This window comes from Acanthochromis polyacanthus, chromosome 9, assembly GCF_021347895.1.
Source record: "Acanthochromis polyacanthus isolate Apoly-LR-REF ecotype Palm Island chromosome 9, KAUST_Apoly_ChrSc, whole genome shotgun sequence".
In the NCBI taxonomy this organism is placed as follows: domain Eukaryota; kingdom Metazoa; phylum Chordata; class Actinopteri; family Pomacentridae; genus Acanthochromis; species Acanthochromis polyacanthus.
In genome coordinates this window covers 16,624,960-16,769,138 of record NC_067121.1, presented here as the reverse complement: position 1 = coordinate 16,769,138, position 144,179 = coordinate 16,624,960, and the positions used below count along the sequence as shown (strand labels likewise).

At 40.8% G+C, this 144,179-nt stretch overlaps 1 protein-coding gene across 3 annotated transcripts; it reads left to right on the top strand.

Moving 5' to 3' along the window:
- Positions 1 to 46,978: 46,978 nt before the first annotated feature.
- On the top strand, positions 46,979 to 130,321 carry LOC110954531 (netrin-G1-like). 3 transcript variants are annotated; one of them, XM_022199114.2, is made up of 7 exons: positions 46,979 to 47,235; positions 53,364 to 54,005; positions 79,642 to 80,285; positions 113,227 to 113,399; positions 115,929 to 115,955; positions 117,169 to 117,213; positions 126,863 to 130,321. In XM_022199114.2, the coding sequence occupies exons 2-7, from the start codon at positions 53,748 to 53,750 to the stop codon at positions 127,099 to 127,101; spliced, it is 1,386 nt and encodes a 461-aa protein (XP_022054806.1). In that variant the 5' UTR covers positions 46,979 to 47,235; positions 53,364 to 53,747; the 3' UTR covers positions 127,102 to 130,321. The 3 variants fall into 3 exon arrangements, with proteins under 3 accessions (XP_022054806.1, XP_022054807.1, XP_022054805.1); XM_022199113.2 differs by lacking the exon at positions 46,979 to 47,235 and adding an exon at positions 47,950 to 48,648; XM_022199115.2 differs by lacking the exons at positions 46,979 to 47,235; positions 117,169 to 117,213 and adding an exon at positions 47,944 to 48,648.
- Positions 130,322 to 144,179: the final 13,858 nt, after the last annotated feature.

Here is a 144,179-nt window from a genome sequence, read left to right as displayed (position 1 = left end):
TGACTTTCAGAGTATCTGTCTCTCTGTCCTGTCAGTGCCCTGATAATATATGCTGTATTATTCCTTATGCTACGGTACATAGCCTACACTTGTTTGTATGCCTGTCCACATCTAATCCAATCCATGGTCTAATCCCCTCTGTCTTAGTTTTTGATATTCCTTTTAAAAACAGAGCTGCATATATGCAGTAATTGTTCTAAGATAATTAGTGTTGTATTTAAGACAAATGGAGGTAAAAATCAGGCCAGATCCTGTAGATCCTCTCAGTTGAAGTTAATGATTACTGAGGTAGTGTTTCCTGGCTCCTGCTGACTTCTTAATGGTTACTTAAGGATCTTCAAACCAGTCCTCTGTATGAACTTGATTTGTAAGAAATCTTATTTTATGGCTAGGAAGAAGATATCAACTAAAGCTTTGGGTGTTGACTGGCACTCACACTGCAGCTTTTACCCTTCACTCCTTAAAATCTGAGTATCGCTTCTATTGCAGCATCATTCACACTGGTTCAGCATGTTGGCAGACCCAATGTTTCAAGTACCTTGTTGAGTTACTGTAAACTGTGTTTGGAAATTGCTATTTAGAGGAGGGCTGATACAAATAGTAAAAGTTAAACTTTGAAATGTCATGGTAAAAGCTTTGTCCATGTGGCTCCCATCCAAAAAACAGCCTTCAGCTGTGGGGAAAAATGTGTTTTCAGTCACTTCATGAACTCTCCACATATAACTGAAGATTGCTGTAAGGTTTAGATTGTTTTTAGAACCAGATGCATCGTATGCTGTAAAAGGTGAATTTATTTACAAAAACTGTCTCTGAAGGGGAACACTGGTGGCAGTGTGACGAGTTCAATGTGAAAGTGAAGGCTTGAGCACGGTGACTTGAGTCAGCAGTTTGCAACAATGGGGTCATTCCAGAATTTGAAAACATTTGGGCTTTCAAAATTTTTGAAAAATTAATGTTCTCTTTTACGATTTCCTGCTATATAGTCACCAACAATAGATAATAAACTATTAAAATCTTAATCGGCTTAGCTTACACATCAATGGTACCATTTTATTCCATGTTTTATTTGTTTGCTAACCCTACTCTTATCACAGTAACAGGGTTGCTGATCCATGCTAATGGTAGCTTTTTCTCAGGAGTAGAACTATATATTTAGCTAGCTGTTGACCAAGAGGACAAACTTACTGATGGAAAAAAGTAAAGAAAAAGTCAAAAGAATTTGTCTTATCTTGATAATACGCTTAACAGGGTTGCATGAAGTTAGTTAGTTAGTTAGTTAATAGTTTATTTCAGGCAATGACTTTCAGACAACTTGATATCTACAGGAAGTGCCAAAAGATCTCACCCAGCCAATGTACACAGGAGCTTTCATTTCCATTCTGTGCTGTGTCTTCATACTCTTCCTGTTCCTGTCTGAGCTGACGGGACTCATTGCCTCTGAAGGATGCCACTTGTGGGTTTCTTTTCTTTGCACTATTTTGTATCACTTTACCATCCAAATCAAATGCTTAACGGGAAAGACATGACACTGCGACCTATAGTGACAACTTCATTTAGCAAAATAAAAGGATATTTAATGGAAAAACTGTTTATGATACCACTTCATGCATCAAAATGAAGGAACTGACTACACTCTTTGAAGTAGAATGAAACATTCAATCAAGGCAGATAATATTGTGAAAATATGAAAATAGAAGAGAGGACATAGCTTTGCTCTATCCATTCTTTTGGAAAACCGTTTGATGATGTCAATTCCAGTGTGTCCTGTGATCCACTGTTTTCTTCTACTTCTACTAGCTAAAAAGGTTTTGCTAACAGGGGTGGTTGCATGTTGTGGGACACATTTTCCATACATAATTATTTTTTTTAAATATAATTTTGATTAAATAATGTTCCCACAATGAAAAAATAATGCTAAAAAAGATTTAAATTTCATTTGAACTGTTCTGAGATTCAGTTTGGTCATCAAAGGGGTGGGATAAGAGGAACATAGAATTTTAGGGGGTACTCCAGATTCATGTGATGTTTTTAAAAGTATTTTCAAACATTCTTTTCTCCTAGGCTTTTGATCTGGTCTCAGGACAAGTACATTTACACAACAACTGCATGTTTTAGTATTTTGTACATGGGTTATTTGAAATTTGATGGGTGGGATATAAAATTTCCTCCAATTCTGGAAGGATCCAATGCACACAGTAGGATGTGCACATGGACAAACAGTGGATCAGAAGAACTGCAAAAAAGAAACACTAGAGGGTTATACTCAGCAGGTGTACAGGTGAGAGCTGGAGAGTTGCTGTGACGGGACCAAAGTCACAGAACAATCTGGCACCGGAGAGAAAGAAGAGTTAGGATTTTATTAGAACACTGGATGAGGTGAGATGACCTGCAGGTGTATCATGAGTGAGCCACACCCTCAGCCACACACTGAAAAGGAATGAGGCTACCAGAAAAAGGGAGGAGGGGAGAAGAGCAAATTGTTAGTAAGAAACTTCTGTAATGTGTATTTTTTTCTCTGAATCCTCCAACCTTGAGCTTTTGGAGGGTACTCTGACAAAAAAAAAAAAAAAACAATTAGCAGGATTTTCGAAGTGCTCTATCCCAAAACTGAGTTAGTGAAATGTCAAAGTGGGCTTTGGGTATTGCTCATGCATTTACAAGGAAGGCAGGGTGTTAAAGTTTATACATTTGGGCTTGTTGTTTTGTCTTGCCTCTTCAGCAGCAGGGAGTTCTCAGGCCCTACCATCTTCACACGTGGTTTAGCCTGGGGCTCTTAAAAACCCCTACACACGCATACACACACACACACGCATACACACACACACACGCATACACACACACACATACACACACACACACACACACACACACACACACACACACACACACACACACACACACACACACACACACACACACACACACACTTCTCTCCTTCCCCTTACTAGTCTCTCTTTTTCTGTGTCTGTCACTCTCCCTTGCTTTGTCTGTCTTTCCTTCTTTCTCTCTCTCACTGTCTTTCTTTCTCTGTTCAGTGCTCAGTTAGTGAATCCCTCAAGTCTATACCGGACCACTTCCTTTGACACACACAGCAAAAGCCTGTCTGTCAGCTTCTGCACTGACAGGATGAGGCCAAGCTTGCCCAAAAGTTGTGTGAGTGTTTGTGAGACTATATGCATGATTGCAGAGTATGAATACAGTATTTCCTTTAATACCTGGGCATGCAATGTAAGTTAAAGTCACCAGATTTGAAATTATTTTGAGTCCAAAATGCATTCAGCGGTCAAAACAGCTCAAAAACAACACTCATTAGCTGCCATTGGTTAAGAATTAAAGTATTTCAACTTCACTGTTAGCTAGTAAGACATTTAAGTGAGCAGATTTTTCTTTTTTTTTTTAAAGAATGAGTAGCGTCAGGGTTTACAATTTGACAAAGATTAATTACATTGCAGTTACTAATCCAAGTACTTTTGGTGTTGGCTTGTTTGATCTGCCTGTGTTCAGAGTTCACATTACCTGTTGGCTTTTGCTTGACAAAAACAATGTAATATGCTTCATAGGACCATATATATATAGTGCTTTTTGCATTTCAGCTTCTGAGGATTGGCTTCCACATAAAAACTCTACACTGTTTATGCACACAGGGGTTGTCCGAGCTCTGTTGAATGAATACCAAGAATATTTGAGGTAGAAGGAATCAAGCATGTTGCCCCCCCCCCCCCCCCCCCCGCAAAAAAAAATATATATATATATAAAAAACATTTATTGCCGTCAGTAAATGGCAGTTTCGTTTACCCAACTTCCAGTCACTAGAGGCAGCTCCGAACACGTCAGGATAGGAGCTAAGATAAAATCCTAGGCCTGATTAATTTCATGTTCTTTGCATTGGCTTTAATGGAAATCATTCCTCTAGTTAAAGTTCACCAGGATTTTGTGACTTCCACCAATCTGACTGTGATTCCTCCCACCTTAATAAAGCCTTTATCATGATTTACCATTCCGATTACCCTTTTCGAAACAAACTCCAAGAATGCTTGAATGACTACAATGTTCACGCTCGATCTGTTTGTCCAAAAGAGATGTAATTCCTAGTGTAAAGGGTGGACATGATGGCACAGGAACTAAAGGAAAACAAGCTGCTCATTCCTTAGTTTGACCTAAATTTGTTATTATTATGATTAGTCTTAGTTTAGCTATTTGCAAAATTAAGTTTTTATTATAATAAATTCAAGGTTTCCTCATCTCCTTCTCCATAATGCCTGTCTAATTAAAGGACAAAGTTGCAAAGCTGTATTCGTTTATTAGTTTCATTCAAACATTGCAGTCAAAGGGTTTTGCAGAGGATGATAACCTGCAGCCAAGAGTTATCAAAGTCACAAGACAAAGAGCTCAGAAAGACAGTTTGAGAAAGAGATGTGAATGACTATGTGAGCATATAGCTTATGAAAAAGATACACAAATGTGGGTTTTACATATGACCGTATCTCATGTTTCACAAGATGATTGTCTACTACCATTACACCTTCACAAGGAGATGCTTGAAACAAAAGAGATGCACCAAAACAAATTGCCTGGTTGACTTTGCTATTCTCTTCAAGGACATTTGCTCCATCCTTACCTCTCCGTCTCTGTTGGCTTGACTGGTGCAATGGAACAAAAACGTTGACACCTTGTTTCAACAAATGAGAAATGACAAATGCATAAATCATTCAGGCTCTGCCGCGTAGAGATTTCACTTTGACACGCTCTCAGGCTGTTTGATGCTCCACTGATGAAAACTTTCAGGGAAGCCCATGGAAGGTTCACATCATCACTGATATGCTAAAATGGTCAGTGTTGTTGTTCAGGCTTCAAACTTACATCATTATAAGACCTCTCAAAGACACCTTAGTGTCCATGTCTTTTTTTGCTGCAGGTTTGAACCCATCCCACAATTTTACACATTTTTCATTATAGGATACCATTCTTCTGGTCAGTATGATTTAAAAATGAATGCTATGAATCAATTTACTAAATAGAAATAAGTGGGTAATTCGATTCTGACACATTATAGCCTCATTGAGGCTATATTACTACTGATATTGTGCTTGACCTCAGAATAACTGCTTTAGCTGAGTATTCCTCTGTGAACTGAAACAATATGTGAGATTTCCAGGGAGAGTTCACCTTATTGGATGAAAAGGTACAGCAGCTGATGATATTGTAAACACCAAACTAAAATGATTTAATATCTGGTCTTTGCTGAGATAACAGTGGAAAACAAGCAATATTTTACTAAACCTGAAAACATACTCTGTTTGTTCTCATGTCATGGAACACAATAACTGTATTTCCTCACACACACTAAAGCACTAAAGGCCATCCAATTATCTATTTAACCAAATGTATAATTACTTGTCTGTGTGACTAAGGTGGTTATTAGGGTTCCTTACACGCAAATTAAATTGCCCTATAAACAATTTAGGAGCCATTAAAGCATCTGAGAAACAATTAACTTAATGAGGGGGCGGGATGGGAATGCTGACATGAGGAGACGGGGGGTTGTAGCGAACGGCAGCATGCAGCGATGTTGAGGAAACTGACAGTTAGATCTTGGCAAACTAAAGTGCAAAGTACCATTATGACGACTTGTTTGAAATCCAACATGAGTGTTGTAGTGTTTATAGAAACGCAAACCCACACACACACGCACACACACAGTTACACTGTTACACACTATATTTTGTACACCGTATATTTTTACATGAAACATGTTTTTTATTTTTGCACACTATATTTCACATTTAATTTTTTTCACATACTACATTTTGTTCACAGTATATTTTTACATTACATAGTTGTTGTTGTTTTTTCATTTTTTCAAACTCCATATTGCACACTGTTTATTTTCACTTATCTTCAGAGTTTTTAGCTTTAGTGCCTCTGTGAATAGATTCTGTGCTCAAATGTTATATTTTCAGCATATGATGTGATTGTAGCTGCCCTAACAACATAATTTCCTGCAAAGGATCAATAAAGTATCAAACTATAGTAATCTTCAGAAACTATTAGTCCAGTTGAAATCAGAACCACAAACATTTATACAACAGCAGCAACATCCAGCAGTCAGAATGTGGTGCAGTTGTAGAAGATTCAGAGAAGTACATACATGCAAATATAAAATTTGGGGACAAATTAGACGTTTGTGATCTTTGCACTGTGGGAGGAAACCGGAGCACCTGGGGAGAACCTACGCTAACATGGAAAGAACACACAATAAACTCAGAAGCATTTAGAGCTGTTTCTGTGAGGCTGCAGTAGTAAATACTGAGCAACCATGCTGCCCTTTGGAGGAGAGTAGGGGAAAGAAAAGGAGTGAAAGAGAGGAGGTAAAAGGAGGTAAACAGGGGTGAATGGAGGTTTGATGCTAAGGGAGGTGCATGGAAGGTAGAGCAAATGGGGGAGGCAGAGGAAAGGTGTCGAAATTGGAAAGTTGGAGAAAGGGGAGGCAGAAGAAAGGTGGAGAAATGGGGGAAGAAAAGGGAACGGGGAGAAATGGGGATGTAGAAAGAAAGAGGGGAGGCAACGCTACTGTGTCCAGCACATGAACATCAGGAGGCTCCACCTTCTGTCGCTGCCACACTTGTTTATTGTAACCATCTCCAGCAGCCCTTCTTCTTCCTTATTTTATTCCTTTTCATCCTTTGCAGTTTGCAGTCTTCTTTTTCTTTCAGTTTCTTTGCTTTCTTTCCATTCTTTTGCATTTTCTCCTCCTCTGTCTTCCTCTGGAACAAACCAAAGAATCCTCTTTTCTTGGCCTTTTGAATTAGAAGTTGCTGAAGCTCCTGATTTTCCTGCTTCAGGATGTTCCTCACTTCCTCTATCATCGTTTTCTCCTCCAGTAGATCACTATGCTTCTCTTCTAATATGTTTTTGCTGGTCTCCACTTTCTCCTTCTGCCCCTGGAGTTCAGTATTGATGGCCTCCATTCTTCTCCTGGAGGTTTTCTTTCTCAGTCTCTTGGAGACACAAGAAAAGCATGTGATCACCCCAGGCAAGAACTCTGCTACAATTTAAGTTTATAAATTTTCCAAATATGTTTTATTTTGAAGTCTGTGAATAGATGTTACTGAGGACCTTAATTCATATTACAAAAAAATATTAAAATGATCCAAACAGAACACTTTAGCTTCTTCAACACACAGTAGTAGTTCGATCTTTTAAACTATCGTACATACAGTCATGTGAAAAAAAGGAACACATTTATGGTTATTTCTTTGACACATTTGAACAACAACAAATATTTGATCCCCATTGGAAAAGTGCCTATACAGACAAATGCTAAACAGCACCACAGGAGAAAATAATTCTATTTTTTAATGGGACTGCGAGTTCTGCACTGGCAGTCATCTAAATTGTGGGATAAAAAAATATCACTCTTGAAAACAAACCTCAAAAACAGTTTGTTGGTAATTTTATCTATATTGAAAGGATTAAAAAAAAGGCAGATTATTTTCAGCACATCTCTAAGAAAAGCACAATGACACAAAAATGTCCAGAAACATCGAGTCTAAATTACATATGTTGACCAAGGAGCTTCTTCAGACTGAACTCAGTGTTTCTGACTATAGTTACATAACACACACACACACAAACACACACACACACACACACACACACACATACAAACACACATACACACACACACACACACACGCACACACACGCACGTAAACGAAATTGTAAACGAAAATTAATTGAAGAACAGTAGATGTCTGTGTATAATTATTTAACTGTGTAGCAGCTGACCCTCATTTACAATGATTAATTTACCCATTTACCACGCTACAGTTGTAGATCTGCTACACAAATGTATATCTTTCCAGGAAAAATACATTTGTAATAACTCCATCCATAATGAAAGAAATGCTCCTTTACAGATATATATACCTATAAAAATTCTCTCTTGAATGCTTGAATTATCTCTCCAAAACCCCCACCTAAATAAAAGTGTAGTGTGTATTATAAAAAAAAACAATTGAATCATGGTACCTGTTAGTGGGCTGGATATATTAGGCAGCAAGTGAACATTTTGTCCTCAAAGTTGATGTATTAGAAGCAGGAAAAATGACAAGATAAGGATTTCAGTGAGTTTGACAAGGACCAAATTGTGATGGCTAGATGACTGGGTCGGTCAGAGCATCTCCAAAAGTGCAGCTCTTGTGGAGTGTTCCTGGTCTGCAGTGGTTAGTATCAGTCAAAAGTGATCCAGCAGATGAACTGCTATTGCTCAAATTGCTGAAGAAGCTATTGCTGGTTCTGATAGAAAGGTGTTAGAAGACACAGTGCATAACTTTTTGTTGTGTATGAGGCTGAGGCTGCAGAGCCGAAGACCAGTCAGAGTGCCAATGCTGACCTCTGTGCCAAAAGCACCAACAATGGACACGTTAGCATCAGAGCCAGACCACAGAGTAACGGAAAAAGGCGGCCTGGTCTAATGAATCACGGTTTCTTTTGCACCACGTGGATGGCTGGGTGGAGCTGCACTGCAGTGGTTAGCACTGTTGCTTTGCAGCTATAAGATCCCTGACTCATGGCCTGCCCTGAGTCTAGGTCCTTTATGTATGGAGTTTGTATGTTCTCCCCATGCATGTGTGGGTTTTTTCTAAAATATGAAAAGATTAATTGGTGACTCCAAATTGTCTGTAGGTGTGAATGTGAGTGTGATTGTCTCTATATGTAGCCCTGTGATAGACTGGGGACCTGTCTGGAGTGTTCCCTGCCTTTACTCTAAGTCAGCTGGAATAGGCTCCTAAAAACGACATGTGTATTAAGCAGTGTATGGAGGATGGATGGATAGATGGATGGATGGACGAGTGTGTGTGCATCGCTGACCTGGGAAACACATGATATCAGGATGCATACTATTGTGGGCTTGCTATACCCTTTGCCTGTACCAGGACTGTCACCCCAGAGCTCATTTGCATGAAGTAGCTTCATTTATGCAAATGCAGCACTGGGAGCAAAGGTCCGACGCATGGCGAAACTTTCACTAAACGTCTAAACTAGCCGCTGTTGAGCTAAAACAAGGATATATTTAACAGCTTATTTCTTACCTCAAATGCTTTCAGAAATATTTTATGCTGAACAGTTTTCGTAATAAAAGAGAACCGCCATGTTGGTCTGACATTTCTGAGCTGATTACCTCAGTCCTGTGCATCTTTTTCAAGGCTGGCAAACAGACTTTAGCTGCATTACCGCCATCTACTAGGCTGGAGTGTGCATCAGTGTTACCGATAGAGTGTGTGTGTGTGTGTGTGTGTGTGTGTGTGTGTGTGTGTGTGTGTGTGTGTGTGTGTGTGTGTGTGTGTGTGTGTGTGTGTGTGTGTGTGTGTGTGTGTGTGTGTGTGTGTGTGTGTATATATAGCACATTTAAAACGACCAAGGTTGATCAAAATCTAAACAAAACGTAATATACACAGCAAGACAAACAATGGCATATTTGAAAGTGTCAACGCTCACCTTCAATCAATCTTCAATTAATAGCTAAAGAGTACATATATGTTTTTAGTAGGCACATGAAGATATCAGGAATATAAGTATATGTATATATAAAGCTGGATGGACCCTCCATGGCAACCTTCCATAGGTTTCCTGAACACTGATTTTGAAGCTCGGTGTAGTGGCTGCAGCTGCTGCCATCTTGGCAGTGCCTGAGTCCTCCTAACTTCCACCTTATCAAAAAGTGAGCAAAGAAGTGAAGTGTGAGTGGAGCTGATATGGGCCATGCAAACACCTCTATTACACAATGACTATTCTGTCACAGTATCGTAGAAGTGTTTTCCAGCCTATGGACTTACTATTTTTATTTGTCACTGCAAAATGTTAACATAAAAAAACAACATTAAAAGCATAGCAACAATAGCTAAGAATGAGGCCTGGAATGAGGAAGTATTATATTGCATATATTAGTATAGCATGAACTAGATAAGTAATTCAAAACTTTACTTACTTTTAATAGTTAGTTTCTGCTGAAAGCTTCAACAACAGTGCAAGTATATTACCATCTTTGCAATGTGCAAATTGTGTGCTCTTACATCATTGCTTAAGCCAGAAGTATAGTATAGCATGTATTTTTGACTTCTTCCAAACAAACCTTGAAGAATAAAACTTTGACCACAAGAGGTACTGTCATCACTTATTCAAAAGCAAGTGAGGACTTGTGTTTTGACACCTAACTTCAAAGTATCTCAATTCTATTTCATGTTGGCATTGGAGGAAAGTCAAAAGGATGCCAAATGCAAAATGCGTCACCAAGGTCAAAGCTGCTTCCCAAGATGACAGCGGGGTCGACAGATTCATTGTCAGTGCAGAGATACAGTGCCACCTGTCCTTGAAATCCTGTTCTAAGCATTAGCTTTGTCTTTTCTATCCGGCGTGACCAGCTCTCTTTCCTCTTTAGCTGCTCTTTCATCTGTTACTTAATGGAGGGATTGCCAACATGAAAGACATGACCACTTTGCCTTTCATCACAGTGACATCATCCCTCTGGCTACACCTGAGAACTTGTCTTGTTAAAATGAAATGCTGCATATTAGGGAAAAAAAAATAGAAACTATACCGTAGCTGTTGCTAGGAAAGGTTTAATCAAAAGTCTGCTTAAACAGAAAGGTTTGTGATACCATTATGGGCTATGAAGCTTCTGTGTTTAGAATAAATGGATGTTTATTTCTTTATTCCCAAGCAGATATTAATTTGATTTTAAATGTTTATTTACTTTTATTGTTCCTGATTTGCTGCAGATAAAGCATTGTTATCAGAACAGAAAAGACAAGTGGATCAACAATCGGTTGAAAAGGTTGTGAATAAGTCAACAGTTGGCAAGATTATCTAGACTACTTTGTTCGGAGGAAAAAAAGTTACATCCCAAACGCCAGTAATAATGCTTAAATGCACTGGAAATAAAACAACAATAAAACCCAGATTATAATAAACTAGAATGATAATCTAATTTGTTCATGTCTCCATCTGGATAGATTTAATCAGTTGTTCTTGTTTGTATTTTACATTCTTTTCTCAGTGATGTCGCAGATTGTTGTCACAGGAGATGAAACACTGGCCGTCTGAATCAGTGGCTTTTAGACTGTCATATAGGTGAACTGCAGTTGGAAATGTTTGGCCATGACAAAGGTTGTTTTTTTATTATATGTCTTTCAATGATAACTTTCAAGGAGAGGTTTACATATTTTCATGTATCTTAAGAGAATAACAATGCAAATAATAAGTAAGATGTCAAACTAGTCTGACCATCTATGTCTGTTGCAAGGTCTGCCATATGGGTGTGTGTATGGGTATGTCTGGTGGTGCCTTGTTTGTTATACTAAGATGCCATGTGGCTATGCTGCAAAAAATCCCCAGAAGGGCAAAAGAAAATGTCTATATATTCTGTATTTTTAGTCACAGCATTACTTAGCTATAAATCACTACAGGAAGACATTTTTCAAGAATACAATATTGACATGTGAAAATTGTATTAAGATATTTTTAGACATTTTAGATATGTGTATAATATTATTATAGAGATCTTTCCATTTACTATGTGACTGCTGACTGCAGTTTACTTATCTCCTCAGCTGTAGCATTCACATTCCTGCAGTATCAGTTTAAGCACATCATTTTTAGCAGATGGTTATCCGAACTCTTTAGTTCCTCTTGTCTACGTCTTGATAAAACCTGTAAGATCTCTGTATTTTTAGTGGTATTTCTGCGGTAGGGGATCCGTGAGCCTCATTCTGCAGTGGTTCACATCTTAGTGTCTGTTGGTTTGTGGAAGGCAATGGCAGAGGGGAAGATGGTGTGGCTCAAGTACATCATAGCAGTAATATATATCCTCTAACTTCTATTAATTACAGGGCTCAGACATAATGTTTTGATCATAATCAAAAGTACTCAACAGCATCCGTTGTACTGCTGCACTGATTTTAACAGAAGCTCTCTGTTTTTTATTGAAGTAGTAATGTTTCACTATCTTTGGTCCCCTGGAGAGTGTAGAGACATCTTCAAAAGAACACCTGCCCTTATCAGTGTGCTTGACCTATTTCCCCAGCTTCTTTGCTGTATCCCTCCCTCTGTACAGCTCAGGCTACAGAGGACAGGTAATCCCACTGACACTAGCAGAGACTGATGTGGTGCACCTGTGATGTGGTTATCTTGCCCTATCTCGTTCATGGATCAAGCTGGCAGTAAACCAACAAGGTTCTTGTAAGAGTTACAGGGTTATCATAAATCATTAGTGTTCAAATAAATGAGTGCTAAACTGGATGTTATTAGGGGATAACACTGCTTGGAGGAGTTTAATGATACTGCTGATAATGGCTTCAGCCACGCTAAGTGTGCAGTGAATGTTATGCTGTTAGAGAAGCGACAGAAATTCAAGGTAAATAGAGCTGCTGGTGTTCATAAAGAAAAAAGATGATAAGAAAGAACCTTGAGTTCATATTATAGCAGCACAGTATGAAGTATATTATATAATTCATAGCTTTTGCAATGTATTTAAATATGAGAGTGAAAATTACAGCAACAAAAAATCATGTTCTGGGCTTGTACATTCTAGGAATTAATAGAAGAGTTATACACGAAACAACACACAGACATCTGGTGGCTAGAAGATGCCACATTATGAAAACAAAGATGAGCAAAGAAAATATAAAAGTACCCTGAACATGGTCAATAAAGGGAAACAGCTAAACATAAACAAACTTAAATATTGATAGAGAATGTGAATCTCCTGGGAGAGAAAGCAAAGATGTCTTCTGGTGCCTTGGTGTCTGTCTGAGCTGCAGCAAAGCACAGGGAGCCTCTGTAGCAACGAAAGATGTGAAGCAGTGACTGCAGTCGCCATCATCGCTGGGCCTCTAGGTGCTTAACTCATTTTTTTACTCATTTTATATCATAATGTGCACTTTGTTTTATCACAGCAGTGAAACTCAATCTGGGCAAGAGTTGTCCACTCATTCAATTAATTGATTTTGCTGTCATCAGCCACTCTCTCCTGCATGCTCTCTCTATTCTGTGCAGTCTCTCTTCCTCTCCGACCTCTCTGCGGGCTCTTGATGGCAGCTGAATGGTCATAGTGCGGCCCAGCAGGTATTTAGGCTTTCAACAGCTCAGGATAATGTGCATCTAGTGCATGAAGCTAAAAATGTAGCTACTCAGGCCTCCCTAATTCATTTAGTGAAGCCCAAGGAGGCTTTGCGCTGGATCTGCACAATCCATCAGCTGGCAGAGAGAGTTCAGACGGGAGTACAGAAAACAAACTGCCCTCAAGTAGCTGAGACAAGTGTGTTGGAAGAGTTTTAATCCTCTGTCACAATGACTGCTTCCCATCAGATGAGGATTGATAAGTCGCATAGGATTTAATGTGAGGGTACACAACAGGAAAGGAAATGGAAGAGCTCTTGATTAGTCCCAGTACGATGAGATCCCATCTATTTTGTTCAGCTTTTGTAGTGAATTTCATTGGTTTCGGAGCTCTTTCTAATGGTTATTTTTTTCTCTGCTACAGTCAGGCAGGTTGCCTCTTTGTTCTGGGGTTGTGCAGGAGATGCTCATCGTTCTTGCTAAGGAAACCAGGGCAACCACCTTCTGACAACTCCCTCGACTCCACTGGCTTATGGAGTCAGACAGCGAACACATGCATACACACAAGCACACGCCAACACATGCTGTAGGTGGTGATAGACAACCAAGAGGAGGATGAATATATTCACACACATACTGTACCAGAGACACAGAGATGCTGGCAGAGGGATGGATGGGAAGGCACAAACAAATGTGTTGTAAATGCTATTTTTCTGGTTGGTAATAATTACACAGTCCTATTACCTTTTAAAGACATGCCTCACAATTCAATTCTATTCAGTTTTATTAATATAGTGCATATGTCATCTCACAGCACTTAGCACTAAGATATAACCCTCACAAATTATAAACAGTCTACATCTCTGCACCATATAAAATGCAATTAATATTTTCAAAGTTCTCCTAAAAACATTTTATACTCAATTGGCTGTTTATAATTCACAACTGCTAGTATGATGGGGTTTATTAAAAATTGATTGAAGCTTGTCTACCCAGATGCATTTGTTCTGCATTAAAGAAAAATGTCATCTGCAAATGTCTTTATGCATTCACACTCTCACACCAAATTTTCTCTCGCAACGACAGAGTTATTGAGGCCTGTCTTTGACTGATGTGCTGTGGCACAGGTTGTCCTCAGCTGAGATGAGGAATGCACAGGGTTTTGACAGTGTTCACTCCAAATATCCTGCTCCAAGTGGAGCTGATCAGAATAGACGCCTCTCTCAGCACAGCTAGGCGAGCTCCACATCACAGTCCATCACCTCTGTCAAAAAGTGGGGACGGCAGTTGGATGCTCACTTTACAAAACAGGAATGGCCTGTAACGTCTTGTTAAACTCTCAAATATGTCAGTGTTTTTCTTTCCTACTGGGACCATGTCTTAGCTATGTTGGCATGAACAATAAATAAGGTGAAATATATTGGAAATGGCCTGAAATACCTTAGAAAAGACTATGTATTCAGTTTAAATTCAACCACATAACCTAATTTCAGGTAAAATATCAGACATCTTTCAATCAGCAGCAAACTGGATCATAAACACATCTGTGTGTTGTTTCAGTCCTTTCTGAGTCATCCACACAAAAGTCCAAACTTATGATTACTACCACTGCAGGGAGTAAGACATAGTTATTTAAGAATTCCCCTGAACACTAGTGCTGACTCATAGGTCTTCTCCCAGCGTTTGTTTAGATTTAGAGGAGAGAAATCTGGCCTATACATTAAATAGATTTACAAATATGTTGATAAGTCATCGAGTGGTAAGCTTGTCCACTTCTGTGTTTTATCTTTGAGGAACATCTCCAATATTGGACCATTTTGACTGTCAAAGATGCTGAAATTGTTACTAGATACTAAAATACAGTTTTACTGGTGTAAACCAGAAAGCACTTACCTGGCTCCAGCTAAAACACAAAGTGACAATGAGACTCACAAAACCAGAGGATTTTTCACTGGTTCTCTGTTTGTTCCAAGATTAGTTTTAAGATTTTGTGATTTATTAAAGGCTATAACAGAAGCTGATGCCTTTTCGAATCATCGCCGCCAAGTTTGTATAATGTGCAAACGTTTGCATTACATTTTAGAAATTTGTAGTAATTAGGGCTGTGACTTTAACATGTTAATTTTGATTAACTACAGAAAAAATAACGCGTTCAAAATAATAACGCATAACGCTCTCAGTTCCCTAATTTCAGGCACACCGGTAACACTGATGCACATATTCGAGCCCGGTAGGTGGCAGTAATGAAAGTCTATTTTCCAGCTGTGAAGAAGTTGCACAGGATGCACTGAGCACATAAGAAAGCTGGTGTTGTACAGTGAACAAAGACCAGACCGCACTGAACTTGCAGGGTGCAAGTTTTCTTTTAAAAATCTTCCCGATGGCAGCTTGGATAAAAGCGTGGTTATGTGCAAGTTGTGCCCAGCAGTGGCAGAACCAACCAACTCAAAATGGATGTCTTGATGAGAAATGTGAATGCAATATATTTGAAACACGATTAATAAAGATTAAAAATGTATAATATTTAATCGTAATTAATTGAAATTAATCCACAGCAACCCTGTGATTAATCTGATTCAAAATTTCCGTCGTTGACAGTACTAAAAACGTTTATTCCCAAAAAAAAGATCCATCAAAATGACACCATTTAACAGACCCAGAATCTCTGAAAACAGAATGAAATTATGGATTTTCAACTTTCTGAAGGTCCTTGAACAACTCGTGCTTAGGTTATGTGACATACAGTGGAAAAACTAACTAAATCCAGGCTTTAAATCATCAAAATCATTTTTTCCTATATGTCCCATTTTAAATTTTTATAAATATTGAATTTTAAACACGTTTATGTCTATTTATTGATTCATCGGTCAACCAAAATTTATTTGAACTGAAAACTTTACTGCTTGTGTCAAATATTGTCATTTGACAAAAATGTGATTATAATCGCAATACAATTAATTACAAAGCTGCTAATTAAAAGAATAAATATAATAATAAGTAATAAGTATAATAAGTATAATAAAAATACATATTTTTTAATTGCATCCCACCACTAGTAACAATGCAAATCATGATGATGATGATGATGATGATGATGATGATGATGATAATAATACAAATTATTATCATCATCATCATTTAGAACACGTTAAAGCTCGGTACTACTATTGAAGGGGACTGTTGCAATTAAGTATACAATTACGTGTAGCATTGTCTGTCATCTTCCTTTGTCTTTTCTTTGACTTTGAACTATCTAAAATACACATCAGGCATAGCAGCCTTTTAGGCTGTCTTTTTGTCTCCAGTCTCCAAAGACAACAGAAGGTAATTTAAAAAGTACCATGCTGAATTCCTGCTGAGCCCTCTGGTGTTAATAGCCTCCCAACTTTCAGGTACCAACAATAGACAGTGTGAATTAGTAAAAGTTAAGGAAGGACTGAACAAGTCATTTGGGTAATAGGACCTTGTAATAATCTCATTACAAAAGAGAGAGATGAGCACAAGCACAAGGCCATCATCTTAACTGTTCCCGACATTAGAGGTATTTATCACTTGAGTTTTGTGGTGCTTTTCTCATCAGCATCTTGATTTGGCATCTGCCTCAGTGTTTGTCCACTGTGCAGGATGGCCAGAGAGAGCTCCCATCAACACTCAGGTGAAGTGAAATCTCAAACTGATGGAGCTTTCCCTGGTGACTTGGCAACATGGCTAATGGCCTTGCTCAGGGCCTGTCCAGGCATAGCTTGTCGATACAATTCTCTTCCGCTTTTCCCACTTGCCAGTTCCCATCTGGAGCCAATTCATGAACTGAGATGGTGTGTACCTTTCCCACGAGGTCACCGCCTGTCTCCACATAACACTTAGCCCCAGTCCTCCCCTCCACATCCCCATGTGGTCCTCTCTCCTCTCACTCCACTGAGCTTCTGTTCATTGTGACAGACTGTACAGTGCAGTGCATTACAGCGAGTCAACTTTGTATTTACTGTAAGGGCTTTATGTGTTACGAAAGTGATAAAATTGTTATTACTGGTCAAAGTGCCACTCCATAATAAATACGTTCTGTCTTATAAGCAGAATGTGAACAAATTTGAACACAATGTTGAGGAAGTATTATATTCCAGACATAGAGATGTAAAAATATTACTGTATTGATTGTTCTGCTGCTTCTTGGCTACACTATGAGCAAGTTCCAATGATGGAGGTTAATGACAGCAGAGTATCAAATGAGAGGCTGTATAACCTTCAACTTCGTGGAGCAGAATTTGCCCACTGCACATGCTGCCTCTCACAGTTTATGCTTACAACCTTACCCTCACACTTTTTCAGCTTTAAATGAATTCATTTCGTCAGATGAAAGCCTGTCTTGCAGTGCTTTCATTGTGCATGTGGGATGTACACACATTTTCAACCAAGTTTTGATCGAAGCGTCAATTTTTTTCCTGCATCACTGTGCAAAAATTCCATAACAACCTCTCAGTGTACTGTAATTTGGATGGCCTGAGAGGAAACTAGACCTAAGCTCCTCTTCTTAAATGGCAGTCTATTTTAAGGCTATACAAAATCCAGCCCATGACTGGATATGTTAGCAAATAGCTGTTTGTGTGTTAATGTTTTCTACATAATGGGAAACAACCTCCAAGCAGCAACCTACCACACTGAAAATTTCACCTTTTCAAGGATCATGCAGTAAGGCAGCCCTGCTAGTTTTATTGTAGTAGATTTTTTTATTTTTTTATTTTTTACCTCAGTGCTCAAATCCCTGCATGTCAGTGTTTTGAAGGCACATCTTTTACTTGGATCTAACCATGATGACTGTTATTGGTTTAAAAAAAAAAATACAAACAGGTCAGAGTATTTTTCCCCTTTAGCAGAATGATAGTGTGGTGCAGTCAGACCATTGTGTTCTACAGATTGGGCTGTCTAAAGGAGACTACTAGTGGAATGATATGGCAGGGAGATGTGAATTTTGAATTGGCACCAACTTTTCAGACGTATATGGTTGTGGCTATATACATTAATTTCCACCACACTGTCCACCTCAGTGTTCAGGAAAAGCCAGACTGCAGCCCTTAAGGCTGAAAAGTAAAGGCAATTAATTACTGAATTGATTTTAAGCGCCTGTCTTTGTCAACTTCACCAGCATCTACGTTTTATACATGGCAGTTCTACATACACTGTCCAAATGCAAGAACTCAGTATACAGTTGGTTTCTGTTCCTAGCTCAGTAATTGCATTTACCTGCCACTTCTGGTCAAAGTTATTACCATGTTAAAGATGGTGTTAAAATCAAGCAAAACTATAGTATATTAAGGGCCTGTACCAACTAAAATAACATAATAAAGGCCTCTAATTTAATACCTGGCAAAAAAAATAATAATTTTGGCCATTTTAAATGTAATAAAGCCAATAACAATAATTTACCAATAATGTAATGAAGGTTTTGAGCCAATAAAGTAATGACATTTTGCCAATAATGTAATAAATCGGACAGTCGATGGTTGAAAGCCTGGATTCTTCTCAATAATGAATAAAGTTAAGGACATTTACTGGAAAAGTAATGCCAATTTTATGTTGATGTTTTCCCCTTAATTCAATATGTACATAATACTCTTGAGTGTTTTTGGAGTTTAGTGCAGATACAGTTATTTAAAGACAGTTTTAAGTGAGGACTGAAATTTTTTCTTTGAGATAGGATTTGAAGAAAAGTTTTAATGAACTGTTTCCCGAGAAAAAACTGCAGTAAATTCATTTAACAATGCAACACTGACATGGAATTATGAATTTACATATCTAAGCAAATAAGCAGTATTCTGAAAAAAGAAGCTTTTGTACAACAAATAATTCTCAAATTGACTCTTACAACCATAATTAAGGAGAGTGAGAGCTACATGGGACGGATCCCTGATAAATGAATATGACGACTATGCCATCCATTATACCTATTTTTGATGAACAAACTGCACAAAAAACTGCAAAAAACTTCCAAGATTTTTTTAATGTTCGGCCATTCATGTGAAAACCAGCCAATAATGTAGTAACTTATTACATTATTGGCAAGTTATTACTCTGCCAAGGAATACGGTGGAGTTATGTGACCGTAGGCGTTGGGCTGTCTGTCTGTTTTTTCTGTCTGTTTGCAACATTACTTAAAAACAGACGAACGGAAAAGTCATTGTAAGATAGCGTCACTGTGTCACTGTAACTATAAATATTTCACAATATCGTGGAATTTTGAAGAACAATTCTGTAAAAAGGATATCAGCCTATACACTCTGCAACAGACAGTTGCTTTTACTTTGACATACTCACAAATTAACATTTCAGAAAATGTAGCAGGAAGTCATCAAACACACTAAACTTCATACTCGGTGCCACAGTACTGAAAGCATAACACTACGCTGACTAAACCACAGAAACACAATAAACACAAACACTACAAACACTGTAACATTAACGTAAACCACAATAATGGCATTTAAACACCCCAGACTCCCATGGTGCATTGCAGCATAGCAGTTAAGTCATAGCATCCAGGTCTGGGATTGCAACATTATTTTAATGATAAAATAAGCATTTTCTAGCCCCAAAAAATGAAAACAATATAAAAAGTATTCAAATAAAGATTAAATCCTTTTAAAAGAATATTTACTCGAAATAAAATGCATAGTACAGCACTGAGTGCTGATTGGCTCAGCACCCGTAGCATCAGTCTCCTCTGTTTCCTGTGTGTAGCAGCATTCACCATCTGGTCTTATCCGTTTCACATAGACGTCTTATCGCTGTGCATGGTGTTGCTCTGCGATGATGTGCAGTGTCTGGGGAGGGTTCATGAAGCCTTAAAATATATCTAAATAAAAAAATTAATTTGGTCACGACTTCGCGGATTTTCGTCTATTGCAAGGATTAGGTTCCAGACCCCTGCGATAGACAAGGGACCACTATATTGCGCTCTCTGAGTGCTTTTCTAGTTACATTACTGGCTTTATTACATTTAAAATGGCCAAATTTGTCACATTATTGGCAGGTATTATGTTACTGGATGTTATTATATTACTGGTTGCTACAGGGCGCAAATGTAGAATAAAGAGATTAAAGAACGTGTGTTAGCGATGTTTTACAGCTGCTCAAGGAAAGTTTGTAGTGTAGCTTCCCAATAAGTGGTTCAAATAAAAAGGGAGTAAATGAAACTGAGCTGCCACAACAGCTTCATCTAATAAAGTTTTGCTCATCTCATTTAAGAGTGGCTTAGCTTGTGATCCACCAAAGCATAACATCCATAATAAAAACAAAAACTTTGTAAGCTGCCACAAGTAAAGTGCTGAACAGCAGGAGGCTGTCAGACAGCCCGGCTGAGGGGGTTATGGTTTCTACTCACCCAGTCAAAGTGCATATTCATTCACGCTGCTCCACTCTGGTTCAGCACTGAACTGTTCAACTGTGTCTCAAGGGTGAGCGTCAGACAGGCATAATTTCAAGGCCATGCACTGTTGCTCTCATTGCTATTCTGAGCCATATTTACCTGTTTAGCTGAAGGAAAAAAAGAGTGGACAGATAAGAATGTTTTGTGAATGTTGAAAGTGTTTGATCAATGAACAATGGGGGCTTAACATTTTGTATTAGAACATTATAAATCATATAATGGCCTGTAACATTTGACAGCAAAATAAATAATTGATGGAGAAAGTATTTTTCCAACCAACTCTGCAAACTTTTCAGGCTTGATAGACCTTAGCATACATAGTGGAAAATACAGAGACACAATAAAACAATTACCAATTTATTAAGTACACCTATGAGCCTCCCTTTGACTGAGCACATGTACCCTAAGAAAGTGAAGAGAAACTAATAGTTGCAGTGAAAACATATGCAAATACAATGAAAGCATCCCCAAAAGACTGACAGCTACATTTTGTCAACCTGCTTTTTTGAATTTAGATGTAATGTTACTCTGTCTATTCAGTGTCTTGTCTCCAAGGCTTACTGTTGTGAAAATTTGCATGTACTTGTTCAGTCAATTAGCTTAAACATAAGGGAACTAGCTCAGTAGAAGGGTGGTACTTCTCTGTTTTCTTAAGCTATTGAGTAGTGAGATAACAGTAGATCTACAGTGCAAAACAGACATTAGAAACCACTGGTCTAGAACATGCATGAATTTTATGTTTGTATATTTGTTCTAGTTAAAGTTCCTTTACTAGTGCATACATTAAAGAGGATTTTATTCTTTACACGCTGTGTTGTGTGACCATGGTGTGCACCAGTCTCTTTTTCCCTGGTCTTGCTTGCAGTTTTGATAGATTTAAAAAAAATTCTGGTTTCAAATTTCACAATAAAAAAAGCAATTATCAGCCACGCTTTCCAGTTCACCTTTGTGTCTTCTTCTCTGTTTTGACAATGCTCTTCACTGTGTTGAAAATAGTGCTATATGGGATATTGCTAAAGCAGGATTTATGGTCCATCTGAAGCGCATGCCACATGGATGAGGAGAGCCTTTAATGACATTTTTCTTGCTTTGGACAGGAGTGGTTAGTGTCAACCATGATCTGTAACATTCCTAAACCAACAATTGACATTTATATAAGTTTGTTGGAGAAACTGTATGAAATGTGTGCTGTTCTCCTAATACACTGTTAGCCTAATACACAATATTGCAAACCCCCTCTTGCAAAGGTGGTGGAAACATACACTTTATCACACAAGTTTTGATTCGGTGTACAGCACTGTATGCCCAGGCATCTGTCTCTCACACCCACAGGTCTCTTCTTGGCCCACGGGTCTCTTCCACATCACCCTCTCAGGCAACAAATGCCACCCACCAGCTATCCCAGCTGCCAAACAGTAGGAGGTGGAAGCAAAATAAGCAGGTGTATGAAGTACAACAACACCTCAAAACCCAAAGTACAGCCATGCAGACACCAACCCTGTCTCACAAAAAATACTTGCCGATACAACTAAACTGCATTCTCTTTTATGTTTTGAAAGAAAAGTTTTTTCTTGATGAATGGTAAGACTGTGATGTAGTAATAAATGCTTTCAGCTTGAAAAGACCACAAAGTTTGTATTAGGCAGCTGCAGGGGAGGCCTAAGTCTGCAACAGAACTCTCACCCAGGAAAGCCAAGATGATGTTCCATAGTAAACCATTATTCTCAGACTTAGGTTTTGTTTTCACTCCCTGTTTAGTTTTGTTTTCACTCACTGCGTGGTTAGGTTAAGGCACCAAAATGTGAAAGCAGTTAGGTTATCCATCCATCTATTATCTATACACCACTTAATCCTCATTAGGGTCACAGGGGGCTGGAGTTTGTCTTCTGTTTCAGGAGACAGAGCTCCAGACACATAGTGCAAGTTTCCACCAGGTTTCTGGTATTGGCAGAAGAAGCCTGTCAATTGTAAGTATTGTTCACAACATAAAGCCATTCATGCATCCTTCCTGTGTTTCATGGATCACAGATTACCTGACAGGAAAGCCACAGTTTGTCAGGCTGGGGAATTGTGTTTCTGGGACATTAATGAGTAGTACTGGGGCTCCACAAGGAACAGTCCTGGCTACATTCCTGTTCACTCTGTATACATCTGATTTCAAATACAGCACTGAGTCCTGTCACATTCAGAAATACTCTGATGACACTGCTATCGTGGCATGTATCAGAAATGGACATGAAGCTGAATACAGAGATCTGATAAGTGCCTTCAGTGACTGGAGTCACAAAAACTGCCTGCTAGTCAACGCCTCAAAGACAAAGGAAATGATTATAGATTTCCGCAGATCCAAACCCCCTCTTCAGCCAGTGAACACTTGTGGCGTGGACATCGAGATGGTGACATCATATAAATATTTAGGTGTCCATCTTGATAATAAGTTGGACTGGTCTACAAACGTGGACTTCATCTACAAAAAGGGCCAGAGCCAACTTTATTGCCTCAGAAGACTTCGATCTTTAGACATCTGCAGTAAGATGCTGCAGATGTTTTATCAGTCTGTGGTAGCAAGTGTCCTGTTTTATGCAGCAGTCTGCTGGGGAGGCAGTATAAGGAACAAGGATGCAAGGCGTCTGAACAAACTGATTAAAAAAGCTGACTCTGTGGTTGGAATCACATTGAACACATTGGAGGATGAGGTGGAGAAACGGGCACTGAGCAAGATGGAGGCCATTTTGACCTACATGGATCATCCACTTCACATCTGCCTCAATGAACAACGAAACATCAGTGGACGGCTCCTATCCCTGCGCTGCAGGACCGAAAGATTTAGGAAATCTTTCTTGCCATCAGAAGTCAGGCTATTCAATTCAAATTTAAACAGATAAGAACCCTGACAACTGAATTTCCCTTGGAGGATGAATAAGGTGATTCTATTCTATTCTATTCTATTCTATTCTATCCATTTTCTATACATCGCTTAATCCTCATTAGGGTTGTGGGGGGGCTGGAGTCTATCCCAGCTGACTTTGGCTGAAGGCTGGGGACACCCTGGACAGGTCACATGTGTATCACAGGACTACACATAGAGACAACTCAGTTTAGAGTTAACAATTAACCTCAGCATGTTTTTGGACTGTGTGAGGAGGAGGAAACCCAAGCATGCACAAGGACAACATGCAAACTCAATGCAGAAAAATATCCCAGGAAGGTCGGGATACGAAAGTGCCTACCACCAGCAATATTCACAACCACAAACCACAAAATAAGCTAACTGTGGTTCACTAATGTGATCATTTCCATACTGTTTCTGACTTGGTCTCTGAATGAAGCAAAAATGACATTGCTAATTGAAAAGTTAATACATACTATGTCAGAAAACTTGCAGACTGGTGCAAACACTGTCTTCTTTTGGTGTTTGTTTTTGGAAATCACATATGATCTGTCTAGAGCACCAGCCTATAAACATAACCCGCAGGCAAGTCCCTTGTCAGAGCTGAGCCTACTTCCTCCTCCGGAAAAATCACCATTTATGATGCAGTATCCAATTACAGAAGGCAGAAGCTTGTCAGGGGCAATGAGCTCCAGTGACCCCTGACCTCACAGTCAATTTGTCAACGGCTACATCTTAATTTCCAGCATCTTGCTGCTGATTATTGCTGCTGTCACAATCGGCTGTTCAACTATTTTTTTGTCCTGGTTATTGAAAATAAAACGTTGCCAGCAATGAGTTTATAATCAGCATCTTTATACTTCGTTTTTTACTCAGAATATTTAGCTATTTATCCTATATCTTAATAGTAACTGTTTTTCGGTCCATAACTTCATTGTAGACAGTTTGTCCTTTAAGACTGCATAAAGTTTAACAGTTTGGATATGAGATTTGCACTGATTACAACTCAGTCTCCTTTTCCCTGTTGTTGTTGTTGCATTGCCACTGTGATTTTTTTCTTTTTCCACCCTTCGCTTGTAGTGTATGGATCCTGACATACAGATTTTTTTTTCTCATTTCAGGGAAAATGTAATTAAGTGTTGAACTTGTAATTGTGTCAGGATTTAGTGATTCTTCTCTTTAAATTGTTCGTTGTAACCTGTGCTCATAGTATGTACAAAGTTTCATATTTTAAATTTCACTCCTGTTAAAGTTTCATGACAGAAAGTGAAGTAAAGTGTATGAAGTACTACATTTATGAACCACCCATGAGTCACAGGAGTACATGGTTTCTAGAAATAAACAGAGCTCACAACCTTTTGTCTGTGATTATCCAATAAAAAAATCAATTAGTTGAAGTTTGGGCAAGATTATAATTTTGGTTAAATGTCTTTTTCTATTTTCAATTGGACCAAAAATTTTCCTTTATAACCTTATTATTTTAAGCTCTCAGTGCTGAGCAATAATCATAAAAAATAATAGATTCTACTTTTTTTTGCAGATTTCACACTGCAGTCACTGTGACAATATTGCAAGATTGGAAGATCTGTTTTGACAGCAAACAAATACATAATACATAATCAGTATAGTTTGATTGAATGAAACATTTTTGGTGTGGCAAGTTAGTTGTATATTAATGGCATTTCTGGGAGATAGCAATAGATTTAAACTGAGCTATGACAGTTTTTTGCTGTCTCAAATGAAAGATTTCTACATTTCATTTTTCATTCTCTTCTAATGGTCCTGAAGTGGGATTCTGTTGGAAAATCTGTTGATTAATCATAATTTGGGAACATTGGGATTAAAATCCAGTGCCAGTGGTATTTTTCTTTCTTTACCTAGACTACAGAACATGGCCCATCCAATCACATACATGCAGAGAAATTACATCAAATTATATTTTATGAGATCCACACAATAGTAACAATAAGGGACCAAAGGCTAGATGTGACGATAACTTCTTGACATCAGCGCAGTATGTGGCATCATAACTAACATGTCAAGATGCAATCCTTTGAAACAACAGCTAGTTAGTAGAACATCTCTGGGTTTTCGTATGAGTTTAAGAGGTGGATCTTCATATCCTTCAGTACCTGTGCTGCTGGTACTCTTTACCTCCCAGCGTCTCTGAGGAAGGGCGAATATTACATGGCTCCTTTTTTAATGTTCTCTGTAAATCCTGTGGGGAAATTACCCAAGCCCGGTCACCACCATTTGTGACAGATGGAAAACCTTTCCAAGGGGATTATGATACCCTAGACTTTCTCTCATTCTCATTTCTTTTAAAGCCCAGGTATCAGTTATCTGTCAGCTGAGCTCTGGATTGCCTTGACAGAGGTGCACATGTCTCAGCTCACCCCTCATCACAAAGAGGATGAAATTCCCCATTATGACCTCACTGTCTCTGCCATTCACAGCTGTCAGGCAACACAATGACATAATGGTGACATTTGAAATGCACACTAATAGTGCTCTGTTGGGCCTTGTTACCACTATCACCCTGACCTAAGAAAAGGCTTTATAGCCTATCAGTAGTGTGGCACATTTACTATTGCCCCTCAAAATGGGATTAACTTTTAACTACACATCTGGAGGAGGCATGGTTTGAGGGACAATTGATGGACTGCTCCATTAAAGGAGATACTGTTGACTTTTTCTTTATTGAGATGTAACATACCTTGCTGAAAATCTTGTCCTGTGTGTGTGAATCCAAGCTGTCGTTTATGATAACACAAATGTTGTTTATTGTCCTCTGTCCAAGGCTTTGTTCGGACTGCTGGTGAATCAGATTTGTTTCTCAAATCAGATCTTCAGGACAGACTTTCCAAATTGTTATTTTCATTAAACCGTAGAACTACAGTATTGCACACTGTATGTATCGTGTTACCATGGGAGCCCACCGTATTCAGATGGTGATGCAGAAATTGCATAAATATGTTTTCATGTTTGGTCCTGATTTGCTGCCAAGTCCATTTACTCTGCTGGTACTATAGCTGATAGAACACAGATTAAAGCATTGATTAGTTTATTACTATTTATTACAGAGAATATCCAATCAGTAACATTAGTTTCACTTTGATTTGGTCACATATTAAAGTGATTTACTGCATTATGGGACAGTGTCAGACTTAAATGTACTTCATTACAATATTATGCTTAAAAATATGAAAATTAAAGTTTAATAGCGTTATTGTGCAGCTGTTAGTGATCAATAATCAGCTGCTTTGATCGATAAAACAAATACATTGATGCATGTTTAGCAGTTTTCGACCAGCATTCCGAGCCTGTCCTCAAACAAAAAACGACCACATAGGTCGTCTGTACACGCCCGTATTACGACCAAGTGTTACGTTTTGACGTTATGCGACCTCTAGCGGTTGAGTAAATATCGACACTCCGGTGTCGCAGGTGAAATGTCACCATGAACAAACTTTTATCTAACACTATCCCTATCCCTAACCCTAACCATAACCATAACCCTAAACCCGTGTTGGGAAAGTGAGGAAAAAGCCGTTACGCGAGGGAAAAGCCGTTTCCCGAATTAAATACCGTAATGCGTTCCTTTTCCCCGTAGGGTCGCTAACGTAAATACGCTCTCATGGGTTGTATTCCAGTGCACGTTACATATGACCTGTGTGGTCGTATGAATTGGAGGACTTGTTGGCATTCCTGTCCTGCATCATTTCTAGCAGCAACGTTTTACCATCAGAAATTTTATATTCTTCATTTTTCTCCATAGTAACAACCTGTTGACCACACGGTTTATTTTGTGTGGAAGAAGCATTAAATGCCTTTTATGTGAACGTGCACAGAATATGAAACAGAAATTAACAAAAGAAGGTAGATGGAAAGATAACTGGCTTCGAGATGCCCATTAACTCAGACTGAGGTTTTAGTTTTTGTCGAGCCGACTTACACAAAAAAAGTCTGATTATGCCCTCCGGTCCAGGTTGCTGTCTATAGCCACCACCCTGGATTTGATGCTGCTGTTGTGTGCCATGTTACTAGTGGGAGCAAAGGGCATTACAGAATTCGATCTGAGCAGCAGAGATACATTTGTAGAAATATGATCGGTATCAAATTTCTAATTATTACTAAATGTAGTGTGGATTTCATTCGTGCTTTTTTAGTGTTGTTTTCATTTGTTGGTTTGTTTGCTGCCCAGATTTTCTAGAATCATAAGAAATCTGAATGACTGTTTGTCTATGTTTTTCTCCTTCGTTAAACCATAGTTGTTATACTGTGTGCACAATGCAGGTTACAACATAAAAGATGAAACCACAAATGTTCCATGGCACTATAAAGCACGTATGAGATGCTTGTTACTGAAGATTACAACCAGTCCTACAAAGTAATGTGCACAAGCACATGCAAATAGGTCTGGTGGGCCAATTAATAATCAAAGGAATAATTCTTAAGGATATGTAATTTTGAGGACTCCACAAGAAAGAAAAAAAGACATTAAAACCTAATTAAAAAGCAGATTTCATTATTAAGTAACATGCAACAACTTTTGTTGTTTTATATTTCTTTGTGAATAAAGCTGCAAAGTTTAGTTTTCAGTGAGATGATTTAAATATTCAAAATATTTAGTGAAACAAGGCTAAGGCTTTAAAACCATGCTACAATATAGGCTTGCCATTACACACTGAATGTAAAAACGAATGTCTCTATAGAATTTCCTGACCACCAACGTAATAGGTGCAGAGATATTTAGCATGACCTGTCCAGGGTGTCCCCTGCCTTCGCCCGAGTCAGCTGAGATAGGCTCCAGCACCCCCGCGACCCTAGTGAGGATAAAGCGGTGTATAGAGAATGGATGGATGGAAATTATGATGTTAATGGGACAACAAGATGTAATGTTATCATGGTAGTCTATAGTTACAGTGTGAGATATAACATCTACTGATATACTAATGTTGTCGTCCATACAACCACGCCACCAGCACGGCTAACAATAAATATGAACTTCTGTATCTCAGTGTAAACAAAGCATCATTTACGTCTGTGACACAGAAGCAGGAAGACATAGAAGATACACTTAACATGAAGATCTAGTCTGTACTCATGGGGCTAGGAAACACAATAGAATTAAAAGAAATCTTTGAATAAAGGCTTTGTTTTCTGATCCTAGAAGCACTTGCTTTTTTTGCACCATGATACTCCCACTGGCTGCCATATACCAATTCTAGACTTCCCACAATGTAAGATTGAAATAAAGCCTTAAGAAAACTCATTTCCATACGTTTTCCCCCTCGTCCCTACACTGACTGAGAATGCAGACTGTACTCTATATATTCATTATCTACAGCTTCACAAGGGGTATGGATATACTTCCTTACATCTTTGACATTCATGTAAATGACATTCTCTGTTTCAGCTGTCAAACCTCTCAGGTCCATAATTTTCTGTTCTTCCATTAGCTCCCAAGAAAGACAAAGATCAGGATCCACAAGGAGCTCAGGAAAAACTCAGGAAAAAGGAAATGGCTCAATGCACAGAACAAAATTTGCAAGTCTATTCTGTTGAACTGTGGGTCATAAATACTGTAGATTAAAGAGAGAACAGCAAAAGCAAACCACATCTCATCACTCCAGAGAAAACACTAGAGTTCATCCAAATTAGCAGAACATTTTAGGAAGTTCACTTATTTCACTTGCCAGGAGTAATGACCGCTCTGGGGTATTCAAGCCCTGAGCTATTTGTTTCAAATATGGATGGACCACAGAACATTCACCATCACCACCTTGTCACTATTTCTTAGAGGTGTTGCCACTATTTTACTTCTATAGTTCATCACCATATTACACTGTTATACAGAACTATCTACTGTGCAAACATTTTCTGGCTTTAACAGCCTTCTTTTGCACCAAGAGCCATTGGGTAAGATTTAAAGTAATGGTAAATAGACTGATTTGTTTTCCTCCCAGGAATTTGAAAAAAAAAGGTCTCTTTTACCATACTATATCAAACTCAAGCTGAGAAGAATTTAGCTTAGCTTAGCTTAGCTAAATCCTTCAAAACAAATAACTGTAAACATGGGGACACTGTAGGCTGTTCTGTTCAACATTAAATAAGTGTAACCATACATCTAATGTCTGCTTAATAGTTTTTTGGGTGTCATGGTTGATGAGAATTTGAATTGGAAATCACATATAGATTATCCAAAAGTAAAAATAGCAAAACCAATTGCTGTATTATACAAAGTAAAGGATTTGCTGGATAGCAAAGCATTGTACATGTTCAATAATTCTCTGATTGCTCCATATCTTACCTACTTTGCTGAAGTTGAGGGGAATGCCTGTAAGACAAAAATCCAGTCAATTTTCATTTTACAGAAAAATAATATAAAGATCCAACAAACCCATTAATCCTTCAGTCAAAATTGTTGAAATTTCACCACATAGTAGATTATAGTATTCTGCAGATTAAGTATGAAACTCATAAAGAAACTTTACGGATCAATGTCCAGAACAAAAGGTAAGTAGAACTTCAAAGAAAGAGAGATCTTCATAAAACCAAGATTTAGGACGGAATTAATAGAATGTTGCATTTCTGTAAAAGGGGTCAATTTACGGAACTATCTGGAAAAGGAATCAAAACAACCTCACTGGCAAGATTTAAAAACATAAATAAAACTAGCATATTATTAAAATACAAAGAAATTAAGTAAGAGTATCTTAGTGTTTGTTATGAGAGAAAACTAATATGAGTGAGAGTGGCTGTGCGGGCCTCAGACTTGATAGTCATTTTGTTTTTTGTTAGTTTTTAATGCTCATCGTAAGCTAATTCTTTGATATGAAGGGATAGATTATATCAGTTTATTCTTATTTCTGCTCCCTTTCATTCAGAAGTTTGGAAACGTTCGCTGTTGTATTGACCTGGTTTTCTTTTTGTTTGATTTTTTTTTGTCAATGAAGGAGATAAAAACTACCCAACTAACTAAATATTATGCTCTTTGTTCTTTAATCAGCTGTAAGTATTTCTTGAAAAACAGGCTTTTTTATTATTATTATTTTTCTTGGAAAGCTTACAAGGAAGAGAAGACTCCAAGAAGTAACCAGGCCCAGCAGTTTGCTAAAAAATAATTGCAGCACTGGGGACCCAGACCACGCACCGCAATGTCGCTGGTTCAAATCCTGCCAAGGACTCACTGCTTCCCATTTGCTACCATCTCTTCAGTACTGCCACAGTAATAATAGTGGGGGAAAAAAACCTCCTCCCAAATAATAATGAAAAAAGGTTTAGATAGTAATGCAAGTAGTTCTTTAATTGACTGAACAAAAATATATAATATGCTCACTGAGACTGGTATGGTGTACTTTTAGTGTTTTTTGGTTGTTGTTTTTTTGCTAGTGCTAGCCATTTGCTGCTGCTTCCAGTCATAGGCAGATGGTGGAGATACATACTCCATATTTAATAATTCCTTTAAATCAGAGCTTAGTTTTGATCACAGACATGACAAATCAAAACTCAACTGAAATCTTGACTGTTTTTAAAACACAAGCAGTAAAGGAGTTTTCTCCCTAGAGAATTTGGAACTTGTATTAATTAGAAGCTACTCTTTGGACCTGTGGGTCTTAAATGTTTAAAATGTTGACTGTGGCTTTTATTTGAGTCTATAACCCAGGGTGCAGTGAGATATAAACAACATATGTCTGTGAGTAGGTTTCTGAATGGAAAATACTTTTCTACAAAGAGGAATATTTTTAACAGTTTTCCCACATGATACTGTCTAATTGAAATACGTAATGATCAAGGTTGTTTTGTGGCCACCGAAAATGCTCTGACATCTCAAAATGAACACTTTTAACTGAGAAACGGGGGTGGGGGGAAAGAAAGCAGTGGAGAGGGTAATCTTGGGAGGCAGGGTTGCAATTTTGCTAAGTGAGTCATCAAAGATAGCAATTTAATCCGAGATCTGTCCCAGTCAGGAACAGAGAACTCTTTTGATCAGGAAATGAGGCCAGCGCTGGGCCTCCAGAAAAATACTCAAATCCATTTTGGCGATTGAAGTCAATTCAGGGAATGAAAAGATCAACAAACCATCTCTTCGTCAGATGGGGAGTCTGAGTTATCTAATTAAGTTAAATGTACACAAATGAGACTACAGCTGATTAGCCACATCTCTGGTAGTTTTTTTTTTTTTAGATTTTATTCATTTTTTTCTAGCCATCAAAAGATAAAATGAATGACCTGCCAGCTAGTTCAATGAGAAGCATTTGTGACATTAGGGAGACCTGATGATTTAGTAGGAATGCAAGTGATGTTCATTATTCATCCATGAAAATGTGTCCAAGGAAGTACTTAGACACAGTACAGTGTTTGTGTTTTTTGTTGTTGGGAACATGCTTTATACCATTCCCTCTCTTCAATGGAATCATCACTCTCTCACACATAGAAACATCACAGCTTTGACGGCTGTCGTCTATTATTGAATAAAAGGCAGAGAAAAACTGCAGGTGGTTGGCATTTAATATTTAAGAGGTTTTGCTGGATTCCAGCACCTGCCTTGCATACTGAAGAAAAACTGAGAATTTCTCGGAAGACCTGGCCTGCAGACCCTGTGGCCTCCACACTGCCCTCCATCCCAGAACAGTCCCAGCCCTCTCCTCTATCCTCCCAACCCATCTCTCAACCCATCCCTGTCTCCTCCACAAAGCCTGGTCTGCACCCAAACACTTCGCCTTCATGCTTTATTCATTTTCCATAACATGAACATCACAAGTAAGTCTCTGTCTGTCAGCCACTCTTTGGATTCTGGGATTAATGTAAATCCAGACAAACAAAGATGATTCGGCAGTGGATGATAATGGATAGGTGCTATTTGCATTGTAATATGATCTGTCTTTATCCACCAGATAGCTGCCTATTTCAGCAGTGATATGATGTTTTGTTTCTGTGGAAAATGATGCTTCCTCCAGATCAGGGCTGGAGATGGAGGTGTCCATCTGGGGAAATGTTTATCATGATTCCCACACGCGCCTTTCTTTTCTTACAAATCAGCTGCAACACTTTTACATCAACATTTGGGAGAAATATCCCCGCAAGGACTCCCAATTCTGAAGCCTCTTGTTTTTGTCCTCTCAGAAGCTCTCAGCGGGGAAGGATGCAATGTTTTATGTTTAAAATGAAAAGAGGTGTCATGAGGCGTCACTAAATGCACCGGGGCTGTGTTTGATTGCTTCACTCTGGTACGAGGGGCTGTTCTCGTGTCTGTTTGGTGCCTATCACTTGCTGCCGGTTTGCCTCATCATAAATAATGCAGTCTCCACCCTGCCCACCAACAAACACCTAAATGAAGACAGCCTGCATTGCAGATTCTCAGAATGAGAAAGGTTACTTCAAGGACCACGGCAAACCCGAATGAGAAAACAACAAGAGCCGTCTGACGAGGATGCCTCTGTTTGACGGCGTTGTTTACAAATATGTGTACTCTTGTTGGAATGATGTGTGTGCTGGTGTCAGCGTGCTTGCCTGCATATGTATCTGCTTGTGTGGGTGGAATAAATAAAGGTGACATACATATGCAGGGTAATATAGAGTGAGAGCAGAGAACTCTATGGGTGATTCCGTAAGCCTGTAAAATAGCTCTACCTCCCAAAATACCGTGTTTTTGAGGAGATAAGATTGGCAGAAAAGATATGCAATGACAGTTATCTTTCACATAAAAGGATGCTCATGCAATTCTCCACAACACTTGTGGCTCAGACATTCCAACAATTGGAAAATCTGCTTCCCCACTACTTTTAATCACCCAGGATTCTGATGAAATACCTCAATTGAAGATGTGCCGATGCCTGCTAATACTGGGAGAAAAGAAAAACCAGCTGCTCTCTGCTGTCTGGCTCTAGTATGTGGGTTGGAGTTTATATATGTGAAATATATGAAAAAAAAAAGGTGTGGCTAAATGCAAAATAAGCTTTTATTGTTTAATAAACACTAGCATTGAAAAGTTTGGGGTCACTTAGAAATGCCCTTATTTTTGAAAGAAAAGCATATTTTTTCAGTGAACATGACAACATTAAATGAAGCAGAAATACAGTCTAGATTTTGTTCATGTAGTAAATGACTATTCTCGCTGGAAACAGCTGATTTTTAATGGAATATCTACATAGGGGTACAGAGGAATATTTCCAGCAACCATCACTCCTGTGTTCTAATGCTACATTGTGTTAGCTAATGGTGTTGAAAGGCCAATTGATGATTAGATAACCCTTGTGCAATTATGTTAGAACATGAATAAAAGTGTGAGTTTTCATGGAAAACATGAAATTGTCTGGGTGACTTCAAACTGTTGAACAGTAGAGTATATTTAATTTTATATTTTGATGTTGATATTTACCTTGATTTCAGGCATTTATCAATACCAAAAAAAACAAACAGATAAATAAAAAGACAAATTTAACCAGTCAAATGAATTTAATGCTTGTTAAACTGAAATATCACCATACATCAATGCCAATATGAAGAAAAAAGTTTTGCACAGCAAAATTATTTTTGCTTTAAATCAATAAATGACAAATGACAAATATGGACAAAGGGAGAAGAATGCGCAGGCATGTTGGCTATCCCTCATTCAGTGCAAGATCCAGGAAATAGCATGCATTTTTTTTTATATTTATGCTTATTTTGTGTTTTATGCACACAAAATGCCAATCTGTTCCTCCATTCAGATTTGCTACACAAATTAATTCATGTATTGAGAGATGTAGGAAAATGTCTTTTTATATCATCTTAGAGTAGTCTCAGTATTATTGTACAGGTCACCCCAGCAAAAGTGTAAAACTCACATGGATACATTAATATGCTGCTTATATTCTGATCTTGGCTTCTTTAAAATGATTGCTGCTGCTCTTTATTTGTTTCGCATTGTATGGAAAAAATATTCAGTTCATATTTCAGCCAAAGATGACAAGCAAAACATCGAAACTGCAGCGTGTTTTATCTATTCCCCTAAGATACTTCATGATGCATTTAGAAGTAATTAACATCCAAAGCCATCAAATAGATTTTTCAGATGTTCTGCACTAATTAGGTGACGAGTACAAATAAGATAGATTCATTTTTATTATTAGGAAACTCCATAAGTGGTGATTATACTGGGTCAGATATTTATCTTTTGTTTTCAGATAATTTACATTGTTGTGGACCTATTCTCTTCTCAAACTGAACAGGATTTGTTCAGAGAATTGACTTTATAACTTTGTTTGGACTCCATCCCTGAGGCTACAGAAGCCGTGCTGGGCAATTCGTGACGGTTATCTAATGTGCAGTAGGTAATGTTTCTGGTTCACATTTATTTAGAAAAAATATGTGGGTGTGTTTGGTGACTAGAGACAAACAAGATAATAATCCCTGAAACAGCAACAAGTCCATTTCTGTACTATTCTAATTTCAAAATGAAATGTGTGCAGCTTGTGGGAACTACTGGGAGCAGGAGGTTTGTTGTCCCTTGAGTTGGCAAAAGATGTGAATTCTTTTTTCCTCATAGTAAAGAAGCTTAAGCAACTGAGTACAGTTTACTAGCTACTAGAGTCCCTGTGTTTGTTAACATCCCAATATGTTAACCACACTGAAAAATAAATTAGACATGGTTAAGTGAATGCTTAGCTGAGCGTCCATATACACAAATCAACGTAGTGGACTTCATTTTACATTGTATTGCTAACATAGTTAAGCAATATTCTCAAAGTGCACCGAAACATTAGCAAGCAATCTCCACATCAAAATGAGTTACCCTCAAAAGTAGATTAGGCAGAGGTCAGTGACTGTCTTGTTGGCTGCCAATGGTCCATGTTAGAAATAATGAACCACTCAGGACATGACAGACAAAATAGCATGATGTATGAGCGTAACAGACGGTGCAGTCTTAATTGGTAGTCGGGTGATAAATAAGGCAGAACACAAGAAATCTCTCATCAATTAATAGCGTTTGCAGGACAACACCCTCACAACACTGCCTGTAAAATAGAGAGATACGTGCAGCTGTGAGAAAATAATAATGAATGACTGTTCAGAATTTAATGACAGTGGTAACATTTGTCAGTCCTAAACTGTGTTAACATATGCCCAGCAATAGTTGGTTACACTCTGTTAAATGTCTCCTGAGAACCTGCACAAGACATATTCAGCACTGCTGTTCTCTGTAATACAATCCAATTTATAGATAATTGATTCTGGGATATATTCCATCTAAATCTGTCTTCTGGGAAGTTTCTTATTGGTCACACAACTACTAAAAAGCTTCTACGCATTGTATTTCGACTCAATACACACTGTCTTGGCCTGATTCATTCTAATGATATTCTTTTTCATTCACCCTGACAAAGTGATGTAATTTAATAAACTTAACTGTGTGTAACTGACACCACAGGTTCACAGGAATCAGACTTTTAAAAACAACACATCAAACATCAGAAAAATTAACTTGCTATATGAGCAGCAAATACAGATTGTTAATGTGAAATTTAAAAAAACCCATCATACTGTACTGTAGGAAACCAACCATTTATCAGCATATCAACCCACTAAAAATCTTGCAAGGAAATCTCAGCTCTCCTCTGCACCACAAAAAAAGTCAAAACCTTGTCAAGACACAGCAAAAGAACCTCAGGGAATATGGGACTTTTTGGCATGCCATATCTAATAAATGTCAAGAGACTCACATGGGTTTGTAGACATGCGAATCAAAACTTATGAATCAACGGGTTACTGTTTCAAAAAATAGCTAAAAGAAAACCATGCAAAGCCTCCTTCAGTCTCTTACCTAGTGGAATGTTCTTTTTCACCTCCAGAGTCTGTACTGCTTTTATTTTTTCTTATATTCAGGCTTGTTTTGTGACACCTCGAGCACTTTGATTCTATCGTTATGAATACAGTTTTTGTTCAAGGTCATTTTTTCACCAAACGTTGAATAAGCCTATGGCAAGTATGAGCATAGAGTGCACACAGGCACAATTAAACACTCAGTAGCATCATCTCATGTGTCCACTTGAGTAAGACGGCAGGAAATAATCTCAATGTGTCAATTGGTCTATCATTCAGATGGGAATAGTTCATAGTTATCACCTCATTAGAGTTTAAATGTTTGCCTTGATTCTAACAGAAAGCTTTTATCTCCTCTCAAATATTAAGGCGGACTGTTGACGAACTAATTTGTTGTTACAGATAAAAATGACTTGTGTCATCCATCATGTTGTGAAATGTAGCACAGCTCCCACAGAGTTTGGCATGTTGCCCACTGCTCCCAAGGTAAGAGATACTGGGTTCCAGCTGCTTATATGTCCTGGTTTTGGGGCAGATCATACCTGGCAAAGAATGGATGTGCTACCCACTCAATAAGATTTTTTGGTTGCCTTGGGTAGCTATTTAGAAAGTAATAAAACAAATATTGATATTGTTAACATTATAAGTCATTCCTATAAGTAATTTAAGTTGCATGAATGAATACCCTCTATTTTACTCAGACTTGATCTTGGATGTTCTTCTGTTGATAAGACATTCTTTCTAACAAAATGAAGCCTAAATGGTGTCAGTGCATGTAATAGAAATTGATACATAGACTAGACTGTTATCCCAGCACTGGGTTGTTTGTTCAAAGTTTAGATGGACAAGCTTCAGTGAACAATTTTAGACTTTTTTTTTTTTTTTTTTTTTTTACATCAGTACTGTTTACATAAATAATACATTATATAAGGTGATCCTGAGCAATCCTAACTATGGGCTTTAACAAAGAAGAACATTTTTTAGCTAATGTAATTCACCTAATCTTAAAAGTAGAGAATGTGTCTACCTCTTGAACCCAAACTGGGAGCTGATTCCACAACAAAGGAGCTGATAGCTGAAGGCTTTGTCTCCCATTCTACTACTGGAAACTCTGGGAACCACAAATAAATATGCAATCTGAGAGCAAAGGGCTCTGTTAGGATGATATGGTACAGTAAGGTCTTTAAGATATGATGGAGCTTGGTCATTAAGAGTTTTATATGTTAGAAGCAGGATTTTTATATTATATCCTTGATTTTAAAGGGAGCCAATTAAGAGAAGCTAATATAGGCTGCAGCGTTTTGTATTAGCTTGAGGTTTTAAGGAGAATTATTGGGACATCCTGATAATAAATATAGACCAGCCTAGAAGTTACAAATGTATGGACTAGTTTCTCAGCATCACTCTGAGACAATATGTTTCTGATTTTGAAAATATTGCGAAGATGAAATAAAACTGTCATACAAACTTATATGTTGAACGACATGTCCTTATCAAAAATAACTTGAAGGAACTGGAAACTAAGGCAATGACATCCAGAGAAATTCTTTGCTAAGATAGTGTATTTCTGAGATGTTTAGGATCAAATACTGTAACTTCTGTTTGTCTGAATTTAAACGAAGAAAATTATAGGTCATCCAGACATTTACGTCCCTAACCCTTTGATGTGCACTGTGAATCAGAAGACACCCATTCTCTACTGGCAAACCACTCTGGGGATTATGTGGTTCTTGTACTTCTGGATGTAACTGCTGCATTTGACACAGTGGACCACAACATTTTAATATCTCACTTGCAGCACTCGGTGGGCATTAGTGGTAGTGCACTGCAGTGGTTTAGGTCCTATTTGTCTGGCAGAACTATGAGTGTGAGCCTCGATATCTTTGAATTCCCCCCTGCTCCATTGTCTTTTGGGGTCCCACAGGGTTTGATTTTAGGGTCTCTCTTTTTTTCCTTATACCTACTTCCCATGGGATCCATCCTCAGGAAGCATGTCATCACCTTCCATTTTTATGTGGATGACACATAAATTTATGTGCCGTTGATAAAGAAAGACTGTCAATCAGTCACACCGCTTCTGTCCTGTCTTGATGACATTAAAGCCCGGGTGGCCTTAAATTTTCTATGTTTTAACAAGAAGAAAACTGAGGTAATGGTGTGTGGTCCCAGTGGCCCTTGTGAGTCTCCTCCTGTTGACTTGGGCCCCCTGGCTCACTATGTTAAGCCAGTGGTTTTCAACCTGGATTTTAAAATGGACTCTAATTTTAAACTTGACCATCAAATCAGTGCCGTGGTGAAGGCTCGCTTCTTTCACCTGCGTCGGTTAGCCAAGGTGAAGCCCTTTTTAACACCAGAGCACTTTGAAATGGTCATCCATGCTTTTATCACTACCAGACTGGATTATTGCAATTTATTGTACCTTGGAGCTAGCCAGTCTGCCCTAGCACATCTCCAGTTGGCTCAAAATCCTGCTGCCAGTCTTTTAACCACCACTCAAAAAATATGAGCACATTACACCCGTTTTAGCCTCCCTTCATTGCCTCCCCGTTAGTGTTGTTTTTGGCAGCCTGTTTTAATTTTAGTTTTAGTCTTGTCTTTGTGTTAAACTATAATTTTAGTTTTTATTAGTTTTAGTCACATTTATACTCTTTTTAGTCAAGTCAAGTTTCAGTTGACTAAAAGTCTGAGCATTTTAGTCTTATTGTAGTCAGAATTATCCATGATTATTTTTGTATAGTTTTAGTCAATGAAAACTGATGACATATTAGTCTAGTTTTAGTCAATGAAAATTGTACTTTAATCTCATCTCTTTTGAGCAATGCAATTCTGCTTAAAGCTGCTGTCTGGAGTTTCCGTTTGTTTTCAATTTATGTATCATTTTTTAACAAAGCTTAAATGTGTTAGTCTAGTTCGATACTATAATATAAAGTTAGCATAACGCGATATGAAAATTTATTCCTGAGTGCCGCCTTCCTCTCATAGACCCCCATGTTATTCCAAAAAGCGCCGGTTGCTGCCGACCAATCAAGTTCGAGCTTCAGCTTTGTCATGCTGTCAATCAACGGTTACGCGCACAGCAATCAAGCCCATGCAGAGGTGGGCGAGCTACGCACTACGCAACCGCGCGCACATTTGTTTTGCTTATGGAGGAGAGAACATCAGGGATCAGCAACTTCCAGAAAAGTTACCAATCCCACAGCTTGTCAGGCCAAGAGACTGCAGGACGTTTTTTGGCTCGGGGTGCTCGCGTCGCTCCCCGACCACGGCCTCCATAGCCCGCCTGACGGCTTCGTTTAGATGCCCGACCTCTGGAGGAAGATGTTGGGGCGTCTGGGACATACTCTTCGTCAGAGGAGTCATGCAATTCTGAACTCTAGATAGAAATAAATAAACAATGTAACACATATACACGCGTAAATGCACTAAGTTTGATAAACAACGTCATCGAGAGGGATACACGAGTGTAATCACATATTGAAACTTTACTCGTTCGTCCTAGCAGATTCATGTTATTTTGGTATTAGGACAAGTTAGACTCAATACAGCATTCTAACGTAATTCCTTTATTATTTACTAAATGTACTAAATGTAGAAGAGGGGAAAACAGCAAAACAGGCAAGATGCTGCAGCACTCCGGGCACTCCTCTCATGTACTCCGCGCGTGCACAAATAAAGGGGCGAAATCAGAGGGAGGGTGGGACCACCAGTGTTTTGGGAGACGCTGCGATTCAAACTCCGGACAGCAGCTTTAACCCACTTAATATAGTACAAGTACTTAGTACAGAGTAGATGTAACCAAAATTTTTCTCTAAGTCATCCATTTCATAAGTCAAACATGGATCTTATAATTATATTATTGTTACCTTATAGACTCAAGAATACATTCAATTCAAGACACGGAAGAGGCTCTGATTTGAATTTAGAACACATTTATTTTACCTCTCAAACATGTAAGAAGTGCACACACTTAAATTTGAATAAAATAGCTTCAAATGACAAAGCCAGATAAAATTGACATTACATTGAAGTTTAACTTAAAGACAAGCGAGAACTCTGACAGATGGTTCTTGAGATCCAGGAGTGCTGGCACAACAAGGGAAAGTGATTGAGTGTCACTTTCAAGCAACTTAGTGTGCTCTGCAAACAGCAGGAGAAGGTCTCTCAGTATCCCGATCTTCTGCCACTCAGTGGGCAGGCTGTCCCAGCCCATGGACTCAGCCACAGCTGTGAGGTTGTAGCAAGACTGCAAAGGCTCTGGAATTCCTGAGCTGATCAAAACTCAGATAAGCTGTCCCTCTCCAGCACTGACCAACACCCATCTCTATAGGAGGATTGAGACATTTGTATTTCTGTAGGTTTTCATTCACAGAAGGATGGAGCTCCTGTGAACATTTAAACCCCTGGAATAATTTCTTCTTTTTAAAAGACAATGACTTTCAATTATATGCTATGGATGTTTGTTTAATGAACTTTCATGCTAAAATCCCTTTTCAGCTTTAGGAGACCCTCAGCCGGAGACGTCTCTGCATTCCACAGATCAGATAACAAGTCGTAAAACTTTATGGCAGAAGGCTGGAACAGAGAGAGACACACTCTTTAACTGAAGAAACTAATTACTTCAAAGTTCATATTTCTGAGATTTATTTTGTTCTTTCCTGATTACCAAAGTTATAGTGAGATTATGTTGTACATCATATCCGAATTTGACAATTATATCGGTTACAGAAGTCTAGATATTAATTTGTGATGTTTAATCATTTCTTCCCCAGGATACTATGGATTTGGAATGAATTCCAGTATTAACTTCTGAATTTCCTCTCTATTTAGGTTGAATGATGACCATTGTATTTACCTGTTACCAAATCTCTGACTTGTTGTTATATTTTCACTGTGATACATATTTTTAATGTCATAAACATATAGTTATGAATGAAATGATTCACATAATATGAACATATGTAATAATCTACACATTTAGGAACATGCCTGTCTCTTTCACACAACTGAATATGGTGGGATAGACAGATCGTGTTTTGCGCGTGTAATATCATATTTTAATCCATTCTGGATTCCTCTTTCTTCTCTACTTTGTGAGAACAAAGAGATTCCAAATTCCACCAGACTTGCGCCTAAAAGTTCTCTCTCTCCGCCCAGGTCCTCCCCTTAGCTGGACCCACAGATAAAGTCAGCCGTAGCCCACATTTTACGCTCTCTTACCGACTCTTCTCTCTTGCCTCTTACCCCTCTCTTCCTGAGAGGCCAACCAAAGTCTCTCTCATTATTTTCTTACCTAAAGCGCGTTTTTCCTATCTTTGAAATTCCCTCACCATCTAAGTTTGTTAACTATTTATCTTTTAATGTTTTTGTAACTTAAGGAGACATTTTGCTCGTTATTCGTTTTAATCTGAAGAACCGATTCAGAACCAGCATTTATTTTTCTTAATTTTGACAATTTTTCATCAACACCCATTTTTCTTGGCTAAAGCTTGAGAACCATCATTTTTAAGCCAATCAACACTCAGCTGAGAACTCCGGAGATCTGCTGGATCAGGTCTTTGCATAGAACCGATCAACCCGCGGCAGGACATCCAGGCGGCCATAACGACGACACACCGCTCCGAACCTGCCAGTCCAGACCGTGTGCATAATCTGAAGGCCCCGCAAGTCCCAGCCCCACGACGGTTCACTTCAATAACTCCAGCTGAGTTTGCTCTGATTCCATTCTATGGGTGATGTACTAACCGCTTGGTCAATTAATTCATTTAATCAATTTATTCTTTTACAAATCATTAGAATTCTTAATCCAAATTACCTCGTCAGGTTAGCTCTGGCTAATCCTCACCATATTTCCTTCTCTCTCACACCTACTTCCACATCCCTCACACATGCACACATCACACACACACTCCCACATTCCACACACACATGTAGTCCTGCACACACACACACACCATATCTACATTGTACATAGTTTACTTGTCATTATTTTCATAGAATAGTTAATAAATATCTCATTTTAGATCAAACTACAGTCTTAAGTGTTTCTTTGTGTAGAATGTGGTCAATTTAACCGAGGATTCAAGACTTTTTGATATGAGATTGATCAAAATTTTTATGAATATTAATTTTTTTATTAAAATTAATATTTTTACCTAGAGATCTAGGGTGGTGCCCCAATTATTAATAACGAGAGCTATAAATCATAACGTAGTACCGCTACAAGGTGCTCCTTGACTTCAAGGCAGCGTGACATCATGGCACAGCAACTTGACCACCTGGTGGGACAGTCTTTTACCAGAACCAAAGCACACTTCTGCAACAGCCGTTCTGTGGCGACAGATGATTTCCTAAACTTGTTCACCAAGTACCTCACTTTCTCCAACAGTCTTTTGGATTGGGGGTTCCTTCAGCAACATATTCACTACAAGCTGTAGGGTGTGAACCACGCATGGGGTCCTCTCTATGGCTCAATAATCATACCTGCATGGAAATTAAAAAAACAAAACAAATGTACTTACGCAACCATTTCAGCCCTTACATTGTTGAACCAAATAAAATAGTTGTAGTACTTAACTTTCTTATAAACTTGTTTTTTTATGTAAAAGCTGAATTACTTAATAGCATACTTTTTAATCTTGTAACTTTCTATGGACTTACTTTTTATTTTAAAAAATTATAATGACAAGTTGCATAAATGTTGAATAAATCAATAGCATAATTTCATACTCAGACTGACCTGTCATCCTCCCCTTCCTGATGCTCATCGTCGTGCTCTGCCTCTGAGTCTTCTTTTGAAGTTGTGGCAACTTCTGCATGTGTGTGGAATGAAGTAACCATATTGCTGCCATTGTCAGTAATTGTTGTGAGGACCTTCTCTCTGGGAATCTCCCATTCTTCCACTGACTCCTCCAAAAGTGTACTAATAGACTCTGCAGTGTGAGGGTGAACCATCTCCTTCAGGCTCAGGATGTAACATGCTTGAAGTAACAGGCGTTAATTCCAAGGAAGGATGCTGTGAGCCCCTTTTTAGTCCAAATATCCAGCCCTGTAGTTATTCTACGTGCTATAGCCAGGTTTTGTTTGAGCTTTACTTTCTCTTCTTTGTACATTTTTTTCAATCAAGTTTAAAGTTTTCTGTCTTTTTGGCACTTTGAACTTTCTGTCCATTTTTGCCATCATGGCGACGAACTCTTCATCTTCAACAATTCGTGCTGGGAGTCCTGTGTGGCCTATCCACTGTGCCATTGCCTCCTTTTTGGTATGCTGTTCTGGGGAGTTGTCATTGTACCTCCGTGTGGCAAAGAAATCCTGAGCACTAGCTGGCTTTTCCATCTTCTTGGGCGGGACTTGCTTCATTGATGCTCTATCTGGAATCTAGCACAGGTACAATGTCACACAGGAAAGATGCAGTCTCTGGGAAATCTAAATATGTAGCATATATCGATGCTATGATTTTGAATTTACTAAATCAACCTCTGAGTAAGTGACTTGGCCAGCAGATATTTTGGAGAAACGCACTTCCCACTCTCACACACTCTTACTCACACACTATCTGTGTATGATTTTGTGCTACCTGTCTATATGTGTACTTGTATTGCATTTTCTGTTGTACCCTCCTCCCCCTCACCTATAGGCCAATGTAATTTAATAGCAGCACACACATTCGCCTCATGTTATTATTCCTTACCCTTTTATCAATTTAATTCCTTTATGTTTGTATTTTTTGTACGGTATTCCTTGTTCTCACTAACTGATTCTCTCTCTCTGTTACAGACTATGGGGATTGATGGATTTGTTTGTGATAATGCTGTTATATTGTCAATATTAACTTTGTCTATGGTAAATAATACAGGCCATGATTTTAAGTGAGTAATGTAGTTTCAATAAGCTTTCTTTATTACATTTTACCAAATGAGTAAATCAGGATGTTTACAAAATAAGGGTCTCAAGTGAACATTACTTTCCCCAGCACACACAAACACACACTGCAGTGCCTGAACTAATTCCAAAGAGTTTTTCCTGACTCTCCTATCTCCTTCCTTACCCTGATCACTTCCCGTTCGAAGCTGCACTGCAGTGGCTTTGGCATATTCACCCAAAAAGTGTCACATATTCCTTGTACACAGACACTTTTATGTATGGTAACAACCCACTCAAATTCACAACTAAGTCTCACTTGGTGAAAAGCTACATCGTTATATGACACCCGACTGTTGCTCACGTCGTCACCTCAAAGGTGATGTTTCACCTCAATTATCAGTAGGATTCCTATGACGCAATCCAGAAAGGTAAACAGTTATAGCAACGTTCTCACACACAAACTCTACAATAGATGAGTGATGCTTGTCAGGGGTATGTGAATTTTGCTTTAATTATAGCCACAAGCACTCTGAGATTTCTATGTAAATCACCAATACCTGAAAAAAACAACTTTTGGGTTAACTTTCACAGGGACTTAGGAAGTTATCTAATATTTATATCCCCTCTAATTGCATGCCATAATTACAACCTTGGCCTTAAGAAAGGCTTTGGAATAAATTGAATTAATTTGGCAGCCATAAGTTGTGCCTGCATGCTGATTCACTCTGCTCCACCTCTGGAGAAAAATGTGATTAAATACACTAATAATATATTTAGCTGTGCTTCATGTGGAAAGAAAACCTGAAGCTGGATGGATTCAAAGCAGAGTTATTCCAAATCTCAATGCCAGCAGAAAGTGTTGCTCAGCTGAATCACTCTTTCTTATCTCTGCAGGTCTGAATGTTTCTTTATCATTTCTTTCTGTCTGTCTCTCCTTTTTTCTCTATTTCTTGATTGCTCACATACAAACACACACAAGTAAGGAACTGCTGATTCCCTTCCCCTCTTCCTTGCTGGGCCTTCCAACATGCAGCTGGGGTCATGGATGATTAAAGCAGTGGCAGGTGGACTCCACTTTGAAACTATCAATAGACCCTTGAGAGCTGAATCAAACAGCAAACCCTCCATCTCTGTCAGCCCAGGTTCTCGGTAGCACCGAGGAAAAGGACAGGCAGAGGTGAAAGGGCAAGTGTCACCTCTGAATCCTTTTCATATGCCATAGCACTCTGCTGAAAAACTCTGGAGCTGCTATGGAGGAATTTCTGACTCTCTGATGTGATTTGAAGCAGGCTTTGAGGATTCATAGCGCTGGCCCTGCAGCCATTGGTCAGAAAGGAGGGGCATTGTCCTTTTCTATCTATCTATCTATCTATCTATCTATCTATCTATCTATCTATCTATCTATCTATCTATCTGTCTATCTGTCTATCTGTCTATCTGTATGTCTGTCTGTCTGTCTGTCTGTCTCTCTCTCTCTCTGTCTCTCTGTCTCTCTGTCTGTCTATCCTCTGCCTAAAATCAAAATGTTCCAGCACAATCGTGCGACTGTCAGTTCTGCATAGTAGTATTTCCACAAGGAATGATTCAATGGAAATGTCAAGAGCAGCAGTAGCTCCAAGCAAAGGCTGAACCCTCTGATACAATGTGAAACACTTAGCTCAGTGGGGATGAGGGACTTGTTGTCATTCAGCTTCAGTCCAGACCAAAATCTGCCTTTATCAGAACAGAAATAGCATTGTCACTTTTTAATGGGATTACAGGTCTTTCATTGCATATTAATTTGCAAGAAATCAATACGGAGCTGTGGTGCTATTTAGGGGCATTTTAAACACTTAACTGCTTAGCTTACATTCTACAAAAGGAGTGATAGAAAGCAGGGCGACATGAGGGTGGAAATTAGACTTTTATGGTCTGCTTTGGGAGAGAAAGAGGTGAAAAGACTGTGACAAAGAAGGAATGAAGGTCATGTTGATGTCTTGAAAAATAAAATGGTTCATTCTAGGCGGGGGTTTCTCCTAAAGTTTGAACTTAGATGGATGAATGCATCATGCATGGAGGGAGGATGAACAACTGAATAGGTGGATATGAGAAAGAAGGAAGGCATTTATTTTATGCTTTTAGAAATGTAATAGATATTAGCTATTTTTCCAAACAGCTGTTGTAAAATGGTTGAAGACGTAATTTAAGTGAAAAATATTTATCTTAATTGAGAATCCTCTTAAAGAGATGCTGAATTTGCCAGCACTGTGCAAGAGCTGTCCATGGTGCTGAAACTACAAAGCTTATTTCAAAACAACAGAATAGAATAGAATAGAATAGAATAGAATAGAATAGAATAGAATAGAATAGAATATCCTTTATTAGTTTCACAGGGGGGAATCTGCAACATCACAGCAGCAAAATGACAGTAAGAAAAACGTAAGACAATACACAATATAAGAAAAAGAGAATAACACAAAAATCACAAGAACAGAAATTTAAGATTATTTACAAGTGCACTTGTTTTATTGCACCTGACGGTTGACTAACTGACATTATGTGTGTGTGTGTGGTCTGTTGCAAGATAGACGAAGATGGAAGACGCTCAGTGTGGGAAAGGAGACAGGAATGGAAGTTTGTATCTTTGTGTTCTTGTTAAACAACAGGAACAACCAACAAAAAGTCCCGGTTTGCTCAGTGTCTTTGAATAACACAATCAATCTGCGTGCCCGCTGAGGTGTGAAAGAGGAATAAAGAGCCGGAGTTACTAATTCTCCAACTTAATAGTTTTGAAAGCGTTCTTGCACCGGCAGAGGACACGGGCTACTCAGTTACTGTGTGGTGACCTTCAGCTGGGTGCGGTTGCTCTTATCGTGCAATCTCCACCAGTTGGCGTTACACCACAATTAAAATGCGTATTCAAAGCGACCTGTCACCGTGGCTGTTTGCCGTGCTGCTTGGCACCCTGTAGTGGAGAGGGTGACATCTGTGACTCCTCGCCAAGGGAGCCCAGTAGACGCACCTAATTTTAGTTATTCTTTCAGCTCTGCTACCAAATTCAGCGCGCAATTACACCACGAACTCCGACCAGGAGTTTTTTTTTCTACTCTTGGTTGTTTTTGCAAGCGCAGTTCCAATCCCACACATTATTAGACGCAAGGTAAGATCTTTTTTTGTTGTTTTTTTTCCCGAAAGCATCGAGTCCTTAGGCGGTGATGTAGTGGCAATAATCAGTGTCTCTGACCTGCAGGCGATTATCGACACAGAGGCGTAAAATTAAATGATACAGTATTTTCAGGTTTTCCTTATTTCCTGTTTCGATCATATTCTTGAAACTTCGGCTGCATTCTAATTGTGTTGTACTTTCAACCACGAACACTCGCTTCTGTCAAGTTTTGGTGACCCTACTCTCCGCATGCAGTCCATTTCTTTATGGCAGCTTAGATGTGATTATAAATAATCTCTGAGTTAACTTCTGTGTCAGATTTACACGATAACAGCTACAGTAGTGATACAGTGATTCTATCTGAACTCCGCTAATTTTCTAGCTTGTGTAATCAACCACTTTTGACAGTTGTGTTTTCCAGATGACACCAGTCTGCTCACAGTTCTGTCTGTTTGATCTGTGAGAGACTTGGACGCTTCTGATCCACACGCAGCTATAGTCAGCGAGCAACTTTAAATAGATGATTTAGTACCGCTGTAAATGTGTCTACTTTTACTAATGAAGTCGTGTCATGCCCTGAGTTCTTAAATATTTGCTTCATGTAGACAAAAGAGAATAGATTCGTGTTCACGCTGTTTTTTTCCCTCAAAAACACATTTGCTAGATAAAGTCGCGTTTCCGTTTAGTTCGTGAAACGATATGTGTACATTTTGAGCAGAAATAAGAATTAGGAATTAAGAGTCACTTAAAACAACGGTTGAAGTTGAGATTGAATCAACGAGTTAGTATTATCTCTAGGACCCGGCGGAGTGCTCATATGTAACTGGACATTGTGGCTCCATTTGAGGAAGATTGCTTATCTCTCTCCTCCTGTCCACAACTCGACTGGGCTGAGAAATCAATCCCACCCTCCAAACAACTCCAGGAGTTTCTCCTCATCGGGATGTGTTTTAGGAAGCATTGATGGACTTTAATGAAATTTGGACCACTGTGAATCTCCTAAACGACTATTTCAAGTATTTGTCGTGCGCCATTCCGATGAATGCTGCGCCAAGCCGCGCTGCCTAAACTCACACAGCCTGCACGGACCCCGTCCATACTCGGTTGTATTTGTGAGAGCGAAAGAAAAGATTGGGTGATTTGGTCCCGGAATGTTATTGGGGAGGAAAGGCTGCTTTGGTCAGACGCAAAAGTTTAAAGAAAGTTGGGATAAAGAGAAAACGTCGTGGTCTTCGTGTAAACGCGCGCTTTCTGCGCAAACATCACTTTTATTTTTCCGTCTGGTGCAATATCGAAAAAGATCAGAAACAGAAGAATCAGTCAACTGTGTGCGAAAGTCTTTCTCAACTACTCGTGGCTGTAAATAACTTGTTGAATGAGCAGCTTGTCCTTGGAGCGCATTTAAATGTGAGTATTTTGTTTCGAGATTCAGATTGTGTTTTGCTCTATGCACATTGTTGCTTATATGGTGAGCATAACTGCTAGAAGCGAAAAATAGGGTAATTATAGTGGACTGTTCAATGGGCGGAACGGTTACAGGAATCGGCTTTCAAGTGGGTTGAAAGGGGGAATGAAGGAGCGCTCCTCATGAAATGTATAATTTAAAAAATTACCGTCCAGAGGGCTTTGCTGTTTCACCTCTTCAAACACTTGTACTGTGTTGACGAGGTTTTCATTATTTTTCAGCACATGAGAACATATAATTATCGATTTGCATCGTTTAGAGTTTTTTTTTAAAGCTGTTGTTATTTTATGTGCCCCTGTTACCCCTCAACCTTTTAATAAACAAAATAATGTGACTTTAACCTGTTGCGCAGCAGGTCAGTGAAGTCAAATCTAGGTGTGTCTGGTCTCTGCGCAAAATCTGACCCAGAACACAATGAATAAAGCCTCTGTTAAATGCTTGTTTTAAAATGGGCTTAATAACCAAAACCAGAAAATTCTGTAATTTATGAGACTTTTGTTTTTGTCTCTATGTTTCTGATTGTATGGATGCTTATGTCCAACATTTTAATATGTGTTCACCTTGCTGTGCATACTGAATAATAAACTTTAAATAATATACGGCAGCAGACTTCATGTACAGTATGTGTCAGTGGTGTTGGCTGGCTAGTTAGCTATGACTGGGACCATCATAATGTCACCACATCACCCACATCCTCTCTTGGAAATGGCTCTTTGCAGAAACGCTCAGCAAGTGTTTGCTGTAAATACCAAGTGGCTCCAGTTGCATAGGTTAAAGGTGTAGCTATGGGGCAGTAATTGTATGTTTAATGTGCATCTAGATCTACTGCAGCAAGGTTGATATTGAGAGACAAAGAAAGGGCTGAAGAAAGAGAGTTTTAATGAAGGATCTAGGTAGAGAGGAGAGACAATCACAAGACAAATGTGTTCCAGTACAAACATGATTCTGCTTGCCAGTCAGTCCCACTGTGACTCATATTGAGGGGTTGGTTCTTGGCTCGGAGATCATTGGAAGCATTAACCCATTTATTGTTGCACGCATCAGCCAGAAACAAAGCATCAGTCTGCTAAAACTGGCTATGGATCAGAAGTTATTGGTTGGAAGTCAACAAAATCAATGAACACAATGAGGAGGTGTTGTAGTGTGCGCATCCAAAATCCTGACTTGGTGCCCAGTACAGAAAAATAGCAACTGTCACAGGACAAACCACAGAGGGAGCATCAGTCTGCTTCATCCGTGTCGAGTTTTTGTTTTGTTTTTATTTTAAAATCAATTAAAGTGTCATCTTACAATCAGTGATGTCAGTCCATGCAATCCATGTAGAGCTTAGGAGCCAATCTGATGTCCTGCGTTTCAGCACCAAGGACAGCTCTCTTTCACATCAGCTCTGATATTGCAGGCAAAAGGCGATCAGAAAGCCACACTCAGAGACACAGAGACAGAAAGCAAACCCAAGCTTAAGCGGGATTACTATAAAATGAATGGAATACATCCACCATGGTTTTTAAAAGTCTGGCTGGGAGTTTGTAACTAATATAAGCCACAGGGCACGGCTGTCTGCTGACTTTTAAAACACTCTGCTATGCTTGAGCTGCCCAGGGGATGGAATGCAAGCGGACACAAGGGGGTGTTTTAGAGGCTTCAAAAACAAGTGGAGGAAAAGAGACAGAAAGGGAGAGAGGGGGAGAGAGGTGAGTTGGTCATCCTGAGCTCTAAGCTCTCTCTCCCTGCATATGGAGAGCTGCTGAAATATTGATGAATTTTAATATAGAATCTGACCTCATATTTTTCTCAGTGAAATTATGACATTCATTGGTTTTTCCTTACATTTTCAGTATGAGATACAGATGTGAAGACGGGAATAATGCAAAGATTTTTTTGTTGTTGCATTTTTAGTTCTTCTGTATGATTTTGTAATTTTAATGCTATGAAGTATAAGCCCAGTCTGATCTGACAACCAGGATGGCACATTTTATATAGATTTTTTTGTTGTTGTTTATTAAAATGACATTCATACACAACACCTCTTTTAGTGGTGTTTAAAATGCAAGTAGATGAATTGGTGTTGTAATTGGTGTCAGGACATTTATTATGTGCAGAAATATTCTCTTTAACATAAGAGTGATTTGAAATATTTTGCTTTTTACATATTTTCTTTTCTTTTTGTTCTCTTACTGACACCTTACAGCACTCTGGTGTTGAATGATATTTGTCTATGGAGGTTCGCTGAGCGCCCTAATACCTTCCTACCTTCCATCTGTACAGATTTCATTACTCCAGGTGTCTATGAATTAAACCCGATATTCCCATGGTTACCTCCATTTGATGTCTCTTATTAGCTTAGAACGATCCCCATTAAACAAAAATAAAATAAGTGACCTCCACCACCCTGCCGCTGGAACCTAATTTGACTGTCTATATTATGAAAGTCAACCTCAGAATTATGAAATGGGGTGAGGGAGTGTGATGGGGTGTCGAGTTGTGTGTGTCTATGTGTCTGTGAGCTTGGGAAATGAGAGTAGTCCATCCCATGACGCTTCTCTGATCACGGATTGACATTTATATTTATGAAACTGAATATCACCATCCTCATGAAAGAAATGGCTTATTCATCATTCAGAGTTCCCACCGCGTTATCAAATTTGTAATTGGCCTCTCCTTAGGAGTCTCGCTGATTGACGTGAGCACATTTAAAGAGCCAAATTCTGCCTCCTTACCTTTATTTCCACCCGATTCTTCCTTTCTCCCACCAGAGATCTGTCAAATGAAGCTCGCCATCCATACCTGCTGACATGGCTCACTTTGAATAGTCTGTCCAGTTTGAAGAGCAGTGCAGATCATTTCTCTGGCTTCGATGAACATCTTTCATTACAGTTGGAATATATTCAAGCCTGTAGTCATTTTGTAAAAAGGGCACTAGGTTGTGAGAAGGAAAGCCGTAATTGCCTTAGATGTGGTCAAAACCCATTCAAATTGGCACAGTTTTTTGTCAAGAGAAGAGAAGATGACAACATTTAAATATTGAATTCTAATGACTCCATTTGTTGGCAGTGATCACCTAGTGTTTGTTCACAAATAGAGAGATGACGCCTTAAGATGAGTTTAAGATGAGTCCTTTAGTTTGATATTTATTATTGTTTGATAAAATGTAATCTTTTGACAAAAAAACCTCAAAGCAGTTCATTTTTGTGAATATAGAAGACTACATGTTTCAAATTCCAGGTATTTTTTTATTATTTCAGCACTGAGAGTCAATTGTAAAGTTACTGGTTCCCTGCATGTGTCAGCTGGGGGAATGTGGGCAAAGAAAGTCCAGGAATAACACTTTCACCACAAGTACTGCAGAAATGCTCTTGCAAGAGGCATTTAACCTCCAACTGCTTCAGTGGATATTCTGCGTGACGGACATTTTTTCAGTCAGAACCTGTTAGACTAAATGTGACGCGACACTATCAACTTGTAAGGCGCTTTACAAGAGGATAACTATACATGTTTATTAAAATTGTGCCCTGTGTAGGCAAAGGTTAAATTAGAAAGTGTTATTCTGCTCTGGGGCTGCACATTGGATTAGTGGTTAGCACTTTCACCTTGCAGCAAGAAGATCCCTGGTTCAAATCCAGGGCAGGGATCTTTCTGCATGGAGTTTGCATGTTCTCCCTGTGCATGCGTGGGTTTTCTCTGGGCACTCTGGCTACCTCCCACAGTCCAAAAATATGCTGAGGTTAATTGGTTACTCTAAATTGCCAGTAGGTGTGAATGCGAGAGTGATTGTTTGTCTGTATATGTAGCCCTGCGACAGACTGGTGACCTGTCCAGGGTGTCCCCGGCCTTCGCCCGAGTCAGCTGGGATAGGCTCCAGCACCCCCCGCGACCCTAGTGAGGATAAAGTGGTGTATAGAGAATGGATGGATATTCTGCTCAGCTATTGCTGGCAACACACATTTCTTTCTCAGTAAGGCAAAACTTCAGGCTATCTAAGCACATTGACAGTCAACAGCAACTTAACTCCTATTTAAAGTCTTACTCTGGTGGAAGTAACTGCATATAGCTGCTCCTTTTTTCCCCTGCAACCACACACTTTTTACCTGAGACACTGAGATCGTGCAGGTCTGCACTGAGAGCTGCCATGCACTATTACCTAAAGAGATATGCCATCTGACTGATGTGACAGCTCTGAGAAACACACAATCCCTCAAATAGACCATTTCTGTCTTCCAATTTTATTTTAATATTTCCCAAATGCTTTAGAAGGTGTTGAGACAAACGCGGCTCTACACTTATCTAAAGGAGCACGAATAGGAAAAAGCAATAACGTAAATGCAGTGACTTGACACGTGGAAATAAACCATTTTCCATGGAAATCAAATGGAGATTAGGCTTTGCAGAACAAACTCAGTTTGAAATTTATACAGTGATTTTGGCAAGGTTATTGTTGAGGGATATATATAAACAGTGGTACCTTGCCTGATGTTTGCGTACATGTTTGTGTTTGTGCGTGTGTGTGTGTGTGTGGTAGTGAGTTGCATTACCTATTTATTTAAGTGCCTCAAAGTCATGTTAAAACTCGGTTAAAATTTTAATACTACATTTCAAATGTTTTTGTGAATTTATATGTCCATTTAATTCACCAAACTGCCTTTTTTCTTTTGTCCTTTAGGATGCTGCCAGTGGCAAAGAGCACAGTTGACAGAAGATCAAGTTCAGACATCTGCTGACTGATGAAGAGTGCCACTCCTGTCTACACATCAGATCTGACCGTTCGTTGACCCTTTCATCAACTATCAACACTCGCAAAGAATCTCAGTTTTTGACACATCATCCAGGCAATCAAAGACAGAATAACTGAATGGAGGCTAATCGTTGCCTGAAGCCTCACACACAAAAGTAGCAAGATGCTGCCACAGTTTCCAAATGCCCTACTGCACTGTTCAAAGCTGCATTTAATTTAGAACATTCTCTGTGATACTGTCATTTCTTTGACAAAGCAGCAACTGTTAAGACAACAAAAAAGAGTAGAAGAATTCGACAGAAACCATACTGAATGCGAGCAGCGATGCTTTGGCCTGTATTGTTCACCCTGCAGGCCGTGTGCACCAGTGTGGTGCATGCTATGCAACATTACCCTGCGGCCTGGGGACACTATGATGTGTGCAAGTCCCAGATCTATACAGAGGAGGGCCTGGCGTGGGACTACATGGCTTGTCAGCCAGAAGCCACTGACATGACAAAGTACCTGCGAGTGGCCCTCGACCCCCCAAATATCACGTGTGGAGATCCGCCAGAAACGTACTGCGCTTTGGTGAGTCGTAACCTCGCCTGTCCCCTGATGGAGACAAATGAGGCTGTAAGGCACGATCACACAGCATACTGGGTCAGGGATAGAGAGCAGAGCATACAAGGCAATGTGCCGCTGCTGCAGCAGAGATTAATGTACACACAGACTCGGTTTAGATTAGGATAAGAGTTGTAACTGCAGCAGGAGCACACACATGTACACTGGTTCACATTAGAATATACAAATTTTAGAGATGAATTTTGACAGTTTGGCACAAGCAGGTGTGGAGACAGAGAGATGCACATTAGTCCATACTATGAATTCATTCTTCTATTAGAAAAAAAACAATCACATCTAAGTAAACACTCAAACAAACTACATGCACATAATAGGTTCTAGAGACTACGGTAACAAAGACACATTTTATGGCAGTTCAGCCTGAAATGAAAAGTATTTCTATTGGTGTTCTATGTCAGAAACTCATTTTGCCCAAATGTCATTAATATGCAAGCAAACAGACATGTGGTATTTTGGAATAAAGAAAAAACAGACCCACTTTTGAATGTTTATTTTTTCAGAAATGATTTTGTATTCCCTTGCAAAGGGCTTTTTGATCCTGCTTTCCTCCCATCTAAAGTTTTTCCTTCATCTCTGTTTCACAGTTCTGTAGAAGTCACTGGCAGTCACATTTTAATTCATTTTTTTATAAGCAGGTATCAATATCAAGGTGGTTGGAAAAAATGATATTGGATTTGCTACCAAGACTAAACACGCCACATAACATACACATAAATCTACACACAAATGTGTATAGTACAGCTTTTTTTTTTTTTTTGGCTAAACACAATCAAAGATCATTTAAATTATACAAGCACCCACACAGCCAATGAAAGAGTAATTCTACCAGTGCTGTTATTATTCAGTGCATGTTCACTGCACAGTTCAGTGTGGTGTTTTACTGGCCCTTATCAATCATTATCAACAGTTCAAGCCCAGGTTGCATTTATTTGGAATCACACTCAGAGTAAGCAGCAAGAGCCCACAGGCTAGAAAGTGTTTCATTAGAAGTCATGTGTGTGCCCACCGAGAGCTCCTGCAAGTAAATATTTACCAATTAAAGTGGGCATCTTTAAAAGGAGAGTTTTTATTCTCGCAGCTCCAGATGGTGTTGAGACATTTAATGCCATGGTAGGATGAATAAGGAGCCACTCTCCAGTCGTGTGTGACGTTCTGTGAAGCTTTATATCACAACAAACTATGAAACCTTTATAGAGATATATAGTAGATTATCCTGAATGTGCAACATTAGTATAACACAAAGAAGAGCATAAAGAGCAAAAGAGAAACAAAGAAAGCCAAAATGAGAACACCATTTTTTCATTTTCTTTCTTTTTACTACAGTAATTGATCATAGTTAAAGACACCTTGTCACAACTTTGTCCATATTTCCTTTTATGTTTATTTGAAGATTGTACATACAGTATGCTAAATTTATATTGGATTCATTATTATAGATTATTGTTACATATTTCAGATTTCTTTCACAGTATTATTGTTTCTTTGCTCATTATTTGTAGGTTTTGGCATAGTTATTGCTATGTACTTGTAATATATATTTTATTTGTACATTTTCAATTAAATATATTGCCAGAGAATTTTGAAAACTTGTTAAATACTGATTTTATGGAGTTGTTTTAAGAAACTGGTCACTCACTGGTCATTTCACTTTGAATATTGCTTACTTGACCTTGCAGAAATCTCTGTGTGGTGTTAACTACAATAGCTAGCTACAATTACGGTTTAGTTTAGCTTTGAATTTTGAAAGGTGATGAGCAACAAAATCGACACCTACTTTGAAAGTGAAAGAAAGTTCATTGGAACAGAGAAGTAGCAAAACAGAATTTAGTTTTCTTGATAGTGGTCGATGATTCTTATGATCAGTCCATCATTAGTCCATCACATGAATACCAAATAAAATAACAACAGCCAGTACATTTGTAAACATGTTCATATTCCCCATAGTGAGAGGCTTACTGATATTGATGGCTAACTTTTCTTCTAATACATATGAACATCACAAACATGGGTTTGATGAACCTTGCACATTTCTTCTAGCACTTCTCTGAGGAAAATACAGTGCCTTGTGAAAGTATTCGGCCCCCTTGAACTTTTCAACCTTTCTCCACATTTCAGGCTTCAAACATAAAGATATAACATTTTAATTTTCTGTCAAGAATCAACAACAAGTGGGACACAATCATGAAGTGGAACGAAATTTATTGGATATTTTAAACTTTTTTAACAAATAAAAACCTGAAAAGTGGGGCGTGCAATATTATTCGGCTCCTTTACTTTCAGTGCAGCAAACTCACTCCAGACATTCAGTGAGGATCTCTGAATGATCCAATGTTGTCCTAAATGACTGATGATGATAAATAGAATCCACCTGTGTGTAATCAAGTCTCCGTATAAATGCACCTGCTCTGTGATAGTCTCAGGGTTCTGTTTAAAGTGCAGAGAGCATCATGAAGACCAAGGAACACACCAGGCAGGTCCGAGATACTGTTGTGGAGAAGTTTAAAGCCGGATTTGGATACAAAAGTTTAAAATATCCAATAAATTTCGTTCCACTTCACGATTGTGTCCCACTTGTTGTTGATTCTTGACAAAAAATTAAAATTTTATATCTTTATGTTTGAAGCCTGAAATGTGGCGAAAGGTTGAAAAGTTCAAGGGGGCCGAATACTTTCACAAGGCACTGTATTTGACTTTTTTGTGAAATATACAGATGTTCATGTTCCCCTTAGGATGTAATGTATGGCTATGGGATTGTCTCTTTGTACTGAGTGCAATTGTCCAGTCAAAATCTTATAGTAATATTTTTGCTTCATATTTTATTCATTTGTAAATGTTAGAATGCCAAAATAAGAATAAAATACCCTCAGAGAGCGCAGTACTTCACCAAGGCTGTTCATTCCTTGTATCATTTCCCAAAGATGAAATCTTTAAAAAATTTTATGGTCCTCAGCGGTGGATTTGTAGTAGAATCCCAATTATGTGATTGTCAGTAGGCAGTTGACCTAGTGTTCACTTGTCATAGTTACTATCTGGCAACAGAAATCTTTAAGAAATTTGTGAATCCAGTCTGTAAGCTGCATCACTGCCAAAATCTAATCACTTGGTCCTTGTGTCATTTCTCACCTTTCCTGGAAATTTCATCGAAATCCCATTTTTGAGTAATGTTGCCAACCGACAGACAAACGGACAGACAGACAAATCAACGGCAATTGTCACATGACTCCACCATGTTCCTTGGCGGAATAATAAACACTACCACATCCAGTGGTGGTTCTAGCCTTATTGACTCCCTAGGCAAGTCAGTCTGTCGCGCCCAGTCACCGGTAAACACGCACCCCTCTCGCCTTTCCTGTTGGGGGGGGGGGTATATACACTATCGGGCCGTCTTCGCCACCTCCGCCGCAGCCGCGCACCCCCACGGTCTCCTCGGTCAGAGAGCAGAGGGCGTACCTCTGAGTCTTGATCTGAAGAGGGCGCCATTTGTTATGTAACGTAACACCATCAGAGTGTCAATGGATGCTTACTCAGCTGCGTGCTTATGAAGGGAATTGTATTTAATGATTTTTTTCCACTTCATCATGCCGCCCCCTTGAGTTTGCCGCCTTGTTGGCTTGTGCAAAAAACCACCACTGACCACATCACCTCTGTCATATTGAGAATGTTGGCTTGTTAGCATTAGCATTTAGCTCACAGCATTAGCACCAACTAAATTCCCAGTTTACACATTCGTTTTGGTCAAGGATGTACAAAGATTATTGACTTGCTGTGACAGTTCACCTCATCAACAGAATACAGTGTCCCTTAGTACCTCTGCATGGCTCCATTCAAGCTGCATGGTCAGTTGGCTGACAGGTTCTGTCATGTGACTTTTCAGTTGTCTCTACATCTGACTTCTCGGATTTCGAGCACCTCTGACATTAATTTGAGGTCTATATTGGTGATATGATCAAAAGTGGGGGCTTCTCATGGACTTGCTTAAATGGCTGTTGTGTGCTTGATCTGTTTACATTCTCAGCTGGCACACAGGCAGACTGACACCGGTGACCTTATCCACTGGTGCTTCCTGAGAATTTGTTGGAGATGAAAAGAGCATGCAAATGAGGTCTTTCAGCCAATCGCTGCATTGCCTGAAGTTGTGAGCCTGTTCTAATCAGTTTCCCCAGGAGTTGGTTTGCCTCATACTTACAGCCGATGGTCACAGAATCCTGGCTGGCTTGTCTCCACTTCCTTCCCACCGTTTTGTGCATATGATTCCTGTCTCTTTTACATAGGTGTGCTTTGCAATTAACTCTGTGAGGTCATGGCATAGTCTGTGCTCTTGAAAAGGCATTAATCATTCAGGAATAGATCTTTTAAGACTTAAAAAATGCCATTTTCTACATTTGGATAAAATGGCAAAGATGCCTTTTTTCCTGAATTCAGGCCTGCCTCCTCTAGAATGTTGAGGATAAACAATGAAGAGTCCAGCATAAACTGTGTCTGGGACAGGTGTTCTGCATCAAGGAGTTAGCCTTGTTTTTATTTTTAGCTGCAGACCTTCAGGGGTTCTTCAAAATGTGTTGGTATTAAGTCTGTTCTCATGCGGTGCACTGTGGCACTGTCACTCACTATCACTCCACACCAGTTTAAAGTCTTGTCACACTGGATAACATACAATGTGCAACCTACAGTAAAACTGTTTTTTATTGTGTATAACTACACAATTGAATATATGCACTATAACCTTCTGAGGCCAGTCAGAAAGTTGGATTAAATGAGTAATGTCTTCTATTGCTTTTAGAGATTTGTATAAAAGTTTGCAAGTCATTCATGTGTTTGAAATTAATGGGAACAAAGACATTTTTAATATTCAGTATATCTACAAATGATCCAATTAGACACATTGAAATGGTTGTAGGCGAGATAATTATTACACCATTGCACCGCACATTCTCTAATGAACAATGGCTGCTAATGCAAAAGAGCGCCTGCTGAAAGACACCTGCATCTAAAACCTCTCATAATCATTTTCGATGTGGTTAACAGACACTAGAGTGTTTTAATTACACCACTTCATTCAGTCTCTAAAGTCCAAATCAGATTGGCTTTGTTGGATTTAATAGCAATTCACAAAAGTGGCAGGCCATTACATCGGATTCATGGAGGACAGAGGTATGATTTTCCAGCATTTCAGAGCTAAACCAAATTATTTGTAGTTGCTGTATACCGGGCATGGACATGTTATTACACAAAACATAAATAGGCATTGAGCAGATGGCTGCCACAAATTTTGGATATACTAGATAAAAAAATTCTGTTTTGGTAAACAGACCACCCTGTCAAGCATTTCTCACTGCAACTATCATCGTGGAGAATGTGTTGGATTATGTGCTACTGATTAGAGAACCCAGTGGTTTGGTGATCTGAAACATGGCAGGGAAGATCTTTGAGAAAAAAAAAAAAGAGAGCCAGTCTGTCCTTCCACCACATCTAAGTATCTTGCAGCTGATCTAAATGAGACTATCTACAGCCATGCTGATTTAACTACGTCACATTGGCAATTGTGTAAACAATTTTAAGACTGATTCAGTAATCATGCTTATGCCAGCTACTCTGGCTCTAACTGGGTAGATTCTTGTAATTCCTCTGAACTTTATATGGTTCTCATAGAATGGATGAAAGGAGCAGTGGCTGCCAGTTCGCCACACGGCCCCCTTAGAGGCTTAGGCAGGAATGACGAGACGAGAGCTCCCACTAAGCTGCTCGGAGACTGCACTATTGACAGTCAATGCAGCAGATTTATCTTTGCTGGCAATGACAGGAGTCATTGTGAACTTTCAATCTATGTCTTACATGCTAACCATAACTGGCGTGACAGACTTTAGGAAGAGAAATAGATTATGGACTAGAGGAAGGGAGGTAACCTCTGCTAAAGCTGCGAGCTGTGAGGTCATTGACAGAAACAATGAATCTTTATAATGGTTAATGTGTCAACTCTATCTGTACTACTAACATGCTTAACCAATCACATTTGAGAAAAAAGTATTCTATCGGTGAATAAAGTTCAAGGGCAAGATTTCTTTCCAGTCCAGAAAAGTTAGCCGTGTAAACTGTAAGCAGTGACAGTTTGTGTTTGGTTTAAAGAAGTAAAATGCTTGCAGATGCATTCCACTTTGTGTGTTAAGTTAATGCTGAATGTTCAACCAAGATCATAACCTTTCCCCAACTACAGTCAGCATTCGTATTTCAGTCTTGAAAACACGATTGCTTAGCCTCAGTCATAGCAAGCAAATGATTTCTGAAGAAAAAAAAGATAAGGTTCACCGCGAACATATGAACGTGTGACGTAATAAGTAGCTCAAGCCCCACAGAGACGGCAAACCTGAGGGAGAAGGAGAGAACATTGACTAACACTGCATTGCCTGAAGGACAGGTGTATTGCTGTTGTAAAATAGTTGCATAAGAATGTAATTTTTAGTAGACAGGATTGAGTGATTAGCAATGATTAGAGTAAAAGTTGAGAATAGAATAGAATAGAATAGAATAGAATAGAATAGAATAGAATAGAATATCCTTCATGAATCCCACAAGGGGAAATTTGCAATGTCACAGCAGCAAAGTGACAGTAAGACAAGCAAGAGAACACATCTATAAATTAATACATAAAATATATACAATATATAAACACAATATAAATCAGAACAAATAAGCAAAAAAATACAAACCAGGATACCAAAGACACAAAATTTAGGAATATATACACGAATGAATTGCAACTGGGTTTATTTGACAGCTTGCTAACTGTCATTAAGTGTGTGTGTGTGTGGTTTGTTGGGAGAAGTGCTGATTATAGAGAACTGATCACCTGCTCTTTCTTTTTACTTTTTTAAAATATATGCATCACTGCTTCTTTCACACATTTGCTTCTCCCTTTGATTTAGTTGGTCACTCTGTAGTGAGCACCACATTGACAATTCTTATTCATATTATTATTTTAGATTATTATATATCAGCTGTAGTGTGACAGAACTGTAATTTTGGCACCTTTAAAACATGATGCAATACATACAAGATCTTTACAAGGGAGAAATGACAAATATGAAAGCTATGTTTTAAAACAATTTTTTCCTCTGTAATTTTTGATGATGAAGATCTTTACACATATATATCAAAATGATGGCCAGTGGTCAATGATCAGCTTGTCTGTGGCAAACTTTAAGCATCTATATCATGAACTTTGTGTCTGTTTCTGGTGGCTGAAATAACCAAGCAGTTCAGAGGTCAAATGGGAAGCTGTCATTGCCCCTCTTTGATCTCAGTCCCCCTCCTTCTCAGTGGGACGTTCACTCATCCATATATTTGTTTGGAGACAGGGAACAGTTGGAGCGTTTAACTTGCCGTCACCTCGGTGCCCTTGACTCTGTTCTGAACTGGCCCTGCCCAGCACATCATCACCGCACCACTGCGTACCAAGACACCGAGATGACATGCAACATGTCCCCTGACTCCAGGAGAGGGGGAGAGTCATCATTTATTCTTTCACTTGCCTGCCACCTCTTTTGTCTCCTGGCTCTTTAATTTCCCTGTCCCTTGTTTTCTGTCAGCTGATGATGCATAATATCCATGTCTTGTTTGAACATGTGGAGGCTGGATGCTCCATATGAGGTGAGCACTTGACAGAGATATGGTGACATTATTCCACAGGATCTGTGACAGGTTAATTCTTAGAGGGTTGTAAATACAAAGACAGATGAATTATGCATGGAGATATAAAAGAAAGTGATGGGCTTTGTAGTTCGAATAGACAGTCTTTCTGGACAGCTTAACATTTGAATATGTATATATATGTACCGATATGGATGAGTGCTTCATTTGTGTATTTTTTTATTAAGCAGAAATGTGAAAAGCCACTTTGGAATATTTTTACATTGGTGCATGCACAAATATGACTTTTTTTAGCGTAAAATATAATTGCAGTTTTCTTTTTGTTGCATTGAAGCTCAGATTGTTATCAAAATCCAAATGTTGTGACGTGCGGACACTCTCTTACATAGTCACTGCTGTCTATTTTTAAAACAGTGAGCTCTTTAAACAGCTATCAGTCTTTAAAGCTTATAGTAGAGTTTTGCTATTGGGTTTTATACTGAGCTACTTTGGCTAACATGATGGAACCAAAGCTGCTTGGCATGGCAGGCTGTCATACCTCGATGTTTCTTGATAATATGTTTGCCTACTGTGCTTGAAATGAAGTGAAAATGGGACACGCATCTCCACTTAACACTGCTGGGGTCAAGGCACATGTTATTCAAGCAATGCAGGAAGTAGATTCATCAGAAACACCAAAACCTATTTTAACATTATAATATGGTAAAGCAATTTCACAGAATTCTAAAGCTTCCATTTATAACAGTGTCGGCGTGTTAACATAACATGTCAGGATCAGCTGTGAGAAAATCATGTGTTGCACAGTACAACAGACATCGCAGTTTATATCAAATATTATATTAGGTGTTTTAGTCATGGTAGGGAACAGATATACTTGATATATCAATTTGTCATTAACATATAGATTAAATCTTACAATACAAAAACCAACTTCCATTTTAAACAAGCATGAAATTGACAGCATCTCATCTTTCCGGTCTTTTCAAATTCAATTCAAAATTTTACAAACATATTTACAAGGGTCAGGTTTGATAAAGAGGCCTCAGCTACTGTTGGTGTTGTACTCCCTCAGAGCTTCCTGATTTGCTGTGTCCATCTCGGTACCTCTACCTTTTGAACAAAGAAACAAGAGACTAACTGGAATTACAGTGTGATTTAAAATATGAAAGGAATTCCCTTACCGTTAAACTGAATTCTTTTCACACTCACAGCCTTCAGTGCTTGTACACCAGTGTCCTTTAATGCTTGACAAGCTGAATGGGATTCTTGTAAAAGATACAGTAATTGAAATACTCAAAAGCTAGTTGGGCAGCAACTCTCTGTTGCTGCCCAAAAACTCAACTTGGCTCACCCATCTGCCAGAGGTTTTTCTTTTTTCTAAGAAGGGAAGTGCATGTGTGTGTGAAGGACTTCCCTTCCCTTAAGACATTGTCTGTAATTTTGTGCAGACTGAGGAGTGTCAAGCAATCAAGCAGTGCCCTCATGGGAGAGGAATCCCTTGAACGCTGTAACCTCAAAAGTCTGTGCTGGTGGAAATATAGCTGCCTTACACCTGCAGTCACTTATAACAAGGCATTCAACTATCTAACATGAAAACACTGCAGATAATCTCTACCTGAATGTTACGCATTAGCTACTATTAGAATCCTGTAGGATAACACCAATCTGTAGTTTGTGCATGTCTGTTCTCAGGCATGCACAAGACCCTGAAAGACCCCCTCACACATTTTATTTCCAGAATACAAACTACAACCTTCAGGTCTGAAAGTCTGAAAATATAATAGCATCTATTTTTAACAGTCTTTTATTCCCATTTCTATCACACTACTCAACAAACAACAGCTCAATCTGAACTCTTGCGTAGTTATCAAAAGTACAACCAGAATCTTGCCAGAGGCTTGTGAGTGGCTATCAAAAGATATATGTGAAAATGGCCCAACGTGTAACCAAATAGTTGTTGTTTTTGTGACAGAAACATAAACTATCAGTGAAAAGTTTGGACACACCTTCTCTTTCAATGATTTTTATTTATTATTTTCCATATTGTGTATTAATACTGAAGACATCAAAACTATAAAAGAATACATATGGAATTATGTTGAAAAATGTTACTCTCCAGCATTAATCTACAATGTAGAGAATAATACAAATAAAGAAAAAAACATTGAATGAGAGGGTGCATCCAAACGTTTGACTGGTAGTGTGTGTGTTCTTCATGATTCCATCACAGAAAGTTAAGACTTGCAGTTTGAATTGTTTAACTTAGAACTTGGACTGGAATCAAGATATGTAATGAAGAAGAAGAAGAAGAAGAAGAAGAAGAACTGAGGGTTCTAGAAGGTTCATAAAATCAAATCTGTTAAATAGGTAGGATCAACACCATTAAGAGCTTCTGAAATTAATAATATGATCTTAAAGTCAATTCTAAGCCAGACGAGTAGCCAGTGCAGAAACTTAAAATTGGATTGTTTGCTCACCCCCTAGTCTTTGTCAACACAGCTTTGGAGCAGTTGAGATATATTCTTCTATAGAAAAACATTAAAATAGTAATTATGTTATCACACACCATCCTCATAAACATGGGCCAGTAGGGACCCCTTCCACCATCTAGCAGGCTCAGTAGGCCATTCCAGTCCCATTTAATGGTGCTCCTTTATCACTTCGTTTAATGGCAGTGGAGCCGTGATTTTGCACCTATATAGGGGAACAAAAGCCTACATTTGGAATCTGGGAGGATTGTATGTTGTAAGTCAGTGAACTTTTAGCTAGGAAACTTGAATTTGAGTTTTTTTCTAACCATTACAATACTATCATTTTCTGACTTAAGTCTCATTTTGACTTTGCTGTTTTTCACTCAATGTCTGGTTAGGTTATGAAAATATGCTTAAGCCAGAGTTTTTACATGCACATGGTAATATGATGGCAAGAGGTTGCCTTTGTTATAGCGGTTATTTTCTGTTCATCAGTGACCAAAATGAATGCTACAACACTTTCAGGTGTATTAGAAGGTGGAGGAGATCCCCACTGGCTTATATGTATAGGAATGTTGCACAATAATAACAGCCATTTATTGTGCTAATGATGTCCAAAGTGTGTCTGTTGGACTTCTAGCTCCATACTAAAATACAAATATAAGACTATTACCTTAATGCTGTTAGCATGTACAGCACATCAGCACTGTATTATCTTACCAATAAAAACCCAAATAAGTCAGCAAGGTCAAGCCTTATTGAGCAGTTTTTCTGAAAGAATCATGCACTGAGTGGAAGGGGCATGACTTGAAGGAGAGAAATAGTGGTGAGATGACAGGAAACTGTTGCGACCCACCTCCCCTTAGGAAACCCAGTCATCATATTGTCAGGCCATATCGATCTCTGAGAAAGAATGAAAGAGACTGTGCTGCAGAGAGTGAGAGAGGAAGCCAGAGTGGTAGACATGAAAGTACAGAAGGGGAGAATGTTCGTTTCCAAAAGTGGCTGGTATGATTTTATCATGCTCAGTGAAGGGATGACATTTCAGTAATGCTTTTTTTCCTCACTTTGGCATTTCAAATTAATAAAAGCTTCTAATAACTATGCAGATTGAAAAGATGGAGGATGAGTTGACACACTGCGAGCAAACGCACTGATGAACAATACAGCAATTTCACTTTCGCGCTCTCTTGTTCTTACTTTCACATTCTCAATTACATTCCAGTTTCTCTCAATTTCTCTGAGATGACCCTTGGACCTCATTGCAAATGACTGAAAACTGGGGCAGTGTCCTTAGATTTTCTTTACAATGAGAGCACACCCAGATTCAGTGACAGACTGAAAGCTGCTTATACAGTATGAAACTAATGAGTTCAAATCAATAGTGAATTGATCTGGGGGTAGCTTATCAATGTACTGTTAGATTGCATGCATTCTTGGGTAACATAGATTACACTTTAATTTCAGTTTTGTTATGTGACAAAAGTTAATCAGTGCATGGCCCTGTTTGCTTGGCAGACAAAAGTTTACCCCGACAAATAGCTCAATCACAGATGCATTTATGATATAAATGCAAGCTTATGTGTACTAATTTCAGTGCATTCATTCAATATAGATATAAATTTATCTGGTGCTTTTCAGTTTGACTTGGTTGAATGGTTACAAATCTGCAACATACGTAATTTTACTCTGTTTTCCCTTCTTTTCATTAAGAGTTAATTGAGTTGGTCAACACAACTGCTCTATCTGTGCATCAAGTTTGGCTTATCTTGGCTTGGCATCAACACTAAAAGCAAAGTGAGACATCTAATCCAAAGTCAGAGTGAGGAGCTCAGACATCTAGAGAGAGTTCGGAGGAGAGTTGCTACTCCCTCACATCAAGTGGTTCAGGTGTCTGATTCGGATGCTCTCTTGGGACCTTCCTTAGGAGTTTTTCTTGGTATGTTTAGCTAACAAGAGATCCCAGGATAGACCCAGATCTCACTAGAGGGATTACATACCATGCCCTTGCCCGGGAAGGAACTGGAAAGCTGGGGGGAGAGGGTCCCTGGAGTGCCCTCGATGGATGGATGGATGGATGGAGCTCAAAGGGCAATCACACTGTGTGACTCTTGGTGAAAATCAGTGAATACATCTGCCAATGATGTCTCTGATGAGTGCCACATTTGATTGTGAAGCATAGACAGCATCAGTCATTTCATAAAGCATAACATATTTTTACACTCAAGTAACACAACCCTCTAGAGACAATTGTACTTTATGGGAGCAAGGGAGATGGTGACATTATCATGGAGCCACAAAGTCCACTTTGGGAGTGGTGTGTTGGATTTTTTGTGTTGACAACATGTCAGCATTGTTACTTTTAATGATTATCCCATGAGCTTAACTATATGCATATTATGGTACTCATAACTTAAAGTTTATTTTGTGCCTAAACCTGACCAAACCTTTACCATTGTGACTTCATTAGGAATGTAGTCAAAGGTTAAACCATGACCTATCTCATGTTGCCTTTCATTTGGAGAAACTCCCTCAAAAATCATATATTTCCACTTAAAATGTGTTGTGTGTATGGATTGGATAGATGGAATACAACACACTGAGCTTTAGAGGTGTGAAAAGCTAAGCTAGCTATTTATTTTTGCTTTTACTATTAAGTGATATTAAGTGATTTCTGGCTGTAGCTCTATTTAACAGCCATCACACAATACAATACATTGTCAAACATTGTTTGATATCATGAAAAATAAATACAATGATTTACATAAATGTTGGGTGGATGGTAGATGTAAAGAGATCAACAGCTCCTTAGCTTTACAGATGATTATGAAAGAACCTCTACTGTAAGGGTAAATGCTACAGGTTTAGTACCTTGTATTGACTGTATACATGACATAAACACAAGACATGGAAAGCATAAATAAACTAAACAAGCATACATGAAGCATATTTGCTGCCTGGTATAATGCTGCTGAAATATGAAATTTTAATATCTAAGACTGTGCAGCACTTTTAAATATAAACTTGAAAGTTTAAAACATGAGTGTATTTATATGAGTTAGACCACAGTTCTTTTCAGAACTAGAGTAAATATTTTCAGCACAGCTAAAGTCAGTGAGACTCAAACCTACCACCCCTGGCACTGTCATGCTTTCTACAGAATGAAAAACCTTTAAACTCCTGTGATGTGTTTATTTTGCACCCAAATATCTGTGCGTGTTAGGTATTCTGTCCAAAGAGTCTTGACAAGAGAGATATCAGTTTTTACCACACAGGCAGGCGGTGTTTTATCCAGTGGTTGCCTTGGAATACAGAGCGCCACGAATCAAAAGAGAGAGAGATCTACCAAAGAGAATTAAACATCCTCTCATTATAGCAATGTTAAAGCTTTTTATTGAATACTGACATCAGAGGGAATCTAATCCCACACACAAGTGAGCTCACACAAGCAGAACCTTGCAACCACACACACACACATATTAATACACAGATAGATGTACAGGTGAGTAAGCACATGGGTCCACATATCCACAAATACAAACATAAACAGCAAACACACATGTACAAATGACTTTGCTTCAGTTCTCCACACCGAAACGCACATTTTCATACACGCAGTCAAGTGTGCGTATACATACATGAAAGCTCACCACCATACCATCCCCCATGATAATAAGGCGGTGTTAAATTTACTCCAGTGGAACTCTGCCACATGGGAAAGATAATGAGGCCAGGTGTTAATTAATGTGGAGTGCATTTCCCCTCGTCTGCTGACACCCTGCGAATCCCAATCAAGGCTGCTGCCCTGGATCGTGGTGCGGCTGATTTGCCAAGCAGTGTACTTCAAAAGGCCAGACTGGCTGTGCTGCAGCCCTCAAAGGGACTGCTTTGGCGAGGGCTGTGTTCCAAAGGGCGGAGTGATTGGTATGTGGCAAATTGAAACACAAGCGCCGGGAGAAGTTTGCGTTTTCGTTTTGATCAGATGTCTACGCCAATAGCAAGTTACAGCTGCCACCTCTGCCCTCTCTGATGTTCTATTTACGTACCTATAACCACCTAATGCAAATGATCACATTTTCTTTGCTGTGTGTAGTCACACACATGATACTGAAAGAAACTTACTGTCTTTGCATAATTGACAGGATCTTATTTCCTACTAACAACCTTACAAACCCTCCTATATTTTAGCAACCTCTGAACTTTAATCCACAAAATCATGCCATAAATGTCCCTATTTTTCCTGTCAAAATTTGAAAAATAGGACAAGTTATCAGTTCCTCCATGCGAGGCCCATATAGGATCTGTATTGTCCTTGTGTTGAATAAACCCTATTCTCCTCTCCAAACATATTGGAGCAGTAAGGCCAGTTCCTTTATTTTTGCTTTAAACTGAAAACATTTGGGTTTGACATCAAACGAGAATTATAAGACAAGAGATCAACATCTCAGTTTCTGTTTCCAGGTATTCACATCTGGATCTAATTACAATACTTAGAAGATTAATGAGTCTGTCCCAGAAGAAGCGATACAAGTCCATGCCATGACTCTACCTCCACTGTGTTTCACAGATGAGCTTGTATGTTTGGGATCATGAACAGATCCTTTCATTCTCCAACCTTTAGCCTTTCTGTCACTTTGGTAAAGGTTCATCTTTGTCCCATCAGTCCATCTTCTCGCAGCTTCACAATTGCTTGTTTTTCACCCAAAGAAAGCTCTCTGGTTTTCATGTTGCACCTCTAACTATAGATGCAGTCTGCATAGGCAAAATCCAAATCTGAAACTCAACTTACACTACCAGTGAAAAGCTTGGACACACCTTCTCATTCAGTGGTTTTTGTTTAAATATTTTCTACAGTGTAGATTAATACTGAAGATATCAAAATTTAAAAAAAAAATTTAATCTGCAGTATTAATCTATGATGTAGAAAATAATAAAAAATAAATAAAAAGCACTGAATGAGAATGTCCAAATTTTTGACTGGTAGTGTAGGGATTGAACACTATTTATTGTTTGAAGAGTCAGTGTAATAGGACACAGCAGGGCAGCAAAACATACCTGTAAGTCACAAGTTCCAATAATTTTGCTCACATGAAAAATGGGTGGGTTCAAACAAAAGGTGCTATCTTCTAAGCTGTGTATCAGATCCAGATGTAAATATCTGAAAATAAAAGCTGAAATGTTGATCTCTTGTGTCATATTCAACGTTTGATGTCAAACCCAAATGTTTCAGTCTACAGCAAAACTTAATTAATTGGTCTCAGTGTTCCACTTCTTTTGGAAGGGAGTGTATTCAATTAACACGAGACAATCTGATCTTACGAACCAAATTTGAAATCTTTCTTGATACAGTTTAATGACCTTCGTAATAGTGTGACAACAGAATTCAGTCAGTGCAAACACATGATTTGACTGTTGTCACTTACCCAGGCAAACAGTTACTGACATTACAGTCATTGTGCAATGTGTTCTGTAGTTAATAACCTAAATCAAAATTCACGCAAAAAAATATTTTTATATACTGCTAAGCTCCAAGCAAGAGAAGTGAACCTAAAAAATAAATTTGCACCAAATCATTAATATTTTGTGCCTACTTGAGTCGCATAATCATCTCATGACCCTTAAAAATCATCCTGGAACCCCCAGGATGCTAATTACAGCCTCACATTTCACAAGCATGCTTTAAAAGAAATCCCCCCAAAAATCAGTAAGTTCTACAGAACTGCAGTTTAGCTGCAATGTAATGTGTGTGTATTTCAGAATTGGTATACTTCTTAAGAGATATGAACAAATGCAATTTGTCCTTGTGTCATGTGGATTTTGGTGATCAACCTGAGATGTAAAATTGAGTTTTTTGAACAAGTATGATATTGAATGTCAGGTCTTTGAGATCTATAAACATCCAGCCTCAGATATGATATGATGGAGTATTCATAGGTCAGATATGCAATCGCCTGTCCTTCATTCCACTGAAGGTCAGAAGAATGAAAAGCCTGGCTCTGTTGTGAGCCACTGCTGGCCCTGACTGCAGGTCATTAAAGTTCTATTGAGTTTCTGCCAAAGCTCTGACTCTACCAATATCTCACCATGGCTCATCTCAGCTGTCTGTTCCGTCCAGCTTATACCCAGCCCTGAAAGGATCAACACCCAGTCTCTGTGTTCACTATACACTCGAGAATTCCATCTTCAAAAAGCTGACCTAGATCTATCTGGATATCATCCTTTTGGCCTGTCTTCTGAGCATCACCTCAGCCTTATCATCCTCAACTATATAGAGGTACTGAGTGAGTGCAGGACAAACAGTTTGCCTCAAAGTTGAGAATTTATTGCAATCTCTGATGGGCCTTTCTGGATTTTGTCAAGTGGTGTTTCAGCTCAAATCATTATCATTTTTGTCTTTTTGGATCAAATCCCTAAGCACTGAATCGCAGCTGAGTGACATCAGCAAACTGTCATTTGTCAAGTTTCTCCTGCTCTGGTGCATCCAAAGTGTAATAGAGGAAGTTCGGGCCAGTGACACGTCGGCAGGTGACATGTGGCAGGTTAGGAGGTGTAAGGCCGAGTAGGATGATGGGCTGATTAGTCCAGCAACACCTCTGGTCCAGTGGGAGAGACCTCTCTCACAGCCACAGAGGCTCTGTGTTCAGGAAATTCACTGAGTGCTCAGCACAAACGAGTAAAGTACAAACAGGTTGTTTACTGATATTACTATATGTTTCAATTTGTATCTTTACTACAAATGCCCTTCACAAATCTGATTGAATGAAATGATAATGCAATAATAAAAACCGAAGCACATAGAAGTAACTATATTGTATTATAAGAAACCTACGTTAGTCAGAGAGAACTGTAATCAGTGATGACAAATTTTACTACTGCTACTATGACTTCACATTTGTTTGTAACTCCAAAAATTAATTTAGAAAAACTTAGTAAACTGGCAGCTTTTTCTGATCATCTGCTTGCTCATGGGACCTCTCCAACCTTCATTGGTTCAACATTAATGCTTTTTTAGATCCTAGCATTCACCTTGGCCAACATTGGTAATGTTGTGCTTTATTTCAATTGCATCCATCCATCCATTAACTACACACCACCCCATTAAGATTATGGGGAGCTGAAATCTGTCCATGCTGACTTAGAGTTGTGTCCGGATGACACCATGGACAGGTCACCAGTCTATCACAGGGCTACATATACAGACAAACAATCACACTCACATTCACCCCTACGGGCAATTTGAAGTTACCAATTAACCTCAGCATGTTTTTAGACTGTGAGAGGAAGCCGGAGCACCCAGAAAAAATCCCACGCATGCAGAGAGAGAACATGTAAACTCCATGCAGAAAGATCCTGGGAAGGTGGGGACGCAAGCCAGGGATTTTATAGCTACAAGGCGAAAGTGCCAACCACCAAGTCACTGTGCAGCCTCATTTTCATCCATTTTTGGTAAAATTGCAAGTCAGTATTTTCAGTACCAATTTCTACTGATTAATTTTATTTCACAGTGTTACTCTAATTTAGAAAATGTGTTAGGCAGAAGTAGAAATTTCTGTTTTGGCTAGATTTTTTCAAATCTTACTCTGCCCTATTGCTGTGAACAGGGAGAGAAAAATTCTCCCAGGTGCCCGAGGTTGTTTATTTTGCTCTTGCAGCTGTGGACCTATTATTGATTGAAATGAAGAATTTTCAGTTTTCAGTTTTTTCAAGCATAAATTTCTCCCAAAAAGCCCATGGCTTAGACAAATAAGTCATTCATCTAAACACTATGATTGTGTGTATATGTGCATGTAGAGTATCCTCACAGGAATGTTGCTGTATGTATTAATTCTGCATTTATGTAAGTGTGGAGGTTGGTTAGCACGCAACAGTACAAACTGAATGAGTGATTATTTGATTGACCCACAGTTTGATTAAGTATGACTGCTGTTACTAACTGACAAGCTGTTTTTCAATAATATCATTATTGTAACCTTCCATTCGTGTCGCTTCTGACTTGACTGTTGTTCAATTTATGCACTAAGTGATCTCTTTATAAGCTTTGGGCCCCTTTTAACACCAAAAATAAACAAAACTAATTTCCCCCAGGACTGTCTGGTAACTGATAGCACCATATTTCTTCTTTTTCTTCTTGAAAAGACAGCATTGTTCAAATAAAGCCAAGCCAAATTAATTTTGGATGCATTTTCGAAGCAAAGCTGTTTGTCTCAGAGCGATTTATAGAGAAACAAAGCAGCAAGCACAGCTCAGAGCTCAAACGTCACAGGTTTTAAATAACAAGCTCGCTTGCCTCAAAGAAGAGGGATGAAGTAGGAAACAATAGTGACTTCAATCTGTGATGTGAGCTTCAGGTCCAAAAATCTGTCAGCCAAACTGATTGGTTAGATTGCCTGCACCCATTCTTCAACAGCATTTGTCACTGGTCAGAGAATTTATCTAACAAATCACATCTTCTGTCAAAAGGCACGTTAGCGGAGGTTGAGTTTGTCAGTCTCATAGGCCATGCGTCATTCATTTAAACATCTGCCTCATACCACAGCATGTGCCCGTGTGTGCGCATGCTGGTGGATTTAGTGTTTTCTTGGACATTTGTAAAATGTGTATTTCCACATTTTTGATGTTTTTTTGTTATGCAAGGGGAAAACACATCACTTAACATATTCTGTGCTGATTTATGTGTCAACCTTTCAAGGATTTTATTGATTTAATTGGTACACAGCAGATATATTCCGTGCTGTGTTGCTTGCTGTGTTTCAGTTCATTGTTCCCTTTAATTGAAACCTTTATAAACAACTGAGGACAACCATAACATTCCATATTAATATATCTATAAATATCATTTAACTCTTTTTGACAGTCTGAGTGTTCTGACTGCTATATTTTCAAGTAAATGACATTTGGATGCACATTCCCAGCTCAAGTCTTTGTCTTCCTTGTTCTCTCTGTCCTGCTGTGTGACTCCCTGATATTGGATTGACCTTATAGGCTGCAGAGATCAGGACATTATTAGCTGCGACCAGTCACAGACTTGCTGCTCAGGCCTCCTGCACTAAGCCAGTGCACCCAGATGGATCATATAGCATTGATAGAAACCAGCTGGGCTCCATTACACAGCAGCCATGGTGACAATAGAGATGTCAGCAACACCACCGAGAGACTGTGCATAAGAAGCTCTGTAGTAACCAGTAATGTAAAAACGTCCAATAAAGTAGTACCTACCAAAAATGTAATAAATTTGGATATTTTAAATGCAATAAAGCCAATAACATAATAATTTGCCAATCACATAATAACTTGACAATAATGTAATAAGTTACTATTATTGGTTTGCTATTACGTGAATAGTCTAGCATTAAAAATTCCATGGAAACGATTTTTTTGTCGTTTTTGTGCAGTTTGCAAAAAAAAATCAGACACATTTAAACCAATGTGAGATAAATCCTTGGCCGAGAAATTAAGCATTACAGCAGCAAACATTAGGGAGGAACAGTGTACTGTAAAGAAAAAAAAGAAATTTTTATTTTACTGGGCTATAATTTAGCAATACTTGCTTTAAAGTAAAAAGAAACTATGGAGTTCAGTACTCAGAAGAAATATATTTTGTTCAGGGACAGCTCAGTTAGACACATTAAGGTAATTTCTTATTTCTTAAGAAATTTCCTTAAAGACTGGCTCATTTTATTTTATTACAAAGGAAATCTTTGTATTTGTTGGGGTTCTCTCTAAAATTACTGCACTAAGGACGTAGCTGAGCTATGTGACGATCGGCGCTGGTTTGTCTGTGCATTAGCAACATTACTCAAAAACTGACAAACGGATTTGGATGAAATTTTCAGGGAAGGTCAGAAATGACACAGGAACCAAGTGATTTGATTTTCGCAGTGATACAGTTTATAGTCTGGATCCACGGACTTGTTAAATATTTCTGTATTACTGATAATGCATGGCATCACTGTCAGGGGCGGCTGTGGCTCAGGTGGTAGAGCGGGTCGTCCAATGATCGAATGGTTGGCGGTTCGATTCCCGCTCTCGCCTAGTCATGTGCTGCATGCCGAAGTTTCCTTGGGCAAGATTCTGAACCCCGAATTGCCTACCAGTGACTGTTCCACTGGTGTGTGAATGTATACTGACTGATGTTGCAGGTTGATTAGCAACCTGCACATTAGTGTGTGAATGTGTGTGTGTCTGGGTGAATGGGAGCAATTGTTGTAAAAGCGCTTTGAGTACTCTGATGAGTAGAAAAGCGCTATATAAGAGCAAGTCCATTTACCATTTACTGTAACTATGACTACAAGTGAAAACTACATCAGCTGCCTGCTGATGATCACGTATTTGCGATTCTACTACAAATCGACAGCTGTGGATCAAGAATTTTTTTAAAGATTTCATCTGCTGGAAATCATACGACTGAGCAGCCTTGGAAGAGTACTGTGCTTTCTGAGTGCTAATCTTGTTGTGTAATGTCTTCACCTTACTGTGTAAAGTGCCTTTAGATTATTTGTGCTGTGAACTGGACTATATAAATAAAACTAAATGGACGTGAATTGAATTGACTGGATGTATAATACCCTGTGCATGTTTAAACTCAGACTGTTACAAATCAATTTAATCAGCATTAGCATTATATGGCAACAAAAATATCCATCCATCCATTCTCTATACACAGCTTTATCCTCACTAGGGTCGTGGGGGGTGCTGGAGCCTATCTCAGCTGACTCGGGCGAAGTCAGGGGACACCCTGGACAGGTCACCAGTCTGTCGAGGGGCTAAATATACAGACAAACAATCACACTCACACCTACGGGCAATTTAGCGTTATCAATTAACCTCAGCATATTTTTGGACTGTGGGAGGAAGCCAGAGTGCCTGGAGAAAACCCACGCATGCACAGGGAGAACATGCAAACTCCATGCAGAAAGACCCCAGGCCCAGGCCCGGATTTAAACTGGGGATCTTCTTGCTGCAAGGCGAAAGTGCTAACCACTATTCCACTGTGCAGCCCACAACAAAAATATATAGAATGAAATTAATAAAACATGAAAGGTTATTCCAACGATTTCATTGCAATAAAATTTTGAAGATTTGCAAACAACTGTTTTGTTTTGTTTTTTAAAGAATGATCAAAATTGAAGGAGTCAAAGCTGAATTTTTAGTGCCTGGCATGGCTCAACCTCAAAGGATGTTGTCTACTACAATCCTTACAATGCAACACCCCCCCACCCCCACCCACCCACCCCCCCCCACACACACCCATTTAGTTGTGCTTGGTAGATGCCTGAGTTGTGACATTACTTTTCTGATAAAAATATATCGTCTCAGAGCCCAAACTGAGATAACCTGGATGACATCACCTTTGCATAATCAGACTAATTGTTTAGGACTTTAGAATGCTTTTATGGACAGAAAATATTTTATGAAAGTTTTTTACTGGCTAAGGGCATAAAACTGGACAGTGCAACCCTTCAATATGTAACGTAAGTGATGTAATTCAAGTTCAAGTTCAAGGAATCTTTATTTTCCCCGTAGGGCAAATCACTATACAGCCAGCAGAGCAAGTCAACAACAATCGCAGAGTACCAACCATAAACAATAACAATAAATAGCAAGAACAGGTTAGTCAGTCACTTGTTTAGCAGGACAATTGCAGCAGGGACGAAGGAATATTTAAGTCTATTAGTCCTGCATCTTGGCAGGATGTACCTGTGGCCTGACGGGAGCAGCACAAACTCACCAACCAAGGGGTGGCTCTGGTCAGTGAGGAGAGTGCGGGCCTTATTTAAAGTTCTGAGCTTATATACATCAGAGAGATTGTTGAGGTTAATACCTGCAATTTTGCTGCATACTCTCACATGCATAAATGACCAAAAATGGCCAAAAAAAGATGTAACAGAGAATATAAATGAAAAGCATAACATACAAAGGATGTCACAGGAAAATAATAAGAATAATTCAATGGAATGTTTGTGTAAGTGTGAGCGTACTGTCAGTTAGTTTTATTTTTAAAAATAAATGAGTGAATAAAAAATTTCAAAACATAAACATGAATTTATTTCACAAAAATCGAAATATGTCAACAACTTATATTTTGACCAGAAGTGGTAACATATCCCCGCACTGATAATAAATGCTAGATTATATTTTCATGGCACCCATTTATTTGTTAGGCCAGGTCCTGTTTTTTGGTTTGGTCCACGTCTCATTTCAGTACAAACATCTTGCTCGTTTTAAATCCAAAAGCTGGCTGTTTCCTCTAACAGCCATGATCACAGGAAAAGGATCAGTCTGATAGGGTTTATTGTCTTCAATAGCTGCCCCCAGGCATAGCTCTGAAGCCCTTGGTCTTTAAATGACCATAGGCAATATTGATGTCTATAAGGCACTGTTTTTGATGTTAAATAACCAACACAAGAAATTTGATGAAAGGTCCTGACCTTTCTTCAAGTCCCTCATTTCACCTCAGCTGGGCTGCATGAAAGCATTCCAGTATGATGGGGTTTACTTGGAAAAATAATTATTGTATGTATCAGCTAATGTTAAACTTGAGAAGTGCCTTTGGATTATTGGGTGTTATTAGTGACAAACTGAGCTTTGATGAAAGGTTTGTCCTCAGCCAACTCTCATACATGAACGGGCTTTTTGGTTAGAATGATCTCTTCCCTGAAGGCCTGAAGTCAAGGCAGGCAGCAATAGAATGATTATGTACTGAATTTATGACTGCTTTCCACTGGTTTCTGAACAATTCTGCTGGTCTGATGGGGCAAATTTATCTCTCTTTAAAGCCTCTATTTACTCTGTTTCTCACTGTTTCACCAGGAAATTGTTTTTCTCATTAGGCTCATAAGGCTTCCATTTTGGAGGATGCAAAGGCAGACATCCCACTGCTCCCAAAACCAAAACTATGACAACAAATGAAACAAATATAAGTGAAAAATCGTGGCCTTGAAGGGCAACAGGGAAATCACTCTCTCTTGCAGTGTCTCTGTCCCTCCCTTTCTCTCATGAAGGTCTGAGCTCTAAGCAGATCTCCAAGCCTGTTCAAGCACAAGCAGGAATATAACGAGCGTCAGCACACATCCTTGGTAAACAGTTGACTTAAGTGCAATTTATTGTCCCCGTGGCAGAACTCAGGCAACCACCATCCTCCCTATTACCCCTTCACTTTCTCATACAAATCTTTCAGTTTTTGTGTTTCTGGTTTCAGGCTACACTGTGGCCTTTCAAGCTTTGTGTTAACTTTGTGTGTGTGTGGGTGTGCATGGGTGTGAGAGGAGAACACTTTTAGCAACTGATATCTTTCTTTAAAAAACATTGCAGAAAGGTTACATTCTTTCTCCCTCCCACTCTCTCCTATTCTCACACGCTGTCTTAGCACCATAACCCTTATTACCCCTCTAATTGGATCATGCAATGCTCCTTTGAGTTAGCTGAGCAGGCCTAGTGACCCAGAATTCTTCAGTCTTGTTTTACCTCATCGAATAGTTATTGCTTCTAGCTGAGGACCAAGTCACTGAAAGCATATTATGGTCCCATAGGAAATAAAATGCACTCTGGAGATCTGTATCTAAAAAAAAGGAAAGTCACCCACACATCTTCCTGTGAGGAAGATAAAGCATACAATACATGTTTTGTTTTGATTTTGAGCAGAAAGAATTCAGGGTACTTACTCAAAGACAAAAAGAAGCCATTGGTCTTTTCAGATAAATTATAATGGTGTCTGCCTATCAGTATTCCTGCCAGTGATTTTCATTCAACAAAGTGGCAGTCTGGGCTGAATGCACTGCAATATCTAAGAGATAAGTGATGAATGTTGTGGATAGCAGTATTCTCACCTTTAGATAATTTTGCGTGTAGAGTGTCAGACGATTGCTGATTATCGAATCGCTTTACAGTTGATCTGAATCTCATCAGCACTTAACCTCATTGTTTCTGGAGCAGAGGTGAGAGGAATGTCAATTGGAGTGTGTGTCTTCTGCTCTCTGGCCCTGCTTCAGCTCTCCCTCTGTTCCTCTTTTCGGTATCCATTCACACTTGTGCACACACAAATGCATACTGCATGTGCACACACAAGCAAACACATTCAGAGCTCTCTAACCCTCTCACAAACAAACACAAATGAATCAAGAGCTCCTCTCTTTCTCCCCACAAATGTGCTCACACAAACATCCAGACTCGCTGAATGTCTATAGTACACAGCAGACGCAGTCCCATGAAAAATGCATGTCCCTTTGCGTGTTTCATCAGAAACACTCATTTGGATTCCATTCCCATCTCAGCTGAAATACCACACAGGAATATCAATTACACTGGCAGTTTAGGTGGCAGTGTAGGCAGGAATGACGCTGAACAAGAATATGGGATCCACAGTGGCATCTTAATGAGAGGGTCATTGTCTCCTGCAGCTCGAACCAACACTGGTTGTGCAAATTATGAAATACACGTTGACCTGAATGTGATAGAAATACTCTTGAGCACATCGGTGGAATCATGATAGGATAACATAACTATGAGGAACTGGAAACGTTAACAAGTCAAAGACAAAGTGGCCCAACAGCCAAAATGTGAGATGCTCAAGGGTTTGTAATGATTTGTGATGCTGATTCTACTACAAGTTGCTCTCTAAGTAACAAGTGTTCAAGGATTTCACTGAATATTGCATACAAAAGTAAATATTTAACAATCTTTTTGGCAGTTCAGTTACTAATTTGGCTCCCTAAAACCACAGAGCACAGCTTGTCCCTGCCAAGTTTATTGTATATAACAATTTCTGTACAAAGGTAAACCGTTAAAATTCCGGCCTTGATTTCTTTGTTTTCTTTTTGCTACCACTCTGATCGCTTAGTTTGCTGTAAGGTTATCTACCCCTCAGTTAGTAGCTCTCTGATAGAACTCCAAGGAGCCAACAGAAAAATCACACAAAGAAATGTAACCATGTCCTAACACACTTGTCAGCAAATTGTGAAAACTTAATTTCTGACCTCACCATAAGCCATAATTCCCGTACGCATATTGTTTGTTGTTGGTTACTGTTGTTGCATTTCTGTTGTTTCTATATTTTATTTGTCTTTACTGATTCCTTTGGTGAATACTAGCATTTTTGTGGATATGACAGTGTAACTGCAGTATTGTATTATACCATGGCGTGATTCAGTACTGTTTATGTTTTATAACATTGCATCAATGGTTCGACAAGTTCTACAAATAACAAATGCACTGCAATGTTATGTTTGCATTATTTTCTAATTGGGCATTGTCTCATTGAGTGTGGATTTCTTTCATTTTGTAAAGCATATGCTGTTTGTGTCCATAAATATAACACCAATATTTTTTTAATGATATAGTGCACCTTAAAGTTCTGTATTTTTTTCCCACTCATTCAGAGTTGTACCACACACACAGGATGGAGAGAAGCACACTGTTGTGCTGTCGTTGCATTGTGTATTCACTTGTATGTAATTGTGTTTTTCCTGTAGGAGAATCCTTATATGTGCAACAACGAATGTGACGCTGCCACTGAGGAGCTGGCTCATCCTCCTGAGTTGATGTTTGACTTTGAGGGTCGCAACCCCACTACTTTCTGGCAGTCAACATCATGGAAGAAATACCCAAAACCTCTGCAGGTTAACATCACGCTGTCATGGAACAAGACAATTGAGCTGACTGATGACATTGTACTTACCTTTGAGTCAGGCCGGCCAGAGCAGATGGTCCTGGAAAAGTCGCTCGACTACGGCCGGACCTGGACCCCCTACCAGTTTTATGCCACCGACTGCCTGGACGCTTTTACCATGGAACCCAAGACAGTGAATGACCTCACCCAGCGCACTCTGCTGGACATCATTTGCACTGAAGACTATTCCCGAGGCTATGTGTGGAAGAACGACAAGACGGTACGTTTCGAGATAAAGGACCGCTTTGCTCTGTTTGCTGGCCCTCGACTACACAACATGGCCTCCCTATATGGGCAGCTGGATACCACCAAGAACCTGAGGGACTTCTTCACGATTACTGATCTGAGGATTAGGCTGCTGAAGCCAGCCACTGGAGCCACCATGGTGGATGAGAACAACCTATCCCGATATTTCTACGCAATCTCTGATATCAAAGTGCAGGGCAGGTAAGATGCATTTACATATGTTTTGTTTGTTGCTAGAATTGTCAAGATTTACAGTTGCTTCTAAAATTTTCAGACCCCATTGCACTTTTACTGTTGTAGATTTCATTTTAAATGGATAAAACTGTCATTTCACCTGATTACTCTCAATCTGTTATGTATGCAGATTTTCTTTCCCATTATAAAACCATTAGTTCAGCACTTTATAGAAGCCCATTTGGCAAAAATCACAGCTTCAGGTTTTGACTGAGTTTCTAAAGACTTTACATATCTGGACGTATGCACTGTATCCCATCATTCTTGGAGATCCTATCAAGCTGTGTCTGATTGGATGGGAAGCCTGTGTGAAGTGCCATCGTTTGGTTTCTCCACAGATGTTCTGTGGGGTTTAATCTGAGTTTTGGCTAAATCATTCACGGACAGACACTTTTCTAGAAGTCACTCAGTGTTGTCTTGGTTGCTTTGGTTTACTGTTGTACTGAAAGGTGAACTCACACTGAAGTGCAAGAACCTCTCTGCATTTGGTTGCGTTCAGTCTCTATTCAGTTCTAACCAGTCTCACAGGTCCTGCTGCTGAGAATCACCCTCATACCACAATGATGCTGCCTCCAATGTTTCACTATAGGGATAGTATTAGCCAGATGATAAGCAGCATGTGCTGTTCCACATTGTAGTTGGAGTTCTGCCCAGAAAGTTCAGTTTCTGTCTTCACAGCCCAGAGAAACTTCTCAGTCTTCTGCACACTTGTAGTGGTGATGTGTTGCTTCCAAGTTGTAGGTTTTTTTCTCTCCAAAAAATATTACATGTATCCTTGAGGCTGAGTTAAAATATTTTGTATTGTGTACTGTTTACTTCCATATGTACTTGTTTGCCATGTCTTCTTAATTGTTTTGACTTTCAATTGTCATTCTGTGGAATAGCATGACACCTGGCAAGAGAAATGTTTTTAGTATCATCACAGTCATCAAAACCTGAAAACCACAATGGTATTCTGTCACAGAAGAAGCTGAGAATTTTCTGTGAGTCAAAAATAGTCTTTCTTCAAGTAATATATCTGCAAAACAGCAGAAGTTCTGTGATAAGATGTCAATGTGCCTCAGATTCCTGAATAATGATAGACTGACTTGTATAAACATTATCACAGAACATATGAATTATCTGTAGTGTCAAAGAGTGGCAACAGTCTGCAGAGGAAGATCTCATCAGTAAAATCACCTGCATAGGGGATCAGCAGTAGAAACCTGCTTATTGTAAATTCTATGTGGCATGTGGTTGGCTGCATCTACTATAAAGCAACTAGCTTAGATAAACAATTAAATCAAATTAAGAATATGGAGTATTTTTAAACAGTTTTGGAGCATAGTTTTACAAACTAAATATAACTGCTCCCTATCTTCCAAAAGACAGCATTAATTTATTATTGTCCTCTTTCATGTGCTGTCAATCAAAATGAAAATACAAATGCATAATTTTTCAAAGAATCCTCAATTGAACATCCATCCATCCATTATCTAGACACTGCTTGATTCTCATTAGGGTCGTGGTGGGGCTGGAGCCTATCCTAGCTGACTTGGGGCGAAGGCAGGGGACACCCTGGACAGGTCGCCAGTCTGTCGCAGGGCCACATATACAGACAAACAATCATACTCGCACTCACACCTACAGGCAATTTAGAATAATCAATTAACTTCAGTATATTTTTGGACTGTGGAAGGAAGCCAGAGTCCCCGGAGAAAACCCACACATGCACAAGGAGAACTTGCAAACTCCATGCAGAAAGATCCTGGGAAGGCCGGGACGCAAACCAGGGATCTTCTCGCTGCAAGGCGGAAGTGCTTAACCACTATATCACTGTGCAGCCTCTCAACAGAGCAGTAGAATGAAAACTGTGAATTTGTCTAGTTTGTGTCACCTTCAGGTCTATCATCTTCCTGGCCTTTTTATAGCAACACAGCCATCCAACTGTGAAGCCATGGCATCACTAGGCTGTGCTTGCACGTGCAATCTTGTGTGTGTACAAGGTAAACAGCAGTTATATAAGACAGCAGTTATAAAAAAGGCTTCAAAATATGTGCATCGGTGTTTAACTTTGCAGATGTAAATGGAAAGGAAATGGAACAATGGAACTAAGCAGTTTAAAAATGAAAGAATAAGATGGAGGGTTAAAAGTTGGAAATTATGAATCAAAAACTTAGAGAGTTAAATAATCACAGATGGCATCACACCTAGGAACACCAAAAGAGAACATATGAAATAAACAGTCATAATACAGACTAAAACACTAAAACTAATTAAAGCCGAAAGTAAACTTCACATAAAAGCAAGTCTATAAAAGTGGGTTTTAAGAAATGATTTAAAAGAAGTCACTGACTCTGTAGATCTTATCTCCTCAGGTAGGTCGTTCCAGAGTCAAGGGGCCTTGATGGAGAAACTCAGTCAGCCTTAGATTTAAACTTCAATCATCATTAAGACGACTTAGTTAGGTTCCAGTGGCTCAACACATGCTTTCCTCTTTCACAACTTAGCTGTCCAGTGTTTGTAAGGACAAGTTTGTTTAATCAGCAAATCCAACCCTACCTGTTTGGTAGTCTAAATCAGGGTGGAAAAGTCTGCATGTGGAGATACTGAACTCTGGTCCTCTAAATTATTTGTTTAAAGGCATCAAGGACAGATGGCATAGATTGCCTCCTGTGGCCTGCAGTGAAGTGAAGAGTTGATGATATACAAATTTTGTCTGAAATGCAGATAATTTAATCTTCTCGGTAATTCTTTCAGTGTAGCTACAGATATCAACATCCACTATTTAAAAACATCCAAGACACTGGTCAGTTGTATTCCAAGCAGCAATAGCTGGCAGTCTTGTCCCTGGTCTATCTCATAGCCAAGTTCTTGATAACTATTACTTATAAGTCAAATGAGCTAAGTTCCATACCTTCATACAGCAGACAGAAGATGAATAAGTTGAAAGAGACTGAATTCAATCAAAGTTGCTATAAGTGACTTTTTTTCCCTTCTGCAAACTTGTCAGAAAACAGTAACTCTGTCTGCTGTCTGTTACTGGCCAGAGATTTTCTTAAACTGAAATTATTTTTTAAATGCTGGAATCTTAGTCAACCTTCTCCACCTAAGGGGAACCTTTTTATTTTACTATATTTCATATTTTAAAACCTACATTTCAACAACATTAAGAAGACCTCTGGTGCATGTTTAATTGTCACAGCTTGTAGTGTTGCAGAGAATAATATTTTCATCAGTGAGTCATCAGAATGCCTTTGTGATTTTCAGGGAATGGAAACATTGTCATTTAATGATGCATGGAAATGGCCCACATGATGGTCGTAAACCCTCCACAGCTGCTCTCTAAATAGGGCCCGTGTTGCTTGCTGCAGTTGGTTTATATGAGGGTAACTAGGTTGGTAATGACCCATCAGATGGGCCCTAGGTGGATTGAAACAGTTAGTCCCTAATTAGAATTCAGTCGACTTCAGTGGCAGATTAGAACCATTAGCACATTGGCTAATTGGTAGGAGACTAATCTTGTAATTAAGAGCATTTGCAGCTGATTAAATGGTAATCATCAGGGACACATCAGTGGAACGTGAAAGCATTCAAAATTGCCGGGCTGTGAATCCAAACTTAGGCTTGCCCTGTTTAATACAGAGTAGATTTATGGTGTAATCTTTGAGGTTTTCTTTTAGAGCAAGCTACGGTTGTTGCTTTGAAGACACACTTTCAATAATCTCTTGTATTTTTTGACTGTTACTCACAAAATCTGAACAAAAACTCATTGAGCATAAACTGTCATAGTCTGCAAAAAAAAGATGCTTCATGACACTTGACGCCTTTGATCACATGTTATAACAAGCCTTTCTATATTAGTGGAGTGTGATATTCCCAATTGTGCCATGTATGAGAGACATAGAGCAATCAGTCACAACATGAAGATCACTGAGAGATGAAGAGATGAATTGATAAATGGATGTGGAAGAAATGGCCAGCATAAATATCAGCGCAAATTTGACGAGGACCAAGCTGCGATGGTTAAGAAATTGGGTGAGAGTATCTCTAAACGGATGAGGCACTTCTTGTATGGAGTGGTTACCAAAAGTGGTCCAAGGAGGGACAACCAATGACAGATATTGGTGACCATGCCTCATTTTTGATGGAGGAGAGAAGACTGCCCTGTGTGGTCTGAATCCACAGTGGTGCTACTGTAGACCAAATTGATGAAAATCTCAATGCTGCCTTAATGGACAGGATTCACATTTCTTTTACATCATGTGGACAGCTTGATGTGTGTGTGTGTGTGTAGTTTACTTGGTTTACCTGTGGAAGAATGCAAACTGCACAGTGGCAGTGCAATGCTCTAGGCAATGTTCTCCTGGAAAGCCTTGGGTGCAGGCATCCATGTGTATGTTACTGTGGTACCTACCTTAACATTGCTGCATCTCATATTCCTCTTGGCAACAGTATTCTCTGGTAGCAGTGGCCTCTAGCAGGATACTGCTCCCTGCCACATTGCAAAACTGTTTAGAAGTAGTTTGAAGAACATGATAAAGAACTTGAGGTGTTGGTTTGACCTCCATTTCCTCAGGTCTTAATCCAACAAAGCATGTGGAGTTTTGGAAAAACAAATTTGATCCACCTCGATCCTTTCAGAATTTTAACGATCTGCCCATATGATGGATCTCTCTCTGATACCATAGGACACCTTCCTGGGTCTTGTAGATTTGTAATCTCTCCACAGGTCACAGCTGCTTTGGTAGTACGAGGAGAAACACAACAGTATTAGTCAGGTGGTATTAATGTTGTGGCTTTTTGGTGCACGGGTTCTGCAGTCAGACAGAGCTTTCCAATCTTCATGCTTGTACTGTAAATATAAATTGATGAGTTCTAAATTGCAAGGCCTGCTACCCAGCACAGAATAACATCTCCCACAGATATCTTATTTTGCCATTCATTAGAAAGAGAAGCAAAAGGTTGAATGTGGAAATAAGCTATTTTGCCCAATTTTCCATCCTGCCCATGGGCATCAAATTCAATTTTCGACCAAAAGTTTGCAGTGAGAAAGAAAAGAAAATAAACATACGATTTCTGTCCAGAGGTGGATCAGTAACTCACTTGAAAGAGGGTGATAGAGGCAGGTGGGGAGAGACAGATTAGAGTCCCCACCAGCCTCAGCAGCCTTCTGGCTACAACCAAATGTGAAAGCCTTATCACAGAATGGCCATCCTGTCCGAGAATTCCAAGAATACTCTATAAATGCTGATAAACTTTCACTCACATGCAACTGAATATTTGCAGTGTCAGGTTACCTGGAGATATGTTCATGAATGTGATGTCAAAACTCAGAAAGGATGGATGTTGGATGAATAGTTGTTCAATTATATCTCCACATTTTTGAAAAAAAAAATGCCTGTCAAGGTTTATATTTTAGAATTTTCAATATAGAAATTTTACCATAAACAATTCATGAAGTTCTTTGCAAAACTACAGCAGCCAGTTACTCTAAACACTGCACACAGAAGTAATCAGGCCAGAAGCTACCATGCTAACAAGCACCGAGTTTGTTGTTTGTCTCTGTATATGAGCAAATCGGACAGGACCCGAGTGCTCCAAGGCGTCCGTCCAGTCTTCCTCGTCATATGGGCTGCAGTTTAAAATGCACAGGAGGTGTCAATGGCAGCAGGCATGTGCCAGAGGTGCTACCAGCAGCAGTTGAGTCTATTGTTAAGGTGTGCAGGTTTGCATAGCCCTGTACTGAATGATTCCAGGAGCAAGCAGCCCATCCACCAGTCACCCACAGAACTGCTTGAAATAAGATAAGCTTTGTCATAAATGTGTTTAGCTTAACTTAAAATCATAAAAACACTTTGAAGGATTGCTGGTATGTTTAATATTGTATATAGGAATTCCTTTTCACTGAACAGTATACATAGTTTAGTTCCCATGATCAGCTTTCCGACCTCTAATCTTCCAAAGACAAAAGGCCTTCTAGAGATGGAAACATCTCTTAGGTGGACCCAAAGCCTTTCCTTCTCACTCCTTTTTTATAACCTACACACAAACAGGCTAGCTGGAAGTCTCTCCACCAGCATATGAACAAGAATGCATCAGAAATGCAACAGAAAATGAACAGACAGTCAACAAATAAATAATTGATAGCCTAGAAGCTTATAATTCAGTTTGTTTTTGTCAGCATGTTTTTAACACTGTTTAAGGCTTGTACATGCTTCAGTTTATGAGGCTGCCAATTTGGCTCTGACTCACATGGCACACACAACACACAATACACAGATCAGCAACGGTTTTCTATAATAGAAAAATTCTAGTAAAACAAAAGCAAATAGAAAGGGGAATATATTTTTCAATTCTACTGATTAAAGAATCAGAACGTGTTGCAGGGCTATCTGTGCAATTGATTTCTAATGTTATTCCACATCAACAGAAAACAAAAACCTTGAACTGTGCAGGCTGTCCCACCTTTCACGTCTCTCTCTCCATTGTTCCTCACTTATTGATCAGATGTCTGCTTGTTAATTAAGACATGACTGCTACCAGCTGGCTGTGCGGTCAGCGCTGCACATCTGCAGGGCTGCAGTGGGTCCTGGGAATGAGAGGCAGCTAATCCATAAGTGCTAATGTGCTATTCCTCTCTTCCCCCATGTCATTCTCTATTTTTGCAACCTTTTCTCCATTTTTTTCTAGCATCATTCTTTCTCCTTTACTTCCCCTTTTAAGCATTGTGTCAAAGTAACCTTAGACAAAATAAATATCCAACCTGGTCACAGATCCTTCATATTGTGGACTGCATAATTCAAGGTCACTGATTGCCCTGTACGGCCTCCTTTTTATTGAGATGTAGAACACCCCCCAAAAAATACACTTAGACTTATTTCACATCTCAAATAAACAGTAAATGTGCGTATGTATGCTTCAGAAATTCTTTAAAAAAATAATCCACACCTCCTGCCCTTGTTCATGTGTCCTTGACCAAGGCACTTAACCCTTCCTGCTCATAACGGCTGATGGTGAGCTTGGGCACACTGTGAAGTGCTGTGGTACAAAACACTGCATAAACAGGCTGCTTTATATTTTCTTTAAGGCAAAGTTACTTTGTAGATGTACTGTATGAAAAAATGTAAACTCCTGATTATCCTGGGAATGAACATGTAAACAGACATTTGTCATGTAAAAGAAACCATAGCCACATACCCCCTGTATAAATTAATTAAAGTATCATCTTTGTAAATGCTATATACACTACTGTTCAAAAGTTTTCTGGTCATTTCGAAATGTCTCTTATTTTTAAAAGAAAAGCATTTTTCGTCAGTGAAGATAACATTAAATGAATCAGAAATACAGTTGAGGTATTGATAACCCTTTGATGCGCAACATGGCTCAAAAGTGACCCAAATCCAATGGAAAATGGGTGTCTCTGGACCCACACTGCACATCAAAGGGTTAATGTGGTAAATGACTATTCAAGCTGGAAACAGCGGATTTTTGATGGGATATCTACTTAGGGGTACAGAGGCCCATTTCCAGCAACCATCACTCCTTTGTTCTAATGCTACATTGTGCTAGCTCATCATATTGAAAAGCTAATTGATGATTGCAAAACTATGAAGGTATTTCAGGTGCAAAATGTTTGAGCACCTGTAACATCAAATTTGTAGTTGTGTACATTGAATTTGTATGTGTATCAGCAAATCTGATTTCCCACATTCTATGAGTTGTGTACTTGTAAAATAATTTCTTGTATGTGTCGATTTTTTTCTTCCCACAAATACAACAGAAAAATACACATTCACAAAATCGTAATTCCAGGTGCACAAATCACATTTACAGGTGCACAAATCATATTCACAGGTGCACAAATCATATTCACAGGTGCACAAATCCTTCTCTACAAGTCACATATTTCAACAACTTACACGCTCACATTTTGCACCTATTGTTGCAGCACACTAAGTGCAAAACATACTTGTGCACCTGTATTGTACAAAGTGAAGTTGAGGTGAGAATTTGAATATGTGCAAATCTGAATGTGAACTTGTGCAATAAGTATGTGAAATAATTTACCACGAAAATAGCTGTGTCCTCTAACACACGAACACAAATTGCTACTTACAACCACTCGACTCCTCTCCACGAGTCACACATTCTCTGTTTTCTACAGGTGCAAATCAGAAATCATACTTCCAGTCCTGCTGAGATATTTGGTGCAAAACTACAAAACTATCTGATCTGTGTATAAATTCTATGCTCTGAGATTGACAGACTTTTCGGCCAGTCAAAGAGACACTTTGCCTGCCCAGCCAATCGGAGGTTTTTATTCCATCCGAGGTCGCTTTACCGACTTCCGGGTGTGGAATTTCAAGATGGAGAGAGTGTAGGCTTAGATTTCAATATACTAAGAGGAATGGATAAGTTATTTGAGTCATTGGGAAATGCGCATTATAGAGATTAGAGCAGACCAGCCGTCCAAAACAAGAACTGCCTACACTCTCTCCATCGTGAAATTCCACACCTGTTCACCGTTTCTACTGACCAAACCGCGACTGTTTATCTGAATCTATAAAAAGCGCACCGCCCTGCGCGCGGTCCCACTGAACAAAAACAAGCGCTCCTTTTAGTAATGCTAGCCCGTGCAACGTGTGGTAGCTTCATGCTAGCATGCAAACCGAAGCAGTCCAACTGCTATAAATACAGAAAGGGCTAATGTGACTTGAGATAAGCAGAGTTCAGAACAATCGACGAAGCACTGCGGTATTCATTAAAATAATTATTTACCGTTTGGCGTGTAATGTTCCAGGGTGATGATCAGCCAGTCTGCCAGGCCTGCTCGGGTCAAAGACGAAGTACGTGTTTGAAAACGAAGTACGTGTTTGAACAACAACTTGTCAACAGCAAAAATGACAAAAGTGTTCCTTAAAAGATAAAGGCGGAGGAATAAAACACAAACACGAAGGAGAGAAAATACAACGCGGAGGAATAAAACACAAACACGAAGGAGAGAAAATACAAACACGAAGGAGGGAAAATACAACACAAAGAAGAGAAAACACAACACGGAGAAATAAACCAACATATACACTATGTCCCCTAGGGGGCTCCGTAAAATTGTCTGGGCGACCCCAAACTTTTGAATGGTAGTGTACATCTTTCCATTCCGCTATAATCTTTGTGAGCAAGTGATGTCACACATAGCACTTACTTATTTTGAAGAAAAAATATACCAGCTTTCTTGTGGGCATTTAAAATGTGTCATACCAGCCATTTGTAAATTCATCACAAATTCAAGTTTTCTCAGGGCAGTGACAGGGAAGCCTGGATGAGAACTCAAATGCAGACTGGAACCTGGCAGGCAACAACAGTTTTATGGTGTTACAGGTAAAGGAGTTCAGAGACAGTAACACAGGTTGGCCAGTTAACAGTAACAGAGGACAAACAGAGATCACAACCTGTAGATCAGGCAGGAGATCAGGACAAGTAGTAAAACAACAGTTAGGACAAAACAAGACTGGGCAGGCTGGCTTAACAGCCAAAGAAAACATGACAAAGAGTTAATTATGTACTGTAGCACTGAAGACCAGAGAGGAATAACACTAGCAAACCCAAGAGTGGATCAGTTGATACATATCACTATTGAACCCAGAGAAGAGCCACTTGGCACTAATCCCTGGTTTACAGATGCTTTTGTTATGACAAGGAGCAGCCCGGTCTCACGGGGATTCGTGAAACTGTCACGTCAGTTTTTGTTTCGGTTTCGCGCGCACCAACACGATGTCGTCATGTTTTTCGTGCCGCTCACCACGAGCGAAACCAGCTGTGGTAATCACATCTGAAAGTGGTTTATACCGACGGATTCATGACGATCTAAGCTGTCCATCGGCGTTTGCGGTGGCCGCTGCGGCCGCCACTGCGGCCGCCACTGCGGCCGCCGGACATTCTTTGAAATTCCTATGCAAATTCGGCGGATTCATGACGATTTAAGCTGTCCATCGGCGTTTGCGGCCGCCGCCGCGGCCGCCATTGCGGCTGCCAGACATCTGGCCGCAGCGGCAGCCGCAGCGGCGGCCACAAACGCCGATGGACAGCTTAAATCGTCATGAATCCGCCGGTATAAACCACTTTCAGATGTGATCCGGCCGCCGCAAACGCCGATGGACAGCTTAGATCGTCATGAATCCGCCGAATTTGCATAGGAATTTAAAGAATGTCCGGCGGCCCCAACGCCGATGGACAGCTTAGATCGTCATGAATCCGCCGGTATAAACCACTTTCAGATGTGATTACCACAGCGGGTTTCGCTCGTGGTGAGCGGCACGAAAAACATGACGACATCGTGTTGGTGAGCACGAAACCGAAACAAAAAATGACGTGACAGTTTCACGAATCCCCGTGAGACCGTGTTGCAAGGAGACAATAGTGTGCTGATCACCAGCCATTATCAGGGACAATGCTCATAATCACCAGCCATTATCAGGGACAATGCTCATATTCCTCAGAAATGGTCCTCATTTCAAAATGAATAGACAGTAGCCAGAGCCATCTGGCACAGTTCTGGGAGTAAAAAAAAATGGCAAAACCTGGGTTTTCCAGTGATAAGAACAGGCTGAGTGGAAGATTTGGAGCAGGTGAGGTGGGTGTGGTAGATAGGAGGACAGACTGAACCAGGAGGACGTCTGGTGGGTGGAACAGTAGGGAAAACCAAGGAAAACCCACATGGCTCAGAGCTGAACTGTGACCGCTGCACAATTAAAAGTTGTTGTTTGTTGAGACGTTAATGGTGCGTATTGTCAGCTCACTGTCAGGAAATATCTATATCTGTGGTCGTGTCCAAAATATGTAGCCCGTTCAAACATGTGGATCTTATTCTACATTTTACTTGGCAAACTAAATGGAGTGAATGTTAGTGTAATATTGTAGCTTCTTTGCTGGTTCAGGTAGTTATGCAACAGTTTCACCTGGCAATTACTGCTTGATATTAATGACTGTATTTTCTATCTAGAACAGGTTTGTGTGACATTTTTGTTTAATGATGTATAAATGTCCAGTTAGTGAACTTTTATAACTTACAGAATTTATAACTGAATGCAAAAGTTTTAATTAAGAACATTTGGTGCTGCTAAATCCAAGATTATCAGTTGCATTTTGATTTATCTCTGGGATTTGGGGCCGGACTTCTGTGGTTACAGTGAGCCAGTTTTAGACAAAATGACAATTTTGTGTGCAACCCAGCACAAAAATGCTGCTTTGTAGCACAAAAGGATGTAAGAATATCAAATGTTAACATGACTGCAGTCTTGTAGAAATTAAAAAAAAAGAGATGTATTATTCCCCACTGACTGTCTGTACAAACAAATGTTAAACAAAAGCAAATTTCAAAGACCAGAAAAACATTTCATCTTGAACTTTCCCTCTGAGGCATATATGGAATTTATTCAGAGTCAATTTAGATCCAGAGAATAATAGTTTAAGATATGGTATGAAACATTTTAGTGTTATTTTATGCTCCCCAGTTTTCCCCTCGAGCCAGACACAAACTCTGTAGCTCCCTCTCCCGATGGGAATCCTGAGCTCATAAACTACCGTATCAAACACTTCAGCTGTATATTGCACTTAAAAGGAGTCTAAATATGTAACTCCTCCATGGTGCATTCACGTGAGGGGCATTGCACTCTAGTGAACCACATTCAGAGGATCCAAACCCTGAGGATATCTACAGTTTGTGCTCTCTAAGGGCCGCACACAGGAAACCAAGAAAAAAAACAGTTACACTGTATTCACTAATGTGTTATGTGCCTTACGACCTCATTTAAACTGGCATGTGAGTACCCTTCTATCCTGAAGACGGAGTCATCTTATTCTCTTTGCATATTTCTCTTCTTAATTTTCTCAAGGTTCTAAGTTTATGATGCAGGACAGAATGCAGCAGGAGGAAGTCAATCAATATTCTCTCTGAGTAAAGGAAGTTGTTGAGTAGCTTGATGGAATTTTTTGTTGACTCTTTGTTCAGTCCATTTCGTGTTCCCTGCAGTTGTTATCAGTGGCACTGATAAATGGTAGTACAGTACTTCAGCCTTGCCTTGTGAACTCATGCAGACCCATAACATTAGCTTGTCTGATTTGAGACACTTTTGTTCTACCAAGAGCAAATGCAGTTTTACCTCAAGGCAAATTTTTGGTATCTATTGTATCATATCTGAATGCCATGTTATAGATTGTCATTACTGAATGATGTTTCAGCATTGCAACACATCCAGACACACACACACTGTGTGTTATGCAAAGGTTTGTGAACCCAAGTTCTTCCTCAGCTTCAGTTCATTCTTGTCATCTCTCATGAAGACTGTGTCAAAGCTTGCCTTTTATTTCAATCAACCGAGGATGAATGGATGTGCAGCTAATTGCATTTTAATCATGCCCAGACAGTTAGCAGTATACCCCCTAACACTCACCAGCCTGAGTGAAAATTCCTTAACAGGCATCAGCCTATTTTGAATTATCGTTTGTTACAACAAAGGCTCATAATTCAAGCAGGGGAACAAATTAAGAATTAAGAACACCACAGCAACAACAGCAGCTCCTTACTTTGAAATAAGACAGCAGACACAGCAAAATGTTAGTTTCTTGTGTTTTCTGTCTATAGGGGCGCATAGTTGATGAATTGCTATGTGCTGCACAGTATTTTCCAATTAACAAAATACTTCCAAGATTTTTGTCTTTTTGGTTCAAAAGAAAAAATGTTGATGTTTACGGGATATCCACTACATGGTTAACTGGTGCAGAACAGTTTTTGAGCGGTCTTTTACCATTATCAACCTAAATATATGTGACAAAAAACACATAATTTGTCCTGTTGAGTTGCAGCAGACTCTAACTGAAATTTAAAAAAAATTGTGTTACATTCTAATGTTCCAGTTTGAAGCCCAGAGCTATTGATAGGGCATAGAGTGCATTCCAATATCTGTACTATTTATGATGCCAGAAGAAGATTTAGTATGGGCCAATACATAAAACGTCAAACGCAGAATTCCCAAAAATACCATCATGTCCTACTACATCTGGTCATATTTTGCAGTATAAATTAACAATTTATAAGCCATTGCCATTTAAATCAGATAAGACTGCCAAATTCCACCTCAACCATCACTTTGCTGGGTGGTATACACAATAACAAGTGGCAACAGGTAGCAAAAAGGCATCGATACTCTAAGACAAGTCAGCATTAAAGTTGCAAAATAATAAACAATGGCTCAATCAATAGTTGCTAGCAAGGAAAGGGAAATCCAGAATAATTGTCTGGCCTAAAAACATGCTTCAGCTGCTGAGACAGATGAAAGTTCATTCTGCATTACTGAGTCTAATGTCTCAGTTTTTTGCATTCTGCATGCAACAGTAATGATTGATTGATTGATTGATTGATTGATTGATTGATTGATTGATTGATTGATTGATTGACTTCTTTATTTTTGTGTCATGCACAGAAGCATGCCCAACCCTCATGGATTTACAAGCCACCAATATACTAGCATTGCAGCAATACATCAAAAACACCCATTATTCTGCTGCTCAGTTGTCAAACAAAATATGTTCCCTTTTACCTCAATCCTGGCAAAGAAATTCTGCCATGAAAAAGGTTCCTCTAAAACATAAGTCAAGTTTTTCATGGTCATCCCACCAAAATAAATCTGCATAAACAGAGGACATCTTCCTGATATCTTCGTATACAGGACAATAAAACACAAAATGAACCTCTTTCTCAACTTCACCTAACTTACACGACAAACAAATTCTGTCTGTGGACGAGCATTAAACCTTCCAGTTTCTAAAGCTAATGGCAATGTTCCTGAGTGTGTACATGTACACGTGTTGCAAGGATAGCTGCAGTACATACCAGAAGTAAAAAAAAAGTTTTATAAAGGATACGATTTGTAGCACAGTGTCAATTTACAGAAATCTTGTGGCTCAAAGACTAGAGCATAATACACCTGATGATTTTTAGGGTTACTGTAATATTGTACTGTATATTGATTTAATCTTTCCAGTCTGATTTTAAAATGATTCAGTATTTCTCTGCAAAAACGTGGTGAGAGATTTCTGCCCTGTAAATTATTTTTGTGTTAAAGTAAAAGAAAACAAAAAAGAGGAAGAGAATATTTTAGTTTTGCAAAGTTTTTTTCACTAGCTAGTCTAAAAAGTCTCATGTGCCATGGCTCTGTTGAACACAGCTCCACGGGAAATTTTTACTACAAGTTAGGAAGAGATAAATTGAAATCGCTGAAGGCCCAAGTAAATACTGGGTCAAGCCCATCAAATACACAAGATTTCTCTGCTCTGCACTGGAATCTCTCCTGTTGCCACTTAGGGCTACATTGCAAACTTACCCTTCATATAGCCACACAAACTGCACACATGCATGTACATAGAAAACAAGCACAATATTACTTACTGGCTCTCATCCAGGCTCTTATACACAGTACACACGCACGCACACACACACACACACACACACACACACACACACACACACACACACACACACACACACACACACACACACACACACACACACACACACACACACACACATGTTCTTCCAATCCTCTAAGCCTGTGCCCTGTGAACCATGACAGCTGTAGCCAGCTTGATTGACAGAGTTTGAAAGTCAGGTTCAAGTGCAGGTTCACATGACCCTAACAGCACTCCGTAAGGTTCGCTCCGGTCTGCCAATGTCTGCTCACTTATCTTCCACCAGATGTCTGTCACACGCTGTGATGTTTTCTGCCAGTCATCTCCCAGTCTCCAGTGTTTAATTAGTGCTCATTAAGGCCCATGATTTCTTTGTAAATAATATATGGGTGCCAGAGAAAGCACATCAACATAAGCTGGCTCTAGAGGGACAGCAGCAATGAATAGTAAAATCATCAGCATATCTCTTTGCTACATTTACCATGGGATCAAGCTTTACCTGCAGTGGAACAGACAAGGTTGCTGGGCTTCTTGAGTTCCAGTACTGGATATGTGTGTCTATGGTCAGGTGTGTATGTGTCCTCACTAAACTAATGCAGTAACAAGGCTTTTTTGTCTTCATCCACATACTGGGCTACTTTTCTGAAAATATTTTTCTCATTTTTACTTTCACTCTTGATACTGTAGGAGATGACTGCATGCAGTAACTTGCATAGTTACTGAATACACAAATATACTGTAGAGCATGCAGCCAATGTCTGATTTCCATATTAATATATCTTTCCCTTGCCTTGTATTTTTTTCACAGCTCCTTCCTTGTCTCAGCTGCTTACATCACGTCATGATTGATACAGCCCTCCACGATGAGGACTGAGGGGTAGACATTACCACACTGTATGCCTACATCAATGCACAACCTCAATAATAGTCCTTGTCATTGAAACAAATCACAGGCTTTCAGGGGCAGTGGCCCAAGCCATGCAAATTCAAAATTCATTCCGCCTCGGCAGAAAATTGGAGCAGGGGGAATTAACTTGTGATCCAATCCTGATATTTCTTCAACAATTTGGGGAGCCCTGGCGGGGGTACTTTATATTTCGATGGGGGGCACAAACAATTTGCTCGATATGGATTACATTACACCACGAAGAATGACAAAATTGGCCACAGCGCAGAGCAACAAAAACAAGCCTAATCGGACTCTCCAATTTCACGGTGGCACAGCCTGCTGTAATGAGGTGACTCTGTGACTCTCCCCTCTCTCCATGAAAACTTCAGTGCCATCCAAAATGTGAAAGAAGTCGATCTAAAGCAATGCTGTCAAGCTAATTATGTTAGCTGGATTGTTCCTGCTCAAACTCCTGTTCTTTATGTAAGAGAATTTTTCCTCTCGCCTATATAAGAAACTATATATTATGGTGTTTGTTCAGTGCAGATACTGCACTTGATTCTTATGAACCTAAATTAATATATCAAATTAGATTACAGGTCATTTAAGAATTGGAGGACATTTGGGCTTCAACATCTTGGTAAAAAAACCTTCTCTTTTAGAATTTTCTGCTACATATTCATCGATAAGTAATAAACTATCAAAGGCTTGATTGGCTCAGCTTAAACATCAATGGTATCATTTTTACTCCATTTGTTGTTTGTTAACCCTAATCTGATCACAGTGATAGGGTTGCTAATCATGCTAATGTTAGCTTTTTCTCAGGAGTAAAAGCTAGATATTTAGCTAGCTGTTACTGCAGACCAAGAGGACAAATTTGCAGATGGAAAAGAGTAAAGAAAAAAGTCAAAAGAATTTGTCTTATCCTGATAATATGCATAATGGGGTTGCATGAGGTAAACTGAGACATTCAATCTAGACTGACAATGTTATGAAAATATGAAAAATAGAAGAGAGGACACAGCTTGGCTCCACGCGTTCTTTTGGAAAACTGTTTGATGATGTTAATTCCAATGTATCATGTGATTCACTGTTTCCCCTTCTTCTACCAGCTAAAAAGGGGGTTGGGTGCATGTTATGGGACACACAATCCACGCACAATAATTATGATTCAGAATAATATATTTTCCCACAATTACAAGAGACATCAAATGAAAAAAATAATACCAAAGAAAGAGATTTAAATTTAATTTTGAGATTCAATTTGGTCATCTGGGGGGTGAGACAAGAGAAAAATGGCATTTTAGGGGGAACTCCTGACTTATTTGGTATTTTAAAAATATTTTCAAACTGTGACGCCCTCTCCCTCTCCAGTGCTCTGGCTCCACTGATTATGAGCAGCTGTGGAACGAGCCCAGCTGCTCGTGATCATCAATCAGCGGCTGACATAAGCCTGGCTCTGCCTCAGCTATGACTCTGGGCCATTGCAAACTGCACTCCGCACTCCGCTCGCTACATGCTGCACCCTGCTTCATGCACATCGTTCTCTGGACTCTGTCTCCCCTTTGATTACCTCGTCATTATCTCACCCCGAAACTTCCTCGTCTGCTCGTCACCCCTCCTCTGATCTGCACCCCTTTCGTCTGCCCGGATTCCGTCTGCTCTGCCGTCCCCGCCACATCCACCATCGGCTCCCTCAGCTCAGCCCCCCACCTCGTCTCCTGTTCCCCGGACATTAAGTGAGTTTTCTCTTCCCCTCTGTTTAGTTTTAGTTTAGTTTCCACCGTGGCTAAGCGTCATTGCTTTTAGTTTCAGTTTAGAGCCCCGTTCTCTTCATTCCCTGTGCCCCCTGTTTTGATAATTCTTTATTCTCTAACATATTAAACCTCATTATTAATCCACCTGCCTGTCTGTCTGCCTGCTGCTTGGGTTCAAACCGCCTCAATCATAACAGAATGGCCCAGTGCACAAGAACCCAGCAGGCTACCCCAATCTTGCGTCATACCTTTTTTTTTCTCCAGTCATCATGTCTGAAGAGGACCTATACGCTCCCTTTCGGGGAACCCGATGGGCGATAAAGCCGCTCTCCAAGGGACAGCGTAGGTCACAGTAGAGAGGTATTCAGCCCCCTCCAAATTCTATCTCACCCAGGCAATTATGCAATTTTTTGTTAGATAGAGCCCTTGGCTTGGATGGGGACTCCCCCAGCATTCCACCCTACAGCCAACCCGAGCCTGGCCATGGAGCCACCCGCCAGACAGCCTGGTTGCCGAAGGCGCAGCTCTAGAAGACACTGTAGCTCCCCTACTCCTGCCCCGGAGGAGCCCTGTGCCACCTCACCTGTGGTGCTGGAGGGGCCCTGTGCCACCTCGCCTGCAGTGTTAGAGGGGCCTTGTGCTGCCTCAGCTTCGAAGCGGGCCGATGCCGCCACTGTTTCGGAGCGGGTCGACGCCGCCTAGTGAGGAGAGGCCCCGTGCCGCCTCGCTCCCGGCTGAGGAGAGGCCCTGTGCCGCCTCCCTCTCTCCTGTCCCTGTGGGGGCCATTGCCCCATCTCCTGTCCGTATGGGGACCATCGCTCTGTCTTCTGGCTGTATGGGGGCCATCGACCTGTCTTCAGTCCATTTGGGGGCCATCACCCCATCTCCAGTCCTTGCGGGGACCATTTCCCCATCTTCTGTTCCTGTGGGGCCCATCGCCCCATCTTCTGTTCCTGTGGGGCCCATGGCCCCGTCTTCTGTTCCTGTGGGGCCCATCGCCCCGTCTTCGGTTCCTGTGGGGCCCATCGCCCCGTCTTCGGTTCCTGTGGGCCCTGCAGTGATGAGGCTCCCAGCCTCCCCTGCAGTTTTAAGAGAGCTAGAAGCTCTCTCTGCAGCTTTGAAGGAGCTTAAAGCTGCTGTCCGGAGTTTGAATCGCAGCGTCTCCCGAAACACTGTTGGTCCCACCCTCCCTCTGATTTCGCCCCTTTATTTGTGCACGCGCGCAGTACATGAGAGGAGTGCCCGGAGTGCTGCAGCATCTTGACTGTTTTGCTGTTTTCCACTCTTCTACATTTAGTACATTTAGTAAATAATAAAGGAATTACGTTAGAATGCTGTATTGAGTCTAACTTGTCCTAATACCAAAATAACATGAATCTGCTAGGACGAACGAGTAAAGTTTCAATATGTGATTACACTCGTGTATCCCTCCCGATGACGTTGTTTATCAAACTTAGAGCATTTACGCGTGTATATGTGTTACATTGTTTATTTATTTCTATATAGAGTTCAGAATTGCATGACTCCTCTGACGAAGAGTATGTCCCAGACGCCCCAACATCTTCCTCCAGAGGTTGGGCATCTAAACGAAGCCGTCAGGCGGGCTATGGAGGCCGTGGTTGGGGAGCGACGCGAGCACCCCGAGCCAAAAAACGTCCTGCAGTCTCTTGGCCTGACAAGCCGTGGGATTGGTAACTTTTCTGGAAGTTGCTGATCCCTGATGCTCTCTCCTCCACAAGCAAAACAAATGTGCTCGCGGTTGCGTAGTGCGTAGCTCGCCCACCTCTGCATGGGCTTGCTTGCTGTGCGCGTAACCGTTGATTGACAGCATGACAAAGCTGAAGCTCGAACTTGATTGGTCGGCAGCGACCGGCGCTTTTTGGAATAACATGGGGGTCTATGAGAGGAAGGCGGAGCTCAGGAATAAATTTTCATATCGCATCATACTAACTTTATATTATAGTATCGAACTAGACTAACACATTTAAGCTTTGTTAAAAAATGATACATAAATTGAAAACAAACGGAAACTCCGGACAGCAGCTTTAAGGCCTCCCTTGCAGCTTTAAAGGAGCAAGAAGCTCCCCCTGCAGTGTCTGAGGAGCAAGAAGCTCCTCCTGCAGCGTCTAAGGAGCAAGAAGCTCCCCCCACGGCCTTGAAGGAGCTAAAAGCTCCCCCCGCGGCCTTGAAGGGGCTAAAGGCTCCCCCCGCGGCCTCCTCAGCAGCCTTGAGAAGGCCCAAGGCCTCCCCCAAGTCCTTGAAGAGGAGAGACGCCTCCCCCAAGTCCTTGAAGAGGCGAGACGCCTCCCCCGAGTCCTTAAAGAGGGGAGATGCCTCCCCGAGTCCTTGAAGTAGCACGATGCCTTCTCGGCAGCCTTGAAGGAGCATAACACCTCCTCGGCAGCTTTGAGGAGGCTACACACCTCCCCTGAATCCTTGAAGAGGCAGTATGCCTCCCCCCAGTCCTTGAAGAGGCAGGATGCCTCCCCCGAGTCCTTGAAAAGGCAGTATGCCTCCCCCCAGTCCTTGAGGAGGTGGCCTCGAAGGAGCATAACACCTCCTCGGCAGCTTTGAGGAGGCTACACACCTCCCCTGAATCCTTGAAGAGGCAGTATGCCTCCCCCCAGTCCTTGAAGAGGCAGGATGCCTCCCCCGAGTCCTTGAAAAGGCAGTATGCCTCCCCCAGTCCTTGAGGAGGTGGCCTCGAAGGAGCATAACGCCTCCTCGGCAGTATTGAGGAGGCGAAACGCCTCCCCTGAGCCCTTGTTGAGGGTTCCTGTCGGATCAGCTGCCAGTTCCCAGCCCGGCCTCCGGAGGGTCCCCGTCAGTCCAGCTGTCGGTTCCTAGCCCGGCCTCCAGAAGGTCCCCGTCGGCTCAGCTGCCAGTTCCCAGTCCGGCCTCCTGAAGACCTCCATCGGTCTCAGCCTGTCCAGCCCCCAGGTCGTCCTCCCATCGGGCCGCCCCCCGGAGCGGTCCCTCCTGCTGGATCCCTGCCGGTTCCAAGGACGCCCCGCTGGCACCCCGACCGGCCCAGTGTGCGCCAGGAGGCACACCTCGAGGGGGGTACTGTCACGCCCTCTCCCTCTCTAGTGCTCTGGCTCCACTGATTATGAGCAACTGTGGACGAGCCCAGCTGCTCGTGATCAGCAATCAGCGGCTGATAAAAGTCTGGCTCTGCCTCAGCTATGACGCTGGGCCATTGCAAAATGCACTCCGCACTCCGCTCGCTACATGCTGCACCCTGCTTCATGCACGTCGTTCCCTGGACTCTGTCTCCCCTTGGATTACCTCGTCAGCCTCTCACCCCGGAACTTCCTCGTCTGCTCGTCACCCCTCCTCTGATCTGCACCCGCATCGTCTGCCCGGATTCCATCTGCTCTGCCGTCCCCGCCACATCCACCATCAGCTCTCTCAGCTCAGCCCCCCACCTCGTCTCCCGTTCCCCGGACATTAAGTGAGTTTTCTCTTCCCCTCTGTTTAGTTTTAGTTTAGTTTCCACCGCGGCCGAGCGCCGTTGCTTTTAGTTTCAGTTTAGAGCCCTGTTCTGTTCATTCCCCGTGGCTCCTGTTTTGATTATTCTTTATTCTCTAACATATTAAACCTCATTATTAATCCACCTGCCTGTCTGTCTGCCTGCTGCTTGGGTTCAAACCGCCTCAGTCATCACACAAACATTCTTTTCTCCTAGTTTTTCTAGATTTGTTCTCAGGACAAGAAAATTTACAAAGCATCTGCATGTTTTAGTATTTTGTAAACAGATTATTTGATGGGGGAATGGGATGTAAAATGTCTTCCAATTCTGGAATGGTCCTTACACATTACAGTAGATATTTAACTGAAGGCCATCTTTATGTTTAAAACATATTATATGACTGAAATTTTCATGAATAAGATTATTCCAAAATTACAAACACAGAACACACTAGATAATGTGTTTTGTAACAATAAATACTGAAGCTTTTTCACATCTTTCCAGTGCAAAATCATAGTCTAGGATAAAAGATAATGTCCGATAATTCAGATATTGTCTAAAACACTTACGGTTTCACTGAAGAACAGTGAGGTGAGGGACAGGATCCCATTTCTAGTCATAAACATAATGGCAGTAGCCTTGCCTGGAAAATCCAGACTGACTTTATTTATGTATTAATATAAATACAAATAAAGGCAGTCTGGCATTGTGATGACAGGAGACGATTTCAAAAAGGAGGGGCTAACGAATCCAGCTTGAACGAGAAAGAACCAATCAGCGTAACATGGATGTGACGCACAAACAAATCGACCTTGAAGTCCATGTAGTCCAAACAACAATGGCATGCAGCCGAGAAAGCATCGCGGTGAATGATTACTGCCGTTTTTGTCACAAAAATCTGCGAATACATGGGGTACTCTCAAGTACAACACTTATTTTTGAAAAGGCTACGCAACAAAAGACTCCTTCCGAACGATTAGCGGTGTTAGGAATAACTTTAAATCGGAGCCAAACCAAGTCTGTGTATGTGTAAACGTTGCTTAAATTTACTCACACGTTTGGAACGGGATTTTCCTCTGTACAAACAATGGCAAGAAGCCGAAAGTAACGAGCCATCCACTGCCTCCTCATCGTCGGAAACGTCAAGTGAAAAGAGGTAACGACTAACGCCATCCAAAACCCCAAGAGACCACAGAAAGATTTGCTTTGGCCCCCCTCCTCCTCCTCCGGCATCATCTTCGAGGCGCTGAAGATGACGCAGCATTAACTCCCGCCTCCCGTGCTATGATTGGTCATACCAAACTGTCCCGGGAGGGAAACGCGATTCAATTTGCCCAATGCCAAACTGACTCTCCTGCATCTCCTAACATGGAGATGGGAGATTACATGGAGATTCAGTTTGGATTTTCCAAGCTAGCAGTGGCCTAGCTGTGCTAGACAACCCATGGCAACTAATTTAATTCTCTGCCAGGGTGGGTCTAGTTACCCTCGGTAAGCCTCGAGGTTGGATGCTCCTAAAACTGGCCGACGAATCACCATGAAATGTAGAGTCAGAAGGCGGGCGTAACTAAGTGACGACAGAGGTGCGACGATTCTGACAGAAACAACCAGAAACAACTAGCCTAGCTGCTCTAGACAACCCATGGCAACGAATTTAATTCTCTGCCAGGGTCGACAACAAAAACGACAACAGTCGGTGAGCACCATTAGCACCGACTCTGAATAATCTTTCTGTTAACATGTCTGTAATATACTTGAGCTTCACCCATTGACTGTATAAATAAGGCTTCACCAAACTACCGCATCCTCTGATTTCCGGCGCTCTAGGAACTACGTCAGCCTATTCGTTGCGCTGATTGGTTGTATACCTACCCAATTTCTGCAGAGCGATTTGAAAGACAACCTTTTAGCCCGCCTCCCTCAATGTCGAGAGTTCCTAGACCCTTGTGTCTTCAGAGCTGGGTCTCGGCTATAATGGCAGCACAAAGTCTTCATTTTAAATTAAATGATTCCTTTTTGCTGCCCCTATACCTCAAGTGCAACAGTGTTCTTTCCTCTCCTGAAAATATATCAAACAACTTCTGTCTTCCTGTAAGGTTTTGGCAGATTTTTCTGGTTTGGCCAGACAACACACTGACGTTCAAAAAATTTCATCTAGGCCAAAGTTTCCCACGACAGCTTTGTTCTCTCCATATATGTCATTGCTATCACTTGTGTCTTGTCAAGGAAAGCTTCAGGAAACCTCAGTATGAATTCATGCAACATGGGGCCGCATTACAGGTTCTGACCATGGGAAATGTGTGAGAGAACAGGTGAGATATAGAGCTAAGGGAGGTTGCTTTGCTCTGTCTTATCAGTCAGATTGGCAGCCATGGGTTAAAGGTCTGATGAAAAAAGGTTCTCCATTTGAAGATAAAGTATAACCATTTTAGAATTTTCCCAGAAAGTAGTGTCTATATGAACACTTGGTCTTAATTAAATACATTTTTTTCATTTTAGAAAACCTTTATGTTTTTAATAGTATGTAGGGGGTTTTTTTGTTTTTGTTTTTTTGTTTGTTTTATCTTTGAAAGCCCAGTGCAAACAGAAGTTCTTCCCATACAGATATTTTCAGTTGATTGACTGGATCTAAGTTCAGGCTGAGGTTAGTAGAGCTATTCTGGAAATAATGAAAGGTCATCAAACTCAATGCACTTCTTGAGAGCACATTCACTAGGAAAATAATAGATGAATTACATTCTATTTATTTGCCAAAGTAAGTCATAGTAATTTAGCAAAAGAGCATTCAGCATTACAACAACCCACTATTATTCAGTTACTCATAGATACTAATTTTCCAGTTGAGTGCTATTAAAGCTGAAATGGGCAAAAATTTGAAGAAAAAAGCCCCTGAAAACTTTAAAATTAAAATAATGTATATATATATATGTGTGTGTGTGTGTGTGTGTGTATATATATTATAATCGTTTTAAGCTGGCCTGCATCCACTGTCACGAACTGGGCTGGGGGACCAGAGCAGAGAACCACACTACCAGGGCTGGCTGAGTGCAAATGGTTTATTGTGTGGGGTGAAGATGGTGGCTAGGTGGGGGAAAACCAGGGCGTAGGAGCGGGGAGCTTCGGGCAGGAGTGGGGGATCCAGGCAGGAGTGGGGGTCCAGGCAGGAGTGGGGGGTCCAGGCAGGAGTGGGGGGTCCAGGCAGGAGTGGGGGGTCCAGGCAGGAGTGGGGGGTCCAGGCAGGAGTGGGGGGTCCAGGCAGGAGTGGGGGATCCAGGCAGGAGTGGGGGATCCAGGCAGGAGTGGGGGCTCCAGGCAGGAGTGGAGGTTCCAGGCAGGAGTGGAGGTTCCAGGCAGGAGTGGAGGTTCCAGGCAGGAGTGGAGGTTCCAGGCAGGAGTGGAGGTTCCAGGCAGGAGTGGGGGGTCCAGGCAGGAGTGGGGGTCCAGGCAGGAGTGGGGGTTCCAGGCAGGAGTGGGGGTTCCCGGGCAGCCGAACTAAACAAAAGCAAGAGAAAACAAGTCAAGAACACGGCGGAACTTAAAACAGAAAATACTGAAGGCGGCTAGAGAGCGAACCGAACTGTATCGTTTCTTGTTCAATACTCTGGCAGGGAGTGGAAGGTTGAGCCGGTCTTTATTGTAGTGGTGAGTCATTAATGAGATGGTTGTCAGCTGCCCGGGAGACGTGGAGATGGTTGATTGCCTGAGTGGAGTCAGCTGGAGAAGCTAGACTCCACTCAGGCACTGAGCTGCAGGGAAAAGACAGGACAGGGGAGCAGATGAAAATAGACAGGGCAGGCAGGGCAGAGGAACAGAAGAAACAGGTGGGGCAGAGGAGCGGATGAGGGACAGGCAGGGCAGAGAAGCGGATGAGGGACAGGCAGGGCAGAGGAGCGGATGAGGGACAGGCAGGGCAGAGGAGCGGATGAGGGACAGGCAGGGCAGAGGAGCGGATGAGGGACAGGCAGGGCAGAGGAGCGGATGAGGGACAGGCAGGGCAGAGGAGCGGATGAGGGACAGGCAGGGCAGAGGAGCGGATGAGGGACAGGCAGGGCAGAGGAAACAGGAGAGGGGGGAGAAGAGCAAGTGGGAAAAGGGATATTTTGGGAATGTCAGGTGGGAAGGATGGGGGTGAGGAGGGAGCCCTGACAGCACCCCCCCTCAATGGGCGCCTCCTGGCGCCCTACGGAACCAGCCGGGGCGAGAACCCACGGCCACCAAGGGCAGCCAGGAGCCCCACAGGAAAAACTAGAAGGGCCCACAGGGGAAACTGGAAGGGCCCACAGGGGAAACTGGAAGGGCCCACAGGGGAAACTGGAAGGGCCCACAGGGGAAACTGGAAGGGCCCAAAGGGGAAACTAGAAGGGGCAGGATTGGGACTGGGCAGGACTGAACTGAGGGCAGGACTGGGCAGGACTGAACTGAGGGCAGGACTGGGCAGGACTGAACTGAGGGCAGGACTGGGCAGGACTGAACTGAGGGCAGGGAAGGGCCGGACTGAACTGAGGGCAGGGAAGGGCCGGACTGGACTGAGGGAAGGGAAGGGCCGGACTGGACTGAGTGAAGGGAAGGGAAGGGAAGGGCCGGACTGGACTGAGTGAAGGGAAGGGAAGGGAAGGGCCGGACTGGACTGAGTGAAGGGAAGGGAAGGGAAGGGCCGGACTGGACTGGGTGAAGGGAAGGGAAGGGCCGGACTGGACTGGGTGAAGGGAAGGGAAGGGCCGGACTGGACTGGGTGAAGGGAAGGGAAGGGCCGGACTGGACTGGGTGAAGGGAAGGACCGGACAGAACTAGCAGGGCAGTAGCTCTGGGGGTCGGCCCGAAGGCTCAACTGGCCGAGGATGGATAGGGCGGAGGGTCCGTTCCGGTGGGCGACCCGGGGGTCGGGCTGGCCGTGGATGGCCAGGACGGAGTGTCCGTTCCGGTGGGCGGCCCGGTCGAGGCTGGGCAAGCCAGAGGGTCCGTTCCGGTGGGCGGCCCGGGGGTCGGGCTGGCCGTGGATGGGCAGGACGGAGTGTCCGTTCCGGTGGGCGGCCTGGTCGAGGCTGGGCAAGCCAGAGGGTCCGTTCCGGTGGGCGGCCCGGTGGCGGTAAAGGCCGAGGCCGGACGGGCTGGAGGGACCGCTTCGGAGGGAGGCCTGGAGGCGGGGCCGGCCGAAGCCGGACTCGCCGGAGGGTCCTCTTCTGAGGACGGCCTGGGGCCCAGACAGACATGCGGGGCCGCTCCGGCGGACGGCCCAGGGACTGGGCAGGTAGGGACCGGACAGACATGCGGGGCCGGCTCAGGGACTGGGCAGGTAGGGACCGGACAGACATGCGGGGCCGGCTCAGGGACTGGGCAGGTAGGGACCGGACAGACATGCGGGGCCGCTCCGGCGGACGGCCCAGGGACTGGGCAGGTAGGGGCCGGACAGACAGGCGGGGCCGCTCCGGCGGACGGCCCAGGGACTGGGCAGGTAGGGGCCGGACAGACAGGCGGGGCCGCTCCGGCGGACGGCCCGGGGGCCGGACAGACAGGCGGGGCCGCTCCGGCGGACGGCCCGGGGGCCGGACAGACAGGCGGGGCCGCTCCGGCGGACGGCCCGGGGGCCGGGCAGACAGGCGGGGCCGCTCCGGCGGACGGCCCGGGGGCCGGGCAGACAGGCGGGGCCGCTCCGGCGGACGGCTCCGAGGCCGGGCAGACTGGCGGGGCCGCTCCGGCGGACGGCCCAGGGACTGGACAGGTAGGGGCCGGACAGACAGGCGGGGCCGCTCCGGCGGACGGCCCGGGGGCCGGACAGACAGGCGGGGCCGCTCCGGCGGACGGCCCGGGGGCCGGACAGACAGGCGGGGCCGCTCCGGCGGACGGCCCGGGGACCGGACAGGGCAGAGGGGCCGCTCCGGCGGACGGCTCCGAGGCCGGACAGGGCAGAGGGGCCGCTCCGGCGGACGGCTCCGAGGCCGGACAGGGCAGAGGGGCCGCTCCGGCGGACGGCTCCGAGGCCGGACAGGGCAGAGGGGCCGCTCCGGCGGACGGCTCGGGGGCCGGACAGGGCAGAGGGGCCGCTCCGGCGGACGGCCCGGGGGCCGGACAGGGCAGAGGAGCCGCTCCGGGGGCGGAGCCGGGTCCGGTGGGTCCTCCGGGGGCGGAGCCGGGTCCGGTGGGTCCTCCGGGGGCGGAGCCGGGTCCGGTGGGTCCTCCGGGGGCGGAGCCGGGTCCGGTGGGTCCTCTGGGGGCGGAGCCGAACACTGGGCCAGGGGCCCCTCCGGGGGCGGCGCAGGATCCAGGGGCCCCTCCGGGGGCGGCGCAGGATCCAGGGGCCCCTCCGGGGGCGGCGCAGGATCCAGGGGCGGTGCAGGAGGCGGAGCCTTAAGCCCTTCGACGGCTGCCGAAGTCCTGGGGGCCGGAGGCGGTGCGTCGGCCACCGCGGAAACTGGAGGCGGTGCGTCGGCCGCCGCGGAAACTGGAGGCGGTGCGTCGGCCGCCGCGGAAACTGGAGGCGGTGCGTCGGCCGCCGCGGAAACTGGAGGCGGTGCGTCGACCGCCGCGGAAACTGGAGGCGGTGCGTCGACCGCCGCGGAAACTGGAGGCGGTGCGTCGGCCGCCGCGGAAACTGGAGGCGGTGCGTCGGCCGCCGCGGAAACTGGAGGCGGTGCGTCGGCCGCCGCGGAAACTGGAGGCGGTGCGTCGGCCGCCGCGGAAACTGGAGGCGGTGCGTCGGCCGCCGCGGAAACTGGAGGCGGTGCGTCGACCGCCGCGGAAACTGGAGGCGGTGCGTCGACCGCCGCGGAAACTGGAGGCGGTGCGTCGACCGCCGCGGAAACTGGAGGCGGTGCGTCGACCGCCGCGGAAACTGGAGGCGGTGCGTCGACCACCGCGGAAACTGGAGGCGGTGCGTCGACCACCGCGGAAACTGGAGGCGGTGCGTCTACCACCGCGGGAACTGAAGGCGGTGCGTCTACCACCGCGGGAACTGAAGGCGGTGCGTCTACCACCGCGGGAACTGAAGGCGGTGCGTCGACCACCGCAGGAACTGAAGGCGGGTGGCTGCCATGGGGGAGCGTGATGGAGCTGTCCAGGAAGTCCCGTATTTCCTGGGGTAGGCGGCAGGTTAGCTCGGGCCTCTGGGCAGCTAACCTGCGTGCCAAGATTACTGTGCTCTCCCTGCCAGTCTCCTTCCACTCCCACCAGAGGTCGCTTACTGCATAAAAAAAAATGCTGTTCTCCTTGCAGGAAAAGAAAAAAACATAGCATGAACCTGCATCCTGGGCCGGCACCTGGCTCAGGGGTTCCGAGGACTGGGTCGGGGTCCGGTTCTGGGGAGCAGAGGTCGGGGTCGGGGTCCGGTTCTGGGGAGCAGAGGTCGGGGTCGGGGTCCGGTTCTGGGGAGCAGAGGTCGGGGTCCGGTTCTGGGGAGCTGGGGACAGAAAGATGGCTCCCGTGTGAACTGGAGACGGAGGGCTGGAGTCATTTATTGACATGGTGGCTGGGGAAGGACTGACGATGACCAGACGAGGAGCAGAGCAGAGGGATTCCACCTACGGGGACGGCGAGGGTTGTGAAGGGGAGAGGATGGGTCCAACCCCGGTAGTGGGCTCTCTGGGTCCGTTTTGTGGCCAGAGTATTCTGTCACGAACTGGGCTGGGGGACCAGAGCAGAGAACCACACTACCAGGGCTGGCTGAGTGCAAATGGTTTATTGTGTGGGGTGAAGATGGTGGCTAGGTGGGGGAAAACCAGGGCGTAGGAGCGGGGAGCTTCGGGCAGGAGTGGGGGATCCAGGCAGGAGTGGGGGTCCAGGCAGGAGTGGGGGGTCCAGGCAGGAGTGGGGGGTCCAGGCAGGAGTGGGGGGTCCAGGCAGGAGTGGGGGGTCCAGGCAGGAGTGGGGGATCCAGGCAGGAGTGGGGGATCCAGGCAGGAGTGGGGGATCCAGGCAGGAGTGGGGGCTCCAGGCAGGAGTGGAGGTTCCAGGCAGGAGTGGAGGTTCCAGGCAGGGGTGGGGGTCCAGGCAGGAGTGGGGGTTCCAGGCAGGAGTGGAGGTTCCAGGCAGGAGTGGGGGTCCAGGCAGGAGTGGGGGTTCCAGGCAGGAGTGGGGGTTCCCGGGCAGCCGAACTAAACAAAAGCAAGAGAAAACAAGTCAAGAACACGGCGGAACTTAAAACAGAAAATACTGAAGGCGGCTAGAGAGCGAACCGAACTGTATCGTTTCTTGTTCAATACTCTGGCAGGGAGTGGAAGGTTGAGCCGGTCTTTATTGTAGTGGTGAGTCATTAATGAGATGGTTGTCAGCTGCCCGGGAGACGTGGAGATGGTTGATTGCCTGAGTGGAGTCAGCTGGAGAAGCTAGACTCCACTCAGGCACTGAGCTGCAGGGAAAAGACAGGACAGGGGAGCAGATGAAAATAGACAGGGCAGGCAGGGCAGAGGAACAGAAGAAACAGGTGGGGCAGAGGAGCGGATGAGGGACAGGCAGGGCAGAGAAGCGGATGAGGGACAGGCAGGGCAGAGAAGCGGATGAGGGACAGGCAGGGCAGAGGAGCGGATGAGGGACAGGCAGGGCAGAGGAGCGGATGAGGGACAGGCAGGGCAGAGGAAACAGGAGAGGGGGGAGAAGAGCAAGTGGGAAAAGGGATATTTTGGGAATGTCAGGTGGGAAGGATGGGGGTGAGGAGGGAGCCCTGACATCCACAAGAGCACAATAACAGAGATGTTTCAAGCAACACCCTCTGAAGTCAACTAATTCATGAGCAGACAATAAGGACAAGAAGGGTGAAAGTGATTCTAATTCTGCTGTTTTATTCTCTTGTGAAGCCAGTGCTGTTGAACCAGAGCCAGGAGTGGTGGGATCTAAACATGAATAGTTCTACACACAATTTTATCTAAAATTTAAGGATGTGACGTGTCTCATTTGACAATTCCCCTCCATAGGACTTGTTCAAAATTCTACATTTTTTGATCATATGATATGAAAAAAATAAACATATGGAAGAGGTGTAAAACAAAATTAAAAAGATGAGATTTCATGTGATTTGTGTAGTTTACATTCTTGTGAGAGGAAAAAAAACTTATTTGGGCTACTTTTGCATGCATTCTGAACACAGTTAAACACGATTATTACATCAGTTTGGCAAAAATGCAGATTTTTGTTTAATAGTTTTACCATTTAACAAAATGTTATTCATGTAACTGTGACCAGCAATAGTAATTTACAATAGTTAAGCAAAACATACACTTTATTAACTATGTGGCTTTATTTATTTATTTATTTTTTTAAAAATAACAGCCACTGAAAAGTTCAACTTGAACATTAGCAAAAAGTGAACATTTCAAAAACTTGCCAGTTCAGGTTCTGTATTTAATGAGTTCTGCGCTTCTCCTCTCTTGTCTTGAATCGGTGATGCTTGGAACTGTCACAAGGAAGAAAAGTTGTGTTAGACAGAGTGAGTCTGTCAACACAGCACCAAGCAGCTAGGGGAAGCCAAGGTTAGGTAGCAGCCAGAGGAGACTGTTGCTGTCTACTCTCAAATGTTAACACAAACTACACCCAAATTTTACTTATTTGTTTGTACAGATTTGTTCATTTGTTTTATTTGTGCCATACACAAAGACCCCTGACACAGTCCGCCTGGTTCTATTACAGCCTGATAGATTTTACAGACTGGCTCAGGCCCTCACTTAGGGGAATGTAATGACTTGTTGCAACAGCAGTACTGTGTGTGTGGAACAACATTATCTAGAGATGTAGATTTACAAATGTAATCTACTGAATCTTTGGATTCATTAGTAAGCTGTAGAGTTTAGTTATTTGGTATAATATGTAATTTGGTAATTCAGATTGACTGACACTTCAGTAAGGTGCAATAGTAACTTAACTAACATTACCACTAACCCATTTTGTCTGTTACATAGCACTAATCATTTCATTGTCTCTAAAAGTATATTTTTACCCTTATGGGAGCTGAAGGAGCATAGTTTAAAGGCGGGACAGAGACGCTAGATGATCTCCAGTGTCTCCTCAGGGAGGGTCACTTGTTTGGATAAAGGATAATATCAATTGCTGTTGGGCTGTATGTAGGATAAAGGGTCATTCTAACTTTATGAAATGTGTCTTTTTAATGGCATTAGTTCAAAGGCCGGACATGCAGAGGATCTCTTTCCTCTTGTGACCCATACTGGTTACAGAAAAACTCTCCTATTTCAATATGACAATGCCAGCGGCAAAAGCATCGCATCCCACTGCTCCCCTGAGTCCACATCCTCTACTCTATCAGCCTGCAAGCTGCACCGGTTGAGCCTGATGATCCAGATTTTGCTAGTTTTTAATTAAGAGGAAGGTCAAATCTCATCGCTCTTGACTTCAGGGAGCGGCTGCTGTCTGCATGGCAGAAGAGCTACACCCAGTCATTAATTTTATGGAGCAGGGACTTTAATTGATTAAAAAGTTAAGGACTATGGGGAATGTGTGGTAAGAGGCACTACTATTTAGTTGCTGTGAATGTGGGGTGTGTTCATTCTGTTATGCTGTGAAGATTGTGATTCAGCATTTAACCTGAAGAAAGAGAATTTTTTTTTAACATAACATTACGATTGCTTATGACCAACATGTATAGCCTCATCAATTTTTATTTACTTGTTAATTTTAATCACTGCTAAATTTATGTCACTGCATATGACAATTTCTGAACAATCACAGAAGGTGTGGTTAAAGTACAGTGGTAAAGTGGTTAGTGCATTAGTAGAAGGTTCTGGGTTTGAACATGTCAGTCATCCGGGGAGCTGTGGAGAATTTGCATGCTCTACCTGTGTCTGAATGAGGTTTCTCTGGCTGCTCTGACTTCCTCCCACAGTCCAAAGACATGACTGGTAGGTTAACTGGTAATTCTAATAGGTGTGAGCATTCATATTCATATAATTGTGCACGATAAGTTAATGGAACTGTGCATAATAGGGCAATAAAATGTGTATTGCACAAGCCATTCTAAGAATTTGTTGAAGTTTGTATTTATGAAGAGTTCAGGTTTTTAGAAATGTGTTCGTAACACTCAGTGATTGCATGTATAGTACATTTCAATGCAAAATAGTGAGGTAAAACTGAGAAAGATGTTCACAAACATTCACTTTACCTCAGACCTTATTCACCGATTTTCTACTGCTGCTTATCAATGATACAGAACAGGGTATAGTTTCCCTTGTTTCCTGCAGTTATCCATCAATAATGTGAGATGTCACAGTAAGGCCAGGAAGTCAATTAGAATGGATGTATTTCTGACTGCTGCTGTCATTTCTCTGTCTCATGTTCGCTGGCAGTCATAGACAACAGATACCCAGCTTCTTGGTCTCAGATAGGGAAAATCTTACCTCGGCAGCCAAACAAACACAGGCATGATGTGAAACCATGAGCTGTCCAAACCTCTGGGGAGGTCTTCTGTGTCACATTTATTTGATGCTTTCCTTCCCAAGTGTTTCTGTATCGTTCAACCCCCTCCTCACAAGAAGCTGAGGTCACTCATTGTAATCTTTACACTCTTAGGAATAAAATCAAATGTGGATAATTACATTTGGATTAAAACTGGAATATATAATGGCAACAAACACAGTCTGTTCTGCCTCTGAGAGAGCTCTTTTGCTGGGAGTAAACACAGCTCTCTCTGAATTGAAAAGTGCCAAGGAGTCTATGTAATTTACTCTCTGCTCATTCAATTTGTTTGATTCACACAAGAGAAAGTGCTACAAACTTGCGCTTTAAAAAAAAACAAAAAAAAAACTCATGTCTGGAAGCACGCTTGTTCCATGTGGTCAAAAGGGGGGTGGATTTGGGTGTATAAAGACGTCAGAGCTTCTTTCTTCTCCTGTCAAGAGCATCTGTCGGCTCTGTCACAATTTGGTCTAATAAACCAGCTCTGCCAACTGGTAGGGTTTCCTGCCTGAAGGCTCCCTTGCCAAACAACACAGTAACTTTGAAGACTAAGAAAAAAGAGAATTCTCCGGCTATGCATCGTCTCTTTATTCCATCATCTCTCTATCAGATTGCTGTTTTGTGCTCAATTAGTGAATCTTACAGAGTGCTTTTCATTAAGCTCTCAGAGTTGCAAAAGTGACCTTATTCGCATCGCTGTTCTCTCCACAGGGGAAGCAACAAATGAGGCCTTGTTTTTGTAAAGGAGAGCATAATGAAGCTTTGTGGAGGCACGATCCAAGTCAGATAACCCACCAGGATTTCAATTTACCCCTGTCAAAAATTTTGAAAGGCAAAAATAAACGTCACCACAAGGGCAGACTTTGTGTATTCCCCTCAGAAGGTATTGATTCAATGGGTGCAGAATGATGCCTATTCATGTCTCTGTCTTTTGTTGTTTTCCTTTTGTCTCAGGTGCAAGTGCAACCTGCATGCCAACAGCTGTGTGTTTGACAAGGGGAAGCTGGGCTGTGAGTGTGAACACAACACCACAGGCCCAGACTGCAGTCGCTGCAAGAGACATTACCACGGAAGAGCTTGGAGTGTGGGCTCCTATCTTCCAATACCCAAAGGAACTGCAAATATATGTAAGTATGGAAGCATTTTTAAAGTGCTGTAGAGAAGAACTGGCCATGCAGCTAATTTACAGGTGTTACTGCTGGCTGATGACACACCATTTCCATTCTTGTTATTAAATTAATGTGAATAGTACTCCTACTGATTCTTTACCAATGAATTTGGTATCACTACCTCATGGTATCGCTGAGGCAGAAGGTGATCTTTTGCATTATCCCCATTATAATCTTGGACGGGAGTTGAGTCACATTTATCAAATCCCATGCCTAAGGCAGGGGGCTCATTGCTTCAATAAATCTAATACAGCCACACAGGGATGTGGTGGTAGACGGCCAGGCGAGACCAGATGGTGGAAGATCTAGCCCTCTGGTCCCCCATTCACACTGATTCAACCTTGCAGTCAGAAACACTCATGGTAGCAGTCTGCTGGGATTGACAGCAGGTTTTTCAGATGCTCAGTTTGATTGTTTGACTTGATTTCTCAGATGCGGTGCTGTGATTAGATTTGTACAGAGATATGATATTGCTATTGATCCACTGTATTTGTGTTCACAAATGTGTGCAGTGACACTGCTTTTTGTGTTGGCTCTTAGGGCTATTCCTTGTTGATGAAACTGAACAATTTTCGTATGTATGTATGAAAATGTGTTTTATGAGTTTGCTGCTGTGTATGCATGTATGTGCACAAAGCTTTGTGCTCACACAACACATTTGATTGTGTGTAGGAGTCTGTGGGAACGTTTGTGAACTCTAAGGAGATATAGCTGGATTTACCCTTCCACCTCTTCTGTGTTATGAGTCTCCCTGCAATGTGGTGCTCACTGTCAGATTGACAGGGCGTTATTAAAAATCCAACACTTGGCCGCATCTGCGCTGAACTGATGAAACCAGGGTCTAGCCATATCAAAAGCAATATTAGCACTTGTTTGGCAGTGGCATAAAATGCAATAATGTTGCACATGGAAGTGACGTATGAATATTGGTCCCCCAGGTGTTAAATGAATGCACTTTTGTCTTGAATTATTCTTGTTTCTCTCATAAGTAGAGCTTGGCCCCCTAACATGCCTTTATCCATTATATGAAGCTCATTTTCCGATGCAGATATTAAACATACAGTCCTTGTATTAAGATAAATTTGCTGAATGTGCAAAATCTAATTATGGTTTAATAGCGTTCATCTGTCATCAAGTCTTCCTCTTTAATCATGGAAATCATTTATATCACAGGTAAGAACAGAGCAGGGTCTATTACAAATTCAAACCCCTGCATATGCAGATATATGGACATCCGTGACCCTTCATCTAATAAATTAAAGCCCAAACTGGAGCCCTGTGTTGCTATGGGCCATAGCTGTCAGCAACAGAGTGACTAAGATTGGTTCAAATCCCAGATTTTTAAAAAAAATGAAGGAGAAAACCATAATTTGTCCGCAGAGCGCAAGAGGAATCACTTCGAGAATTATGTTGACAGTCCACTTTGCAGGGAGTGTCAACTCATCTTGTGTTCCCAAGCAGGTTCAGAGGTTAAGGAGGGCTATGACTGAGACTTTGATCAGACTGTGGAAAGTGTTTTGGCAATATTGTTTGCCTTTCATTTCTCACACAGAGCAACTATTGGTGAGAAATTGCAGCCTGCTTGCTCTCTTGCAAATTAGAGCTTTTAAAAATCAGTGCTTTTCCTGCTGCTGCAATGTTGTGCTCTTGCCAACAGTTGTTGTGACAACCCCAAATGGGTAATGAAGTGATGAATAGGGTGTGAACAATATGAAAATCCCAGTGACATATAATCACAGAGGACAACGTAATAAACCTTATGAAAAGAATCAGAAATTCCATGAATTGTGGGGTAGGATTTGTTTGGTGATGACATTAATGTTGCACAAAGATAGCGAATCCACAGCCAAAGAGTTGCCAAAGTCCGATCCAGCTCACTGACAAGCCTGAGTCAGTGATTGGAGATGTGTGTTCTCTGTTTTCTTTTGCTTTGTTTCATTTCCACTCAGGTGGGATATCTTATGGTACGGGTGTGAATTGTTATTCTTTAGTTTATCTAATTCTTTGCCTCAGTTTTCTACATATTGGAAATACCACTAATCTGAATATCAGAAACAGTTACAACAAACACAAATTTTGCAGATATTGTTTGACTGATAGAGTCTTGATTTATTCTTGATTCTTGATTCAAGTATGATAACACAGAAAATGACCATGACTGAACAAGAGCAGATAGGAAAAACAATCTATTCTTTGCACACATTCACCTTCCACATTCATAGTTGTAAAACTGTTGACATTTTGTCACTGGTAGACCTGTTATTATCATCAGAAGAAGGCGGATGTTGTACCATCCTGTGGTCTGGTTCTCTGATCCATAGCTGCTGCTAATCAGTGGAGACAATAGAAACCAAGTGGATGAGTGTTGGTGGGCTTTTTCAAGACAAACAGCATCATGTATTTTGTCATGTCATGTCCAAAGTTTCAAGTGTGAAATGAAATGAGTCCATGCCTTAATGAAACAATATTTATTTGCTTATTCCACAGGTATTCCCAGTAATCATGGACCAGTGCGTAAGTCATTAAAGCTTTCTAACTGGCATGCTGAGTAATAGTTTCCTCCATCAGTTCTGACTAAGTCTTGTTTGACTGATGAGGTTTGTACCAGAAATTGTGTTGTACGTTACTATGACCACTGATCATTATGTTTCACCTGTTTTTCTTTTTTCTTTTTTGGAAAGTCCATCTTAACATGGCTTTCATTTACAGTTGCATCCTAACATCTCACATACATGCAGGGAAGTGCACCAGTGCATGGTGTGACAAAACTTTGTATCTCTTCAATGCATTTCTAACAGTGACAACTGTTCCTAGAAATTTTTTGAACAAAATAAGCTGTATTTGAAACGAATAGAATTGGAGTTGTGTATAAATGACAAAGGACTGTATCATATTCCTCATACTTTAATTAATTTATTACAAATCATATTTACTGCACAATTCTGTTAACAGTTATGTATGCCATGCTGCTCTGTTTCATAGTTTCTGTTTCATATTTTCTTGCTTTTTCTGGAAAAAATTTATGTAAAATATTGTTCAGCATTTAATCAATGAGCAGTTAGCTTTATTAAAATTAATCTTTAAAAATTGGATATTAAATTATACTATGATCAGGAAAAAACTATCCAAACACTGCAGCATGCATTGCAAAATGGTCAGAAATATTAGTCATGTATAATTTGTTGTAACTGTTCTCAAACGTGCAAAAACACAAGTGTTTACTTGTTTGGCATTTACTGTAACTTGCTCCTTTGGAGAGGGAGTCCTGCATGTCTGGCCAATGTATCAGCACAGCAAGGAGAATGATTTCTTCTTTCTACACTACAATATTTTCTCTGAGCGCACAGACAAATATTTGCCCTAAGCCAAAGAAAGGAACCATCTTTTATGAAGGCGTGGGTTCTAGCCATGCATCCACATGCATGTTGATGCCAGAGAGTGACTCTACATAATAGATTACACAAGCAGCTGCCATGCATACACATCTCTGCATCTGTCTCATAGAAAATTGATTTAAACTGCATGAACACTGTTTTACATTAGCCCATTTACTATTCTAAATGTATGGCAGAACGTTTCCAGTAATTTTGAGATAAATCTGGGCAGATAAAAGTCATTACTGAAAAAGACTACAATCTATGCATGCTGTCCTTGTGCTTTAGCTACATTACAGCATGAATTATATGACAACCCAGTGTAATATATAACCTTTCCCATTTTTACACAGATCGAGCAAATGCTTCATCTCTTGGTGTTGCAAATCGTAACCAAGGTAGGCTTATAGGCTTTGTAACTTCAGCATGACATCAACAACACAAGGAAGGAACTGCCTGCTTATTGATAGGCCATTTATAAAGAAAAAACATGTAGTGCTGCAGAATATGCAAATTGCAGTATACAGCAGGTTGTTTTCCCAAAACCCAGATTCTTTCATCCTGCATGCACTTAAATACACGCTGGTCCTTACAAGGCAGACCTTTTGTTGCGAGAACGCTGTAGGGAATGGACCACATGCCTCGTGATCACTAAGTCACCAGCCTCCTAACCTCTTTGATCATGCTCTCTTTTTAATTACCCAGAATGCTGTCTGGGGGCGCACCCTTTCTGCCATATTCGCGAGACAAAAAAAAGGAAAGAGGAGAAGGAGAGGGAAGGAGAGAAGCGGCTCTAGGGGGGTTTATGTAGATTGATCTCCAGCTATCTCCAGCTAATCCTCAGGCCCAGATATCCTGTGTAGGGAGTGTTAAGTCACATCTGCACCACTGCTCTCACAGCCAGGAGAGAAAAAAAAAATGTAAACGAAGACTTTGAGGATTTCCAAAATCACTCTGACCTCACTTTTGTGGACTCATCTACAAAAGACATGCACCTGCATAAGCAATTCAGTGTTTTCTGCAGTCCATAGTGAAAAACAAATGATATTCAGTGATGAATTATAATCAATTCCAGTTTTCTGGTGTAATCTTTCCATATAAAGAGTCAGAACACACAGAACAGAAATACAGTGCCTTGTGAAAGTATTCGGCCCCCTTGAACTTTTCAACCTTTCGCCACATTTCAGGCTTCAAACATAAAGATATAAAATTTTAATTTTTTGTCAAGAATCAACAACAATTGGGACACATTTGTGAAGTGGAATGAAATTTATTGGATATTTTAAACTTTTTTAACAAATAAAAAAATGAAAAGTGGAGTGTCCAATATTATTCGGCCCCTTTACTTTCAGTGCAGCAAACTCACTCCAGAAGTTCAGTGAGGATCTCTGAATGATCCAATGTTGTCCTAAATGACTGATGATGATAAATAGAATCCACCTGTGTGTAATCAAGTCTCCGTATAAATGCACCTGCTCTGTGATAGTCTCAGGGTTCTGTTTAAAGTGCAGAGAGCATCATGAAGACCAAGGAACACACCAGGCAGGTCCGAGATACTGTTGTGGAGAAGTTTAAAGCCGGATTTGGATACAAAAAGATTTCCCAAGCTTTAAACATCTCAAGGAGCACTGTGCAAGCAATCATATTGAAATGGAAGGAGTATCAGACCACTGCAAATCTACCAAGACCCGGCCGTCCCTCTAAACTTTCACCTCGAACAAGGAGAAGACTGATCAGAGATGCAGCCAAGAGGCCCATGATCACTCTGGATGAACTGCAGAGATCTACAGCTGAGGTGGGAGAGTCTGTCCATAGGACAACAATCAGTCGTACACTGCACAAATCTGGCCTTTATGGAAGAGTGGCAAGAAGAAAGCCATTTCTCAAAGATATCCATAAAAAGTCTCATTTGAAGTTTGCCACAAGCCACCTGGGAGACACACCAAACATGTGGAAGAAGGTGCTCTGGTCAGATGAAACCAAAATGGAACTTTTTGGCCACAATGCAAAACGATATGTTTGGCGTAAAAGCAACACAGCTCATCACCCTGAACACACCATCCCCACTGTCAAACATGGTGGTGGCAGCCTCATGGTTTGGGCCTGCTTTTCTTCAGCAGGGACAGGGAAGATGGTTAAAACTGATGGGAAGATGAATGGAGCCAAATACAGGACCATTCTGGAAGAAAACCTGTTGGAGTCTGCAAAAGACCTGAGACTGGGACGGAGATTTATCTTCCAACAGGACAATGATCCGAAACATAAAGTCAAATCTACAATGGAATGGTTCACAAATAAACGTATCCAGGTGTTAGAATGGCCAAGTCAAAGTCCAGACCTGAATCCAATGGAGAATCTGTGGGCAGAGCTGAAGACTGCTGTTCACAAACGCTCTCCATCCAACCTCACTGAGCTCGAGCTGTTTTGCAAGGAAGAATGGGCAAGAATTTCCGTCTCTCGATGTGCAAAACTGATAGAGACATACCCCAAGCGACTTGCAGCTGTAATTGCAGCAAAAGGTGGCACTACAAAGTATTAATGCAAGGGGGCCAAATAATATTGCACGCCCCACTTTTCAGGTTTTTATTTCTTAAAAAAGTTTAAAATATCCAATAAATTTCGTTCCACTTCACGATTGTGTCCCACTTGTTGTTGATTCTTGACAAAAAATTAAAATTTTATATCTTTATGTTTGAAGCCTGAAATGTGGCGAAAGGTTAAAAAGTTCAAGGGGGCCGAATACTTCCACAAGGCACTGTACATTTTTATGAAAGTTTTGCATGTAGCTCTACTTCTTTTTCTGTATTAGTTGAGCTTTTAGAAAGACCCTCTGTGTTTTCAATTAAAAAAATCTTTCACGCAGAATGGACATTGTGTATCGCAAACACAGTGTCTCTGAAATAAATATGACAAAGTTGTTTAGCATGCTTACATAGGTATTTTGTGGAGCGATGGCTAAATCATTTTTAGCATCAATTAAGTTAAGAAGTAAAATAATTAAATCTGTCCAGTTCAGAATCAGAATCAATTTTGTTGTCATAATGAAATTGCACTTGCCCTCTCTAGTTATATCTTGTACCCCACCTTTCACTACTGTGATCCTGCACAGGATAAAGAGGGTATGGCCAAAAGAGGGATGAATGATTGATCTATGAAAATCTTGGCATGTTCAGTGCAATGTCAAAACAGTCAAAGGGGGCATTGTTGAAACATTTGTTTAATCTAAGCATCAAAGTATAATTATATCAACCAGAAAGAAGTGGCAAAGAAAGAAGCTTTTCACTAAAAAAAAAAAAAAAAAAAAAAGACTATATCTGTTGATTGACCACAAATCGTCAACTGTTTTTTTTAACTTTAGATAATTTGACACATTTCTACCACAACTGAAATATTGACCTGGACAGAGCTTGATTTATGCAACACATAAAACAACTCTTAGAGCAAACCAAGATGGATTTAATAATGGATATAGTGTTTTAAAATGATAATCAAGAGCAGCATTGTTCTAATAATTTTGGAAAGGAATAGTTAATGCACGTGAAATAATTACCCTTTTGCTGCATTGCTTAATCCATCCGTATGAGAACTCTCAGCTGTTACATTCCACCAGTTCTGATGTACAAATGTGAATCTTATAATATATAAAAACTAAAATGTCAACCAAAATCACTGCAGTACAGATGTGGTTTTACAGATGCATGCTACATATATCTTTTAGGGATAGAATAATCAAAGAAGATATTTTAAAATTACTAAACCAAAACTGCACGCTATTGAACAAAATTAGGAACTGGCAAACAGCATTTTTTTGGACACATGATGAGGAAAGATGAAGATGAAAAATGAATGAAAAGAGAGGACGAGGCAGAAAGAGAATTAAAATGATAGAGAGATGGACATCATGGCTACACGTGGAACGGACAACAGTGACCATTCTGAAAGCAAAAGATCAAATTAGATGAGAGAAATGAGAAATGGCATGGCACTTGATTAATTGATTGATTGATTTAATCCATTAGTAGTTAGTAACTGACACATTGTGTATCACTACATGCTGTAGCTTTTGCTTGACAAAAAGTCTTTTGGAAATAGCTATGCAAAAAAGCCAAAATTAAACACAAGATTAAACAAAAGATCTTTAATGTTATTTATTAAGTTTATTTTTTTCCTTTATTCTAATCTAAGTTTACATGCTGTAGGCTGTATACATAATTAGCACACAGACATGAGGGAAGAATCAATCAGATAAAAAAAAAAAATAGCTAAACATATTTCCTAAATTTTTGAGCCAATTTCTTAAAACAAGTTTCAGATCTTCCGATTCTGGCCCAACTAGCTTTTACTGGAGCGGTACTTGAGTAAAAGTACAATCAATCACCAGTTTCTGTCTCCAGATGTAATGTTGTATTCCCACTACTGTCAAGTGCTACTATGCAAGTGCCACATTATATTGAATTTTAGAGCCTAAAATTACTGAGTAATGATGAAGCCTTCATGTTAATTTGATAACAGGAGGCATGGCTGAACACAGGTGTCAGCTTACACTGACACTATGGCAAAAGATATTGATTCAGTGTAATTGAAGCAATGCTATTCTGTCTCCGAGCATATAATTAGCAGATCCTGTATCTGAAAACTGTCTCCAGCGATAGTTAATTGCACTGATGAATTTGTAGTTATAGGGCCCTTTAAAAAATATTAAATGTGTCACCATGAATGTGATTTATTTTTATTGTTTTTTATATGCAATTAAGTTGAGCTGCTGCTGTCTCTGTATGGTTTAGTACTATAACTCTTTTTCAGGTTTTATGAACAAAATTCCATTTATGTATTATCAGATTTGATGGTATGAAGTGATGTATTTAGCGCGGCTGGCTTTTCAATATAACTACCTCCACATAAGATCTAGATCTTTCACAAAAAGAGTGACAGGAGCTATGATCCAGGACATCGATTTGTGACTTTCAACTTGCTATCATGCTGTGATTTACTGTATCTCAGAGACTTCAGTCACAGAGTGTCTGAGGACATCAAGTGTTCACTGAGATGAGAGGATTAGAGAACTGCCTGAGTATGTTTAGGACATAAACAGACTGCCATGTACTCTGAAAAGCCACAAAAGAAGAAAGAATCTGTCCAGAATTTAAGTATCGTAGTAGATTAAATGTGTCCTAGTTGGCACAGTAATTCTTGTGTAGTTGTATATTACTGAATACAGTACAGTGGAACACCAAATTGCATTAAAAAAAATTAATGACATCATGTTTCCAGTCACACCAATAGCAATATGAATGTGATTCAGCTGCTTGTCCCTGTTGTGCTGTTGCTGTGGTGAATTTTATCCATGTTCCTTCATGCAACACCAGGGCCCAAGAATGGGTCAGTCACAACAGTTATGCTGCTAAAATGTCACACATCTTGCAGAAGTGTTAGGTGCACATATGTCTAGGAGAGATATGCTGGTCCTCACTTGCTGCTAGCACAAGTCCAAGAGTGAATGATGTTACACAGTGCAAATTTGTGGATCCCTAAAAGAATAATTTTGAAAAACAAGATATTGTATTTTATCCTGTGTTATTAAAGGGGTACTCCACTGATTTTAACCTTCAGTGTACTCATCTCAGTGAGTAATATACAGCCTGTGAAAATAGTTATATAATGTCTTTTTTGCTCTGGAGGGAGTTTTCTAAAGTCTGAAAAAGTAGCCCTCTAATGATGCTATTTCTACTCAGGCTTGGTTACTACAGTTTTAAATCAGAGAGACATTGTTAGGGACCGGAGGCATGGAGTTCGAAAAACATGGCTGTTTAACAAGCAAGGAGTATCCGATACACTGTTAAGTTGCACTACAGGAAATGGAAATCAAAATAGAGTGGAATAACAGTCAGGATATCTCAGTTGTTTCACTGTGGAGAATTCTTGAACGTTATATACAACTTGTATTTCCTTATTGACTCTTAGAACACATTTAAATTTTAATAAAGTACTGAAAATAGTCATATTTGGGGCTGTGCAGTAGCTTGGTGATTAGCCCTGTTGCCTTGCAGCTAAAGGATCCCCTGTTCTCATCCCGGCCTGGGCTTGGGATCTTTCTGTATGGAGTTTGCATGTTCTCCCTGTGCATGTGTGGATTATTCCGGGTACTCCGGCTTCCTCCCACAGTCCAAAAACATCCATCCATTTATTCTCTATACACCACTTTATCCTCACTAGGGTCGCGGGGGGTGCTGGAGCCTATCTCAGCTGACTCGGGCAAAGGAAGGGGACACCCTGGACAGGTCGCCAGTCTGTCGCAGGGCTACATACACAGACAAACAATCACACTCACATTCACACCTACGGGCACTTTAGAGTAATCAATTAACCTCAGCATATTTTTGGACTGTGGGAGGAAGCCGGAGTGCCTGGAGAAAACCCACGCATGCACAGGGAGAACATGCAAACTCCATGCAGAAAGATCCCAGGCCCAGGCCCGGATTTGAACCGAGAATTTTCTTGCTGCAAGGTGAAAGTGCTAACCACTACTGTGCAGCCCAGTCCAAAAACATGCTGAGGTTAATTGGTGCTTCTACATTGTCTATAGGTGTGAATGTAAGTGTGACTGTCTCGATGTATACTGTAGCCCTGTGATAGACTGGTGACCTGTCCAGGGTGTCCCCTGCCTTTACCCCAAGTCAACTGGGATTGATTCCAGCCCTCCGCAGCCCTAAAGAGGATTAAGCAGCAGATAGATGATAGATGGATGGTGGTATTCACGATTAATGATTTTTGAGCAGGCATAAAGCATCACACTTTAAACCATACAATGCAAAATGTACCCAAAATACCACACACAAATATCTTCACTATGTTGTGTTAAACAAACAAAACATTGTCTTATCTGTAAAAGATGTTAACTAACAATGTCATACGACAATTTTTTTCCCCTATTTCAGACATACCCAGTCAGTAAATGAGGCAAGTGATCTGATTTATTTTAGACAGTAGGCTATCCTGACTGCGCACCATGTGGCTCCACAAAGACTTCACTGGTTTAAGGCTCTGTATCAGCAAACTAATTGGACTACAGATGCTTTTAGAAAGACAGTGGTCCTGAGGGTCTGCTAAGGGACACAGATTATCCTTTGGCCACAGGCAACAATGTTAATGTGTGGACAGGACAACTGAGGCCCAGTCGATCCCATTGAAGTGTTTACCAAAACACACAGAGCAGGTGTTTTGCATTAGCTGTAAAAATGGAGAAAAAAGCTGATTAGACATCACTGATTGGGATGCAGCCAGAAGGCCATTAATGTTTTAACCCAGTGAGGACTGGGAGGCTGCACTCCATAATTTAGGAGTCCATTTTTATCCATGTAAAGTCTAATTATGGACTTTCCGGTTTCCAGTTTAGGCAATAATATATTTGGCAATGAAAGCAAGCAGAGCTGATGTCAGGTTTTGATAGGATGGCAATGGGAATCTTTACTAAGTCTGTTTACCTAATTACCCCAAGGTACTTTAGCTTGTTTAACATTTAATGTTTCCATTTATTGTCACCTTATTCTCCTACCCAACTACATTTCAAAATTAAATGATGTACTTTCAGCTTATTTACACTAACATTTAAAAGTTTGCACAAGGGTTTTTAAATCAAAAATTAGCCTTTCAACACCATTAGCTAACAAAATGTAGTATTAGAACACAGGAGTGATGGTTGCTGGAAATGTTCCTCTGTTCCCCTATGTAGATATTTCATTAAAAATCAGCCGTTTCCAGCTAGAACAGTCATTTACCACATTAACAATGTCTAAACTGTATTTCTGATTCATTTAATGTTAACTTCATTGAAAAAAAATGCTTTTCTTTTAAAAAAAATAGGATCTTTCTATGTGACCCCAAACTTTTGAATGCTAGTGCACATTTTATTTTTAAATTTTCAATTAAATTAAATTTATAGAGTGCCACTTACAGGTCAAATTGTCTCAAGACACTTTACAGAAACCATATGCCTGAACCCTCAGAGCAAGCCCGAAGGCGACAGTGGCAAGAAAGATACCCTTTTAACAGGGAAGAAACCTTGAGCAGAACCTGGCTCTGTTTGTGGTGGGGACCCGCCTGCCTGCTGGCCGGCGGGTTGAGAGGGACAGAAGAGGTAGAGAGGTGGAGAGGGGGAGGAATGGGATAAGAGGAGCATGGGGGACAAGTCACCATTTGAAAGCCACCATTACAATTTACATTTCACAATTAGGTCTTCCACAGAAAATGTATATAAACATATGACATATGATGAATTTTATAGACTTCACTTCTAAAAAGTGTTCGAAAATCAGTAAACTGTTACTTTCAATAATAATAGTGAAGTTACAGCACTATGTAGTTGTTTGTGGTGTTGGGCTGATGCCCAATAAATCCAAAAATAATATGGTCATACTAGTCTAACCTCTTTCACAGCTCAAGTCTTTATGAAAACGATCAAAAATCTGACGTCTGCCACATAATTCTTTTCCTTGTCCAGCATTGATTTAACCTTTGTAGCTAAATGAAAACAGCTTATTTATGATTTGCATCTGGATCTGTTTGGGTTGTTTTGTGTGTTTTATCTAATTTTAAACATCATGATAACATTTTTAGCAATGAATCAGCAGTTTGATGGCAGAAAAAATGCAATCTCTCTAAAATATCAATAGTAAATGTCAGGTATTGGTGTCAGTCTCTGATTTAAAGAGTTCTTGCCAGACCCATTATTTTACACCACCGTCCATCAGTCATACAGAGAGAAATCTATTACACAACACAGCTACAAGACTTCCTGCATTTTAAGAAAGGAGTTTGACTGAATGGGAGACATTTGCCCATGGAGGACCGTCTACAATTATTGAAACCATACACAAAACATTTAAATTCAAGGTCATCACTGCAAATATCTCAGTTTGTTGGACTTCAGTCAAAAAAAGTGCTTTGACCAAAAGCATTAGTTTCAACACTTCACAGAGTTATTGAAAATTACACATTACAAAAAAAACCTGTATCCACAGGTGGAATTTCCTTTTAAAGCACATAATAGCTGTGGTGTCCGTGTGAAATGGGTAGGGATATTATTAAGTTAAATGCAATATCAATGCCTTCTTAATCTGTTTTGGCATGAGCAATGATTATTTGTTGAGTTTATTCTGATGCATGAGCCACATTACTGAAAACCAAAAATGTGATTACTATTTATGCAGGGAGAGATATCCAATTACACTGAAATCTCTTGGCAAATATTACCTCTTCCAGGATTTCACCTCTGCCAGCACAGAGGCTTCCTGGGATAATTGAGTCGTGAGTTTTTGTCTGGAAATGTGAATATTAGCTTATGTAGTCCAATCAGTCTATATCAAAACAAAGAAATATTTGATGGCCACCAAAACAGTGGAGTCCTGGATATTACATCCTTTTTTTCTGACGGTATTACACTGCTTGTTGTAAGGTTAACTGCAGAGAAGAAAATCACAGCAATTGGTGAATTAGCTGGAAATGTTTATTTGCATATCAAAGGTTGTTGTGGTGTCATGGAGCCAAGTATCCATCCCATGTCTTTGTGTCTGTCTGTTCTCCTGTCCATAGCACATGGGAGCTGTTTCACAATACTCTGGCAACCTTTGATTCACTAATCAATAATCATCAGTGCCATGATTTGTTTGCTCTTTTGTTTTGCCAAGATTATTTGCACTAATGTCCCTTTGGTGCTACTAAAAATATTCATAAATCCATTAAAATGTCTGTGTTGTTTTGTCATAAATAGTCATTCAGTTTAGGTGTTTTCACACACTTTGGCTGTGTTCCACTTGTTATCCAAAATGCGCCCTGTCTCCTCTTCCTTTTGCACACTTTCAAAAGTCCTTGGCTTCGCCCTCTCTAATGTGTCAGTTATGCTCTAAGGACACAGAGCAATGCAGACAGGACAGGAAGAGGCAGCTTGTGCCCTGTGAACCTGCCTGTTGATGCTCTCTGCCGGCCTATCACAGAGTGATCTATTAATCACGCCTTTCTGTCTCCCCTGCCCTTTCTGCTTTGTCTCTTCAGCTCGAGTGTGTGACAACGCAATGCTGCGGTGTCAGAACGGCGGCACATGCCACCACCATCAGCGATGCCATTGTTCCCCCGGCTTCACAGGCATCCTGTGTGAGAGAGCTCGCTGCCAGGGTCCTGGGCAGTGTGATGACCAATTGTCTGGACGGGCCTCTCTTCATCATCACCCCATAGGCTGCCAGCTTGCTCTTACCCTTGTAGTGCTCCCACTATTGATTAGTTCCCTTTGCTGAGAGACCTGAACCAAATCCTCAACCAAAACACTAAGACCGCAAATGTTGAGGCTGAACTCTCAACCTTATAGACATGAAGAACAAGAACTTGTGGACAATGTGCTCAGCGTACAGTATAAGCAACTCTTTTGTATATCCAAGGCCACAGTGGTGGGTGACGGTGTTTGTAGTGCAAGGGGTTGTGCACTGATGTGCTATACAGAATGATAGAAGGCTTGGTGATGGCACTGCTCTCTTATAACTTCACAGAGGAAACAGTTGGAGCCCTTGCTTTGTGATTGGCTAATATGTCAAAGCAGACTGGAGACTCAGACAGAGCTACCCACATTTTGAGAACAAACTGTACAAACCTAGACACAGATTTCTAAGTATCATCTGAAGTTATTAAAAAATAATAGCGTGGACGGGAACATCTTAAAACATCTTGCCTCACTGCCTCCTTCCTTACTTGTTATCTTCCTCTCTGCTTTCCCTTACTCCCCCCTGTTCCCTATACCTTTCCTTTTCCTGTGCTTTGGTGACCCTCGTGATTTACTTTGCTGACGGGTGTCTGTTGTTTTGCCAAATGCTGCACATGTATTATTATCGAGCCCCTTACAAGTACCGATATAGTACTTTGTTTCTTTTTCAGAGGCTTTGTAGTCATGCTTGAGCTCACCTGTATGGGGAAAAAAAAGCTGTAACATACTGTAACTGTATTTAATTTTGTATAAAACAGATATTTTCATGACTACGCAGATCAAAAGATGTATTACTTGTTTTCTATTGCTGCTGACCCATTCTACAGTAGATGTGGACTATGAGTGAGTAAGGAGTTTGGTTGTATTATTCCGTTGCTTGTGTGGCACGTGGTTCTCTTTGTCTGAGAGCTGCTGTCAAAACTATGTTTACATACACACTTACACAATACACTTCCACCAAAGCGGAAAAAAGAAAAACATGTCTTTGTCTTGTTGTTGAATAGTAGTAATTTTAGTAAGTAGTAACATGACATTTGAGACAAGATATGTAGCGTGAAACAGTGTATTGTTTGTAGACACTTATAAGCCAGTGACAATAGCTGAATGTCATTTTAAATGATTTTTTAGAACTATCAATGCCAATCATTGACCATTTCACTGAAACAACAGTTGCTGATATATCGGCCAACAAATAGCTTCCTGGTTCTCTACGGCTGTTTTTCTTTTTTTTTATTTTCATTTTTACTGTGCTATAATACATATTTGTTGTGCTCATGAAACACGGAAGTATCAGAAAAATCTCAAGCCAAATCCCATTAACTTTATGTTTAATCTAACAAGAAGACTCGGAGAAAAGGAGATTGCGCGTGTAGCAGAGGTTGTCCTGTTCAAATCTGTAATCAGATCTAATCCTCAAATCAAATGGGAAGAGGGGAAGGTTTTCTGAGCTGGAACAGTTTAAAGCCTGCATCCTGCTGCGGGAGCCCCCACAAAAGCTACACGTTCAGGAAATGAGCTTTAATTCACGGAGGGTCAATGAATAGAAATGAAGTCGCATCCCACTGGGTGACATATTGAGGACTGAGAGCAATTTCATTTGAGAGATTAATTTTACTCCTGAGGTTGTCATGAAACATCTAATTGTACTGGAGTCTAATGTAAGTGCCTCTCATTAAATGACACTGTCTATGAAAAGAGTAGCAAATGCCTTTTGACTTTTGGAAACTAAGATAAGATATTAATAGGGTGACTGATAGTGCAAAAATCTAAAACTGGGACAGGATGACATTTTTGGAAGAGAAAAAGCAAAGCCTTTGGTCAGCATAAACAAGAAGCAATGTGAGGCTGTCAAATAACTGCATTTAGAAAGTAATCAGCAACATCAGAACTGGTGTGCCGTGGGATGTATTAACAGTAATCATACATAGAGTTGATGAGGTCTGTTTTTACAGCCTTTCCATAAACAAAAATACATTAGCAAAACCATAAGGAACAAGAAAAGCACTCAGAGAGCGCAGTATTCCTCCAAGGCTGCTCAGTCATTTTATGATATCCAACGAATGAAATCTTTAAACAATTCGTAGTCCGCAGTGGTCAATTTGTAGTAGCATTACAGTCATGTAATCATCAGTAGGCAGCAGGTAGCAGCAGGTAGTGTTCACTTCTTGTCATAGTTACAGTGACGCCGTGCCGCTATCTTGCAACTACAGAAATCCTTAACAAATCTGTGGATCCAGACTATAAGCTGCATTACTGCCAAAATCTAATTAATTAGTCCTTGTGTCATTTCTGACCTTCCCTGAAATCCGTCAGTCCGTTTTTTAATAATGTTGCAAACAGACAAACAAGCTAATGTTGATCGTCACATAACTCCGCCGCTAGCATGCTGATTGTTCCTGGGCCATGCGAGCTTTAGCCTAATTTTTGAACAGGATACATTTGACCTCAAAGACAGATCATCACCTAATAATTTTACATTTCTAGCCACTTTTCAAAAAAAATAAACAGAAGATGCTATTAATACTGTAATTAAGGCAAAATATCTGACAGCTGCTCTTAGTATAGCAAGATGACAATTTTCAGCCTTTATACAACAGTTTTGGGGAGCATCATATTTATGGTGTAAGTGTTATCTTGTAGAATGTGCTTATATTTATGAAAATAACAGCTGATGTATTATGATAAATAATAACTGCAGGGGTCAGTCTTATTTGATACAGTCTGTAGGAATACTTGGGATGAAATACAACGGGTGATTCATTCATTTTATTTCAACATTACATACTTATGTAAGCTATCAGTCATTTTAATAATAAAGACATTTCTACATTTCAAAAAAATTGCTCTGTGTAAAATGGCAGAAGGCAACTTGGAGACAGATTTATAGTATTTAGCTAACTTCAGTAATCAACTCCTTTTTCAACAGATTTTATATTATTGTCTAGAAAAGACTTACTTGCTTTATAATTTTGATCTGCCCCAGTTGCTTTTTCAAGCAACCTGTCCAGCATTGTATCACTTTCTGTGATTTAAAAGTTTTCTTCCAGGTTCCTTTCTCTGAACAAGCTCTGTAGAAAGTGAAGTGGCACACTTGAGACTATTTGTGGTGACAGTTTGTGGAAAAGAGCAGTTTGTGCGCTCGCACGTGTGTGGCGTGTGTGTGTATGTGTGTGTGTGTATGTGAGAGAGAGAGAGAGAGAGAGAGAGACAATTACCTTTATGACATGTTAGTGCAATAAAACTGATGTTTTATGATCCTTGCTCCTGGCTTTGGGCTGTATTTAGCTATTACCACAAAAAAGTTTTAAGGTTAAACTCAAGTCTCTTGCACTTCAATGCAGATTACGACCCAAAAAGGTTGATGAACAACTGAATGGAGACCATTGCTCTGCCTCAAGAGCAGGTGCAACAGAGTGCCAACACTGACATTCATGGGGAAAATGAGGTCCATAATTCCTCTACATGGCTTGCTTAATGCCAGAGTATGGTAATGGAAATATTTAATGCAATTTTCTCTTTCCCTGCACTAGGCTTTAGAGAGAAGAAATGAGGGTGGCAACTACATGCACAATTTTACTGAACAAATGCATTAATATAATATTTGTTAATACTCTCATCAAAAATATTGACATTTAAACTTACATGTTGCAACAGTGGAACATTTTATGTTGAATGATTTTTCAGTAAGACTTCATGACTGCAGCATGAGACTTGTTTTTCAGGGGTTAGAATCAAGCCACAAAGGAAAGACCTGAGGATTTCACTCACTACTTCTGTTCCCTACTGTTCCAAGTCACAACAACACCTAGTCCTTCCTCCTTTCACATCTGAGACTCACGAAGGGGTATTAGGAGGACATTTTTAGACACGAGCAGTCCTTGTATTCTGCCACTGTCAGCACTGGTGGCACCAACACAAAGTTGCGTAACATAAGACAAGGGGTATTGAGTATCTAGGAAAGAAGAGGTGTAGCAGCATGCTGAAGCACTCAGCTAAGTAACCAATATCCATCTTCACAAAGTTCAGCAGGGAAACTTAGAACACATTTTTCCTGTTAAAGGATAGAAAGCTAAACTTTTCTGCAAATCAACATTGTTAATAGAACTAATGCACTGCTTTTATATTTACCATATAAATTCCTGAGTTTCACTATTTTCCCCAACAATTAAGAATCCTTATGCTAAAAATGGACATGTTTCATGTTTTTGCCCCTGTAATTTGAAATCAGGGACAAAAAAGTACAGCTTCTGTTTAGATCATGAATTTAAGCAATGTTTCTATACGCTTACAGCTTAGAATCCTAATAGACCCTGTGCACGTCAAAATGCTAACTTCCGGGTTCTGACCGGGAGGGCTTACAGGTCCTTCCGGAGGCTATTTCGCAGCATGGATAACATGGAATCAAAAAAGAAAAACACTGTTTTCTCGGTAAAACAAAAAATCAGATTTCAGCGTGTTCAAGGTCGATATGGGAGGTACTGTAGTGTACCATTATGTTCGGCTTCTGGTGTTTATAACAGTTCTATAAGCCTTCACCGCTTTCCAAAAGACCGGCATTTGCGGGTTCAGTGGATTGCCAAAATTAGACGAAAAAAAATGTTTCACACTGAGCTGAGGATCGGGAATATTAGTGCATAGTCACTGATCAAACAGCAAATATCTGATAAACTATAACAACAATCCGTGCACTCTTCAATCATTTGTTATTCCGTTTTGACACCTAATCAAATATAGAAGAAATCCAAGCATTTGTCATTTTGTTCAAACAAAACTACAAATATAATATGTCTTGCTGAACTCGACTAACCCTTTAAGCTGCAGCCAATTTCAGCCACTTTCAGTACAAAAAATCGCTAACATTTGTAAATAAAAATATAATGAGAAATACAGGGAATATTGGACGTGCATCGCGAGGTGCATTTTCTTGAAAACGACCTATTCGTGGAGTATATACCGACTTCAAGACATGTTTTGGACAAAATATGTTACTGGCTTGTTTCGTCTGGATGTCCAAGGTTGGATTATGGCCGTCTTTTGTGGAATCTTTTCATCTGTGTGTAATAATGAACCCGGAAATGTGAGTCGTGCTGTGTACGTTGAAGCCGTGTATAGAGAATGGATGGATGGATATTCGTTGTTTGTCGGACAAATGTGTTTATATTACCCGCTGTGGTAATCACATCTGAAAGTGGTTTATACCGGCGGATTCATGAGAATCTAAGCTTTCCATCGGCGAATAAGGATAAGGATAAGGATCAACTTTATTGTCCCCTTGGGGAAATTTGTCTTGGGCTCACATCTGATGAAAAGAAGAGAAAAACACATACATTCGCAAAGGACAACAGCAGCTCGTCTACCTTATTACAACAAAAACAAATGTCCAGAGTATTGCACCGTCCCTAAAGTACAAGTGCAGATTCTAAGAACAGTTTATAAATACAGAACAGTACCCGACAGACTGATTATTGCACCTCCCAAATTAAAATGCTTGCACAAGAGTTTGAAACTTATATTATATATGTCCCTTCGAAGTGCCAGTATTGGATAATAGGTTATGTTGCGCTGCCCATTCAAAGTGCATGTGCTGAGGTAGTTAACAAGATAATTGCAAGCCACACATAAGAACATGAATCAAATAAATATCTGCTCTAACACGGTGACTCACCCATCACCCCCGAGCAACCAAAAAATGCCCCTCACCTGTTATTGTTGAGCAAGGCGACAGAAGTTGGAATAAATGAAAACTTAAATTTGTTGCTTTTGTGCCTAACAGCTCGATAGCGCCTCCCTGAAGGCAAGAGTTCATATTCTTTATGCAACAAATGAAAAGGCTGACTGATGATGCTTTTTGCCTGTGCCAGAACTGAAGATTCAAAGATAGATTGAAGGGAAGGGTAATCCCTTAGGCCTATGGTTTTCATTGCACTTTTTACAAGCCTCTCAATTTTGTTTTTACACTGAACAGTAAGGGAGCCAAACCAGGCAACAATACAGTATCTGACTAAGCTCTGCAGTACAGCATTGTAGAAGCAAGACATTATTTTAGGGCTCACGCCAAACAACCGGAGCCTTCTAAGAAAGTGAAGTCTTTGAGACAGTTTTTTACAAAGTTCAACTACATGCACATTCCATTTTAAGAGGTGGTCGATGTGCACCCCGAGATACTTCACAGACTCCACTTGTTCAATCACACTGTCACCAATGACGACCGAGTCATGATCTAGCAAGCGTTTTGGGTCAAAAATGAGCTCTTTTGTTTTTACTGAGTTTAGAATGAGGTGATTATCCTCACACCAGGAGTGGAAAGAAGCCACCTCCTTGAAATATGCAGATGGACACATGTCCACTGTAAGTAAGCTTAATATTATTGTATCATCGGAGAACTTCATAATCTTGTTGTTCGGGTGGATACTCCTGCAGTCATTTGTATATAGTGTAAAAAGAATGGGAGAGCTTACAGCTCCTTGGGGCACCCCTGTACTGCTGGACCTAACAGCAGACCGGGAGCCGTTGAATCTGACTTGCTGTGACCTCTCAGTTAAAAAAGAAAAGAACCACTTTATCAAGGATGGACTTATGTTTAGATCTTTCAACTTTTGCACAAGTAAGTATGGACAGACCGTATCAAAAGCAGAGGTGAAGTCTGCAAACAAGACGCGTGCATAGCCATGAGTATTCTCCAAGTGCTTACTTACAAGATGTGTTAAACTAACAATTGCATCAGTTGTACTTAATCCCTGCCTGTAAGCGAACTGTAATGGATCTAAGGACGTGAACACCTCTGCCTTAAGCCTAGCAACCATTATTTTCTCAAAACATTTCATGACCAAGCTCGTTAAAGCCACCGGTCTATAATCTTTGTAAGACGCCGGGACAGCAGTTTTTGCAATGGGAATAATAGTAGACATTTTCCAGAACTGTGGGACAACACAACACAAGGCTGAGCTCTGAAAAATTGGAAACCATGCCTCAGATAATTCCTCTGAACAGTTTCTTAACACAAAGGCTGATAGGCCATCCGGGCCAGCTGCTGTTTTCAAAGACACTTTGCTAAAGACGGACTGAACACTTTTTTGGTCGATTTCTGGAAAATCACAGTCCGTCCCAGAACATATTATTTGATTAAAACTACTTTTTTGATTATTTTGCTGCTCGAACCTTAGAAAAAAATTATTCAAATTATTAGCACATTCCACATCATTTGTTGTTGTAATATGCTGTTTCTTAGTGTGGATGCCGGTAATCTTTTTCATAGAGTCCCAAAGTTTTTTATTATCCCTAGAATCAAAGCTTCCTTCCAAGCGCTCCTTCTCCCTTCTCCTTGCTTTGCTAAGGACTACATTCAGCTCTTTCTGAGCCAAGGCTGAAGCAACTCTATCCTTTTCCTTAAAGGCTAGTCGTTTTTTATTGATACTAGCCTTCACCTCTCTAGTAATGTACCCCTTATTATTAGGAAAGTGAACAATGTTCTTTTTAGGGACAATAGAGTCCACACAAAAGTTTATATAGTCTGTGATAGTCTCTGTGGCTTCGTTGATTTCCAAATTGTGAAAGATGCTCCAGTCGGTACAAGCAAAGCACCCTCTGAGTATTTCTACACTATCCTCAGACCACTGTAACACAGTTTTATAAACCGGTTTGGATGATTTCAGCGCAGTCTTGTAAGTGGGCATAAGATGAACCGTGACGTGGTCAGAGTTGGCCAGGGAAGGGAGTGCTCTGGCCTTAAATGCATCCTTTATGTTCCCAAAGCATTTGTCCAGCGTGTTCCCGTTCCTAGTGCTGCATTTTATGTACTGGTAGAACCCAGGAAGGGACCCCTCCAAACGGCAGTGGTTTAAGTCCCCAAGTATAAACACAGCTGCCCCCGGAGTACGATGCAGTTGATCATGAACACATCTAATCAAATGGCTGGAAGCTCTGTGCGCATTTCCACTTGGGGGAACATATGCGGCCATAATAATGACATTCCCGAACTCACGGGGAAGATAGAACGGGCGCATAGACAGACACAAAAGTTCGAGGTCCGGGTCACATGATTGTTCTCTGACAGTGTACTGTTTGCACCACGCCTCCTTGATGTACACACAGATTCCCCCTCCTTTAGTCTTCCCGGAGACCATAGTCCTGTCGGCACGTACACACGAAAAACCCTCAATTCCAATTAAACTGTCCGGAATGTCCTGCCGGAGCCAGGATTCAGTAAAAACCATGAGACACGACTCCCTGTGCTCATGACAATAGCGGCAATTGGAGCGCAGTTCATCAATTTTACTAGGTAGTGAGCGGGCATTGCTCAAAATGATAGAGGGAAGCGGTGGTTTGTTACCTCTTCTCCGAAGTCTCTGTCGCGCCCCGCCACGTCTTCCTCTCCTTCGCCTCTTCCTCGTGGCAGCGGTGCCCGAAGAGGGAGCCGGTGTCCTCCATATTAACTCGGGGGGCAGACCGCTAGGTAGCGCGTCGCCTTTCCCCTGCAGCGAAAGCAGCAGTTCCCTCGAGTAGGCAATACACAACCTATCACCCGCTGGGAGAGGCGATGAGTGAAGCAGCCCCTTGCACAAGGCTTCACTGACGGCCCAAAACAGCAGCAGCAACTGCCACAGGAGAGAGGTTGATCCGAACCACATAGCTGCCTGGAGCGGCGGATGTTATGATCCGAATCGAAAAGGGCCAACGAAGCGACCAATTGTCCTTATCACAATCACACAGATCATTCAGGGAACATCAGAAGGAAAAAAGAAGTAAAAGTAGTATAGAAAATTAAAAGATTAAAAGATTAAAAAAAAAATTAAAACCTCAGCGTGAAAGCCCGAGTCGCCACAGTGCAGCGCCACCGGAATAGTGTTTGTATAATCACGTTTGCAGTTTCAGACATTTAGCAAATTGCTTATGCAGATCTCAACGTGTACCGCGGGCGGCACACTGAAGCGCAACTGAAGCGCAACGGGCTAAGTACCAAAGACTAAAGTGTAAAGTGGATTCTAGTAGCTAACTAAGCAAAAAATAGTAATGTATAAATACTAGAAAATAAAATGATAAGGTACATGTTTGGCAAGCCCTACAGTTAAGCTAGTTATGTAGGATGCGATGCCACTTACCTTCAAAGTTATATATGTACTGGGATATATAAAATTTGAATCCCTTTTCCCGTTTGCTTTGAGGAGCTGACGAAAAATCATCAACGAGACGATAAACATCGTCAACAGAAATTTTAGGCAAGTTGCCTAGGCATCTGGAAAAGTAAAGTGTACTGCTGGCTTCTTCCATTTTGACAGCGCTGTAAGCGGGACCGGAAGTAACTGTAGCACCCGGAGTTTTTCAACCAGAACTAGCACATGCTATCATGCACAGGGTCTATTGAGAGGTTACAGGTCCTTATACGTCTCACTCTATAGCCCTCTGGATGCAAGAAAACGTTGTCCTTGACCCTGTCACTGAGCAAGCTTCAGCTGCTGGTAACAAAAGAAATATGGAGAGCTCCGGCTGCACTAAAGACCTTCTCTTTCTTTGAGCAGCAGTTCTATTCTCACAGACTGAAAGCAGCCTGCTGCCTGGCAATGAAAGCTATTTTATTTATTTATTTATTCTCAGTTTGTTGAGAAAGTTTCGGTACAATGCTAGCTGCTATTTGAAAAAAAGATGCATCTACTCTTGGTAACTAGATTTTGAAATGTTGAATCTGATTTTACTTAACTGTCAGTTAACTGTTAGAAAGATTATTTATTTCCGTTGTTAACAATAATGATCGCTATGAGATTCCTGTCTCTTGATTTTCTGCAAATATCATTTTAGGTCACAATTTTAGGAACCTGACTGGTAAGACAGATACAAATTGGGCTGTAGAGCTGACCCTGGTTCACTTACAGTTATCTACTTTTAACGTGTTCATTTCGATTAATTAATTACAGCATAAATAACGTGTTAACTAAATTAACTCATTTAATCGCACCTTTCTCAGTTCCCTAACTTGTGGCACGCTGATGAACACTCCAGCCCAATCGGTGGCGGTAATGAACCTAAAGTCTGTCTGCAGCATATGGTCTATGGTCTGCAGTGATACACAGGAGTGACATCCAGTGTTGCCAACTTAACGACTTTCTCGCTAAATCTGTCGACTTCCCAAAGCCTGATTTTTTTTTTTTTTTTTTGGCAAAAGCGACTAGTGACAAATCTAGCAACTTTTTCTGGTGTTTTGGAGACTCTGCTTGTTGGGAGGAAAGTTTCCTTCCAAATCTTCCAAAGGTCAGCTTGGATAAAAGCATGGTTGTTTGCAAATTGTGCAACAAAGAGCTTTATGATCACTGCAACACTTTAAGCCAACGGCATCACTTCAATGCTAAAGCTTATGCTTAGCTCTGAAAAAATAAAACTGTCCTTCTTAAATCTGCCTATGGTATTCAAATATATATTTTCTATTCCATCTAAACATGTTGCTGTAAGCACCAGAGCTAACGCTAGCTACGATGGTCCTGTTAATGGCTAATGTTGGAGCCATCCCATAATATACCACTTTAGAAGACACTGAAAGTGTTTTAGTTTACAAAAAATCATCAAATGTTTAATATTATCCTTATGATGGCATTTTGAATTTGCAGTAATCTGTGAATGTAGTAGACAGATGAAAAATGCAGATAAATAGAAATGAAAGAAACATTTTTGTGGTTTAAGTTAGAGTAATAAGTTAAACCACAAAAATGTCTATCTTTTCATAACTTATTTATAAACTTTTAGTTCTTTATTTCATATATATATATATATATATATATATATATATATATGTATATGGTAAATAAAATCAGCCGTTTCCAGCTAGAATAGTCTTTTTTTCAGTTTCTGATTAGGAAACTGAAAAAGTGTTATCTTTATTAAAAAAAAAGCTTTTCTTTCAAAAATAAGGACATTTTTGAGTGACCCCAAAATTTTGAATGGTAGTGTGTGCGTGTGCGTGCGTGCGTGCGTGCGTGTGTGTGTGTGCTCAGGTGCTGGCTATACTTGTGGGGACCAAATGTCCCCACAACTGTAGGAAAACCGAAAACAATGTCACTTGTGGAGACCTCATTTCGGTTCCCACAAATTTAAACAGTGTTTTCTTGGCCATGTTGTTGTTACTGAAAAAAGTAAAAGTGCAAAAATGTTTCTTTAGGGTTAGGCATTGTTTTGGTCTGGGTTAGGGTTAGGGTTAGGGTTAGGGGTTAGATATGAATGGGAGTCAATGGTATGTGCCCACAATGACAGAAAAACACAGTGTGTGTGTGTGTGTATGTGTGTGTGTGTGTCTGTGTGTCTGTGTGTGTCTGTGTGTGTGTGTGTGTGTGTGTGTGTGTGTGTGTGTGTGTGTGTGTGTGTGTGTGTGTGTGTGTGTGTGTGTGTGTGTGATGCTGAATGTGTACACTTACAGACCAGTAAAAGGGACTGAGCACCCTACATGAAACATGCACTGATGAAAAAAAGCATCTTGTGTGCTTTTACATGTGAACTTCCACGCAGACGTGCTGATTTACGAACATCTATAGAACATTCCACTCCCTCCGTCCTAATCAATTTTTCAGCTCCAACTGTAGAAAGTATATTGACTTCATTTATGTGACAACATATTAGGAATGGCACTTATGGAGAGGATGGAGCAGCATGCCATCTGTGGCTTTATTAAACTCCTATTCACATCCCTGACATTGCAAGGACAGCTGGTGGGTGGTACGCTGGGCTGGCACACAGAGCTAGAGTACACTAGAATCAATAGACAGAGCAAAAAGGAAGTTAAGCTGCTTTCGCTGCAACATAATTGAGATACTATTCTCCTATACTCTTATCTAACAACCAACTAAAAAGGAAGCAGTGCACTCTGTTACTATCTATTAGCCCCATAAAAGATCTGAATAACATTATTTTTTAAATCATATGGTATCAAATACCTATTTTATCAGAAACAATATTTGTATTGCTAAAAACTTTTGCTACAAACTATGTGCTACATTAAAATTTTGGTGCAAAAAAAATGGAATAAAAAATATATATTTGAATACCATAGGCAGATTTAAGAAGGACAGTTTTATTTTTTCAGAGCTAAGCATAAGCTTTAAGAAAAGCTTTTTGCTTGCTTGTCACGACCACAAACCAATCTGATGTCCCCTCATTTCAATACAATCTGAGGCAGCAATCGGCTCTTTGGCTGCAGATGGTAATCCTATTCAGTGTCACACATGATCACAGCTCTTGTCTATTTTTTTTCAATGCCAAATCCAGCACTTCTGGCCTTCAGGGCCACACCTAAATTGCAAATCAGCCTTGGCTAGGATTGGCACCGCAAGCCTGCAACACTCTGTTAAAGAAATTATTTATATATCACACCAACACATCCATACACACGTGGACAAAATTGTTGGTACCCCTCAGTTAAAGAAGGAAAAACCCACAATTCTCACTGAAATCACTTGAAACTCACAAAAGTAACAATAAATAAAAATTTATTGAAAATTAAATCATCAAAATCAGCCATCACTTTTGAATTGTTGATTAACATAATTATTTAAAAAAACAAACTAATGAAATAGGGCTGGACAAAAATGATGGTACCCATAACTTAATATTTTGTTGCACAACCTTTTGAGGCAATCACTGCAATTAAACGATTTCTGTATTTGTCAATGAGCGTTCTGCAGCTGTCAACAGGTATTTTGGCCCACTCCTCATGAGCAAACAGCTCCAGTTGTCTCAGGTTTGATGGGTGTCTTCTCCAAATGGCATGTTTCAGCTCCTTCCACATATGTTCAATGGGATTCAGATCTGGGCTCATAGAAGGCCACTTTAGAATAGTCCAACGCTTTTCTCTCAGCCATTCTTGGGTGTTTTTGGCTGTGTGTTTTGGATCGTTGTCCTGTTGGAAGACCCATGACCTGCGACTGAGACCAAGCTTTCTGACACTAGGCAGCACATTTCTCTCCAGAATTCCTTGATAGTCTTCAGATTTCATCGTACCTTGCACACTTTCAAGACACCCTGTGCCAGATGCAGCAAAGCAGCCCCAAAACATTACTGAGCCTCCTCCATGTTTCACCGTAGGGACAGTGTTCTTTTCTTCGTATGCTTGGTTTTTGAGTCTATGAACATAGAGTTGATGTGCCTTACCAAAAAGCTCCAGTTTGGTCTCATCTGTCCAAAGGACATTCTCCCAGAAGCTTTGTGGCTTGTCAACATGCATTTTTGCAAATTCCAGTCTGGCTTTTTTATGAGTTTTTTTCAGCAGTGGTGTCCTCCTTGGTCGTCTCCCATGAAGTCCACTTTGGCTCAAACAACGACGAATGGTGCGATCTGACACTGATGTACCTTGGCCTTGGAGTTCACCTTTAATTTCTTTGGAGGTTGCTCTGGGCTCTTTGGATACAATTCCAACGATCCGTCTCTTCAATTTGTCATCAATTTTCCTCTTGCGGCCACGTCCAGGGAGGTTGGCTACTGTCCCGTGGGTCTTGAACTTCTGAATAATATGAGCCACTGTTGTCACAGGAACTTCAAGCTGTTTAGAGATGGTCTTATAGCCTTTACCTTTAAGATGTTTGTCTATAATTTTTTTTCGGATGTCCTGGGACAATTCACTCCTTCGCTTTCTGTTGTCCATGTTCAGTGTGGTACACACCTTTTCACCAAACAGCAGGGTGACTACTTGTCTCCCTTTAAATAGGCAGACTGACTGATTATGAGTTTGGAAACACCTGTGATGTCAATTAAATGACACACCTGAGTTAATCATGTCACTCTGGTCAAATAGTTTTCAATCTTTTATAGAGGTACCATCATTTTTGTCCAGGCCTGTTTCATTAGTTTGTTTTTTTAAATAATTATGTTAATCAACAATTCAAAAGTGATGGCTGTTTTTGATTATTTAATTTTCAATAAATTTTTATTTATTGTTACTTTTGTGAGTTTCAAGTGATTTCAGTGAGAATTGTGGGTTTTTCCTTCTTTAACTGAGGGGTACCAACAATTTTGTCCACGTGTGTAAATAAAAGATATCATTCACAGTCTGTTCCAAAGGTCCTGGAGCTTGTAAGAAAGCGTTTTTTCCTAATTTTTTCATGTGACGGGAGGGATGTAATTTTGTGTTGCTCGTTGGATTTCATCATAAACACCTCTGATTGGAAACTCAAAAATAACATACCTGCAGAATGTGTCAAACATTACCAGCTGTTCCAAAGTATATTGCACATTCGGCAACTGTGCAGGATAAACTGAGCACAGTTACAAGCTGCGCTGATAAAAATGAATACAGGGGTTGTTAAGCATGGCTGTGAAAAGTAGGCATACATTTTGCAAACAGAAGCATCAATGATTAATTACATTTTGAATCAGGTGAAGCATTTGGTCTTTTGGAAGCTCCTTACAGTTCAAAAGTAGCAGGATTACCCAAATGCCAATAGCCTAATTTCTAATTCATTTAGTCATTTCTTACTATTCAGATAGTTCTGGTGTTGTTTGTTTTATAAGCTCCATGAAATATCTGCCTTCAGCCTGACACAATAGACGCTCACAACATTTACACCTGTAGCACCAAACATGTTCTACAGACAGAGGAACTGTTGGAGAATTGTAATGGAGCACTTATTGAGGTGTGCAGACTACACAGAAGGAATGTGATGCAGTTGCTGCTTTTCTGAATAGATGACAAGCATTAAAGCTCAGAAACAGGGCAGTATTGAATACTGACATACTTATATCACCTACATTGCTACATTGTCTTTGGTGTGCAGGCATATATGTGTCAATAAGAAGGTGGGAGTGCAACATCAGACATGCTGGCATGCTCCTTTGGATAATCCATAAAGCTCAATATCAGTGATTCTCACAAGCATTATTTCTTCAATAAAAGTTTCTCACCTCCATTGTTTCAGAGTAGCTGCAAACATAGATTTCTATGTGTCATAAAATTAACCCAGGGCTGTGCAGTGGCTTGGTGGTTTGCACTTTCGCCTTTCAGCTAGAAGATCCCCGGTTTGCATCCCCACCTTCCCGGGATCTCTCTGCATTGAGCTTTCATGTTCTCCCTGTGCATGTGTGGGTTTTGTCCAGGTACTCCGACTTCTTCCCACAGTCTAAAAACATGCTGAGGTTAATTGGTGATTCTAAATTGTCCATAGGTGTGAATGTGAGTGTGATTGTTGGTCTCTATATGTAGCCCTGTGATGACCTGCCGACCTGTCTAGGGTGTCCGATGCCTTCAGCCTAAGTCAACTGGGATAGACTCCAGCCCCGTCGTGACCCTAGTGAAGAGTAAGCAGTGCATGGGTAATGGATGGATGGACAGCTTTCTGGCTACCTCTCAGGTTTTGTGATAAAATATTTATTATTATTATTTTGTTGTTGTTTCACGTTTTCCTGATTTGGGCACCTAGCTCTTCAGTTTGTATTTTGGTATTGACAACTTAAATTGAACCACATAAATTGTAAAGATTTACTGCTATCATGGCCAAACTCTGTCTTTTGCAAGTTCTGACAATTTTTTAACAAAAGGTAATAAAAGATATTTGTTTTACATTCATAACAAAGTAGTGCTGAATGTGGCACTAGTCAATCCAAAGATTGTTATCTCATGTGTGGGAGGAAACAAACGCACAGGTGGTGGTAGTGGCACAAAATCCCAAAACAAATAACATGTACAAAGAAGCAGTTAGAGAAGAAACAGACAAACGGACAGATAGTGAGAAGGACAGATTGACAGGGAGATGAGGTGAGACAGTGTAGAGGGAGACAAGGGGCTTCAAAAACAAAACAAAACAAAGGGAATCAAGTTACAGTGGGGAGAAATAAAGGAGGGAAAACAGAAGCCTTCATCACAAAAGGCTGCCATGAAACAATGGTTCCCTGATGGACAGAGGCAGCTGCAAACATGAACACTCCTGTTTGGCAGACCTGCAAGACAGAATTGTAGAGAAAGAGGGAGACATGAGGGGGAGACGGAGCAGAAGGGGTGAGAGAGAGACAGGTTCTGCCAAAGCAGCCCCCATGACAAGCAGCACCACCTCGTTAAACCTGTCCCTGGGAGTCGCAGGCAGATGCTCTGCTTTTTCTGTGATAATGACCTACCTGCTAAGCAGCTAGCAGCGTTACGCTCCTTTGAACAACTATTGACCTCAAAGCTGTCGCTCTCTTTCATGCCTGTGCTAGTTCCAACACGCCACACTCAGAAGGGGCTTGGTGCATCATAAGCTTTTGTTTTTGCAGGTTTAGATGCATTAATACTGCGTGCTATCAAACCTTGTATGTGCTTCTGCTGACATGGTCTTCATATGTCTGTTAGACGTCTTCACTCAGCTGCACTGCTGGTGGGCATCAGATAGAGTGGCTACAGCTTCATGATCACTAGGTATGTCTCAAGACCTTTGAAAACATGCTCCGCAGTCTGTGCAAATTGGAATTAAGGATATGAAAGTGTTACCCATTAATGCACATTTATTCACCATTTAATATTTTGTAGACTCACTGCTGTCAAGCATCAAAGCACAGTCAGCACAAGGAGTCATGAGTCAGGAGGAAGTAACCAGGGTGAGGGAGAGACTGGGGAAGCGAGAGATAGACAGAGGAGGAGAGAACAGCAGTTCTCTAAGGATTAGCTCAATTACACTGCTTTGATCTGTGAGATCTTAATTGCTGGGTAGCACTGATAGAGTCCTCACTGAGACTTAGCAACACCAGCCGGGCGAGGAGTGAGGAGACTGGTCGTATTCTTACCTTCTCTTCTTCATTGCTGTGTTCTAGACAAGCTTGACTCAATGCCAAGGCTCAATGAACAACATACTTAAAAAAAGAGATCATGCATGGAAAAAATGACTCATGAGCATTTTCTGCTAGCCATCCTATATTGATCAGGTGCAGTTATATTTTATCACCACATAAAATTTTAGCAAATGGTAAATAATTTTGACCTTTTCATATGTTTTATTCTACTGTTGGGTGAATTTCAACTATTTTATCTTGCTTCAAAGACAGGTTATTAATCTATAATGTTAGAGCTTGAGTTATTGCATCTTATGTCCAGCCCATCATCCCTCCTGTCTTTGCAGTCCTCTGGTGCTCTCTGTCAGCCCACAACTGATACCACTTCATTCATCCACACCATGCTTTGGA

Coding starts and splice junctions, on each gene's coding strand:
- LOC110954531 (XM_022199114.2), top strand. CDS start 53,748: ATGCGAGCAGCGATGCTTTGGCCTGTATTGTTCACCCTGCAGGCCGTG. Junction 54,006..79,641: donor CAGAAACGTACTGCGCTTTG/GTGAGTCGTAAC, acceptor TTTTTCCTGTAG/GAGAATCCTTATATGTGCAA. Junction 115,956..117,168: donor CAGTAATCATGGACCAGTGC/GTAAGTCATTAA, acceptor ATTTTTACACAG/ATCGAGCAAATGCTTCATCT.